The 144,179-nt window shown below is 38.2% G+C and overlaps 3 protein-coding genes across 7 annotated transcripts; 2 read left to right on the forward strand and 1 right to left on the reverse strand.

Moving 5' to 3' along the window:
- Positions 1–40,412: 40,412 nt before the first annotated feature.
- LOC121316119 (sprouty-related, EVH1 domain-containing protein 2-like) lies at positions 40,413–95,424 on the forward strand. Of its 2 annotated transcripts, none has more exons than XM_041250899.1 (6): positions 40,413–40,784; positions 66,461–66,641; positions 71,045–71,213; positions 74,156–74,220; positions 93,530–93,685; positions 94,019–95,424. In XM_041250899.1, exons 1-6 carry the CDS (start codon positions 40,759–40,761, stop codon positions 94,682–94,684), a joined length of 1,263 nt encoding a protein of 420 aa, XP_041106833.1. In that variant the 5' UTR covers positions 40,413–40,758; the 3' UTR covers positions 94,685–95,424. The 2 variants fall into 2 exon arrangements, with proteins under 2 accessions (XP_041106833.1, XP_041106834.1); XM_041250900.1 differs by having other exon boundaries at positions 74,156–74,196.
- Positions 95,425–112,297: 16,873 nt separating this feature from the next.
- LOC121316120 (actin-related protein 2) lies at positions 112,298–130,260 on the reverse strand. Its single transcript, XM_041250901.1, has 9 exons — positions 130,133–130,260; positions 126,165–126,275; positions 120,064–120,279; positions 119,168–119,240; positions 118,901–119,037; positions 117,966–118,115; positions 117,226–117,371; positions 116,043–116,175; positions 112,298–113,570 (listed from the first exon to the last, which is right to left on the reverse strand). The coding sequence occupies exons 1-9, from the start codon at positions 130,178–130,180 to the stop codon at positions 113,400–113,402; spliced, it is 1,185 nt and encodes a 394-aa protein (XP_041106835.1). The 5' UTR covers positions 130,181–130,260; the 3' UTR covers positions 112,298–113,399.
- A 152-nt stretch (positions 130,261–130,412) lies between these two features.
- Positions 130,413–141,811, forward strand: zgc:153169 (uncharacterized protein LOC767799 homolog). Of its 4 annotated transcripts, XM_041250903.1 has the most exons (11): positions 130,413–130,505; positions 130,889–131,024; positions 132,965–133,103; positions 133,864–134,020; positions 135,963–136,008; positions 136,805–136,843; positions 136,942–137,030; positions 138,676–138,691; positions 139,293–139,360; positions 139,940–140,044; positions 140,867–141,811. In XM_041250903.1, the coding sequence occupies exons 2-11, from the start codon at positions 130,916–130,918 to the stop codon at positions 140,966–140,968; spliced, it is 870 nt and encodes a 289-aa protein (XP_041106837.1). In that variant the 5' UTR covers positions 130,413–130,505; positions 130,889–130,915; the 3' UTR covers positions 140,969–141,811. The 4 variants fall into 4 exon arrangements, with proteins under 4 accessions (XP_041106837.1, XP_041106836.1, XP_041106838.1 ...); XM_041250902.1 differs by lacking the exon at positions 130,413–130,505 and having other exon boundaries at positions 130,732–131,024; XM_041250904.1 differs by lacking the exons at positions 130,413–130,505; positions 139,940–140,044 and having other exon boundaries at positions 130,732–131,024.
- The last annotated feature ends 2,368 nt before the right edge of the window (positions 141,812–144,179 follow it).

Consider the following 144,179-nt stretch of genomic DNA (forward strand, 5'->3'; position numbering starts at 1 on the left):
TAATAGTCAGATTACAATTCCATCATAATCACCTATCAGCGCTGCACACCCCTGGCAGAGGCGGATTAACAATGGTGCTCTGGTGCCAGGCCCAGACGGGGAACGGGCCCATTCTGACAGAAATTCAATTTTTGAAATGTACACATTGTGATGCACTGTCGTCGACAATATGTATATTAGAAATATGTGATACATTGTTTTAGCCAAACTGTATTTGAAAGGTGTATACATTTTTGAACCAAACTGTGTCTTCTTAATAAGACAGAATCATGCTGTCTTTATCGCTTATGTTTTTCCAGAGCACTGTAGTGATTTAGAGACGTGACGTCACTGCGTCACAGTCAGCCACGTCAGTGCCTGTGCACGCACTCGTATGAGTGAGCAGGCGTGAGAGCGGTAAATGTGTAACACCCATAAAAGTGGGGTTTATATATATAGAGAGAGAGAGAGAGAAATAACACATGATCTTTATTAATGCTAAAATTGCTTAAATAAGAAGAAAAGAAAAGAAATAACAAAAATAAATTAATCACGGGTCCCCCTTGATACAGAGGGATAATCACCCCCGGGATCAAGACAGCCCTGATGGCTGGCCAAACAGCACACCCCCATTTAGAAACCTTTAGGAGGGGAAAGGGTGCCTTTTAATCCCCAGGTTTGCCTCATGCTCACCAATTATTACCGACCCACGTAAATAAGGCCAATCGCCCCCTCCCTGTGTGCTGACAAGCACCCTCTGCACCCAGGGGAGCTCACAAACTTAATGCAAAAAAAAACCACAATACCACACAACAGCTGCCAGTAAAGGAAATGAATACAACAGCTTTGGTAGTCAGCAGCTAGTCTCAGGGCCACACTACACCTTGGGACCATGCAGAGCAGTTTTAACAGGAACGTAGCACAGTGTGCAGTTCAACGAAGGCAGAAGGTCTTTGACAAGAAAGTAATGCAGTGCGTAGTTCACTCTCATCTACAGAGAAACAACAAAATGTTACAAACCCCATAAAATGTGGAAAAATATCTTTATCTTTTATTTTCTTGTTCCCTTGTTCTCTGTGGTCAGCACTCTCCCACTCATGCACCGCTACAGGTATAAGCTGCAAACCCTGACTCCAACACAGCTCCAACTCTGCTGCTTCAGTCCAGTCTCTGGTCTCATCTAATCTGCCCACACGCTCCTTTCTCCAGCCACTCTGTTCTCTAGCCACTCCTTCAGCTCATCCAACAACTCATTTCCAGGCTCTCCAATCTAAGTAAACAGCAGGCCTAATATACGGCAGCACCCAGACCGTCACGGAGGTGGCCTATCACACGGCCCCTTACACTCGCAGCAGACCAACGAGGAAAAGGGTAATTAATTTAATTAACCTGCTTGCCGCAGTAAAACAATCATAAACTCTGGATGTTACAAATGTTCTTGTCAAGAAGAATCGTCTTTGATGAGCAAAGTTTTGATTTGCACAAAATGATAAAAATAACATTTAGGCTGTGCTCAGAACTGCAAGCGTAAAGCTGAAGTTTGTGGGAAAGAGAGCGAGACCATTGCTGCTTATTTTGAAACAGCACTATTTTTTGGACATTCTATTTCTGCCTCACCACATGTATATCCTGAGACATGGTGTCTTTGTGGGATTTTAACCAGTTCTAAAGGATGGGCCCTCCTGTAATTGCGGCCATGTTCGAGGCCATGGACCAGCGACGGGACGCGGAGGAGAGAAGAAGGAAGCCAGGGAAGTGTAGCGGCCGGAGGAGATGGAGCCCCAGGGCGGGACTCGGCAGCGGGAGCAAGGAGGCTATCAGTGTTGGTGCCGTCAGTGGGACATACAGGTTCTGCTGGTGCCCTTAATCTTGTTTGCTTCTGGTGCCACGAGTCAGGCCACGTCGCCTAGAACTGCCCTGCAGCCATGGAGTGAAACGTGGCTTCCCACTATAGTTTGTTTTATATGTGTGTGTAAGCGCACGTGACTTAACCCTTTGCGGTCCTATGTTGGACCAGCTCCGACATTACAATTTTCCTTTTCCAGTCCGATGTCGAATGTAAAGTACAGGTCTCTAGTCGTTTTTTCTCCTGAAAAAGCCGAGAAAACCTTTCAATAGCTGAGTGAGACCAATAGGAGCTGAATGAAACCGAAAAAAGGCGTATCTCTTAGCCCAAGGGGTGGGGCTTGGCCTTAGATACAGTACTGAGTGTCCTTTTGCAATTGAATGCCTTTTAAATTTGTTTTACTCTAAACAGGGTGTGTAAAATGGACCTGACGCACCTGTCAAGCGCTGAATAAATGGACTGCAAAGAGTTAAGCAGTGACTGGTCATTCATACCTTAATTGCTGAGCAGAACAGTAATTGGTTTCTCTAGCATTTGTAATACAACAATTGCTCAAATGACTGTAGTCTAATAAGGTGGCTCTGAAAGGGTGGTGTTGTGGTGCAGCCTGGAACGGCTGAAAGGAGGCAGTTTAAACACTTGTTCATATTTATTTGAAAACAAAAAACAAAAATTAATGTTCATCAAAATAAATGGTATTGCATCTTTAAATATGACGAGACCATGTACAATGGAGCCCAAGCAGAGCAAGTATGGACACAAGCGTTACCCTTTTTAGCAGCACAGCTTTAGATGCTGGGCTCACAGGTCATCTTCTCTGGGTGTTCTGGAGGTAGTTACCTGCTTTCAGTCCAGGAAATAAGGAGAATTGTAGTCCTTGGTTTGGCCGCTGTGCTTTGCTCCTTGCCCTGGGTTCGTTTCCCACAAGTCGAGAGATACACCTGTGTCTGGGCTTAATTGATTGTTAATTAGTCAATTAAGTCCCAGCCACAGTCTGCCTGTGTGTTTGGCAGGGTTAGTATTAACCCTATCGATGCCAAACTGGAATAACAAATAATATATTTATTTACAGAAGCTTGCTTCCATCTTGTCACAGTGTGTGACAGGGTGCAGCCTGTCTTTGTGTGTTTTTGTGGTGTTTGAGAAAAGTGCTGCAGCTGATGAGGTGCGAATTGTCCAATTAGCTGCAGCACCTGTATAAAAGGGAGTGGTTGGGAGTGTTAGTTGGTGAGTGTTTGTGCTTGCATGATTGGTGTGTATTTTGTGTTTAGAATTTGTTGTTAATTGTGTTTAGTGTTTGTTCTTTTTATTTGGCCATTGTGCCTTTTGTTTTGTGTATTTTGTTTAATTAAAGCACTTTATTTTCCTGGCACTTCCTGACTCTGAGTCTCCTTATCCTGACTAGCCTGTCACACGGTGTCATTTGCTTTTCTGTTGAATTATTTCGTGCCTAAGGTTTTGTTGACAGATCAGTAGTTTCTGTGGATTCATTGATATAATCAACTAGAAGATCAAAGGGTGATGTTACCATATTCTACAAGTTAGTGTCCTCTACATCACTAGCGGCTCCTGAATTTAATAAGTGGGGAGCCTTAAATTATATATATTATATATATATATATATATATATATATATATATTATATATATATATATATATATATATATATATATCTCTATTATATATATAACATCCAAATTCAGTTTTATTTTTATACATAACATTTTCCGTCAAGATTACAATTAATTTAAATTGAAAATCTACAAGGTGTTTGTATTAAAAATTCATCATTTTGAATCATATTTAATTATAAAATATATTTTAACACACACACGCACCCTCGCACCCTCGTTGTGTGTGTGTTGGAATGGTAACCAGACAAACAAGTAGCTAATGCGCAGCGTAATTCAGAATGTGTGCGACAACACGTGAATTAATGTATCTTGTTAAATGTTTTTACCTTCATGGTAATATCACCAATCATCATATTCAGTCACTATTTTACTACTTAGAAGCAGATACGAACATTTTAATATCCTCTCCCCTAAATGACTATGAATTGAGTAATCTGCATTGGTACAGTTGATATTTTTTCCTTAATCAGAACTGCATAGCAACGCATTTCCTGAAAAGTACGTCATGACTTGTGTACGTAAACACTGCCATAAACTATGAGACTGTTAGGATTTAGAACAAATGTTGCTAGGAAACAAAAGGACCACCAGTTTATCTTCAAACTAGGAACTTTGGAACCTCTGGGAATAATTCTATTCTATTCTAATAATCATGACACCATCCATAGAATGTTTGTATAATTACAAAGCTTGAATAATAGTTTACTGCACTGTGTTTACTTTTTCTTTTTAAACAGCTGAAGAAGGGCTTTTGCTGAAAATAAAAGATTTTTTTTAAATGTTTTAAACCTTTTGTGTAATTTTTTTTAAAAACCTTTTCTTTCATAAGAAATGTAATACAATAATATAGTATACGTATATATATAGTATAGTATAAGAGAAACATTGTGTACTTACTTGATAGAAAAACCAAACTGAGAATACTCAACTATTTAGTTTTATTGGACCATGAGCAAATAAAAAGGCAATTTTGTTTTGGTCCTCCTTGTTGAAGGTTCAATTTAGGCTTTGGACGGCCTTTATTGATAAATTCTATTTTTATTTTTTCCTCAATGGAAAGCCAGGAAAATGGTGTATGAATTTAAAAAATCTACAACGTACTGTATACGGAAATTGTCGCCACAGGTGGCCCATAACCTGTCTGTCAACAGCACGTCAAGATTAAGTCTAATTATGAGTGGTAGAGGCTAGCTGCAAGCTTCTGTCATGTAGCCAATACAAATGCAGTAAAACTTGACAGGGTGATTGCAGGTGGAAGACACACAGAATCCCACCCATGTGTAGGCTACATTAGCCAATAGCAATAGAATAGACCTTGGAAAGCAAGATGTAAGGTAAGTTTTTTTTTTTACTTTTACAAAATTTTACGTAGGCTTAGCCTCCGTAGCCTCTATGTCGAGTCGTCACTGCTCTACATCTCTGTTCTAATTCCTCAGCGTGTGCAGTTGTTCTAATTCCTCAGCGTGTGCAGTTGTTCTAATTCCTCAGCGTGTGAAATATCAACTTCTTGCAACAGTTCATCCTTTTCTTCATGTAAGATTCTGTACCTAGATAGAATTAATTTGCTGCTCAATAATTCACGAAGAAAAAATAAAACACAAAAAAAATCCTGTGTACTATTCATTATTATTAATTTGCACTTCTTATGTTACTCTTTTATGCATTGAATCTAAGATGGTAAATTCCAGTTTAATGTATATTTCTTGCTGCAGCAAAGGGTAGCTAATACTCTGAATGAGCCCATTAAACCTGAATTCCAAAAACAAAAGGGTCAAATGAATATGTATTACATGTACAGCAAGTAGGGAATGGAGTCGCGTGAGGCCATATTTATATTGTTTTAACAATTGCCAAGTTCCATGGTTTTCCTATGACAAAAATGTCACACAGAAAGTAATGTTACCTTACACAACTGCAAATCATTTTCCTTCCCACACTTACAAATATCATTCATTTTGCACAATGTCTTCCCTGTCTAGGGAATAGAGTTATGTGTATTGGATGAAAGGGGGGCCACAGACTGGGACTCTACAAGCTGCTAATTGAAAACCTTGTCAGAAGTAGCAGGAAACAGCTCTAAAGTTGGCAGAACTTCACTCTTCTCATGTTGTATCTATTAGTTATGAAAGACAACTTTACCCCTGAGTGGTTTTAGAAATGTGCCAGTTCTATCTCAGCAGCTGTAAAATAAACACTTTATTTAATTTCTTAGCTGCATGGTTCCCTTTACCTCTTCCTTTAAGATTTATTTATTTTTTTTTTTTTTTTTTTTTTTAACAAAGCTGGTTAATCCTACAGAAAAAAAAAAATGTTTTGCACCTCAAAGTTGTTGTTTTTTTTTTTCTTTTCTTTTCTATTCCTGCAGTGCTTTGAGATAATTCAGGTAGCTATTGCACAACTCTCTGCTGCAGGACATTGAGTCTTGCTGTGAACATTACAAACTATACATCTTTTGGATTTTATGTTGCTGCATTTGTTATTAATTGATCTGTTAATTTCAAATTTGATTTGAGATTTGATAAAAACAAAAAAGCGCAGTCTCTGAGTCCCCGGGCGGCTGACCTGGAAAAGCACCGCCACATGGTTTGCAAGGTGAATCATGCAGTCAGAGTCATGAATCATGCAGGGTCATGCCCTGACTGTGCCAAGTCACCAGTTTTCACTGGGGATTCCAGGGACAGCATTGCATTGGCTCGGGTGCTCCCACAGATTAGAAAGGCAAAGCTGTCAAGAACTGTTTCTCCTTATTGCGCTACAGCGGACCCTTCTGGACAGGTGTCTGGTGAGCTCAAGCAGAGACTTGCAGGGCTGGCCTTTGTCCTCCAGAGGCCAGTAGCTTGCTGACATCTGCTCTCAAGTTTCTGGATGTAAAGAAAAAATTAGCTTGGTCATAGGATTGGAGGATGCCCATTGAACCGTCCATTCTCTTGAGCTGCGTAGAGAATTGCTGTGGTGAAGGAACGTAATTGGGTAGAAAATCATGGGTAAAAAATAAAAAAATAAAAATCTGTGTTTTGTTCTCAGGAGGAAGAAAATACATATGATTGTCAAATAATCATCCGTGATTGCTAGGTAAAGTATTAGCTTCTGCAGAAAATTTATCTGTGACAAGTTCTTCACTAGCAGCTTGCAATGTGCGGGTTCCAGGTTTTCAACCATTTTTTTCTTAATGCCGACTTAGACTGCATGATTTTTGCTGATCGCTGACGAGCTGAGGAGTCCGCAACTAATTTCTTAAAATCTGGGACAAAATGAGGTTATCGGGGACAAAACGGTCAATAAGTGTGAGAGGGTCTACGATGCCTCGTTAATGGTTTCTGCAATCTCCCGATGCTCTTACGACATCCCAACAAATTTCTAAAATGTCAGAAAACTTTAGTCCCCAACAAAGCAATTTGTGAAGTGTGTGAGGGGCTACGGGCCGATTTCTTGTCGAGTGCTGCCAGCAGCCAATAGGACAAGCTAGCAACAGTGGCGATGAAGAGAAAGGTTGTACCCCGCAAGGTGTGGAGCCTCCAAATTGAGGAAAGGATGGTGGAGATGTGGCAGGAACACCCGTGTCTTTTTGACATAAGTGACATTTCCTATTATGATCGCTCATTGAAGGAACAAAGACGGATGGAAAGTGCTTTGGTACTTCAGGTACCTATCTAGTAAGTAAATAATTGTTATAACTTGTTAATGCCAATGCAGAAACTGCGTGTGATAGTGTGTGCTCTCATGGCAATTCATTTCTACAGTCACTCATATTCGATATCCCTTTCAAACACCTACTGTATGCTTGTATTGCTAATTTAATCAAAATACGAGGAGGGGTTCGCGCCTGTGTGTGTGTGAGAAATACAGAGAATGTAGATTACGTTGTTGCATATTTAAACCTATGACAAACTTGTAGTAGCCTACTATTAAAGTTGTGTTCTAATCTGTTCAAAAGATCAACACTCGCTTGTAGTACAAAATATTTATTAGTTTAAAAGTCTTCAAATTATTCATCAGATTTTGATATTCTGATGAAGATCGCTTGATGGCCAATCTCCCACGCCAATCTTTTAATCGAATAAATATTTTGTACCTGCGAGCGAGTGTTGCGCTTTTTGAACAGATTAGATTTTATTATTTTGGATGCACCTCGACTCAAGTTGGTTCAGAGCACAGATGTCAAGGAAATAAATATTGACATTGCTATAATGTCATGTAACGTTATAAACATTTTTGGGTTTTTATTGCAATATTGAACATTTGTGCAGTCTATGGCCCTGAAGTATAAGTTCTCATGCTGGAATTTGCACACATAGTACTAATCAGATGCTAAAACGTAACAAAAACAACTGTAAAATACAGGATGCTCATGTTGAAATCACAAATTTATTTGTCAGTTTATTTAATTTGTATCGGCCTCATACCAGTAATACAATGTATTTCATATTACATTCCATTGTTGCCTCACCTCGAGCTCTCACTGTAAAATCATCAGTCCGTACTGGCCTCGTCTATTAAGCCAATTGAGCATCCAAATGGCTCTTCTCTGTGTTTTCTTCTTTTTTTCTGTGCAAAACAATGCAGACAACAGCGATCACCTCCTCACTTGAGTCCATGATTCTCCCAAATGATGTCTACAATTCTGCAATGAAAATAGGGGCAGTCCACGACAAGATATCTCATGTAGTGTGTGTAGCTTGCAATCTACAGTGAGAAATCGTAGTTCAATCAATAAATGGGAGTGGTGCTGCGTCTCTCGATTGCAAAAAATCGTGCAGTGTAAGCCTGGCTTAAGAGTGGGTTTTCCCATGTACATTCCACATACCAGAAAACAGTGGGACAATTATTTACAAGATATCAACTGTTGGCTTTCCTCAATTGGAGCATCTGTTTTAACCATCAACATAAATGGTCAATAGTTCTCGACAATCTACAAATTACCATGGCTTTAAATACTAATAAGTTCCCTTATGGGCAGGCAGAACTTTTGGATCAAAATCCATCACAGTTACTTCAATAGTTTCTATTTTCATTTAGGGTACTCAAGGAGTCCACAGGATTTCCTACTCTGAATTTATTTAGGGATTAAGTCTAGGTGACCACTAAAAGAGATTGTAATGAAGTCTGGGGAAATTATTAAACAAGCATTGTTACAGGAAACGGTATCTTATTAAATTAGGTTAGACGTAACAATGGCTATGTCTTTTCTGATTTGTTTGCAGATATCTTCCTCCATTTTGTTTTACAAAAACATTTTCAGAAACCTTTTCTGTTTTATTTAGAGCATTTTTCAGAGCTTCTATTTTTATAATGTACGAAAAATGCAGAAACAATGTTTATTTAGATTTTGTTGTTGTTTTTGTTGAGTGACCACCTGACATTGCAAAATGAATAATTTCCTTTGGGTTACTTTACAACTGTGAGATTTCATGTGAACCCATTTCTTTCCTAAAATATTGTCTGTAGATAACATTAACATCTAGTTATATCTTATTGAACGGCTTGGACCACCTGACATTGCAAATGGGTTATTTCCTGTTGATTACATCAGCCCACTGTACACTGCAGCTGACACTGCTTGAAAACAAATTAATATATACACTTTACATATTAGCCTGTACTTTAAAATAGTATGAAAATACCCCTCCATTTAAACGAACTTATAACCTACCCCATAGGTTTGGTGCAACTGTGTGCACTATTTAAAAATCAAACCCTGACCTCATGGAAATTAATATACATTTTGTAAGTACCAATTTAACAGAATATTATGTAAACTGTAGATATAAATACCAAGCCTGTACCATATTAGTATTTGAAAACTATTAACTCACAACTTTCCCAAATGTGTCCATATTTACTGTGAGGTCACAGATTTTACTGTAGGACATTTTGACCCAAAACCCTAAACTAATGCTGGCCTTGCATAGTAACAGTAATAAACATGTGTAACCTATTTATTACGTGGTTTACGCATTCAACTTATTACATTTTGTTTGTTAATGAAGCTAATCAAACAAATGTATTTCCAGTGATGTTTGCATAAAATATTAGCCTAGATAAGTAATTATTTTTTTAAAATGGCTAGTGTCTAATCTATTATTAAAACATATTAAAGTGGTATTAATCTCACAGATCATTTTAGCCAGTGGAAACGCAAGAAAAATGGCATTCATCTTCTGTATAGCATACTCTGGAGTGTAGTTTAACAACCATCGTTCACATCTGACCAGTGGTCGTGCTGGGTTAGGGTACAGATTATGGGGTTGTAAAAGGAGAAAGAGGAAGTGTGTATCTCGATAGAGAAGTGCTTAATTAACACAAGAATTCAGGTAAGATAAATACAATCTGCGTGAGACTTCTCCATTTTTGTTTTTAAAACTATTGAAATTGTTGTGTATATCACTTTGCTTTAAAGTCCAGTAGAACTGTTTTTTTTTGTTTTGTTTTTTGGGTTTTTTTTGTAAATCACCAACATCAACATAAATCATAATTTTAATACCAGAATTGTAAGTATTTGTAAGTTTGATTCCACAAAGCACATTGAGCTGACGTCGACGTAATACATGAGAAAGTGTGCATATTTTTTTATAAAGCTTACAAGGGTTATTCTTGTAGTAAAGTAAATCACTTGTAATATGATACAGTACTGAATACATTCAGTACTGCATGTTGAAGCAGCATTGTCTTTGTAATTACTGTTATTTCTAGCATATCTGGAAAAAATAGGATCTTCTTCGCCTAATTTCTATAAACAAAATGATATATGATCTGCAAGCCTTACTTAATCTTTTTTCAAACAAAGTCTCCTTATTTAATGCTTGCAGATGTTTAAAAAATTGAAGTTTAGCAGATCAGACTTTCAGCATCAAAGATCAAAGAGATATGGCTGTGACCTTAATAAAGGGTACAACAGACAACTCCAAACAAAACAGAAATTCACTGTCATAGGACAGCTTCAAGTGGCTGGCTTGATGAAGATCTATTGATGTTTGGATTACAGCACTGGATAAAAACAAGAGAACAATCTTTAATCCTGCAAGCTCATTTTTAATCTGATTTTAAGAAATGGCATTTTAGTGCATGTGTCAATCCTCCAAGGGCTCCACTATAACTCCAGTAACACCATTGCAAACTCATTAGATCCAATAGATATTGAGCTGCCTTTCTGCAGATTGAAATTTACATTTAAAAGGATTGTAACATCTGTAAGTGGATGTGGATGTGCTACTTCCCTTTAAGGGTGTTCTCAACTTGTGGTCCACTTTTGGGCGGTGAGTACAGTACACCCTCGCTATAACGCTCTTCATCATAACAAACCTTCGGATATAACGAACCTGGCCCCTGGGCCCCAAATTAATAAAACCCAAAAACACACTATAAATAAACACTGTCAACATCCCAGTCTGTGCGCACGGGATGCCATCTCCGTCTCGATGCTTACTAAATAACAAGTGTGTGCTGCGTAACTGCCTCTGAAACAAAAATCATTTCATGTTGCAACAAAGCTGGAAACTATCGTTTTGAAAAAAAAGCAGTAACATAGTTTGTCAAAAAGCACTCTGTTTTTTGGCTTGTTCAGCAACCATGCGGCAAAGCAAAATTGATTAAAGGAAAAAAAAACCTTCTGAGGATCTGATTAACTTTTCATGTCAAACTTTTCATATCAAGTTGATTTGGATTAAAAACTCACTTTGGGATTCTTGCATGTTGGATTAAGATTTGGTGCACTTTGAAATGACTCATGTCAGATTAATTTTGAATTTAAAAAATGTAGCTTCAATTTGGTATTTTTGCTTTTTGTACTGCGTTTTAATTATTTCCCACAATCAAACACACTTTGCACCAGATAACATCCTACAAGGATACAAAGTAATATTGCCCAGAAGCAGAGACTGATGTAGTTTTAAACAGTGGGCTGTATTCATAAATCATTTTTGTAGGGGTTGGTTGTTAAATGTGCATGTAACAGAAGTGTTGACATTTCCACTTTGACAATTTATTATTATTTGGAAATGTGGAAATGTCAAATTTATAGGCTGACCTAAACAAACAAACAAACAACTAATAATTGAAAATTCATTCATTTACATATATTAAGAAAAGCAATATGGTTTAAAGAGGTGCATTAAACCAGCTTATTTAACATACTGTAAAAGCAGAGGTGTTTGTGAATCAGAATGTATTGTCAACGATTCTGCTGCAGATGATTGCCCACTAGGCTCACATCTTAAGAGGTGGGATCCTGTATGTGTCACTTGACTAGTTCAGCAGCCATGGGTGACTTTTGGTTGCTCAGTGTCAGCACAACTTGTTGGACGTCATTGTGGAACACAGCCCAAGAGTACAGCACGGTCTGTTAGAAGAAAATTGGTAATTAATGTTATTGTCTTATTTATTCAACTGCACATGAATTGAGGTCAAATCAAAAAGCTACAAGGACCCTAATTAAAAGAACAAAATATAAGCATCACCAAAAACAATTTGCTATGCTGCATGAGCACTAAAGCAGTGTTATCTCATAACACTGCTATAATGTGCACTGGCGTTAATAATACCATTTGAATACAGCCCATCGTATTCTATCAATGTGATTTAAATAACAAATAGCACCTAATTAATAATGTTTAATTGCTAGAAATTTATGCTAATTTATTCTTCCTTCTTTTGGGCTTTAGTTCTGGTTTTATTTTTCATTCGGCCTGTCTATTCCTCAATGTTTTCTATGAATTTGTGATTATATAATGATATTGCAGTAGATATTATTGTTCATTCTGTAATGAGCAGATGTTAAACAGCAGTGCAGTAAACAACAGAACCCTGTGTAATGTTCCGGGCTTCTTTTTATTATTGGTAGTCATGGTAAATCCATGTGCCTATGGAAGCCTCACTAGTTCAAACTAGCTTAGCACATGCTAACTAGAATATCCTTATACATCCCATGGGCCTCTGTCTCTGACCTACTCTTGCACTCCTGTACTCCTGAGCTACTAGCACCCACCATTAGACCTACACCATACCAGTCCTGCAGCTGCTTGCTACTGCTTAGCACAGCACATGCCGTTGGGTCGCATTGCCTGTCTAGCCCTTCAGTTCCAACGTTCACGAAACCTTCCAGCTTTCTAGATTTTCTAGCTGCTTTTATCTGGAGTATTCAAAATTGCTTGTCTTTAACCCATTCTGGACTCTGTATATTTTTAGCCTTATATTGGACTGCTTGATAATAAATGATATATTGATTGTATATCAATACTGTGTGTGTATCCTTTATATAAAATGCTAAATATATCATTTATAACAGGTGTGTAGGCAGGTAGGGTGTCTTCATGGCAAAATTATGGTACCTCCTCTGTAGAAAACTTGCTTGCTACAGACCCTAATACTTTGCCAAGATAACCTGTAAAACGAAATGCATGTACAGACCTGAGGGCATACGTGTATTTTGTTACATGTAAATACATGCATTGAATAGATGTGGTTGCATGGGCTGTATTTTTATCTGCCCCTCTGAAGTCTAAATGTAAAATTAGAGTTGTTTTTGAGACACCAGAACCCCGTCTGAAACTAGATATCTGTAATCCACGTGAAATGATCTGTGGTTGACAATATAATTTTATAAAGCCTATAAGGTGAAGAAACCAATTAAGCTTTTCAAATGTGGGGTTAAATATAGGGTTTACAAAGAATTAACCATGTTTATTCTATTTGTGTGGTTATTCTAAAGCAAATGTATTTTCCATAAATCAACAGGCTTGTGTGAAAACAAAAATGACATCAGAAATGTCTCCTCTGCCAAGCTGAGTTCACTATTTTCAGTGTGCAAATCAAATGAAAAGATGAAGGCTTGCCATACTGCTTCTGCAGCGTATGCGTTATAAAATCACAAAAAGTAATTTGTGCCATCTCTTGGTGCCCTTTTTCACCAATTATTTAAAGAAAGAGTACAGCCTGAGAAATCTCCACCTGGACTCGAACAGGATTCAATCCAGTCACGTGGCTCAGCCTACACTGCAGCAGGTGGTGCTTATACTTGGTGAGCCACAAGGGATTCTTCAGCAGCTGCAGTTATTACTGTTCCAAAAAAGTGATCCATATTTCTGTGTTTATAAAGGCCCTGTGACAGGGTAGCCGGGCGGTGACGTCAGGCCAGAAACAGGAACTACAACACAGACAGGTACTCGGGTGAAATGCGTTCTTGTGGCTCAGTTTTTATTAAACAAAAATAAAATAACTATTTAAACAAGAAACACTGCTCACAGAGCAAAAATAAAAAGCTTTAACAAAACCAAATCTCATACACAAAAAAAAAAAAAAAAAAACTGACACCAACTAAATAAATCTGTTGCTGGAGCTTCCAGCTCTTGTTTTCTTACTTTCTGTTTACTTTTAAGATTCTCTGCTCGCTCTCGCTCTCGCTCTCGCTCTCGTTCTCCACTTCCTGAAGACCCACCTCCAACAGGGAGAGCTGCAGGCTTTTATATTGGTGATCATCACCCGATTAGCAACAAATTAATCAATTAATTAAATCTTGAGATGGTCACCTTCTACACAGGGTTTTGTGGGATGGGGTTTCCAAACCAGCCAAACCACAACAAAACACTTTGTTCTTTTTTTTTTTTTTTTTTTTTTTTTTTTTTTTTGTAAAACACAAAATACATTGTTAAATCATACTAATCCAACAATAAAACCATTACTTTTAAATCACAATACGTAGTGTTTTTTAAATCAAAACACAGAACAAATCATAACACACATTTTAAAATAAACATAAACAATACGTTCCCTTTTTAAATAATAATACATTTTATAGCAGGGCTTTGCCCTGCCCCCTATTCATGTGCAGGGCTTCCTTCTGTCCTGGCCCACATGTAGAATTGTGCCTGTGTGTTTGGTGGTAATTATGTCCCACGTCTGCCATAGTGAGACCAGAGCCTCATTACTCTGTAAACTCTTTTTGGTTTGTTTATGTTAAGGTCAAATTAACTTCAGCAATGTAGCAACATTCCCTGATTTGATATGGTATACAATCCAGCCACTGGCTCCTTTATTTATAGTTAATGTAAGTCTATATCTTTTTTCACTGGATTTTTCAAGTGTATCTATAAACTCTGAATCAGGAAACCCATGTTCATTTTATTTAAATTGAGTCGTTTCCAGGATATTTCTTTTTAGGGAGCCAGAGTGTTGCTGGCTCTTAAGTAATTCTTTCACATGACAGAATGAATAAAAAGCTAAGAAGATAAACAGTTTGGTGTGAATTTTGAGAAGTATAATGTCAAAACAATATAAAACTGGCAAGAGTTCACTTTTCCTATAAGGAGTCTTTGAAAAAACATAAGAAAATAAATACACTCTCCAGGAGAAAACAAAAACTTTTAAAATAAATTGGACGAGCAGCATTTCATTCCTGATTAACCAAGTTCTCATTTATTAGATTTTTTTATTTGTATTTGTTCCTCTTGGTATCCCATTTAAGCACCTTGCACTTCCTTCTGATCATCTTCTGTAAGCTGTGTACAATCCCATAGCAATAGCAACTGAAGAGCTGGGCTTGAGAGCCTGTTGCAGAGAGCAGCTGCCAATGTGTTAATGGTCCTTCTAAACTCAATTAGAAGAATAATCAACTGACAAGAATTCCACACAGGCACAAACCATATTTTTCAAAAGAGGGGGGAAAGTACATTCTTACATCTGTGTTCTTATCAATTAAATTAAATTATGATGCTTTATAATAATTAAGAAGTTATAATAATCTTATTGAGAGTAATTTGTTTGACAGAACTTGTCAATCCAAGCACTCTCTCTTTCTCTACATGCAAAAAAAGGTCTGAAGAGCACACAATGTTATATAAAGAAATATTCAAACTACAAATCTAGTTCAATTCCTTGCTTTATGTGGGCATCGATAAAAAAAAAAAAACATATTGATCATAATTCTCAGATTATAACAAACCTTCATTTACATGTTTTTTGAAAATGTCATTATTAACAAGGTGTGCAGCGTAGTTGTTAGGTTAGTGTAAAGAGGTACGTGTTACATTAAAGGTGAGATTTATACAAGAGGTGTGTGTTTTACAAGGCCTGTAATGCAAGGCTCAGTCATACGTGTTACATATAAAAAATTACGGTAATATATTAAATAACTTTTGTCTTCTCCGCAAAAGGAATCTTCAATTTGTGCCTCATATTCGATGTTTAGAGGACATGTTCCCTTACCATGACACTAAATTACTTTCATTATTGGTGTTTACGTCCACAACCTCTATCTTCTTTCCACATGCTTGAGTTGCCTGTATATTATAGTTGTGTCTGTTTGCTCCACAAATGGATCCTTTTGACATAGTTGACAACGTGTGGGTCTCTGAACATGAAGACAGGTATTTGATTTTCAATCTCAAACCAACTAATTTCCAAATCACAAAAGCCATCATATGAAGCCCTCCATAATTTTTGAAAAAATTATTGAAACGTGTATTTGCGTATAACACTTAATTGTGCATGTAAAGTAGTAAAGATTTTTTTTTTTAAGATGAAATAAATTGGCTGACACCAGTGACGTGCGGTGGATGCAAGGTCTGGGTAGGCATTGCTGTTAGGCCACATTATTGGAAACACATTATATTATTTAAAATGCATAAAATATAAATCAGTATTGAATGCGAGTTACACCTTGTTCAGACAGCCTGTGCCAGATGTTGTTTCTCTCGTCGAGAAGCCTGGTGCGTTTTGTGGATTTCTTTAAAAATGCAGCCAACCTTTCTACATTTTGAAAAATATCATGCATTCTGCAATGATATAAAGAGACTGGGAAAGCACAAAATTAAATGTATGGGCATAGTAATGAGTGAATGTTGCTTCTGGCACTTTTTCTTTGATTTTTCCCTACAATCCATTTAGTTTGGACTTCATGACAGCAGTTCCGTCATAAGCCTGTGCTACCAGCTTTTGAACACAACTGTAATTTTCAATTTCTTTAACACATATTCTGATCACGCCGCTGCTGTTCTGTCTCCGCTCACATCATCAAAGCTTAGGAAAGCCTCTTTGACTTGATCGTTTAACACATACCTCAAAATGACAGATGCCTGAGCTAAATTTGAAATGTCTGTTGACTCGTCAATTCTACAGCGAACAAACTGAAACATTTCTTCAAAGTCTCGATATCCATTCCAACTTCCCTTGACTTTGATTTATTGCAATGTTTAAAAAGATAAAGCAATTTTTTTTTTTGTTATTTAATGATTAGTACTTGTATCCAAAAGTGCACTGATGTTGAGATCATGAACGTACTTTGGCTGGACAAATATGATTGACAGATAGACTAAAGCAGTAAAGCAGTTCCGTGCCGTGCTTATTTCCTGTCTATTTGATCAATGAGATTGACTGCGTCTGCTTGGATTTCTGCCAAAAATGACATCTCGACATAGATAGAATGAACTGAACCAAAAACAGTCATGGCTTCAGCTTTTTTTCATCCCTTAGACTGCACAGAAGTGTAAGCATGCATGCACAACAGATTCTATCTCAATACATGGTAAAGAGAAGCAGCTTGAGAGGCACCTTTTGTGGATATCGCGTTCCTCTGACACACAGCTTAAGCATGTAAACGGAAAAGCGTTATCCATCTTTCTTTCATAGATATTTTTATTTTTAATTAAAGGCAAGCAGTGCCTACCCTAACTGCACCTCCCTAGCTGAACTGTACACTTACTACTATTCAAAACACTTATTTTGCCCTGCATATTTTTGACAGTGGTTAAGGCAAATGTTTAAACTGTTAACACTTGGCAAACATTTAAACTATTACCATCCCTACGTCTGACCCATTCTGCCATCTGACTGTGGAACCAGCAAACATTTTAAGTTAGAATTTGCATTGCAAAAAAGAAATGTTAGCTGTATCAAGTCATTTTGCCATTACTATATTTATTATTTTACATTGAATTTATTATTTATTTTATTTTTATTTTTTTGATGTTGATTATAAGTTATTCAGTGGTGAAGGATTAAAGTCTAAATTAAGTGATTCATACCTTTAAAAACACTGTGCTAGCACAACAAACACCGGTTGCTATAGAAACAATATGTCTGTATAAGCTTTCAGAATTCATATTCATAGAAATACCCTGAAGCAAGATTGATCACTGGCCAATGAGTCCTCATTGTTGCCAAGTTTTAACTTGTGCATGCACTATGCCAAAAAAACAAATGGGTGTGAATGAAATAAAATATAACTACAAAAACAGGCTCTTGCTAAAGGCCCAATTTGTAAACACAGTTGATGGGTGTGCAGACTTTAAATAATATTTCTTGAAAGCAGAAAATATTGAAGTAATGAAATCTTTACCAAGGTTTTACTTCTCAAGCTTTACGCTTTCTGAAAATTATTCTTGCATTGTCAGCACTGCTTTTATTAAACTGAATATGGGTGACAAAAGAAAATACAGAAGAAAGTATATCTCATGCCATTATATAAAAGACGTTCCCTAACTCTAGGATATTTTCGTGCCTGCTGACAATACAACAATTCGATTTCACTATATTATTTTTGTCATGCGTTTCGTTTTAAACATGAACACTGACTTGGTTTTGGCTGAAGTTTACGAATTAAAAAGAGTGGCTTGTTTAGTTTTGATTAGGCCACATAGGAGAAAGTTATGTTTTGACTCAATGTCATCCATAACTTTAAAAAAAAAAACATATATATTATGTTATGGTATAGTTGTTTTTCCTTGTAACTTCCCACTTCCCAGCTTGTTGTAAAAGCAGGGACATTTCAACCTCGTCTATTGTCACATTGTTTCCATGTGTATCTAATCCTATGTACACCCACCCTCACAATTTTGCTATTTTTTCTTACTATCCATCAATTTAAAGGATATTATATTTGAATATTTATCACATCATATAACGCAAAACAAATCCATATTTTATTAACTAAATAATAAAAACTGCCCCCCTACCAGCAATGGTATCAGGGAGTATACGGCAGGATTATAGTTCCAAAACAATAACACACCACAGTTTCAATAGTCCACGTTTGTGCACAGAAAAGTGCTCTTTTGATTTTGTGGTGCTCGCTGTGCTGCGCAGTGCTGTGCAATGTCGTGAGGTTGGTGCTTAGGATGATAGTGCAATGCTTAGGATGATAGTGCTGGCTCCCTCTCTGCAGCTCCTTGGCTCCTACTGCTCTGCAAAACACAATCAAAACAAAAACAAAACAACAGTGCTCCGGCTTGTTAGTCACTCGGCAAAAACGGGCGTACTCAAGTAGCTGCCTCCCCTTTGTACTACCAAACCCCTCCCTGTGATCAGCCTGGCACCACAGTCTATCCAATCACTGCATGCCCTGCAGTTGACCACAATGGAGTTGTTTAGTAAACTTGCAGCTACGTGCTTCCTCCAAAATGGCCGACTTCCTGTTGCCACCTAGTGTCTAGTCGCCCCGTCAATGGGAAAGCATACTACCAACCTTACACAGCGCCCTTTCTGGTCGGGAGTGAGATTTGCAGCTCAGATTCCTTCTCTCTCTTGTCACACACTCACATTAAAATGTGCAACATTGCACAAGTGGGTCTACACAGGATTCGATACACATGGAAAAAAATTTTGACAATAGACAAATATTTTTTTTTGCAAATATACCCTATGTCATTTGTATACAAAATTCCAATTTTATAGACCCCTTGGTTTTCAACACCATCCCGAGTGATCACATCATCTATATACAGGTTGCCTCATATATATAACATTTGGCATCTTCTTAGCCCCCCGCACGTTCTCAAAGGGAGCGGATGCCATTCTGGTCCCCTTGTGGCTGAAAGGGATCAGGGTGTTGAACTGGGTTTTGAACCTGGACAACTGGTTGATCTCTTCCCAGTCGCAGGAAGGAGCAGTAGCCAACACAGCGATTGTGACGGAGAAACTGTTGAGGCTGGGTCTCAACCTCAACGATGCCAAGAGCCAATTTGTACTGGTGCAAAGTACGGTTTACTTGGGACTCTGGCTGGACTCCTTTGCAATGCAAGTCTACCTGTCAGGCAACAGAGTTGCTGCCATACAGAATTGTCTATCCCTGTTTCAACAGGGATCGATAGTATCTCTGGTGTTGTGTCAGAAGTTGGTGGGTCTGATGGCCACAGCTTCATCAGCCCTCCAGCTGAGATCACTCCATATGCGCCCACTTCAGAAGTGGCTCAATGCCTTCCAGCTACATCCCAAACGAGCCAGATACCGTTGGCTGATCGTGTCTTGCACGTGCCTCTCACCTGCACAAAGGTGTAAGGATGGGGGTGATTCACAGCCGTCAGGTGGTGATGACAGAAGCATCCAACTTAGGTTGGGGAGCAGTCTGGGCCGTCAGAGGAGTCCACGGGTCCTGGTCGGGCCGCTAGACACCCGTGCATATAAATACCCTGGAACTGCGAGCGGTTCACATGGCTCTCCAGTATTTTCCAAGGGAGGGAGACATATCCTTGTCTGGACGGACAACATGTTGGTAGTGGTGCATGTCAACAGCCAGTGAAGACTTCAGTCCCCCGGGTTACATCACATAGCCTTCCGATTATTGATGTGGGCAATACAGAACCTGCTATCCATCTGGGCTGTTCATCTTTCTGGAGTAGTGAATCGTGCGGCTGACCTCCTCTTGAGGGAGGGTCCTCACCCATCAGACTGGCAACTCCACCCTCAGGTAGTGGAGCACATTTGGGAGTGCTTTGGCCAAGCCCGAGTCGATCTCTTCACCACGGTTGAAACAGCTTTCTGCCCCCTATGGTTCTCCCTCAATAGCTGCATGGGTCCACTAGGCATTGACACCCTAGCCCACAAGTGGCCCAGGACACTCTTGTACGCATTGCCGACAATACTGTTGCTCCCGGCCTTCCTAGAGAAGGTCCAGAGAGAAAAGGAGACAGTTCTCCTGGTGGCCCTCCAGTGGCCCAGGAGAATCTGGTTTTCAACCCTTCCCCGATGTCCTCCCCGAGTGGAGTCATGAACTGGAGGCTCTTACTAAGGCCCCGTTTGAGCCTATACATTCAATACAGTTGAAGACAGCCATCACCTCCGCCAAACAGGTCAGTAAGCTATAGGGTTTATTCGAGCATTGAGATGTTATGTTAACAGGACAAAAGCTCTGTGTCAGTCTGATCAGCTATTCGTCTATTATGGTATAATAACCCTGGGTCAAGCCCTCTCAAAGCAGCGGCTGTCTCGTTGGATTGTGGACACAGTTTCGACTGCATATACTTATGCCGGCCTACCCTCACCTGGCCGGGTGGCCACACCTCTACCAGAGAAGTGGCTACATCATGGGCCCTCTTTAGAGGAGCCTCTACCCGACATATGTACTGTGGCTAGCTGGGCTGCCCCACATACTTTCACCAGATTCTACCAACTTAATGTGGTAGATCCCTCTATGCTTCCATTAGGCACAAGGCTCCTTAAAGTTGCACATTTACACCGCTAACCGTGGTTTTGCAGTCTCGAGACATCCCTCGTCTGCTGTCTTCACTGACGCTCCCTCACGACAACTTTGGTATACTTTTCCCAAAAGTATTGTTGGTGGTCGTCTTCAAATTGAGAAAAGCTGTCAATAGCCGAGAGAGGCCGATAGAAGACGAGAGAAGATGAAAAAAAAAAACGGAGGCCGATCTGAGCAATACCCATAGTCCCTTCACCACAGACATAACACGGACATAAACAAACAAGATAGCTGCTTCTGCATCCAGCACTCAAAGAATATCACAGACATTTGCAGAGCTTTTTGAGTTGTTATAGTAATAAAATAATGACTTGGATCGCATTATTGAGGAGTTTGGTGATAATTCAAGTGATTAGGAGATGATTTATCAGTATGCACTACTATGAAGAGATATGTTATAAATACAGCAGACAAGGAATGGGGCAGGGCTGGAGATGCAGTACTGAATGCCTTTTTGATATGCAGTGTGAATAAAATTACTTTTAAACAGCTTGTGTGAAAATAAATTAGACCTGACGTGCCTACAAGGTGCTGAATAAATGGACCGCAAAAGGTTAAAGATGACAAAAGGAACTTTGTATTTTAAGGTTTAGATTTTGTTATGAAAGGAGAAAGGTAAAGTATCTAAGCACCACTGAATAATAAAATTAGATTGTTTGATTTTTAAACATTTGGCTCCCTCTTCTGGTGAAAATTATGAACTGCTTCAAATTGCCTACTTTTTTCAGCACGTGTCAATAAAATAAATAAAACTTGACAGCTGTATTCCGATCTTAATGTAAGCAATGATGATTTTATTTTGTTCCTCATAGTGGTCACTACAACACAGTTTCAAAAGCTGTTTCACCTTTTTATCATGTATTTGTATCATTCTGATTTAAATCGGCCAATGGCAATATACGGGAACTGGAACTATAAAAGTAAACACAAATTAAACCAGTTAAATTAAAACCGAACACATCCAAGAGGCTTTTAAAATGGTGAAAGAGAGTGTGTTGTGTTGCATGAGGTTTTACCAGTCTCTTTCTGTAATGCCAAGGTGAAAATACATAAATAAAATACAATAATGTTGAAAACCAAAAACAATAGTGGCCTTTTATAACATAACTTTAAAAGGAGCCAATTAGTTTTCCATTTAAAATTGATATATGTCATCAATCAACTTTTTTTTTTCATGGTAATTTGAATAAAAGAGCATCTGTTTTCAAAGGCAGGCTGGTTATCATCTGATGAATACGTCATTAGGGGTTGTGTGTGTTTTCTGTTGTGAGTAAGCCCTCTTTACCATACACAATGAGGCTTTGATGGCACATGGAGGTGTTCAGGAAGTTACACAGGAAGTCATAAAGAACCCTAGAAGGCGTTCATTGTGTTCCAGGCTTTATGTAACAAAATGGTATTAAGTGGATTTTCAAAAGAGAAGACCACCGACACACAAAGCATTTTCTCTATCCCTCTTTTTAAAACCACAAACAAAACCCCTAAAAGAGCTGCTTAACGTTTGCTTTCAGTGCAATTCTCACTTTAGAGGCTGCATTTATAGAATGTAAGCAACATAATTATATTAGAGCTGTACATAAATTAAATAGTGGAATTTAGCACAGCAACAGCTTATGTTTCACTTGTGTATGACAATGCTCTTGGTTCAGTGACTCACAATCATGTTCATTTTTATTTACAGGGTGTTTAATTAGTCAGGCATAATAATTAATATTGGTTTTCTCACTATTTCTTCCGGGTATTAAATATCTTTAATAATACATTCTTATTTATATTATTTATTTTATCTTTTTAAATGTTATGGGGGATTACAATGATACCCTTGGCTTTTCATCTATATTCCACCACAATCTAAATAATAATTTCAATATATTCAAGGTTCTGCTGCTATAATAGTTTTCTCTATTTCCACCTTCCTTATTCCATTCAAATCATGTGACAATATGATATTCTCATCCATAACTATTAAACACTGAATGTAGAATTAGGCTACTAAAAGGATGTTTCAACTGCTAGTAGAAACATTTGTCATTGGTTTTATGTTTCTTTTTGTATTTCTAAATACAATATGACCTTGCCAGCCCCCTCCTCCCTGTAAAGCTCTCTCTCTCTCTCTCTCTCTCTCACTCTCTCTCCATTATATATATATATATATATATATATATATATATATATATATATATATATATATATATATATATCATCATCTTCAGCCTTTTTCAATCCACTGATGGATTTAGGCCTCCCCAAGATTCTTCCACAAAAGCCTGCCTGCTGCGTTCCTCATCCACATTGCTCTGGCGTGTTTCCTAATTTAATCTTGCCATCTTCCTGCAGGTTGTCTTCTTTGTCGCTTTAAATCTCTTGGGATCCAGTCTTGTATCTCCTTGGTCCAGCAATGGTCTTCTCTTCTTGCTGCATGTTCGGCCCACTGCATTTCAGTTTTTTTGCTCTTATAATAACATTGAATATGTTTGTTTGCAATCTTGTCCATTCCTTCCTTTTCCTGTCTCTTCTTGTTATTCCCAGCATGCATCTTTCCATACTCTGTGAGTCATTTGTAATTTTTTTTGTCATTTTTGCATTGAGGGTCCAGGTTTATGTTTATATGTTTGATAGTATGCTTTACTTCTTCCGGTAGAACGTCCAGAACTTCTTCGGGTTGCATTTTTTTTTGTCTCATCTTCATCATCTGCTACATTGCTCTTTACATCTTGATATCATTTTCTGTAAAAGTTTCGACTCTCTTCAAAATCAATTCGCAGTTCTTGATGACAGTCCCGTCCTCTTGTTTGATTGCTAAAATCTGTTTTTTCCCCGACGATTAGTCTTTGTTTTGCTTTCTTCATGCTTTGGTTGTTTTCAATAGTTTACTCTACCAACCTACAGTTGAACGACTGCACTTTCTTGCTGTCTTGCAAAGCTCAATGTATTCAATCTGACTTCACAGCTGCTGTTTGTTTAATTTCCCTTCTTCATGAGGTCTATGTCTCTTGCGTGATCTTCTGGTCACATTTTGTACTCTGTGTTCCAGCAATGTTTTTTGCTGTTTCTGCAATTACTTGTGTCACTTCCTTAATGATTTTGTTTACCTCTATTGCTTTGTCTTTTTGCGGACCTTGAAGAGCGCTGAATCTATTCTTCAGTTCCACTTGAAACAACAGGCTTTGCTTCTGGAGCATTTCTACGTTGATTGTGATGGATTTCGTCTCTCCAGTGCTGTGTTTAGGTATATTTTGCATCTTACAAGTCTGTGGTCACTTCCTGTGTTAAAATTGTTTAGTACTGAGACATCTTCTACAGTGTCCTTCTTGTTGGTGAGAATGTAATCAATTTCGTTCTTCACTCCATTAGGTGTTCTCCATGTCCATTTCCTGATGGGTTTCTTCTGGAAGGTGTTCATCATGAATAAGTTCTTGTTCTCTGCAAATTGTCTGTTGCCCTCTCCTTCCTATTCTTCATTCCAATAGATTGTTGTTGGTGCGTATACTTGGATGACCTAAAATTCATACTTCCTTGAAAGTTTCACTATCAGTCTTGCAGACCTCTCTGACACGCTGTCAATCTCTACTACGTTATTCTTGATTCTTTTGTGGACAATGACCCCAACGCCTCCTGTTTGTCCATCGGTAGTGCCTCGTTAGAAGAGATGTCCACTCTTGAGTTCTAGTAGTCGTTCGTCTTTTCTCTGTACTTCACTTAGTCCTATGATGTCACACTTGATTCTTCCAAGTTCTTCTTTCAGCTCTTGAAGTCTTGCTTCACCTGAAAGCGATATGTAGTTGTGCAGCGTTCTGTGGCAGCCTAAAATTGGAACTCGGTGATTCTTAGCACACTCTGCCTACATGCCTAACTGACCACTGCCTTGGTCAGCAGCAATCCAGCCTCCTGGGAGTGAGGGCCATGTTGTGTCTGTGCTTTCATCATTGCATTAGGATGAGAAGAATCGACTGAAACACACGTCTGTGATGACGAATGAAGCTAACAACGGCCACAGTCAATAATTACAAGTGAAACAGATTAGATCCTGTATATGATTTCTATATGATGTGTCATGGACTACAACAGGCAAAACATTCACCATCTATAATATCTCAAGCTAGTAACAGACTTAATGGTGCGTTTTTATCTAAGTCTTAGACATTTCTTTAGTGTTCTTGAGGATAAGGCGAATGATTTTCAAAGTGGGAATAAGCATACATAAAGATACAAAATTATTTCTGTAATTTTGGCATATGGCTTTTGAGTTATTGAAATCTCTGTAATTATTAAATACAGATTAATATTTTCCCACAAATGTGTCCACAAAATATGAATATAGTGTTTGACCTGTCCTTTGAAATTACACTTGTCAGAAATAGCCAACATATTACAAAGCAATGGGAATTGTATTCTTACTGTAGTTAACCACCAGCTCACTACCTTGAACCTAATATGGTGCTCTTTCAAGCACAAAAAAAAAAAAAAAAACACCACAAATCATGGTCAAGTTTTTCTATTTCATTCTTCCCTTTCCATGACACAAATTCTATGCAATAAAAAGCCAAATGGAATTTTCACTGTGCCCAGATAGCTCACGTTGAACCTATCAGTGTTTTGAGAGCATCACTATAAATGTATGCGCATTTAAATTGAAGTCTCTATGAGAGAATGGCACTTCATTCAGACACCTTGTAATTGTCACAAAAAATCTAAAGAGGTCAAGGTGACAACTTTGTCATACCCATTGGGCATTTTAATATAAATCCAATCCCTCGTAGATAGTGAACCTTTTACAGTAGGGCTACACAATCTTTAACGACACCATTTATTCACACCATATAATAGTGTGATTCCTAAGGGGACAGCGAGAGCATGCTTAAATGGCTTTCCTGTTGTTAAAACACCATTGTAGGTTAAGATTGAAAGTGAAATTGTCAAAAAGGCAACAGCTAGCATGTTTATGATTCAAATAAATCTGGGAATCAATTCGTATTTTATAGTAAATCTGTTATAGCCTATTATTAATTAACTTTGAACTGTAAATTCAATTAATAAAACATGATCTCCTTACAGGCTTGTGTAAACACTTAAACACTGTGTAAAACTCATGCAAAAGAAGTGAGATACAGTACAAGTGAATTATTTAATTGAAGAAATAATATGGTATATTAATTAATAGCAATCTTAGCTACAAGAACTCACCTGCATCTTGCTTTTGGGCATATATACTTGTAAAAAAAAAAATTGTGTTTTAACGTTCTATTAACTTTAAAAAAAACAAACACACAACACAATTCAGCACAATTCCTTGACTTAAAATAGGCCCAACTTTATTTTTTTTTATTTTTTTTCAGAGCTGTTAGATGGAGCTTGCATGACATTGTGCTTCACTGTAACCTGTGCCATTGCCATATACAGACAAATATAAGTCAGTTCTGTATTTTACTGCATGATTCATAAAGACCCATTTTGGTAACATGTGGCGGTGTTAGAAGTATTACAGCGAATGTCATGCACTCGTCATGAATGCATGATGGCGGCACACATGATAAGAGAAGTGTGTAATAACACAAGCTTAACAATAAGGGGCGAGACATCAGGTGGTAAAGCCCTTGTAAATTCTGTACATATGTATGTACCACTTTCTCCACTGTCCGCATTTCCAATTGCAAGTGAGTCTGCATAATTCACTCTTTAGCACCACATTGACAATTCTAATAAGGCAAGCTACACGTTAAGAAAAGCAAGTCACTTCAGGCTTTCGGCAAGTAGAAGCAGTATGTGTGACCTGTCAGTGGAAAACAGTACCAGATGCACTATGTACATATTCTGCATTTTCATCATGGCTACTTTAATAAGAAATCCTTTTCAGCCCTAACAGAAGACAGAAATATGCAAAAACGTAATACAGTACAGATGGACACATATACAGAGACAGACACCCCCATATATCCCCAGAATCTGATTCTCTCGATAACTTATACTAAATAATGTTAATGCCAAGTTTCATCACAGTAGGATAAGCAGTTTTCCAGATATACATGCAAGAGTGTAACTGTGACAATAAAATAAGATGGAATATTGAACTGTGGTCCTGATACAGTAGCGCCCTGACGTTGACAGCCAAGTATTCAATCGATGGCTCATACCATTTCGGTCATTGTGTTACCATTGTCCCATGAGTAGAGAATCATTGCATTGCCAATGGAGATCAATTGGTAAGGACAAACATTGTATATTATGGCAATAGTCAATGGGACGCCATAGGTAACATGGATTACAGCAGGCAGCAGGACTAGAAGACGGCCAGTGGAACAGGTAGGACGAGGTTTGAATTGAGCAAGTGGAGTAATGGAGGTAGGTTAAATGCAGCAGGCAAAAAAATAAAACTAAAAAAAAAATTAAAAAATTTAAAATGTTAAAATTTGGACTAACATATAAAACTAAGTTAGAAATCAAAAGCATGTAGGAAAATAGAAAAGTCAAATGTTAAAAGAAAACAGAAAAACAGACAGAGAAGCGGCAGCTATAATTCGCCAGCGTCCTCTCTGAATTACACACTGTTGCAGATCGTATGGTTAATATGATATGTTCATTTTCAATAACATTTCTTTATAAATCTCACAATAAAGTGGTTATACACAAAAACAGGACATAAAGGGGTGGATTTAAGGATACGCGCGAAGTGCAAAATTCACAGGAACACGTTCGGAGAAGGGCAAGACAAAGAAGATCCTGCATATTCAATCACAGGGTTACTTTGTTTGGGATACCGGAGGATGCAGTGATAAAGTGTTATTATCTCACTCTGCAGCTCATCCTAGACTTGATAGCTGAACTGAGGGACACAACTCACATCCCTTGATTTCTTTCAGGTGTTTAATCAGGCAGTTTCCCTGTGTATGCTTGCATATTCCATGCATAGCTGGATTTAGCATCGCAGGTTGCCCATACTGTTATGCCATACTTAGCAGGCTTGTTAGAAATATACTGCCTAAAGACACAGTGTCCTCTGAAGAGGAAAATACATTCATCCACTGTAACATTTGGTCCTGAGTTGTAAAGCAAAGGCAAAATTTCTACCCATTTATCCCACACTTACATGTTAGCATCTAATTGGTCTCTTTCACATCGGCTGGCTCTGGTATCATTATCAAAGTGAATCACTCAAGCAATGGTGCAAAATGTTTCCAGTCACATAGTGGCTGGAAAAATAGTCATACCAGTTTCTGTATTCCACAAACTAGCATTTGTTTCTCCTTTGCATCTGTACACTCCAGCTAACAAAAGTAACCTATTGTATGCACGCATTCAACATCATCGACTTCTTATCACTAACTTCTTTGCACTAAGTACTCGCCTGCCTTAACTTGATCATTTCCAGTATTATATTTTCATACTAGTACTGTAGCCCCAGGACATTTGATGACATTGGAATTTGACAGTCTACCTGGATTCATACGTGGAGATGCTGCCCATCTTGTAAAAGACCAAGTAGAAGCAAAATTCTTATTTTCTGTTTCAAAATTTGCGATCTTAACCAGGAAAGTCATAAAATATTATATAGGGGAAACACTTAAGGTCGATGAAAACCAGTGTTGATTCAAATAGACCCAAAACACAATATGAGGGCTAAGTATGTACATGCGTTATTTTATTGCACAATGGGGTTTTTTTTTGGTTTCTTTCGCTTCTTTTTACACATTTATATGTATGTATGCATGTATATATTCAAGGATGTTTTTATTAGATATTTTGGGGCTGGTAGGTTCCATTGAGAGCACAGTATAAAAGTGCAGTTAATCAGTTTGTGGGAAGATCACCTATCAAACCAGTAGGGAAAATGGAAGGCCAGTTGATTGTTCATGTTATTTTAACTAGTTTTAAAGCTAAGCCCTTTTTATAGGTTTTCTACAACAAATGTTTATGGTTACCCTTGGATTTAAGACTAAATAAAGTGCTTTTCATCAGAAAATTTTATCTCCTGTGAAATAAGTTATATTCAAATTGGAGCATGCGACAGAAAACACATAAAAATATTACTCTGGTAAGAAATAACAAATTATGAAAGTGTAGATGATATTGACTATATCTTTAAGATGATTCAGGGGGAAAAAAAACACCCTTTACTGTGTAATCCTAAAGCCAATATAGCGTTGTCTACACTTCTAAACCAATCAAATTGCTGTAAATGTGTGCACCTTTTTTTATATGCCTGCTATAGAAATATATAATATATATATAATATATATATATATATATATATATATATATATATCCATATATATATAAATAGGTGGAATTGTTTGTGGATTTTGGATTATCCATTGCTGCCCTCTTGTGGTTCTGTTAAGAATAGCTCTTGTGGTTATGTTGCTAATAGCTTGTTTGACTTCCATACCTTTATTATTATTAGTAGTTTGTTTAGGAGACACCTTTATCCAAGGTGATTTGCAGAGACTAGGATGAGCGAACTATGCATCAGCTACAGAGTCACTTACAACGTCTCACCCAAAAGACAGAGCACAAGGAGGTTAAGTGAATTCCTCAGGGTCACACAAGTCAGTGGCTGAGCCGGGATTTAAACCTGGGACCTCCTGGCTACAACCCCTTTTTTTTAACCACTGGTCCACACCACCTCCTATTATAACAAGAGAAGTTGATACCCTAACACATGGTGTAAACTGTCTCTTACAAGCATAAAAGACTGAATAAAATGGTTTTAATAGAGAGTTGTTCCCAGTGTCTACATTGTCTGGGACGTTTGCCGTGTTAAAGATAGGTACTTTGCTTTAGAAGTGTATTGATTTTCTTTGAAACAATTGCAGTAAATACAAAAAAAAAACATTGCAGAAAAGTATGTGTATTGCAATTATGCCAGACCACTAGCCAGAGTATTTACTTTTTAATATCAGGGGAACAGATAGGTCACAGTGTAGCTTTAGGGTTAAACAGTGTCGCAGGTGGACAGGTTAATGGTTTCACTGTACCAGATTGTGAGTGGATAGCATCACAGCCCTGGCTGGGACAATGGCTCCTCCTCTTCTATCTTTGGAGATGGCAGCGACTCCTCCCCCTTTGGCTCTGGCGATGGCAGCGGCTCCTCCCTCTCTCGGGACGGCAGCTCTTCCCTCTGACGCTTTTCGAGGACGGCATCTCTTCCATCTTTCGCCTTCAGGGATGTGGCAGGTCCTCCTTCCCTGGTGCTCACATTCTATACATTGGGTCTGGCAAGGATGAGATTTATTTATTTATTTATTTATTTATTTTATAAATTTTGTAGTCACCAATTGATTTTTACCTCATTTTTCTCCCAATTTGAAATGGCCATTTTAATTATTTTAGGCTCATCTCACTGCTACCACCCCTACGCTGACTCAGGAGCAGCGAAGACAAACACACGCTGTCCTCTAAAACGTGTGCCGTGAGCCGACCATTTTTTTCCACTCTGCAGGTCCGCCATGCAGCTACCTCAGAGCTACAGCATCGGAGGACAATGCAGCTCTGGGCAGCTTACAGGCAAGTCCGCAGGCATCCAGCCAGTCTACATGGGTCACTGGTGCGCGGTGAGTTGAGGACACCCTGGCCAACCTAAGCCCTCCATGACTGAAACAGAAGAAGAAGAAGAAGAAGAAGAAGAAGAAGAAGAAGAAGAATTTAACACTTAGATAAATTAGTAAGTTGCATATCAATTTGGGGTTACTGTAGAAATGTAATAACTGGAAACTGTGTCTCAATTTAAAAAAAAAAGTTTGGCTATGGTGGAGTGAGTTATTATTTTTATTATTATTGTTGTTGTTGTTGTTAGTATGGCCTGTTATTATTACCATTGACCTACTGCATACTGTAAACCGAATACTACTGGGGCAATATCATAGCAATTTTATTTCTCAGTTTGTAACAGTAAAGCAAATCGGTGGGCTACACTCACTATATCTGAAGAGATAGCAAGCTCTTTGGATTTGCAACAGGCACTGTACTGTAAAGCCCAGGTAGAATTGCCAGATATGTATTGCAACAAGTGTTATGTTTTAAGTATCATCTGTGAATTAAACAGGCATCTGTGTAAACAAAAAGCAAACCGAGATTGCAGCTGATGATTGATGGTCATACCCTTGACCTGTGGTGAAAAACTACCCCAAATAATTGTAACCCTTTTTTCTTTTCTTTTTTAAATTGCAAACTTGAATGTCACTTCACAGCCAACTAGGATGTTGCCAGGTTATTGACCCCTGTAGGGGTCACTGCAGAGTGGTGAGGTTAACCATCTCGAGTCAATTTGCTCTCTGTAGTTTTCTTTAAACAGGAAAGACCTGGGTTTCAGAATATGAAGCAGGAGGCATGCACAATATATACAGTATACAATTACCACATGGCACTATCAGGACACTTTTTCATGTTTTTTCATGTTGAAAAAAAATAAAACCTTATCAGAGGCATTGAAAAGGTTACTAAACGCTAGTCTGAACATTTAAAGATTGAAGAATGGAATATGAGTACTGTATAACTCAGCCATAGTCATTTGTCACATGGTTCATTGAAAGGCTGAAACAAGATCTATTACTATTAATTGTGATTGGTTCATACCACCAACAGTGCTGGTCATTGGTGAATCTTGTGATGTTGTAAACTACTATGGAACAGATGAAAAAAAAATGGATTAAAGATCTGGAAAATATTGAATAAACTGACAAAATGTCTCCACTATATCAGAAAGGTCTATTGATTTCATCCCCAGCAGGAAATAATAATTTCTAATATGTATTACCACAATTTCTTAGATCTGACATTTTCCTATATAAAAGACAAACAGATTACAGTAAATGTGAAGCTACACATATTTAAATGCTGACCTTTCGACTTCACAAGGTCACATGGAGGAAGATTGAGAACATTGAATCACTGAATAAGTAGCAATTAGTTACTGAGAAGAGCTAAAGCATGATACTTTTGAAAGTCTAAGTTCTTGTAAAACTTCCGGAAGCAATTCAGCTCCTCAGTAACCAACGGCGCCTTTTCTATTGCCTGTTTGATTGAAGAGCACTATAAAAAATAATGGCGGCTCTGAGTTTCTTGATTAAATCTACCCCTTAGCACTGGCGGCGGAACTTTGGAGGCAGGGAGGACATTGCACCCCCCCCTCCCCATGAGAACATTACTGCTTTTACCCCCTCCCCCATTCTGAATTTAAAAAGCATCTAGAGCTCACACCCTACAACAGATACATATTTACCACAATGTCTTTTTTTCAGCAAATGTCTGTATCCTACGAATGTAGTAGCAGCAGTATAGATCTACCTGCCACATTAAAGATTTTGTTTTAAACTGAGTATACTTTGCTTTCAATGCCTAACAAATCTAATCGGAGAAGAAATTTAAATGGTTTATCGGCGACTAGCTGTGGAAAAGGCGAATCAGATTTGCAAACAAAGCAAATACGTTGTGCTTGTATCACTGTAAAAACCACATTTCAGTCAGCTCATGTATTCAATGACCACGGCAAAAGTGCGCAAAATAACTTCATTTAGAATGCACCAGTGTTGGCTTCTCTAGCAAAGCAGCCAGAAATCACTCTCACCACTTCACCGATGAGCGATCCTTACAGATGTGCCTCCTGCTTTTGCAAAGCAAGGCGCTGTACATTTCAAATTAAGTTATTTTGCGCACTTTTGCCGGGGTCATTGAATACATGAGCTGACTGAAATGTGCTTTTAACAATGATATTAGCATTTATATTGACCGTAGCCTGCTTAATTATATATTAACTGTTTTCTGAAGAACATACTACAACGTCAGGTTACGGATGTAATAATGGTTCCCAGAAAGAGAAGACGACCTACAACAATACTTTTGGGATATGCCTGCCACAGATCCAGTATTCACTGAGCATTTTATATCAGAGCTGCTGATAGGCCCCTCCAGGGAGTGACGTCCTCGGTCCCGCCTCCCAAGGGCTCAAACAGTCACTCCATATAGATCACTTCCTCTTTTGCATCAAACCCACGAAAGCGACCGATGCGACCTCGCAGGTTGGTGGTCATTTTCTCTTTCAGGGAACCAGGGTTACATCCATAACCTAACGTTACTTGTCAATTCGAAGACGACCATCAGCAATACATTTGGGAAAAGTACGCCAGAGCCGTCATGAGGGATCGTGAGCAGAACAGCAGACTAGGGATGTCTCAAGACCACAAAACCACTGTTAGCGGTGCAAGCGTGCAACCTCAAGGCCTTTCCGAAATGTTCCAAAATGCACTCTAACACCTGAGGGTGGAGTTTCCATTCTGACGGGTGAGGACCCTCTTTCAAGAGGAGGCCCGCTGCCCAATTCACCATTCCGGGAAGATGAACAGCTCGGAGGGATAACAGGTTCCATTGTGCCCAAGTTAGTAATCTGAAGGCTATGTGACATAACCCCAGGGACCAAAGTCCTCCCTGGCAGTTGACATACACCACTACCGACATGTTGTCCCTCCAGACAAGGACATGCCTCCCTTCAAGCACCGGGAGAAAATGCTAGAGAGCAAGATGAACCACTTGCAATTCCAGCGCATTTATATGCAGGGATCTACAATGGCCCGACCAGGACTCGTGGACTCCTTTGCCGGCCCAGACTGCTCCCCAACCTAAGTTGGATGCATCTGTTGTCACCACCTGATGGCTGTGGATCACTCCCATTGGATTACTCCCATTGGATCTGAACCACGTCGGAAGTGGGCGCATATGGAGGGCTGATGAAGCCGCAGTCATCAGACCTAGTAACCTGACACAACACCAGAGGTACTATTGATCTCGAAACAGGGATAGTCAATTTTGAATGGCAGCCACTCTGTCGCCTAAGGGAATCCAGCCAGAGTCTAAAATAAACCATACTCTGCACCGGATTTAATTGGCTTTTGGCATCATTGAGGGTGAGACCCAGCCTCAATAGATGCTCCGTCATGATCGCTGTGTGGGCCACTGCTCTTCCACTGGGAACAGATCAGCCAGTCATCCAGTTAGTTCAATGGCCTGATCCTTTGCAGCCACAAAGGGGCTAGGATGGCATCCATGCATTTTGAAAACGTGTGGGGGCTAAGGAGAAGCCGAATGGCAACACGGAAAACTAAAAGATTCTCCCCTGTAAGCGGGACAAATAGGGATGTGAAAATACGCGTTCTTTAAGACCACAGTAGTAAACCAATCGCCTTCAATAATAGCCATTCCACGTGTCAGGCTAGGTATACTGCGGATGAGGTTTTTTCTCAAGAAGAGTGTTTATGGGGAACAAATGGGAAAAAGAAGAAAGAAGGAAAACAAAATGGAAGTGGAGCTTGAGTCAGGCCATCTGTGGGATTGGATTATGACAAATCCGGGGCTAGAGGACCTGACCATCCCAATGACAATTAATGCCCTGTGGCAGAGGGATGGGGAGTGATGGGAGGCCTGGCAGCAAGGACACAGCCCAAGGTCGCTGGAGGAAATTGCAGAGATGGTCCTCTGCTACTTAGAGGCAGACCTGGAAAGAACAACAGCCCAGGTACCAGTGTCTCCAACACGAGAGGGAGGAGCCCCGCTGTCTCCAGCGCGAGAGGGAGAAGCCCTGCTGTCTCCAGTGTGATTCACTGACAGAGTCTGTTGGAAAGCGAGGACGTGGCTTGTGGACTGGCTCGTGGCCTGGATTATAAATTGCTCTGCTTTCTGAGCTGGAGGATACTGGAGATGTGAGGGCTTCTGTGGATCAGCCTGAAGGGGTCAGAGGTCATATTCTGATAGAAAAATCTGAGTGGATTGTACATATATTATCTATATATATTTTTTTTGTTAATTTCTTTTCTATTGTATCTTGTTGGGTTTTTGTATATCAGGGATTTGTTTGTCATTATTGTTATTTTACCTGAATTATTTGTCTTATTTGATGCTAGCTTAATTGTGCTAGTTATTGATGTAAGTAAAAGAGGGACTTTCTGAATGGAATTGCATTTCTCAAGTATTTATATTTACCCCTGTGTTTATCGTGTGTGCTCCTTTGGGTGGTCCAGGTGGCAAATGTGTGTTAAGAACCTGTAAGCAAAGTATAGGCAAAATGTATTAGTGAATACTTACCTTAGATATTTACCTGTGACAATTGCTTATGGGATGTAGCCGAAAGGCATTGAGCCACGCTTGAATGGGGTGCATATGCAGTAACCCCAATTGGATAGCTGACGAGGCTGCGGCCATCAGACCCAGTAGTTTTTGACACAACACCAGTTGCGCTGTGGACAGGGCCAGATAGTTTTGAATACCCTCCACTGTGAGGGTACTGCGGGTATCAGGCACTGTGTGCACTGAGCACTGTGTACACAGAGTGTGCCGAATGTCTTGTGCAGAGTATCGTGTGCACCAAGTGCACGAGGCACTATGCACACTGAGGCACCGCATACCTTTCATACCGAGTGCTCGGAGTTCATTGAGTGCACTGAGGCACCGAATGGTATGAGCACCAAGCACTGTGTACACGAGTGCACGAGCGTAGTGTGCACCAAGCGCTATGCCCACCGAGGCACCAAAGCACCATATGCACCGAGGTACTGAAGCACTAGGGGAAGCTAATGCAGCGTTGCCTACTCTAACTGTGTGTAGTCAGGCACTGAAGCACCGAACTCACTGATCACTGAGCGCACTGAGTACCTTGCACACTGAGTGCATCATGTGCAGAGGCGCTAGAGCACAGCCCCGGTGGAGGAACACACAGCTGACTGACTGTTGTTTTTTTGTTTGGTTTTTTTTGTCCAAGCTGTGTGAACGACAGCCGGCAGAGTCACTCAACAATGGGGCGGCAAGTTGAGCCCCGTGGAGGAACGGTGTTCTCCCTGAAGGTGTAGGTTGAAAAACAAAACACGCACACACCAATACTGCACTAGCAGTCACACTCATACAACGGTCAACCAAGAAAAGGACGACTGCGACACAAGTGAAGCAGACCATGAAGAAGAAGGAAAAAAGACACTCAAAATGCAGCGGCTGATTCCACAAGAGCGGGGTTAGCCGGCTCTCAGCATGAATGCAAGGGAACTACAGTCAACTCAGAGGAGCTCTTTCAAAACACACTGAGGTTAGTGACACAGACTTACTTGACACCTTACCTTGTCACCTTAAGTGACACCTTACTGTAGGTGAGAGGCAAAAGAGGAAGAGAGCTCCGTGGAGCGACTATTTATTCCCTTGACAGGCGGGACCGAGGGCGTCACTCCACAGAGGGGCCTATCAGCAGCTATGACATAAAATGTTCAGCGAATACCTACTTAAGGCAGGCATATCCCAAAAGTCTTTGTTGGTTATCATCTTTGAATTGAAAGGTAAACATAAAAGATGATAAAGCCTGTTGACTTTTAAGTATTGTAAAAAAATTCAATAATTTTCTATATGGTCAGGGCTCAAGATGGTGTCTCGAGACCAATGTTTGAGCCTAAGTGTGCGAGAAAAATTAGAGTTTTTTATACCACAAAGTCAAATTTTCTTTTGTGTTTTATTTTTTTTTCTTTTAGTACAAGATGTTTGTATTATTTAGTTTTTGCTTAAATAAACACATTCCTAATATTACAAAACAAAACTTGGTTGTATTGTTTTTATTTGGTTAAAAAGCATCAAGATACTGTATGTTTTGTTTTGTACCCGACTTTTACAGTGGTATTGCGTTGTTTGGCCACAAGGTGACGCAAGATACTAGTTTTACAAAGTGGCTAAGTTTTGTGTAAATAGAACTTTACATGTTATATAGGTGTATCTTTAAATTGACATGTTATATTATCACAGATAAGCCTGCCGCGTTGTTTAGTAGTTTAAAACTTTTGCTTTTTGAGATTATTCAGTTAAAGTGGTTTGCCCAAAAATTGTGTTTCTCTTCTTTGGAATCTGAGCTGTTTGTTGAGGTGTATCCACCTTCAGCATAAGCACATCTGATTAGTCTGCTTTGTACACCAAACTCGCTTTGCAACCTTCATTGCTGTGACGCCGCTCTTTATATTTCATATAAAAACAATTATAAAATACACCAATTATGGAATAAATGTGTGTTGTATTGTGTATTTTTTTGTTATTGATTTATATAATTTCATATAGTTGACCATGTATTTGTAAATTTGCTCAAACATTTTATTATTATTATTATTATTATTAGTTTATTTAGCAGACGCCTTTATCCAAGGCGTCTTACTGAGACACTTAAAACAAAAAAACAACGTGAATTTGCAGTCCACTCGGCCCTATACTGAACCTGGGGACCAATGTTACAGGAAAAGAGATAATATAAACATACTATGTATTGTATAAATATGTGTTAATATACACAATGTTATTACAATATGTTCATGACCGAGGATACTATGATGACCGGGATGATGTAACAAGTCACTTAACCTCCTCATGCTCCATCCTGCAGGTTAGATGTTAAATCAGTGCACTATTGTAAGTGACTCTGCATATGATGCACAGTTCACAGTTCATGGTGTAAAGTGCTTTGTGATGGTGATCCACTGTGAAAGGCGCTATATAAAAATTAAGATATTATTATTATATTATTAATCTTCAACATGTACAAGCAGGGTTTCAAACCAGGCTTTTTAAGTTGTATAACTGTGCACTGTGATGCACAGTGTAAATGCTTGTTCCCATAAATACAGTACATTCAAGTGTGGATTATATAATTGTTACATAAATTAACTATAATTTTCCCTCAGACATATTACCATATATACCAGTCAAATACATAACATTAGCTTTGTCTTGGAGTTAAGAAGTGAATCAGGTTGTGTGTGTGTTGGATATGAATTTAGTTAACAAAGTCAATAATGAATCACAATTTGACATATCAAAGTTCATTAAATAATCAGAGTCAGTGTGTGGGTCTGTCTGAACCTCGCTCTGTTCCATTAAACCTTGCATCCACAATCTTCAAGTGTTCGTTTACATTTTAGAAATGCATGAATTGATCCAGATCAGGGGATGGGTATAAAAAAAATATCAAAGGCCTTGAATATCCCTTGGAGTACGGTCAAGACGATTATTAAGAAGTGGAAGGTGTATGGCACCACCAAAACCCTGCCTAGATGAGGCCGTCCCTCCAAACTGGATGACTAAGCAAGAAGAAGGCTGACCAAGAGGTCAATGCCAACTTTGCAAGAGCTACAGACTTTTATGGCCAAGACTGGTCAAAGTGTGCATGTGACAACAATATCCGAAGCACTCCACAAATCGGACCTGTATAGTAGGGTGGCAAGAAGGAAGCCATTACTCAAGAAAGTCCACCCTGAATCCTGTTTGAAGTATGCAAAAAAACACTCAGGAGATTCTGTCGCCATGTGGCAAAAAGTTTTGTGGTTTGATGAAACTAAAATGGAACTTTTTGGCCTAAATGCAAAGTGTTGTTTGGCACAAACCCAACACAGCTCATCACCCAAAGAACACCATCTCTACTGTGAAGCATGGTGGTGGCAGCATCATGTTATGGGGATGTTTCTCATCGGCAGGGACTGGGGCACTTGTCAAGATAAAAGGGGAAAGGAATGGAGCAAAGTACAGAGAAGTCCTTGAGGAAAACCTGCTGCCCTCTGCAAGAAAGCTGAAACTGGGATGGAAGTTCACCTCTCAGCATGACAACACCCCAAAGCACACGGCCAAAGGTAGACTGGAGTGGCTAAGGAACAAATAGGTAAATGTCCTTGAGTGGCCCAGTCAGAGCCCCGACCTAAATCCAATCAAATATCTGTGGCATGGCTTGAAGATTTCTGTCCATCAACGCTCCCCAAGAGTTTTGTAAAGAAGAATGTTCAAATATTACCAAATCTAGGTGTGCAAAGTTGGTAGAGGCCTATCCCAACAGACACACATCTGTAATTGCTGCCAAAGGTGCTTCCACCAAGTATTAACTCAGGGGGTGGAGGTTTATCCAATTATGATCTTTCAGTTTTGTATTTTTAATATATATTTTTTTTCTCAATGAAAACTTTTTCCCCTTAACAGTGTGGATTATGGTGTGTAGATAAGTGAAAAAAAATCCTCATTTAAATGCATGAAACTCTGAGGCACACACAAGAAAATGTGAAAAAGTTCAAGAGGGTGTAGACTTTCTATAGGCACTCTATGTATATATATATATATATATATATATATATATATATATATATACACACACACACACACTCCCATATCAGATGGTTTGATTGAAGCAGCATTCCAATATTGGGTTGAATTCAACCTCATGTTTTTCTGCTGGTGTTGCATCTTGATCACATCTCAGGTGACCAGGTGTTCACAGCTCACAACCTACACATTAAATAACTGATCAAATTAATTAAACCATTTAAATAAGGCTTTTTTAATGGTTATTTAAATAGCCATCCTCTCACTGCTATTATAATTTTTTGTTTGTTTTTAAGCAGCTAGCTAATTTCAGTACACTGGTGTACAATTTGTGGCCAATTAGTTTAAGTATCCATACTGTGTAATAGGTAGGGCCTAACGCCTACTTTATATTGAGTTCAATATGACTACTGTAATAATAATAATAATAATAATAACAATAATAATAATAAATTAAATAAGTAAAAATGCATTTACGTGTTGGCAGTTTTCTTTCTTTTTTTAAACCACTGCATCAGGCTTTGTTTATTGACGTTGATGAGGTTCAACCTGCTGGATTCAGTTGCTTGCAACCTCTCGATGCTCTCTCTGTCTGGGCCAAATCGCGCCAGAACTGAACAGCTACAAAATTACTGTATTTTTACACACAATGGTAGGTTTATATTGAATATAAACTAAATGAAAACGCATGGCACACTGAGGAATAAGCACATACGACTGTGTTAATCACTTTATAAATATAATGTTCTTCATTACCCTAGTACCTTGTTTGTTTATTTTCTGTATTTTGCTTTTACTTCAGACAGATGCCATAAATTAAAAGTGGTTGTTTACGTTATTTTGACAAAAAAGGTATTTAGAGTGTGTCGCGCTACAGGAAGTGGCTGAAATCTTTAACTTTTTAAAGATTCTGAACAAAATGTCAGGACGCCGGTGCCTTTGATGGAAAACCGAGACGTCTGGTCAACCTAATCACATCGCTTTTGTGAAATAGGTTTGAATCTCAATACACGTTTACTGAAAAAATATGGTTAGTATATCGTGCATAATTAACAACAACAAAAAACACCACTCAATCTAATTATTTAGCATTCTCATAGTAACAAATTGCACTTTGAGTATGTGTAAAAATGTAATTATTTAATATAAAAAACATTTGTGATAATGAAAAGGCCCTTGTTTTTACCAACTTAAAAAAAAAACTAAACACTTGGTATTGTCCATCTATGTAATACTAATGGATACAATTAGTACAAGCTCTATCTTTAAACTGTACCGCAAATTGCAGCCGTCGTTAAAATAACTTGGCTACGGTACAAACCAAGCACTACTTGCTGAGAGTTGGTTTGAACGAGCAGTTCCCGCGGACGGTTACAGGGCTGCAGATTTTCCCCAGGCTGCGGTAGAACGGGTTGCTAGGCTGACGTCATCGCTTCCGCTCTGCTTCTGCTTCTCCCGTGTCGGCGGCGCTGCTGAGAGAATCCAACATGGAGTAACAGAAGATGGGGCTCGGACGGGGCCACCACCACCACCAGCAACAGCAGCAGCACCGCACGCTCTCAAACACGGGCGTTTTGTAACAAAATTCACACTCCGGCAAGGCAGGAGAAAGGGAGGATTTACACTGTACACAGACACGCATTTCCAAAACAGCAAGAAGAGAACCGGCAAAATGTGAAAAAGGGTGAAAAAATGAGGAGAGCACAGTCTGTAGCCGCTGTGGGATATTATTATAGGTGAAAAGGAAAAAAAAAATGACCGAAGAAACACACCCAGACGAGTAAGTTTTTATGAATGCACAGAGGGGAGGGGGGATCGAAAGTTGCATTGCCTTATGTTATTCTGGTGTAGGTTTTTTTTTTCTCTCTTTTTTTTTTTTTTTTTAAGTTGTGGAAGTTTTGTTCGATACAGTTCGGAAGTGTTTCGGAGTTGAAAGCTTTGTTGCAGCAGTCATGTCAGTCACCCAGTCAACGGGGAAGAGGGGTGGCCCACCTTGTTTCGAGAGCATTGGTTGGGGGTGGATCGAATAGGATTGTTATCCCTAAAAGATTATTTCCTTCTAGATATATATATATATATATATATATATATATATATATATATATATATATATATATATATATTAGCTCAAAGAGCCAGCTGCCCTATATTACAATCGCATAGTTAAAACTGTGTTGTTTGGCGTGTACTTTGATTGTGTTTGTCAGATCACGTCTAGATGTAAATATATAGTACTGTATGCTTCAGCTTGCCCTGCTCGTGCTTGTTTTGCAAAAGACAAAATTGCTCGCCGTGTATGTGAATTGACTGAAATGTAATATCCGCCATTTCTTTTCTTGAATCGCTCTCATTTGCATACCGCACTTCATTCATAAAAACAGACTCCAGTCGGGGGAGGAGGGGGACAGAGAAGCCCTCAAAGAGGACTTGTCTGGGTCAAGGCGTAGTGTATGATTTGGACATGCAGCTTTTTCTGTAACGCACATATGTTAATTTACAATTGGGCATAATTTAGCCTTCCCAAACTTACATTTTGTTAATTAATATAAACAGCATTTAATTTGGAGGTTTATAGTGACTAAGTGATTTTTTTTTTTTTTGGGGGGGGGGGGGGGGGGGGGTGGGGGGGGGGGGGGGGGGGGTTCAATTGGAGGGGAAAAAAAATATTATCAGTGTACTTGCCACTCTGGAACTTTAGCGATTAATATTTAAGGTTTGCTTTGTTTTGTTATTTATTTAATGACTCAAATATATTTTTTAAATTGTTTCTGAATATAGCCCCTTTCCTTTCGTTTACAGTTACCAACTGTCTGCTCACGCAGAAATAAGGGTTGTTTGTGAGTTGGCTGTCACTTGATCCTGGCCATTAACAAATACAGTAACCAGCCTTCAACTTGTTCCATTCATAACTGGACTTACCTGGCATGAGAAACCAAAAGTATGCACTGAGTAACCACTGGAGGACCAGTGTTGCCTTGTGATACAGTCCGATTGTGTTACATTATATTGGAGATGATTAGGGTGACCAATATCACTGCTATACAAAGGAGCACGTGGGATACAGTATTTATATAGTTTTATTATTTACGGCGATATTTTGTGACACAGTGCACTTGCAGTTTTTGCATGAGCCATAAAAATGTGTCAAGTAGCTTTTGTCATGCTTTTATCATTTCTAAGTAGTGGTTTAGTGAAAAGGAAAAGTTCTCAAACCGTCAGATTTAAAAAAAAAAGTAGAGGTCTAAAGTGAAGAAGTAAAGATTTATACTTAAGACTCGTTTACAGCCCAAACCATTATGTAAAACTAAGTATTATCAAAAGTATAGCTTTTTTTTTCCAGATTTTAGGTAATCCCAACATTTGATCCAAATTGGTTGTATGCTGTTTTCTATAGTAATCCTCGATGTGATTAGCCTATAATATTAATTTTATTAGTGTATTCATTATATATATGTGATGGGATAAAGATTAAGAGAAATATTTTTTGACATGTATTTGGACACAAAAATCAGATGATCGTATTCGCTACAAATGACAAAAGCTACTTTCCACTTACTAACCATCTCACCAGAATTTGCGTGAGTTTAAAAAAATGGCAAATGAAAAAGAGCTCTGTGTGATGTGTGAGATTTAATATATAAAACAATAAAATAAAACAGCTTGAGCCTGTTAAAAGTCAGCTTGAGCAATTTTTATATATATATATATATATATTATATATATAACTACACACACACACACACACACACACACACACACACACACACACAATACAGCGAACAAGGGGTGGGGCTTGGCTGGAGATGCAGTACTGATCTCCTTTTGCCATGCAGTGCCTTTTAATGCAGTGCATTTTAAACCTTTAAACAGAGTGCACTGTAATAATATATCAAGTTTTTTTGTTTGGTTTTTTTCTAATGTATACAATGTTTAAAATATTTTAAAAAAATTATCAGGACGTTTTGAGCAAAAGTCCTTCAGCTGTTTAAAAATAAAAGTAAATGCATTGCAGTAAATTTATTATTCAAGTTTACTGCACTGTGTTTACTTTTCTTTTTAAACAGCTGAAGGGCTTTTGCCCAAAACGTCCTGAAAATAATACTTTTATTTTTTAAACTTTTGGTGTACATTTAAAAACCTTTTTCTTCTGTGTGGCTTCAATTGTGTGCACTGCAGTTTTTATATATGTGTGTGTGTGTGTATATGTATATATATATATATATATATATATATATATATATATATATATATAGACACACACACACACTCACTAACTATTGTGTTGTTGGTTAAATACAGAGAGTTTTAAAGCCTCACTAAAATGGAAGTACAGAGCATTGATCGCAGTATTATTAATGCCCCTCAACCTCAGCTACCATCCCTTTTAACAAAAAACAGTGACATTCAGAAAAGGTCATATTGCCCATCCTATGTTTCCGGTCTCTTGTACGCAGGAGAATTGATTTCAGATCATTTCACTTGTCCCTTTTCAGCACCCTTTGTAGGTCAAAATTCAAAGGCTTGAAAGAGAAACTGATTTTCCGTCCGCATACAAACCACACATACAGTATTAATTACCAGCAGTTTACAGTGCTCTAAATATCATCTTTTCATGTCATATTTTCAAAATGTTAGTCATGTGATTTTTTTAATTACTGGTACATGCATGTCATTTATTGATTAACATTAACCCATTATTTTGCACTGTCATGTTTTAAGAGAAAACAAGGATAGAGTGGTATTTGTTATTTTACTTAATGCACTTTTCCTTTGGCATGCTATATCTGTTCAAGTTAGACAAGAAGCTGCATTGAAACTGGTTTCAAGGTGATTTCAAATCCAGTAGCCTGTACAGAAATACATCTGGACTATTAACCGTAACATTAATATGAAGATGCCAGTTTCCTATGGTCGTATTGCATTGTCTGTCTACAGCAGAACACCCGAGTTTTAAAGGGTAAGACTGTACTAAAGATAAGGCATATCTCTCTCTCTCTCTCTCTCCTTTTTTTTTTTTTTGTCTCCAGAACAGGTAGCAGTTTATACATTAGGTCGGCAGCAAACATGCCTGTACAAAGTCTTTAGTATTTCCAAGAGTGAAGTCATAGTTTCCTGTAGACTGTAGAATAAGGAATGTTGGTTTTGGGAGTTATGAATGACAGTGTGCAGTACCATTTCTAAACCTGGTCAGGTATTTTAGGCTAGTTTTTGTTGACAAGTCTGTACTTGCATCTTTGCATATTCAGGGTTTACACTGCTTTTGGGACATGGCTTCTCATTTCATAACAATCCCAAAGTTTCAGTGGATGAATTTTTAAAGCACACACATATATATAAAATGTGTGTGTGTGTAATATATATATTATATAATATTATGTGCCTATAGAAAGTCTACACGCCCTTGAACTTTTTTTTCACATTTTGTTGTGTTGGTGCCTCAGAGTTGCCTGCATTTAAATGAGGATTTTTTTCCACTTATCTACACACCATACTCCACACACTGTTATTGAGAAAAAAATTATACTATTCTACTTTAGAAAACTGTTCAAGCTCTGTCAAGTTCCACCAGGAGTGTTGATGGACGGCAATCTTCAAGTCATGCCACAAATTTTCGATTGGATAATGGTCGGGGCTCTGACTGGGCCACTCGAGGATATTTACCTTTTTGTTCCTTAGCCACTCCAGTCTACCTTTGGCTGTGTGCTTTGGATCGTTGGCATGCTGAAAGGTGATCTTCTGTCCCAGTTTCAGTTTTCTTGCAGAGGACAGCATATTTTCCTCAAGGACTTCTCTGTACTTTGCTCCATTCATTTTCCCTTTTATCCTGACAAGTGCCCCAGTCCCTGCCGATGAGAAACATCCCCATAACATGATGCTGCCACCACCATGCTTCACAGAGATGGTGTTCTTTGGGTGATGAGCTGTGTTGGGTTTGTGCCAAACATAACGCTTTGCATTTAGGCCAAAAAGTTCCATTTTAGTTTTGTCAGACCACAAAACTTTTTGCCACATGGCTACAGAATCTCCTGAGTGTTTTTTGGCACACTTCAGACGGGATTTAAGGTGGACTTTCTTGAGTAATGGCTTCCTTCTTGCCACCCTACTATACAGGTCAGATTTGTGGAGTGCTTCGGATATTGTTGTCACATGCACACTTTGACCAGACTTGGCCATAAAAGTCTGTAGCTCTTGCAAAGTTGTCATTGGCCTCTTGGAAGCCTCTGTGATCAGTCTCCTTCTTGCTCAGTCATCCAGTTTGGAGGGACGGCCTGATCTAGGTAGGGTCTTGGTGGTGCCATACACCTTTCACTTCTTAATAATTGTCATGACCATGCTCCAAGGGATATTCAAGGCCTTTGGTATTTTCTTATACCTATCCCATGATCTGTGCCTTTCAACAACTTTGTCCTGGAGTTCTTTTGAAAGTGCCTTGGTGCTCATGGTCTTTGCTTTGAAATGCACTACCCAACAGAGAGAACCTACAGGAACTGCTGAATTTATCATGTGAATCACTACAATTTAACACAGGTGGAGGCCACTTGATGTGTGATTTTAAAGGTGATTGGTTACACCTGAGCTAATTTAGGCTTGCTATTACGGGGGGGGGGGGGGGGGGGGGGGGGGGGTGGGGTTAGGGGTGGATCGCGTGAATAGGTTGGTTCGATTTGTTCACCCGCTGTACATAATTAGATTCCCCGAATGTTTATAGTTTTCCTAGATCTAGAGTGTGTACCTTTTCACTTGGAAGTTGTAGGGTAGGATTTGTAGATAAATGAAAAAACAAACTATGTTAGTGCAATTTAATTACAGGCTATAAGGCAACAAAAGGTGAACATTTTGAAAGAGGAGGTGTAGACTTTCTATAGGGTACTATATATGTGTGTGTGTAATGTTACATTCATATTCAGAATTCAGTCAATAACCGAAAAAAATAACCATTTCGCGATTTGAGCATTGACGGAATATCAAAGAACGAAATGAAAGGTTTTTTGTGTCTTTGAGCAAATTATTTTGATCAAATTGCGAAATGGAAAATATCAAACAAGCAAAGAACGAAGCACAAAAGAAGAGCCAGCTTCTTCGGTCTTTGAGTAAAGCGATATACTCAAATTGAGAAATGTGCTTTGAGCAAATGCACAGTTCCCAAACAGATTTTAAAGACGCTGCTCAATATGCGAGTAGCCATTAACTGTGGGTATTAAAAATGCACATCAAGTGAAATACAAACTTTAAATACATTATTATTATTTTTTTTTTTTTTTTTTTTTTTTTTTTTTTTATTGAATGAACATAAAATCAGTAAATTTGTAAAATACTTGTCATTGATTCATTATTTATGTATTTATTAATTATGCAGGAAGTTAGTCCATTGAGACTGTGGCCTCATTTGCAAGGGGATTGTGTTCAGCAATTTAAGAGGACAGTGACCCCAAACATTAAACTCCAAGTGAGTTTGAAATAACATTCATAATGTTCTTGCCTTGCTATTTAGAAAATAGTTACGGATTTTCATGTTCAGGTATTCGCTCATAATTAAAATATTAATTTGAATATTTGTTTTCAAACAGTAATAAAAGCCATTATATTGCTCAGAACGCAGGCAGAGACAGCATAGCAGCAGGGGCGTGTCTGTGGCCCCTGTGTGTGTGTGCGCCTTTGTTTTACTGCAAGACTTTAAAATATGTAACACGATAAAATAGAAAGATACCCAGGAGTAAAGAACAAAAAGGCCTTATTTTACCACAGTGAATTAACTACAAAACAAAGGATGCCAAATAGCAGTTCAAGTTAAACGTAGTTTTGTTTATTCCTGAAATAAATAGTACATAAAGTTGACAACGCATTTTATTTCTTATTTCTGAAATTTAACTTTAAACACTTCAAATAAAACAAACATGGAAAAGGCATTGTAAAGTGTAAGGAAAAAAACTCAGTTTTGGTTCTCGTTTTACATTACACAACATAAATACAATATATATAATAATCGCTACACAACGTTTTCAGGAAGCTGGGTACTGTTTAAGCGAGGCATTTCAGAATGACGCCCGAGCTGTTGTATTGATCCTGTGTTTTTTGTTTTTTTGGTTTTTTTTTTTATATATATGCTAAAGTCTCACGTCACATGGAGCTCTTTTTCATTTGCCATTTTTTAAAATGTCATGCAGCTTCTGATGAGGCGGTAAATAAGTGCAAGGTATTTTTGTCATTTGTAGCGAATACGAAGATCTGATTTTTATAACCGAATACATGTCAAAAAATATTCGTTCAAATATTTGTAGTCTGTCTGTTGATATGAGATATTTTAGATTTTTTTGTGGCAAAGCAACATGTAAAAGAGCCTAAATAAAGTATGATTTTAACTGAGGCCCATGTAACGGGGGCCTCATAGCTTGCCACACTTGATATAGGTAATTAAATCTTAATTAACATTAGTTTTTATTTATAGGTTTCCACTTGTTTGAAGATGGGTTACTGATTTTAGGTCATCGAACACAGCTTAGTTGACGTTTTTGTGTAATTTCTATGTTGGATCAGTATTCATTATTATTGTACAGGGGCGAGCTGGAATTCTAGTCTTGAGTGCTTTCTGTTTTCCTTGCTTTGAACACTTCCATAATGTGTACACGCATTTTCAAAACACAAGCTATTTGATAAACAGTTTTTATTTTTTTTTATGGGTTTTTAAATATTTAATATTGCAAAATGTTTTAAGTTATTGAATTAACAGAAGGTAAAACTAGAAGACAAAAAAAGGTAGTTTTTCCAAACAATTATTGACACAGACACCATAGGTATTGTTGCTTTGATGGTGAGTACTAGGTAGGCCTATATGTATATTTGCATAAAATGTGATCACAATGTCTGGCACTGTAGTAATGGAGTCATTTATTTAACAATAGCAGTTCAGTTCTATTGCTTCAGTCTGTAGTGGACTTATCAGGGAGGAAGGAACAGCCTTCTCTTATCAGATGATCTGCGGAACTGATTAACCCACCTGCCATGAGTTCGGAAACAACTCTGGCTGATAACATTTTGATTACCAGTGTTTGTTTTCTTTCATGTGTGTTTTTGGGTTTGGGAGCAGTTCATAACAGCCCAGCTTCAAAGAGCTCTGCTTTAGCTCAAAGTTCAAAGTAAAAGCACTTTAATTGCACACACAGTTGTTTTGTATTAAAGGATATGGACTTAACTGTATTTAGCATTGTGCCACACAAATTGTGTCCTCCTTTTAACTGTGCTTCTAAAAAAAATAAAATAAATTTCAGACCTAGATTTTGACCAGGTCAGAAACTAATTTAAATCTACAATACAATCGGTAGCACAATGTTCTAAACATTATAATAAATATTCCAGGTTTTGTAGGAAAATGTTGTTTTAATAATAAGTTGTTGTTTTTTTTCGTATAAAAGAAAAACATTTTTTTTTTGTAAACCAATTCACTGTATTCCTAGAATGGGGAGGTAGGCCTGGATTATGTAAACTACAACATCTTTTTTACATTTAGTTTTTCTCTGCTAATTATGGTCCTGGAGTAATTTTGTAGTATTATGCTGTCATGTTTTCATGGCTTTAAAACATTTTTTCTTTTTTTTTTTTTTTTTTTTTTTTTTAATAATGTTTTATCTTAAGGGGTCTCTGTTGGTCTGTAGATGACGCCACTCTAATAATAATAATCTTTATTTTTATATAGCGCCTTTCATCGTGGACCACCATCACAAAGCGCTTTACAAGATATGAGACTAGGGTGTGTGAACTATGCACCAGCTGCAGAGTCACTTACAAGAACATCTCACCCGAAAGACGGAGCACAAGGAGGTTAAGTGACTTGCTCGTGGGTCGTGGCTGAGCTGGTTACAAGCCCGTTTCTTTAACCACTGGACCACACAGCCTCCTTTTAGGACTATGTTGTATTGTAAATGAGACCAATCGTTATTTGAATGTACAGTGGCCCTGAAGTGCAAAAGAGAACAACAAATTCGAAAACAAAATAGCAAATTAAAAAATGGCTATGAAGTGCAAAACACAACAACAGATGAGAAAATAAAACGACATTGGCTGTGTTCCAATCCACGAAAATGCGCCCTACGAAGTGCACTTCGAAGGGCGGAAGTGGATGGTGGCCATCTTAAGGGGTGTTCCCACCTGTAGTGAACATAAAACTGCTCCCTCTGAAGGGCCCATCAAGTGGGCATTCCCGAAGTGTACAAGCACTGTACACTTCTGCGGAAGAGAGTCTCTCTTCATAACCCAGCAAGCATTGCGTCAATCCCATTAAGCTTTGTTTTAAAGACACAGCGTGAAAATGGAACCGGATAAATATATATTTTAAAATATTTATATTCACTTTTAAGTATTTGATTTTTAAATGTATGTTTTCATATTTGTTGTATTGGTTAGTATTACGTTGTGTACATAATTATATTGCTGTTAGTGCAGAAGATAACTTGTATGTTGGTACATTATTGCTGCTGCCTTGGCTGAGTCTCCCTTAAGAAAATAATAATTGGAATTACATTTTTTACTCTATACGTGGGTAATTCCACCTGATTTCACTGTTTTCAGTTTAGTATGTATATCTCTAGGGGGCAAAAAAATGAACTTTATGGTATAAGAGACAGTGCTGTACATAGCATTCAATTACCATGTGACCGTACTCACTGTTATGATTATTACAATGTTTGCAGTGAAGATCTACATGAAACAGTTGGATAGTTACTATGTTAAAGAAACTTTGGTCATTTATTAATAAAAACAAAAATAGCGATACTATTGCGGGTACAACAAGTGTCTCCATTTTAATTCTCTCTTCTTTAATTTCCCCCGTAGGGGGCGAGGTTTTGGATTGGAACACAGCCATTAACTCTAAACTGGAAAGGGAGGGGAGAGTGGCAAGTGTGCCACTTCACTGACTGGAGGAACAACATGTCAATCACTGCTGCGGAACTCTGGGCAGAAGCACTTGTAAACTAACCGTGATAAGTCGCTTTTCTCTTGTTTAAATTTTAATAATGTTTCTATTGGCCCTTTACATTAGTAAAACGAGTGTGAAATAAACAAATACAAAACATTAAAATTCAAACAAGAGAAAAGTGACTTACCACGGGTAGTTTCCAATGCTTCCGCCCAGAGTTCCGCAACAGTGATTGACATGTTCCTCCAATCAGTGATGTGGTACGCTTTTGCCTCTCCCTTCCCTTTCCAGTTTAGTTAATGTCGTTTTGTTTTCTCATTTGTGTTTTGCACTTCAGGGCCACCGTAGAATGTTACAGAAAGCGTAAATATCTTGACACAAGTGATAGACAGTGTCACGCATAGTTTAGCCGTGCATATCGCTGTTGATGCATTCTTATGGAAGTCAAAGCACATTGCTACAAACCCTGAGTTTCTTTGCTTCTCCAGTATCACTGGCTAAACCAACCAAAAGTGAGAGTTGGATTTGCACAGGTAGTGGAAATGTAGGGTACTGGTAAGTATTTAGTATTGTTTTATTGAGCAATTGCACAATTTATGATCATTTTCCAGTATTAAGGGTGATTTATTTTTTTTGTGTAACAATGATGTTGATCAGTTTAAAAAAAAAAAGTTATTTCTATGTTTATTAGCTGCAAATGTAGCCTTTTTTTTACACTTAAGTGTTCTTCAAATATTTCTGTTGAATGCCATTATTATCCATTCTATAAACCACTGGGAAAAAAAAACCTGGTAATTTTGGCACCATGTGTACAGTGACACAGCAGTGTGTAGCTCGGTACAACTTCTGAAGTGGATCATGATGAAAGTAGATTCACTCTCATTAATATACATACATATACACAGGGACACCCCGGGCTGACCTAGGCCCTGAGACCATACAAAAACATCACAATACCAAAAAATCATGTCGGTTAATGGGGATTACAGTATTTTCTTTACATTGAATAAATTTTTACACAGAAGATCCTTCTAAATTCAACATTAGGAAATACTTATTTTATGTATATTTTAATTATATTCTTAACTATTAATATTAAAAACAATAGTGTTTATTAATCTTGTCAGGCCTGCTGACTGAATTACTAGACAGCTTTTTTTTACTGAAACCTTATCGTCTTGTCTCTGTGTCCCGTATGTGAAATGTAGTGTGTACATAATAGAAATTAAATCAAGTGTAATCATAATTGTATCTATTTTGTGGTATAAAAAACAAACAAACAAAAAAACTGTATAGTTTTTGGACAAATGTTCATTTAAAGTTTTATTTTTAAACAAGATTGTAATTCATTTCTTGATTACAGTTCAGACACTGTCACATCCATAATGCTGGACTGCGGGTTGTACTATTAAAATATGAAATGATTTGGGGGAGCAGCTAAGTCTTTCTTTCAAAATTACATTAAATGTTTTGGGTGCAGGTCCCACAAATCAGACTTTTGAACATATGAAGTGACCCAGCAGTGCTTATCCATTTCTGTCACATCCATAACGCAAGTTTCTTTGGGTAACAAAAATAAATGTGAGACATCAAACCATGGAATATTAACGGGACACAGTTTAAAAAGCACTATCTAAATAGTCTATAATGTTTCTTTAATTCAGTATGGTAACGCTTGAATATAACGCTAGAATTGCCCATTTACATGGTTATTGTAATACAAATCTAGATGCATAAAGAAATAAAAGAAAATGCATAGATACCGTATATAAAAACTTTGCTCTACATTCTACATTTGATTATTACATCACCTGCCCACCCACAATACAGTTAGAAGAGTGTGTATGTATGTGTGTGTGTGTGTGTGTATATATATATATATATATATATATATATATATATATATATATAATCATTCTTGCCGTGTCCTACACTACATTCTATCTGCGTTTGAAATGTGTGTTAGTATAATAAACTATTATATAATAGTCACTATTTTCAGATTATATAAAATATAAGATATAAAAGAATGAACATACACAGTAAAATAGAGATTACTTTGCATGGGATGTTAGTTTACACATGCATGTACTTCCAAATGTATTTTCAAATATCTTCAAACTGCCTTTAAATTAAGCGGTATAAGTAAACAGACAGGTCTGACAGGTTTGCAGAGGGGTTTGACTGTCTCAGCATGGAATTCACTGCTTACATAGTGAAGAAGGGACACATAGCGTGAAATTAAACATGGTTGATGACAGCTACCCAAAGACCATTAGGGGAATTGAACATCGCCTATGGATGCTGCAAAGGGGTTAGTCTAATTTAATTTAACCATGTAAATTCAGTTAATATCTGTGAAAAACAGGCAGACCAGATAAGCGTCACACTGATGGGAATGCAATTTGGCAAAATGAATCGGAAGAAAACTTTTGTCCACTAACCAGTGGGGCATTTAGTATCCTGATGGGTGATGACTGGTTTGTTTAGTCTAAAGTGTCCCCTAGTTAATGCAATGCACTCTGCTATTGAATCTTTCTTGCTTTTGTTATTTACCTTGACCTGAAATTTGGATATGAAACTAAATAATATTATAAAGATTTTTTTTTTAATTGTGTCTTTACTTTAAAATTGTGTTTGTCCTAATTAATAATGTATGCAAGTTAAAGTACTAGTAATGTATATCTTGATTGACTGGTCTTGATTCAGAGTTAGGCCCCATATAATACAGTGAGCATTTTTAAAATCGGTGGTAGAACATTCCCTTTAAAAATAAGGATAATTTGTTAAGATTTCTGAGATTTCAGGCTGATATTTTCATTTATTTAGCCTAATGTTCCCCCTGCCTCCACACTTCAGTCTGCAAAGCAGGATGTGAATGCGGTGTACTGACACTACAGGCCTGTAAATGCGGAATGGCCGTTTGATGACTCATACAGTACAATACTGTGTGTTTGTCAAGGAGACTGAATCATATGTGGGGAAGCACTTTAGGCAAACAGCCTCGAATCAGTTGAACTGATTGGAAACTGCGTAACCATAATGATGGGAATTTACCGGGAATATTTTTCTCATGAATTTTATGAGGATGACCAAGAAATTTAGAGAAATGTCAGATTCCAGGAGGTAAGTCTAGGTCACAGTTTTTTGTCAATATGCTTTTAATCGTACATTTGCTGTACATACAGTACTGTTGCATTTGCTTAGCACTAACAAATGCAGTGATTTATACGAGAGAGTATATATATATATATATATTATATATTATATATATAAAATATGCTATTTTAGCTTGACTGAGCAGAGCTTACCATAGCTGTCTTCTCATTCATTTCAGTTGTTAAATTGTAAATATAAAAAATAGACCTGCTTCCCACCCACTGGTGTCTATTTCTTTCTGGCCATGCAATTCAAGAATTGCACTGTAGCCGTATTACTGAGACAGTAAGGCAGTCGGCATTATTAACTATTGATGTTTATCTTGTCAGTTTTTTTTTTTTTTTTTTTAATATTCTGCTGTTTTAAAAAGTGACATTGTATACATGTGTGTTAAGTCCTATGTTAGTGATTAGCTGAATTGTAGAATGCTGTTGATTCACAAAATCTAGTAGGATATTGAAGCACTATTTTAAATAAAACAGGATAAAATATACTCCAACAGGAAAAATAAACACATGTATTAAGTTCTTGATGTTGTGTTATGCTTAAAAAAAAAAAAAAAAAAAAAAAAAACACTACAATTTGTGGTTATACTGTGCAATCCACTGTCCTTGAAACAAGCATTTTAAATGTAACACTAAGGGGCATGCCAAGCTACAGGTATTAGCTGCACTACTGTGACTGTACGTACAACGTATTACTTGCGTGTCCCACTGGGGATGAACTGGTATCAAAGATCTAACAAAAGCACTACTGTATAATGCTTAAGTTAAGCACACTTTCAGTAATGTTGAGAACTCGGCGTGCAATTTCTTGTTAGTACTTTATTTGCAGATCGATCTAAAGTGTTGATGTTTTGATCCCAAATTGTGAAACGACACGCTGTCTATATTATTAATTGTGAAATGTCAATTAATTATCAAATGCAGATCTTAAAGGAATACAGTGCTCTGTGTGTGTGTGTTTTTTTTTAAGCAAGTAAGCAGTGTGGCCTGAATTCAGATCCTTGGTCAGTATGTTTTTGTAGTAAGCGCTAGCACCATCTACAGGAGTTAACAGTAAGGATAGTTTCCTTTTGTATTGCTAGTAAAACAGAGTGGGTGTTTACGAGGTAGCACAGACACTTTGACTGGTCTCTAGCCTATTTCACTTATGTCTAGCTATAATTGAACTGCAACCTCTGAACTCCGGTCAAAGCACCTAATTCTTGAAAGAAATCACTTTCAATAAAGCCGAAGTTGAGAGCTATAGTACAGGAAGTCTACTGGATCTTCTATAGTGCCACCCCCCAAAAAAAACATTTAATAACATTACTAAATTGTTGTTCTGATTGTCATTGTTGCATTCTAATGATTTTGTCTTGGTTTAAATTAATTGCGTTGAAATCAATAATATTCAGCTATACATCAATAATGTGCTTCAGTAAGCATGTTTTTCCTCAAGCGTCACTCACGTGATTTTTTTAAAAAAAACTTTTACAATCTGGTGGTGCAATATTTTAAATAGTGTTCCTTTATCTAAGGATGAGTTTGGGGATTGTAAAAATCATAAATAAATAAATAAACAAGACACATTTCTTGGAAGGGAAGTGCCTGAGGAAATATAATAATTAGAATGTGGATTCACATGTTGCATATGTAATTGTTTTTTTCTTTCTATTTACAATACAAAATAGGCTGTACTTTTATAACCATGTACAGTAGTTATTTTCTGCATGCAAACATGTACATTAACTTTTTTTCAAATGCAATTGTTTAATTCACATTAATTATCGAATTATTTTAATCTAAACCACTGGGCTCCAACTGCACAGTAAATTGTGTTTTAGTGCCATCTGTGTTAGCCAGTCCCATTGATTTAAAAAGAAAACAAGAATAGGTTTGTGAACACAACAGAGGCTCCATCTAAAATTAACTCAATGATAAATCTTGGGTCATTTATGGGTTGGCTAATACCCATCTAAAAATTGTGAACTACTAATATGAGGCGGTATATAGTAGGTCTTCTCCTGTCAAATGCCAAACTCAGTTGGCTTCGGAGTAATCAAATATTCTGACCCTATTAAAAACCGAAAGATTAACATTAGACAAACCTTGATATTAAAACTTAACAATAAAACAAATGACTTGTATTGAGATGATATGTGTATCTCAGAGTCCTTGTGTAGTTTACAGTATACCATATTCAGAGTATTTTGGTATAATATACTGTAGGCAGTCCATGATTCAGCAAACTTATGATTGACGGCCTGATGCAATTTTGCGTCTGAAGCATTTGCTTAGTAATCAATTCCCGCTTTTCTGACTCCAGATCTAGATGGTTTACTCACTACAAACCCCACGTCCCCATAATGGAACCAAGATCACAGATCCTCGTTGGTTCCGATTCATAACTGCTCTACTTTTAAAAACAGTTAATTTGGAGGGGTGGGGGTTGTTTTTTGTGAATGCAAATAATTAAATTATATCCTTAATTAAGGGTAGCAGTCAGTAAGTTGAATAAAGCAGAAGATGGTGTGCTTGTAAAGGGTTGATAAGAAACGGTGACTAGTTTTGAGTGTGAATACTTGAGGCTGCCACACACTAGACGCAATATGATTTTTCATTGGCAAGATACTTTCACAGTGATATGACTAAACACCAGAAGTGACACAAGACTAGTACATATTTAACATGATGTGATAATTATGAGTGCCTTCTCTGACGCTATTTCAACATACAGTATAAGTACAAATGACACTTAAAAGGAGGTATGATAATTTTGGACGGTAAACAACTGCACCGTTTTGCTATCCAAGTGTTTATTGTAAAGCCATGTTTCTTTATAATATGCACAATAGGTTTTGGATTAAGGTTTTTTTTTTTTTTTTAAATCAAGAAGTTGCTGTTTCGGCGCGGTCATATAAATAGTTTGCACGTATATATACTTGCTTTCAAAATAGATGTTTTGGTAATTTTTTTCAAAAACAACAAGGAAAAAAAAACATGCAGGTAGATAACTAGAAAATAAGTTGACTCTATCACCATTTGAAATAAAGTTTTATGCTGTGTTGCATTACAAGAGTTGCAGCTAACAATAATGCCGCATAACATACAGTGCTTGCGTCACGGCCCACAGCCTTCTTTCCCGTTGCTAACCATAGCAACGGGAAAGATGATCATTTGCTAAAGAGGATAACAAAGTATAACACTACCCCACTAGCAAAAGACAATTTGGCAGTGACGTTTCCTTTTCTGTTTGTTTATTTTTCGGCATTATTTTGCAACGAAATTGCATATATAAATAATAGAAACATTGAAGTCGCATTAAAAGTTGCGGCAACTATGAAGTTGTGGTCTGTGTTAAAAGTTGCGGTTTCCGCAACATTTACGGCCAGCGATTTTCTTACAGCTTTAGAAATAAATCATATACAGTCACTTTTGAAATGGACACCCATATATTGTCTTTCAAATCACTAGCTTTATAATTGCTGTGATCGCTGTCTAATAACTCTGGGTATTTTTTTTTTTTCCTCCGTCATTTTGGATATGGCTTCACCCTGCTCGATCGCGTGCATTGAAGCTGTTCTCGGATTGCTCAATTCCCCAATTCCCCAGTTGTCGCACAAAAAAATCGCAAAAAATAGGATTCAGTCCATTCATTTTGTCACATCGTTGCACAGTTTCACTTGTCCCACTACATCTGGTGTAGCCTTTACATTGTGCATTCAGAGTAAGCTTTAAGAGTCTGCCTGTTCAGTTCAGGTTAGACCCACTACTTTGTCTGTGGAGGTGTGTGCATGTGTTTGTGTAGTTTTCTACTGTATGGCAACCATGGCTGTTAATTTCCCATTTTAAGAAAGAAAAGTTTATCCACTGTTAACCACAAATAAAGGTTTCTGTATGATTGGACTTGCATGTTACTAGAGACAAGCCACGTTTGTGCTCATGTGGAACTTTTAGTGGAAGTGTGCGTTTTATCTTGGCATGACCAAACTGAGTTCAGAAGTAACCTCTTACTGTAGACTTTAACTAGCTGGAAATATGGTGTATCCTCTGAAGCCAGTTGTGAAGATGCAGTTCCCTGCTGAGCAAAATTGAAACCAAAGCTGTTCCAGATCCATTAACATCAGTCTCCAGCTGATTCAGAAATGGCACACATTTCCACAGAGAACCAGGAATGAAAAAACAAAGTGCTGGATTTACAGTAGATGCAGATGCTTGTAGACAGACACAGAAAAAATAATAATGTGGTGTCTGAAACATGTGAGTTCAAGATACTGTATGCCAGGCTAGGGTATAAAGAAAAAATGTAATTATGAATTGTAAATTACCTTTTAAAGTATTGACTTGTCACTAAATGTCTAAACTTGGATCAGCCACTAAATGTATTCAGTTTATCAGTGGATTTGCTATGTTGTTACTTGAGTAGTTTATGTTAGTACATTCTTTATTGGTTACCGAATAAGGGAACACTTTCAATAATGTAGGCTTTTACTACATAGTTTTTATAAGTACATTTTAAACATCCCACATTATTATACTAAACACTTATACATGGAAGCCACAGTGTTCTGTGATCTTGACCCTTTTCCACCGGCACATCTCAGCCCCAGGCAGTGTTCGACATTAACCATGGCCCGGTGGCCCGGAGCCGATAGAGCACAGTTTGGCCCGTAGTTATGAAGCACCACAGGCAGACTGGGCCGGTTACATTTAACTAGTTTATAAATTAGTGCATATGGCTTCCGTTTTATGAATCCAGGAAAACGGGCCAGTGTGTCAAAAAGCTGAAAATGAATTTACAAACCATTTTGTAAAAACATAACTACCAAGTAATCCTAACTTTCCCGCCGCGCGTCATATTTGTTGTAGTCAGATTTTCGTTCCCGCGGCAAATCTTTTACAAATCGGATTTTCTACAACTAAGCAACCAGTAAGACAGTAAGCGCTGAAATCAATAAATCATAAAGAATGTAATTATGAAAAGAAAATGCGATGCGTTCAAGTCAAAAATGCCATTCACAAACTTTCCAGGGCTCGCTGGTATCACTCAGCAAGATTTGGGGGGGGGGCTAAACAAGCGACAACGTTCTATATAGGATTGCTATTTTGTATTATGAATATTGTTTTAATAATGTCTATAATTAGGATTAGGTGTGGGAATTTCGAATAGTTTCCTATTTCAATACACAGAGTGCAACCTTTTTGTGTATTCGATTACCCGAACTGTGGTCCCTTACGCTACCAAGAGTAAAAGGCAAATACTTGTGCACAAGCAGACAGCATAACAGTGTAAGCCGGTAAAGTTTAGCTGGGTTCACAAAGTGTCCAAGGCGAGATTTCTTCGCTCTGTACCCTATTTCCTTAGGCACAAGTTTTTTCTTTGGTTTACTGAATTAAAATGCATAACTCAATGAGCAGCAGCAACGTCACAGCGCGTATTTCTTCCAGTTAAAGAAACAGTAGCATAATATTGCGCAAGCCATAAATAAGTTTTGCTGTAGTGCATTCAGAATAAAATAACACCTATCATATAGCAACCTTAATATTCTACATCTGTTTAATTCTAACAAATATTTATAAAGCAATCTTAGTGTAAATATTGTAACCTGGCCAAAATAGAAAATACATTCCAACATTACAATAGTTTAACATTACTAATTACAACTAGCCATCAGGTACTGACATCAGATGAATCGAAGTGAAGTTACTTTGTTTATTCAATAACCTGTAAATAATTCAAAACAAGATTACTAGGTTGTACTTTTAATGTTCAGTGCAAATGTTGTCTTTACTTCATCCATTCACAGAAAGTCAACAGTAGATGTTTTACAATGAACAGCAGTCCAGAGTTAAAAAATAAATAAATAAATAAATCCCAAGTTTGGATTACTTCTTATAGCATTTGCTATATACATGTTAAGTGGCTGAAGTAACATATATTGAAAGGCTTTGTTCAGCCACTTTCTTTTGAGAGGTGGGCTCTCTTTGGTTACCACACACAGTTAGAAACATACTGAAAATAAAAACCATCATGAAAAAATATATAAATATTTTGGGCCAGATAAAATTGTATCCGGGCCAGTAAAAACACTAACTCAGTGGCCCAAGGGGCCAGTAGTTAAAAATCTAAACCTAGAACCCTGCTAGACCCTCACAGTATGGGTTGTTTTCCACTGGCTTTGTCGAGCTGAACGACAACCAAACCATGAAACTCTGGTCTCAACACATCTGACTCCGGTTCCGAGCTGAGTAGAGCCAGGTGCAGGTTTAATGATTTTCACCATTACGTTCCGTCGGTCAGTACACTTGAAAATGACGATCAACGTGGTGTGCAGAGAGTCGGAGGAGAGAAGTACAAATTGCTGCTCTCTCTGAAAAGCATTAATCTCCTTTGCGTTGTTAGTCCATCGGTGCTTTTCAGTTTTTTTCAGTAAAGCAGTCGTCCAGAAATTAACATGAATTACAGCAAGTGTACACAGCGTGCTCTTTTTCAAGAACCCCGCCCCCCAAAAGCGTACAAAAACATGCAGGGATCGCAAAATTTGAGCACCAGTTCAAAATGTGATGATCTTTTTCTCTCTGACTCTCAACTTAATTGGTTTATGGATTTCCAAGGCGGTAAAAATGTACTGTTATTATTTGTATTGTTTTGGGGAGGGGGCTCCCGAGTGGCGCATCCAGCAAAGGCGCGCCACGTGGAGTGCAGGATGTGCCCTATAGCCTGGAGATCGCATATTTGAATCCTGGCTATGTCACAGCCCACCGTGACCAGGAGTTCCTAGGGGGCGGCGCACAATTGGCCGAGCTCTGGCCGGGTAGGAACGGCATAGGTCGGCAGGGAAATCTACGGCTCGCCGCGCATCAGCGACCCCTTCAATGAAACTGAGTAGTATTGCGTTACAGGCAGCATTTCCCAATCTGGCTGCATTTATTTTAGTTTAAAAAGTGTTTTTGTATGGTACGTTGGAATGTATGCGAAACAGATTTTAGATATTATTATTATTTTCATCTATCTGAATGAATTTGCACATATTTACAATTGTATTTTGAATTGTGTGGTGCACTCTTTCTGTATCATTTGCCATTCAGACGATCACGCATGATGAACACTGATACTGCTAACCACACTGCATAAATAAAAAAAAAAAAAACATATTCCAAAAAATAGCTGGAGCTCCATTGCCTTTTTTTTTTTTTTTTTTTTTTTTTTTTTGGTTTTGTCAAAAAGCATACACTGCACTCGACCCCCCCCCCCATCCCAGCTTAACATATGAAGAAAGAAAACATACCAAAAAAAAATACATTTGCAATTCACAACTCAAATACAGTGCCTTTTAATACCTACCTGCCTGCCTACTGTTTACTTAATTGTTACTGTATATGAGCACATCTTTCATCAGCTTGATTTCCTGGATTAGTGCACCAGACCTGCTCCTAGAAAAACTTGCTGCTACACAGGTTGTTCTGTATATTAAATTGCAACTGAACCAGGAAACCATGGGCCAAACATCCACAGACTACAGCAAGCCAAATAGAAGCACTCCATTTACTTTTGGCTCTAGGATTAAACAGGCTTTCCATTCAGAGTGATGCTGAGAGCACTCAGGAAGAAACACTCAGGCAGCAGTTCCATTTTGGTTGGGAACACCAAATTCAGAGAATTGCTCTTCTGTCCCAGTCTAGTCATCTACAGATTGTTCCTGGGAAATAACATTTTCAAAGGACGGGATGGGTAGCAGTGTTTCCATTCCCACACTGTTTATTGTAGTGATGCACAGAGAACGAAGGCGTGCAGTATTGGGGGGAAAAAACAAGTGATTTAGAAATAAATCTATTTTGGTTTTCACGTTGCTGATTGTTAAATCAGTGACTCAGTTGCAGTTCAGATAACCTGCTGTATTAAACATCTTTCAAACCAACATGCTGTTGGATAATCAGTTTTATTACCCTGCTTATAGTACAGGGTGGGTCTGCTTGTTGGAAATGTGTGTAAGGAGAACTTTGATACAAGGTGACATAAAACCTAGCACTCAGGCAGCACGTAGAGTAACTAGATAGGCCTACCTCATGTCACCTACGACCTACATATGTTACATGTGCTTACACACATTTTACTTTGACAGAAATAGTTACTGAATTCCATTCTTTGTTACTGAATTGAATCTGGCATTTGTTTATACAGTATACTGTACTGTGTGTAAGTTTTTAATATACTTTATCCAATACATATCCTAAGTCAGGAGTGTACAATCCTGGTCCTGGAGGGCTGGTGTCTCTCTTGGTTTTTGTTCCAACTGTATCCTAAATTACTTAATTGTACCAGTTTTTACCAATTATTGTTAAGTAAGGAGGGGTAGTGGCCCTCCAGGACCTGGATTGAACACCCCTGTTTTAAGTGACTGTGTCTATAATATATAGTGGAGCCACAATGTCACACCTACAAAAATTGATATCTCACAATTTCAGATTCACCCCATTTTGTTTAATATTACCACAAAAAACATTTTTATTTATGAAAGTATTATAATCTGGGGAAATACAGGATGAAGGTGTCTGTCCATAAATGAGTGAATTTTATATAAACTGTACTGCACATACTGTGGATTCAGGTCGTGGCGTGTACTATTTTGTTAATTGTTCGTAATTTACTGATTTTTTTTTTTTTCCAACCGAGTAATTGAAAAATGTCGGTTAACAAACTGGTGTGTGACCTAGCTGTACAGGAATTGGCACGTTTCACTTTCCTGTTTTATTTATTAAGGTTTAAAGTGCTCTTTGTGCCTGTATACAGAACGATTTTATTATCTCTAATAAAATAGACTTTTGAGGATCAAGGCTGCCAAATCCATCCACGTTCCTGATATAGGCACTAGGGACCCTTTACACCCACAGTAGCCTTTTATGATGTCAGTGATTCATTCTGTCGACTGCTGGAAAAGCATTCAATCAGGGCACGTGGTCTCTTCAGTTTTCATGGAATTAGGTTTGTAATGGATTAATATATATATATATATATCTATATATATATATATATATATATTTCTTTTTCCTGATATTAGCATACGCACTGTAGACCTTCTCCACTGTCGGTAGTTTAAGGAGACAACTTGTTATGTGATAGTTGAATCTACTGTCAGGTGTGGGATTTAAATCTTATCTGGATTTGTTTATTTTTATTTTATTTATTTTTCCCTGTGTGGTGTGTTTTTTTTTTTTTTTTTTTAACCTATAATTTACTTTCGGGTCAGTAAGCGTTCTTGGTTATTTAAAGCAATTCCGTTAATGCAGCACTATAAGTTCATGGTATACATAGAATTAGAAACTCAGGCTCATCCGCGGCAAATTACATCTGATGAAGACTAGTTGATGTCTGTGTCTCAGTAGTCCTCTGGGTGAGTACTTAAAACAAATGTACACATATACTCTCACGTTCACAGTCTTGCATTTAAAAAAAATGCAGGAAATTACATTTTCTAACGGGGTGTAGCAGTGGTGAGTAAGCATTCATAATGTTTACAAAACGGTCACTCTGAATTGCAACCTCCCTCTCCCCTGCAATGTCAACCTCATTTAATGACGTTACGTTTGTTTTCTCCCTCTGCGTGGGACTCAGTTTATTGGGCATTTTGAATTTACTGAAACACGTTGCATCTTTGATTTTAATCCCGTCCCCCAAAAAAGATGTAATTAGCAAAGGGGCCGGTTGTACTAACGAGGTAAGAAAAAATAGGCCATGTTTTACTAAACACTTTAAAACTAATAAATAAGTAATTACTGTTGTGAACACTGTCGTCATATGTTGCTTAAAACATACCACAATATATTCATTACAGTTGTTCTTGCCTATAAACAATAATACGTTTTAAAGTTTGGGACCCACTGCCTGTAGCTTGGTGGTGTTTTAATTATCGTCAGCATTCTTTAAGTGATTGGAAGCTGAAATTTACTTTTTCAAAACACACTTTTCCAATACCAATACAGTACTGGTGAGCGATAATCAGTTTGAAAAGCAAGTATTTTGATCACTGATCATTGGTATGCAGACCGGGCCAGGTTCCATAAGTGGTCCGATCCAAATCTATGGAAATCCGATACACCTTAAGGAAGTCCGGCCACGTACCGGTCCTTAGCACAAACACTGGGCCAACAAGCTCTTTTCTTTTCTTCGGTTTTAAAAAGATTGGAACTAATGCAATGAAGGAAACCCGGCATACTGCAATAAAACCTTGCATACTCCTAAGACTTAAGTATTAACTTTTTTAAAAGCTCTGTAGTTAAAAAAAAAACAAAAAAAAAAAAAAAAACATACAAAGCCAAATCCCACAGAGGCTTTAATGTCAAGTCATGGCATTATACAACACAACAAACAACATGTATATTTTATGTATTGTCATGTAATAAACCAGAACCTGTGAACGGCAGAACATTAAAAAAAATTGAAAAACATTATGTAACACTCTTGGATTTAACTGCCACACCGCCCCTTAACAACCAATACACACTCCTGATTCGCTGGCAGAGTACTCCCCTGACCTTCCAAATCGGTAACTGTCACCGATAAATGTACTGTAGTCAAAGCAGGTTAGCCACACATGCTGCTACAGACAGGCAGGCTACCGTATTACAGAAAATAAGCAACCGCGATACTTCTAAAATGTCTTGAATCATGTAATAAAATATTGCAGCGTTTGAAAATCGTAGTATTATTAGTAAACGTAGCCCTTGTATAAAGGCCGCCCTCTAAGCGCCGCTGTCATTTTGATTAATTTAAAGTAAATGCTGCAGCGCCAAATTGAAGTAATACGGTGTATGTGTGTGTATAATATATATATAAGAAGATGTTGATGAGTTGACAGGTCTATCTGATGGCAGGCTTCTTCACATAAAGCCGTATCCAGACTGGACGGTGCCAATAATTTAGAAGTCACAGCAGTCAAATCGGAGTATCCACACCAGCAGCGAGCGATGTCGCTTTGAGAAATTTGCGTTGCTAAAATAGAACCTTTCTGTTTTTGTTTTTTTGGTTGCGCAAGCTGCATAAAAATAGGATTATTAATAAGCAAAAATAAACCGGAGCATACATGCAATCTACAAATCCAACATTTAAATGAAAAATGTGCACGTCTGCTGGCTTTGAAAAATGACAAAGGTCCCGTATTCACACAAATTGAACATGTGGCCTCATTAAGCTAGGGCTTTTTGAATTTTTTTTATTATTTGTTTTGTTTTTATGATTAATAATGTTTTGTTCACTAAATTGTTCTGTGGCACAAATCTGTACCACGAAGAAGGTCTTTACATACGCATGAAGTGAAGTTTTGTGGAGATTCACCAAACAAACCAAAATATTATCAAGGTCCTACTATTGTATACATTGTAAAAAAAGCCAGCAATACGTTTGTATGCGACACATCCCAACATTACCAAGCGTTTTGAAGGGGCATTATGAGCCATATTTATAAAGCATTTTCTGTCAAGTTCACCAGACTTTGTTTGTTTGTTTTAAAAAGAAAAACGAAACAAAAGTAAATACAAGGCAAGTGGTGACCTGCACATAACAAGGAGGGTGATAATAATAATTTTGCACTTTAAAATACTTCATTAATAAACAAAAAGGATCAAAGAAGGAATTTGTAAAGAAACACAACTGAGATTGCAGTAAGTTGTATATATAATGTTTAACAATAAAATAACTTTGTTGAAAATATCAGTTCAACTGTACAACTGTTGTCCAGCTGTCTTCTGATATATACCGGGTTTCAAATCAGACGACTACTGGTGCCACGAAAAAAAAATTCAACTGTAACTGTACAATTACTACTAATAATATCACTAAAACTGTTGGATTTATAGAGGTGATCAATAACTGATCTATAGAGTTTACACGTCCAAACGTTATTTTATAACAGAATTGCCGGAGGTCAAGATGGTAAACTTTCATCAAAACAAGACCTGTTTTGTAATGGGACAGCCCATCTCTAGTATGTCCAATAGGAATGCACGGGTGGGGACAGGTATTTATTTCCAGTATTTTGGATCGTTTCCAAGTCTCTGACCAGTGTGGATGCAGCCTTAGGAAGGTATAATACTGTATACTTTCTGTGGATATTTGTCCTAATACACCTGCCATAAGCAACGTTCTGTCAGTCAGACCTCAAACAGGTAGAATGTTCAACAGAGTGGGAGGGTTAAGCAAATAATACATTTGGCTCTGGTGACAGGAAGACACTCTCATCCTTCAGAATGCAGCATTTCTGTGTAACAATTAGTCAGCGAACAGCCTGCAATAAATACTACATTCTGAAGGATGTGACAGTGACAGTCTTGGAAAGGAAATGTTCTAGGGCTATGTATTGCACATATCTCTGGTTAATTATTTTAAAACCTTAAGTACACTAACCATATATGATTGACTTCCTCCATGTTAGGCATTGTTGACTCACTGTAGTTCTGTTGGGATAGTGAAGCAAGCAGTATTTGAAAGTAAATTGCAGTAGCTTTCGACCAATAGGTAGCTAGCCTATGTGTGCTTTTGTGACTTGTCGTGCCTTTATTCCAAGCCCCCGCATTCTCCTGTGTGTGCTGATTTATGATCTGTAAGGCGTAGCCCTGCACTGCACGCACCTGAATATCTTTGCTTAACGGGTGTAGCAGTCATATTGTGTATTTGTCAGCTGATTGTAGCCTGTATGGATAAAATGGGGTGATTGATACTATACAGTAGCTTGTTTCAGTACAAAACAGTACATTTAACCCCATTTGAACTAGTTTGACTTTTATACAATAAACATATTCATATAATACCCCACTAGGGATGCATACTGTACACTTTAGTATTTTGTATATTGTTAGTGACCAGTTGACAGTGCTTGTGAGTCATGAAACTTCCTTAGGACCTTTTTTGTTCTAGAAATGTTGTCTTGTGTCATAGTCCCGGGGGAAATGTTTGTCTATTTAACTATCTTTTAGCGTGTCATTTTACATACAGTTTTGTATAGCTAGAGATCTGCTGGTCGATTTTTGTGATGGACTTTACAGTTATGCATACATTATATAACCACTCATGCAAAAGGACATTTTTTGTTCTTAAGATCATCAGAATCTGAGGGTATATGGTTTAAACTGGTTTGTCTATCAATGTGTCAAGCATTTATTTTTACATGTACATACAGTGGATGTTTCATGTTGATGATTGTTGAAGATGTTTCTACTTTTTCGTGTACAGACATCACATTGAGGGAGGGCATTTTTTAAAAGATTAAACGCTGGCTATATTGAGATCCTCTGCTGACGTAATATCATTAAAAAGGTCCCACTGAGTGTATCATTTACTTGTTTTAAGTGCTTGATGTAAAATGCATAATTTTTAATTTTTTTCCTCCTTTTTTGTGTGTAATACAGTGACAGCTACATTGTGCGTGTCAAAGCAGTGGTTATGACCCGAGATGACTCTAGTGGAGGATGGCTTGCACAAGAAGGAGGTGGTCTAAGCAGAGTTGGTGTCTGTAAGGTTCTTCACTCCGAGGCACTCAATGGGAAAAGTGACTTTCTAATCCATGGCGAACGACTAAAAGACAAACAGGTGTGTGTGTGTGTGTGTGTGTGTGTGTGTGTGTGTATATATATAATAATAATATATATATATATATATATATATATATATATATAATATATATATAATATGTATATATATAATATATTTATGTGTGTATGTATGTGTGTGTGTGAATTTCCACGTTTGGCATTGGGTTATTTTCAGATTCTTTTTAAAATGCAATTGCTGTATAACCCAGTTTTACCAGCTGTAGTTAGTTGAATCAGTGAACAGTTTTTCTTACCTCGGCTGATGAACACACGGAGCGAACTGGTCTCCGTATTGCTTGGGTCAGGAGAACAAACAGATCTCTAACCCACCTTTTTGGTGTCAAAGTATCCTTCCCACCACCCCCTCCAAATAAGAAGTGTTGTCTAAATTTCTCCTGCAATTGCTTGGGTATAGATAATAATAATTTGTCTTCCTTTTCGCTGGCTTTCAGCTAGTTATATTTTATAAAGTTATACATTTTCTCTTCCATAAACTCTATTAGTGTGTTTGTCTTCCCCACGCCCTCTGTTTGTAAATTGTGTGGTTCTCCACTATCACTGTCTTGCAGTAGGGATTTCTGACGTGTATCAACATAAAGACACAGGCTTGGCAGCCCGAAGGAACAAAGAAGCTCCCCTAAGGAAGGGCTCTAGTAAATCGGGGCATGGGTGTGGCAGCAGGGAGAGAGGCACGCCTGCAAAGTCAACTGCAACTGCTGCGGAGACTTCAGCCAGCTCTGTGCAGCTGCCTCCTTCACAGGTCACGATGCATCCTATGACCAGGGATCAGTTCTTCCAGTGGATGAGGGAATTCCAAAATCTTAAACAGGCTCAACTTCCACAACCTGTAACCCATGCGGCGGGGTCTGGTACTCCAACGCTGACAGAGATGTACAGTCAGCATTACAGGAGAGATCTACCTCTGGTACAGCATGCCTCCCAAGGGTAGATCACTTCTACAGAGTGCCAACCAGCCAAAAAGACCATCTGTTCAAACTGCCTAAGCTAGATCTCATTCTAGCTACACCGGCTACATCCTCTGGACCCACAGTATCAGATCGTGCAGACAAAAAGGTGGACACCTTCCTGAAAAGGAGCTACACAGCCTCAACATGTGGACTGTGCATCAGCAGTTACCAGGTGTATGCTCCAAAATATCAACACAAACTATAGGGTCAGTTGTCTGCTGCCCCGCAGACACCTGCCGCAGAGAATTCTGAACTGGCCATGCAGGTAGCGGAGGAAGGGAAGAACATATCTAAGATACAACTTCAGGCCTGCTGTGACGCCATTGACACCAACTCCAGGGCTGTGCAAGTGCGGTTGCTGCTCGGAGGCATATTCAAATGAAACTAGGGTGACGTGCTCTTTGGCACCAGACTCAAGGACTCTGTTCCAGATGGAGGAGGCAAGACAGTCTATTCGGTCCAGTTCACCAGGGATGAGAGGCGCACTGTTCAGGAGAGGTTCTTTCAGTAGACAGTAGGGCTGTCAGTTAAGCCTCCAAATAACAATCGATTAATTGGGTGCACAAAATATAATAGCTCGGAAAAATGTCGATGATTGTACCGCCCACAAAAAATCGGCCCCTCAACAAGACATGATTTATTTTAATATCATTGCTGTTAAGTAAACGTTTGTGCACAACAATGGAATGCAAGGGGTAAATAACTGTAATGTAGCTTTGCGCATGGTACTGTAGGAGTACCGGCATAAAAATGTTTTATCTAGAGATGTTCCTTTTGAAACCGGGTACCCGATGAACCATATACAAATATCAAGGATCATGTACCAGTGATTACTAGTATGTGGTTGTTTTATTTAAAAAAAAAAAAAAAAAAAAGTCAATTATCAGAGACTTAATTTCTGTCAAATACATTTGATAACTAATTGACACGTTCATACAAACTTAGCTAGACTATATGTTTTCATTTTGTTGTACTTGTTTTGGAATACTGACTGATCGTGGCTGTGTTTGGGTTTCACTTATTTTGCCCTGTGATTGTTATGGTCTTTCTATGGTTTTTATGCTGATGTAGGACTAGTGCTTGCATATGTCATAAACAGTGTTATTCCCAGGTTAAACAGTTCATTGTGAAGCGCCAAAGAGGCGTAATCTATATATAGTCAGTTTTCTTCAGTGTCGCAATTTATTTACATGCTTGCTAGGAATACAGGCCTGTCGACCTGCTCTGGATTCAAGGCGGTGCACTGTCTGTTTACATCAAATACACAGAGGGCCCGTACTTACCAAGCATTTTTAAAACTGATTCGCTAGTAGTCAGGATGGGACCAGCAAATCAGATGCTAGCTGACACAAGTAGGAAAAGAACACACCTACTGCTTGTCTTTGGCAGAAATACTGTAAGTAGCAAGGCAGGGCGTTCAGTGCAGTTTTGTTGATAAACTTAAATGTTATTCACTATGCGTGTTACAGAAATTTTATTGTTGAATCGATTTCTCCAGTATTTATCTCAGTGTATATAATGAGGAATGGAACCGAATGAAAAATCTATTTTTAGATTTAATCCTAGCAGCCCTAATAGACAGATATCTTTTAGACATGAACTACAACAATCTTCTTTTGGGAGACATCCATGTCTTCTATGTGGTCAAGGAGCCAGGCCACACAGACCCTCACGTGGCCAGAGAAGGAGGAAAGCCCTCTACTACTTCCTCCTGAAGCTTCTTACCATGCAGTGCCTCCCCCCCCCCCCCCCTTACCTGTGCCGGTAGAGGGAGGGCTTCTAATGTTTTAACAAACTGGCAAAGCATAACATCTGATTCTTGGGTCCTTGGGATCATATAATACAGTTACAAAATGCCATTCCAATCTCATCATCCAGTAACAGGCATCATCAAAAGTGGTAATTGAATTTCATTTAGAACAAGAGATAACATTTCTGGATTTTCACCCAAAACCTCACAAAGCACAAATATCTGGAAAGCTTTGCATTTTTACATTCACAGGACCCGTGATATCAGACCATCAGGGGAACTGTTTATCTCTTAACTTACAAACCCAGGGCAAACCACTTTCTAAACAAACCAATCTTGATAACAAATCAGCTCCACGATCCATCAAGGCCCACTCAGTGAGGAGAGTGGTTACTACTTGAGCCTAAACTAAAATCTGTCCCAATTACAGGACATCTGCAATGCTGCGACTTGGGCCTCCTTTGAGACTTTTATTAACCATTATAATTTAGATGTCTCTTGTTCTCAACCTGTTTTTGTTCACTCAGTGTTATTTGTGGCAAAGTCTACTAATATTTAACCTTCCACCCTTCTGTACATGCTTTCATATAGTTAACTCTGTGTGGAGTTCATTAGATGAGGTAAGAAGACAAAGATGTAATATGGTTTCTTCGTAGGATGATGAACTCCACACACCTCTGTCCCACCATCCTTTTCTGTTTTGTTTTTGTTACTGTCCTTTTTTTAAAATTTGGACAACAATGCTTATTTGGAGGGGGCGATTAGAGGGGAAGGATACCTACTTTGGTGCCAAAAAGGACTACTGTAATGATCTGTTTGTTCTCCTGACCCAAGCAAAACAGAGACCATGAGTTCACTCTATGTGGAGTTCATCATCCTACGAAGAAACCGTATTACAGGTAATCTTCATCTTATCCTTTGCTATAGAGGTCATTTGTTCATTACACTAACATGTCATGTTAATTTGAGACTGAAGATGCCACAGCCAGTAGCCTGTCCCGGACTCTTGCCATACTTTGCTCAGCAGGGATCATAATGGAGCAAAGCAGATATCTAGAAAGGTGGAAGTACTGTATAAAATCCTTCACCTATTGCATAAATCATGACTTGAGACTATGAAGCTCATGAGTCTTGGAAATAAATATTGATGGAAGTGATTTTGTAATTCAGTTTTCATAAAACAGCAACATTTCTTAATTTCAGATTACAATTCTACAATACAGGTACAGCAAATCTTCAAATTTAACTATCAAAGTTAAAGGTGTTATTTACTGAAAACTTCAAAGTTTGTGACTTGATTTTAAATGACTATTAATATATGCTACTGGTTGGGGAATATTCCTAGTAAAATTACAAAATAAAATACAAATTATTTTTCATTATAAGTGACAGAATGTTGGCCTTTAGGGGGAAAGAAAGTTAGATAAGAGGTTATGATTTACTGAATGCCTTGACAAACCTGTTTAATATTTTACAGACACCTGAAGCAGCTGACAGTATGTAGGTTATGCACTTTTTTGCAGATGTTGACAGGTACCCTTGTCTGATTAAAAAGTTTTAATCAGTCAAGGGAAAATACTGTGAAGTTAGGAAAGGGAAGAAAATGAAAAGCTGAGATGGTGGGGTGGAATTGATTTTAAGCAAACCTAAAAAACAATTACATTTGTCTTCCTGTTCCTGTAGGTGGTTCTTGAATGCTTTTTGAAGAAAGATTTGATATACACAAAGGCAACACCTACGTTTCACCACTGGAACGTCGACAACAGGAGATTTGGGCTGACGTTTCAGAGTCCTGCAGATGCTCGTGCTTTTGACAGAGGTGTGAGGAAAGCAATTGAAGACCTGACAGAAGGTATCGTATCTTATAATCGTTATTGATCTTTTGACCAAAGACTTTAGCATTCAAGTATTACAAACTAACGTTTTAAATAAACTTGCCTCACCCTGTAGCCTATTTCTTGCTGGTTTTGTATTAAAGTAAAACTCCTGTTAGATGGTGTGGCAGAGCAAAGCTCTGCCCTTTTTAAATTGGCAGGGATGGGGTTAACTTCCCCTACCTGCCTGGGTTTATTATGTTCAGGTGGCTGGGGTTGATTAGTTGATTAGGTTAATTAACGATCAATCAGCGCCCAGCCACCTGACATAAAAGGAGGCCTCTGCTTTTCATTTGGGAGGAGGGAGCTGAGGAAGCAGGTTGGTTTTTTGTTTTAAAAATCCCGCTGCACCAAACCAGTCTCTCCCTCCACCCGTTACTCCTCCTATTTTACTTTCGGACCAACCCCGAACACAGTAGTACGTTCCCTTTAGTATGTAATGTCCCACCTCTGTAGTCAGTGGAACTCCAATCCCCAACTGACAAGTGTCCTTATCCTTCACTTGACTCCAGTGGCTGAAATTTACATACTCGTACTTCCGCCCCTCACCAAGGTGCCGCCCCTCAAAAGATGACTTTTGCCATGGTCACGAGATCTTGGTAAGGGAAGTCCCGAGTTGGTTTGATGCCATCTACTGTCGGGAGGCTGAATCACAGACCGAAATCCCTTTGACTCATCACAGATGGATTTCTATCTTTAAGCAAAAGAGAGATGATCATCAGGTGTCTGCACAAGCACAGGTTTTCGGTTAGCAGGTTATTGTAGGAAATGAAAACCAGAAGAGAACTGTAACATTATTTAAAATCTATATCTGTTTTACAGAACATTTTTATTCAGAGTTTAGTTGACAAATTGTAACGAATGTATTTTAGCAACGTAATACTGGTTATGTATAGTTGGTGTAATCTGTTTGTATACCATTGTTTCTTCAAAAAAAAGATTGTCCATTTATTTTAATTATTTTGAGTAATAATGTCAAGTTCGTTACATAGCCTTATAGTATTTACCTCGTACAGTGGTGTGTTGTTTTTTTTTTCTCCAAATTAACTTTAAAAGTTGTAGTTCTGAAATGTTCTTCATGAAGTGTAGACTTCAAAAAGCAATTTTCCTCAGTTAGGTCATTAGTTTTATTCTCTGTCTTGAGTTGCACAACAAAAAATGGAAGTGGAGTGTCAGTGTAAAAAGTTATGAAGTATGTGTTGGTTGATACAAAAGCATTAAGATCTTTTAATTATACAGTATAAATTGGTCAAGCATATAGTTATATGCATATATATATATATATATATATATAATATATATAATATATATTATATATATATATATATTATATATATGTATATATATATATATATATATATATATATATATATATATATATATATATATATATATATATTATATATGCTGTAACTTGTTTGGTTGGACAACGTGCTTGTCTCTTTAATATATATATTTTTTATGCTGGTTAAGATTTCAAAAACTTAAGAGATGGATGTATATACGTGTATAGCGGTCATCACGTGCACAAATAACCATTAGTGAATCGATCTTCTGGTAATGTTTCTTAAATTAAGACCCTGATTTTAGTGTAAGTTTCAGAATTGGAAACTGGATAAAGGCCGTTCAGCTGTTTCGGTTTACCAAATTTCCATTTTGCCCCCCTCCCTCCTAAAAGTGCAGAACCGCATTAGCCGGGGATTTATTGCCTTAAGTATGTGCAAGAGTGGTTTGTGAACTTGATGCAAAAAATGGGTTCCGAGGTTTCATTAACTCAATGTCCCATTTTTCACTCATGTTTGTTCAAATCACAACGGTAGCGTGTCTTCTGGAAACGTCCTCATATTACGAGCTCGGTACACAAATTGATGCCCTCCGAGTTAAGGACCTTTAATCCGCTAAGATACTTTACTTTTCTTCGATCAAACACTAGTTAAATCTTTCTACGTCTCAAAACAAAACAAAAAGTTTTTAATTGATGATTAAAAGAAATTAAACTATATACAATTATCAATTAACCTTTTAACTTCAAAGTATCAGTTTAATTATATAGTATGGTCTGTCTTTGTGTTCTGTACCGTGCCTCAATTGTTAAATTGTAGCCAGCTGTGGCACAGGAACGGGATGCTAATAAATTGTTGGTGACATTGTCTAAAGTATGGACAAACCAGTTAATCTTCTGGATTAGAAGTAAAGAGACGTACGTTGCATCCATCCAAAGCTATAATTTGGTGCCTTAAGTTAGACTTGAAACGTGAACTTGGCAGGGCCATATGAAGAATATACCGAGGTTGGCAATGGCGGTGGTAATGTTTAGGGAAATCCCTGAGTGTGTCTGATCCTGAATAGGGTGTGGAATTGATATCCCCCGACACCCGGTGCCACAAGATTTGTGTGAGGGACAACAAGTTTTACTGTTATATTTTGCCCATCAGATAAGCACTTTTTTCTTCTTCCTTTGCCATAGTATTCTATTTGTGTGTGTGTGTGTTGTGGGACGGTGAGGGGGCAAGTAGGTTTTTTAGAAGGAATTAGATTTTGCCCTTTCACAACAAGTTTCTTTTCAAAGAATGCACACCCCTGCTGAATAAATGTAATCACTTGTAGTAGGTTTGCATCCACTTCTCTCGGAATTCCAGTTTTCAGTAATATTTTACACATGGATCTCAGTGGGTTCACCAAATTACCCTTCTTGGTGGCTTGTAAAGTAATTTTATGTTATAACTATGTACTATTGAGTAGGCACGGCTTCAGACACCACAGGTACTCGTATAGTAGTTCCCAATCCATACTGGTTTTGGGAAATTCAGCAACGGTGCAACGGAATTGCAAGGGGTGTGTTGAGAAACACATTTAAATATCATGTTGTTTAAATCATCTCTTAAGGGTTTAATGTTTTATTTCAACGTTTTTTTTAAAGGATCTACGACTTCCTCTTCGACAATCCAGAATGAGGCGGAGGTTGGTGATGATGATGTGTTTACAGTGAGTAGATGAATCTTTGTGAAACAAATTGTAAACAAATTATTTTAATGCATTGTTTCAAGTACACGTGTTGGAAATCCGAGCAACTGCACAGCACAGAAAGCATGCACCTTGTAGATTTAAAATGTTCTAGGAGAATTTACTAATTCTTTACAGGCAGGGGCAAGGGGTTGAACACAAATTCAGTCAACAGTTATATTTACAGTAAACTGTTTTAATTTTTTTTGTGTGATGCCATATAGTTAATCCTCTAATCTGGACAGACTACTTCCCAAAGTAAAAAAATAAAAAAATAAATACTAAATCAAGGGAAGGTATGAATAAGGAAATTGAACTTAAGGGGATAACAGCAATTGAAGCATATTCCAGCTAGTGTAATATTATTTTTGTCATTGTTTAGGACCAATAAATTCAGGACCAGCAATCATTTCAAAGCTACATTTATATTTACAGAATTAATAATTCATGTAAAATATTCAAATTATTAAAACAACATCAGTATTACAATTAATTAAATAATAATAATACATGAAAAAAGGCTAATAAGTCAGTCAATTATTGATAAGTTATTTGTTCACATTGTAACCGCAACATTACATTAGTTACAGTCATTTTATTTTTATTTTTTTTTAAACCTAAAAGAATTGCAGTCAGGTTTTGCCCATTGTTTTGCGTATTGTGCAAGGCTCGTTTTCTGGGCTGGCATTATTATGCATGGTAGAAATCTATGTGCTTTGTTGTTTGAGTTTTATTTTCCCACTGATGCAACTTAACCATGCAAATCATTTTATCCGGCTTGGACCCAAACACTTATACAGGCGTCTCTAGTTGCTTAGCTAAAAGTGCTCTGTGGTCGTAATGGCTGTGAATAACATTTTTTGATGGGCATTGCAGCAGTTGAGAAGGGCACCCACAGCAATTGCTACATGGTCATCGTAATTTTGTGCCCTGCATACATATGTAGCCAACACTTATTTTAAACAACCATGTTTTGAATTTGTTTGTCTGCTTCTTTTCAAAGCTTCCTGGCAGTAAAGTATAAGTATTTGTGACAGTGTACTATAAGAGAGGTTGTTTTTTATCTTGTGAAATAAGTACTGAATCTTTGTTATGATTACCCCATGAATAAGTTTGGCTAATTAATGATTAAAATGAAATGAATCATATATTATATATAAATCATATATTCCTACAGGTATATTTTGTAGTAGTATTTTTTAGGTGCCATAAAAAAAAATATTATCATTATAGCTGATGGATTTGTTATTATTTTTTTAATAATTCTTGTTTTTTTGTTACAGTTTTTGTGCATGTGAAAGAGCTCAGATAAAGCAGTAGCTGAACGCATGGTTGGGAAAGGCCTAGCTTGAAAAGACATACTTTGTTTTCTTAAGCTTGTCGGTGTGATGTGGGCTAGCCAGGTTTCCTGTAGTGTTTTGACCAGACTCTCCCAACACTTGGCATTTCATTTGCATCCGTTCCTTTGTCACAGTCAAAAGAGATGAACAACAGCAGGCTGGGTTAAAAGGTGATTTCCTGTACTCCACAGTAAAACTATCATTAGCAGCTGCTTCCCAGCTACCTGCCAGAGTGATTTATTGGAGCATGCAGGCAAAGGGAAGCCTGCCCATAGAGCTAATGGTTTACTCTTGACAACCAATCTATGGAGAAGTTACAGCTCAAGCATTCCTGGTTTTATTGAAGCAGGAATCTGGAATTCCTGTTCCAGACAGAGATGGGAGCTATGAGTTCAAGAAAATGTAGACCTTTTATACAGCTGATCACATGTGTGTTGTGATCAACAATGCAAGACTTATATTCTGTATTGCAAGAACAAAGGGGTTTTAATAGAACTACAGGTATTTCAAGTTGTAAGGGAATAATTAGAACATTCCAATGTGGTACATTTTATACTGGTGAGCAGCAGCACTCCAGATACGGTTTTGACTCTAGATAAGGTTTTCGGGTATTGGTTAATTTACTCTCCAATTTAGATGCTAAGTGAGTAAAATGCGTTTTGAGGTGAGTGAAATGCAACATTACCTGGAAGTCACGAATACTGTACATATGGCTTTCCTTATTTCCCACCTGAAAAAGTTGTCTCTCTTGCAGCCATTTTGTCCAGCTTTTAATAGTATTACAGTATTCCTTCTAATGTAATTTAGTTTAAGACGCAGCCCAAATTTCCTACTCTCAATTTGAGGAAAAAATAAAACATCAAATAAATATGCACTGACAAAGATACAGCCTCAGTTATGCATATGGAGGCAGTTTGCAGCTGTCTGCTGTCACACAGAGCATTACAGTTATGCACTGCTTCTCATTTCCAGTCGTGATTACTTGCACTTGTTTTTCGTCCAGTTTGTGAACTGTGATATTGCTTGGCATGTCGGAAAATACGTGGGTCTGATCAGTGTCCAAAGTGGTACTGTTTGTTAGAAACGCTGAAATTGTACAAGCTTCACTTTGAATTTCTCAGGAAGCTAATGACGCTTCTTTGAAAATGGCTGTCTGCATGTCATGGATGGTTCAAGATAGGATGGTAACGTTTTGGTTTGTATTTTCTCGACAGTCAGTCACGTTGCTGTTTGTGTACTTGTGTAGTCAAGTTTTTTGTGCTGATTTTTAATACGTGCATCACTATACTGTACTCGAATTTAAGACGCAGGATATTTTTTTAGAATAAGTGTGTCTTAAATTCAAAGAAATAAGGTAATGTTATAGTCTCGATGTAATTAACTACTATGTTCACCGAGTCTCCTCCCACTAGTACTTGACTGTTAGTTTTTATAGTTGTTTTCTGTAAATCTTCCTTTCTCAGTCTCTTGTGCTCTCCCTTTCCAAGTCAACTGATATTAAATAACCCAAAGAAGGCCTTTTTGTTTTAAACTGTAGTGATGCTGCTTTAATGTAAATAAAGAAACGATAATTTATTCCTTATTAATAGCCTTGCTATAGCAATATAAAGTAGTCTGACTCTCTCTAAACACAGAATATTGAATTTATTACATAGATTTACCTTCCAAGTTGACAGAGGTCAGTTGGTAAGTTAGGTTGAGGGAGGACTAAGACGATACAGAGAAATCCTAAGGATCAAGAATCCAGTTGTTTTATACACCAGTCACAAACATGCAGTGCAAGGGAGTGGATACAACTGTACATTTTTTTTTATTGAAAACCTCAAATTATTGGTCACACATTTCTGACAATTGCCAGACAGGCTACAATTCTCTATCTGAGCATTTCTACGATCCATTTGCTAGCTACCAAATGCAGTATATTCATGATTGAAAATTTAGATGCTGGGAACCAACGAAGTACAAGATGTTTGATAAAATGCAAACTCAAACTGTGCAGCAAAATTGCAATGCATATTCTTTACGCATTACATTTAAATGTTGTACATTAATTTAAAAGATTTCAATGCGTAAAAACGCCCATTATGCATCTTGTGTGGAGTGCTGCTGGTGAGCACTGCATATGGATTGTGATTTGAACCCATCGCTGGCAAACTTTAAATTGAAATAGACAAAACGTTATTTACAAAGCTAAAGAAACAAACTACAAAAACTCTCCTTTACACGTGCATGTCCCCTGCCCTGCAACAAGTGGGTACCTTGAATTTTGCCAGAGCTTCTTGGTATTGAAGCCGAGCTGCAGCTAGAGCGGTGGACAGTGTATTTTAAAAACACTTTGTACAGAAACACATTCAACCATTTTAAACTTCCATCATAGCAAGGGTATTGTAACTTTTACAAGTTTGATTTATCTTGTAACTCAGTGATGGATGGAAGTGTTACCATGCAAAGGCAGCGGAACAGTTGTTGTTTTCTCCTATCAATGCTGGCTCAATGACTTTGGGATCAGTAGCTGTGGAAGTGACCTTTCCTAAAATTGTCTCCGAGTCAAGTCACTGCAGACAGCAGTAATGTGGATTTACAGCTTTAGAGCCAAGCAGAGTACATTCCTCTTAAATTATTCCACGTAAGCTAACATGTACATAACCTCAGTAAGTATGGGAGTTAATTAGTTACAGTCAGTGTGAGGTATATGACATTTGCGATTTTTAAAATCATTGTTTTAAAAAAAAAAAAAAAGAGGTGTTTTGGTCTGAAATGATTGGGTAGAATAAACTAGATGTTGAAACCATTCATTCTTTATTATGTTAATCTACAAATTACATTCGGAGTAAAGCTCTACTTGATTAATTCTTAACAGACTTTTAATTAAAGCAGAAAAGCTTTGTTTTTTCTATTCTCTAATTGTAAATATAAGCTATATGATCTGTCAACGCCTCTGTGCCTAGGTGTAAAATTTAACTTGACAGTGAATGCATTTCTTCTGTAGTTGGAATTATTCATTTATGTATGATATTTCCATATATAAATAGTTGATTTGTCAAATATTTGTATTACCATTTTGCAGTATTTCAATCATCTCCTACATTACCTACCATTTGGCTGTGTTCCATAGCACCTATTAATCTTTCATAAGTAAAATAGGATGGTTATATGAATAATGGCAGACAGTCAAGAGTGGGTCCTATTTCTCATACTTATAGTAAAACATTTTGAAAAGAGCTTTGAAACAGATTTTAAAGTGTCATATAATGCTATTTTTTTTCAGAGCCCTGCTAGTTACTCTTTTAAGGCAGTGAACTGCATTTACGTGCTACTATCTAGAAACATCATTAAACATTGCTATGATGAAGTAAAAATGGTATCGAGTGGTTTCTCAGTAAATATAAATATATTGTAAAAATAATATATAATATATATTATTTAAAAAAATATAAAATAGAAACACCTAAACTGCACCAACATTATCTTTGATGCAGCTCTTGTTAAATTAACAAGCAAGCTATCCAGAACCCCCCTCTCCTGGAATAATCCATACCCCACGCAGGTATAGCGCACCTTCCAGCCATGAGCAACATCCCTGCCTTTTATTTAAAATGCTTTCCTGTTAAAAATGGACTGACGGTACGCAGTTGCGTCTTAAAGAACAATATCGCATTTCTTTATTGGTCCTCATGCGTACCAATTATATGAACCCTTGTATATAGTACATAATAGCTACACACATGCACCGAGAAAAAGCGTATTCCTTCTGTGATATTGTAAAAATATATATCCAGGTGCTTGTCAGAGATATTGGGGGTTCATGTATAGAGGCTGTACACCTGTATACAAATGCTTAAGTGCAGAGAGATGCTGTATATTATTAATACCAGCAGAATACAGTAACCCTAGTGCAGGTATTTATTGAGCATTTTATGTCAGAGCTGCTGATAGGCCCCTCCAGGGAGTGACGTCCTCAGTCCCGCCTACCGAGGGAATAAGTAGTCGACCCGCAGAGATCACGTTCTGTTTTGCTTCTCACAATCAGGTAGGTATACTTACCTCTCCAGTGGCTGTGATTGAGTCTGTGTGAAAGCTCTCACTACGAGCAGTTGTATTTCTGGAAGTTGGCTTGCCACTTCCATGAAATCAGAAACTCTGCTTCTGAAGGGTGAACTATAAATGCTGTGCAACTGCACGCCATTTTAATTTTTCAGTAGTTTACATTGCCTGTCGACCTGTAGTCTGCTTTTCTTAACCCTACAGCTCTAATGTGCTGTGTGTATTTTTCCTCATGCCTTTTGCAGCTACAAAAATAAATAAGTACATAAATAAAAAGAGAGATTCCTCCACTGGGACCCAGCTCTGCCTTCAGGCAAGAAGTAAAAACATTACTTCTCAAACAAGCCATTCATCTCATAGAACACACCTCCTCAGTAGGAAGTGTTCTACTCAAGGTATTTTCTAGTGCCAAAAAAGGACGATGGCCTTCGCCCCATCCTAGACTAGAGACAACTCAACGGGTTCTTGAGGGAGAGAAGATTCCAAATGGTCACACATCGCCACATCCTCCAGTCTGTCCGGCTGGGTGACTAGTTTACCACTGTGGACTATCTCCACTTAGCCTTTCAGGGAAGCATCTTCGAGTTTTCCGTGCTGCCATTCGGCCTCTGCATAGCCCCCTGCACGTTCTGAAAGTGCGCAGATGCCATCCTAGCCCCCTTGCAGCTGCAAGGAATCAGAGTGTTGTACCTGGACGACTGGTTGATTTGCTCCCAGATGCAGGAAGGAGCACCGGCCCACACGGCGATTGGGTCTCACCCTCAAAAAGCCAGTTAATGCCGGTGCAAAGTATGGTTTGCTTGGGTCTCCGACCTGTCAGACAATAGAGTGGCTGCCATTCACAACTATCTAACCCTTTTTCATTAGGGACCGACAGTACAGTTGGTGTTTGCTAGAAATTACTGGGTCTGATGGCCGCAGCTTCATCAGCCATCCAGCTGGGGTTACTCCATATGCACCTAATTCAAGCGTGGCGCAATGCCTTCCGGCGACATCCAAAACACGACAGACACGGTCAGCTGACTGCCTCACGTATGCTGGGAATCCCTTCGCTGGTGGAGGCAAGCCTCTCGTCTGCGTGAAGGCTTAAAGATGGGAATGATGACAGATACATCCAACTTGGGTTAGGGTGCGGTCTGGGCAGGCAGAGGAGTCTGTGGGTCCTGGTCGGGTCGCTGGACATCTCTGCATATAAATGTGCTGGAGCTGCGAGCGGTTCACCTCTGTTGCCAGCATTTCCTTCCAGTGCTCCAGAGGAGACATGCCCTTGTCCTCATGGACAACATGTCAGTAGTAGCGTATGTGAATCGCATAGCCTTTCAGCTACTGATCTGGGTGAAAAATAACCTGTTATCCCCCCGGTGCTGTTCATCTCCTGGGGGTGGTCAATTGGGTGGCTGACCTTCTCTCGAGGGGGGGTCCTCTTCCGTCAGAATGGCGACTCAAACCTCTGGATGGAGCGCACATTTTGGCAATGTTTCGGGAAGGCCAGAGTCGATCCGGAAGAGACCACTCACTGTCCACTATGGTTCTTCCTCCTTCACTGTGGCAGTCCGCTAGACATTGATGCCCTAGCCCACGAGTGGTACAGGATGTTCTTGTATGCATTCCCAATCAATACTGCTGCTCCCGGCCTTCCTAGGTCCGGAGGAAGAAGGCAACAGTTTTCCATGTGGCCCCCAGATGGCCCAGGAAAATCTGTGTGGATCTCCTCAGTCAGGTGAAAGGCATGCTAGGGCCCTCTTCACAAGGTCATTGTATGCCTAGAAGTGGAGGTATTTTCAAAATTGGTGTTCATGACCCCATCTGTTGCCCTTTAGCAATCATTTTACAGTTTCTGCAAAACCTGCTAGAGGAGGGTAGATCCCCCTCTACGTTGAGTGTACCTAGCAGCCATACCTGCATGCCATCTCCCCATTGGTTCAGTGTCCCCAGGCGCTCATTTCCTGGTGGCACGTTTTTTGAAGTGCGCTGTATGGTTACATCCTCCTAGAAAGGACGTCCGTTTGAGCCTATACATTCCATACAGTTGAAATATCTCTGTAATGAAGACAATCTTTTTGCTAGCCATCACCTCTGCTAAGCGGGTTAGTGAGCTACAGTCTCTTGTCAGTGCACAGTGCTTGTATGCTTATTGGGGATGCTGGAAACAGGATGTTGTTACGCACGAACCCTGCTTTCCTCCTTACAGCGGTTACAGCTTTCTACTTAAACTAATCAGTGGAATTAGAGGCTTTCCGTCCCCCTCCTTTTTTTTCAGAGGAGGATCAGAGATTGAATTCCAGTTTGGGCATTGAGATGTTGTGTGGATAGGACGAGAGCGCTGCGACAGTCTGACCAGCTCTTGATCTGTCGTGGTGAAAGGACCCTGGGTCAAGCCTTGAAAGAGAAGACGAGAAGATGACCAACAAACCCTGCGTGGTCACATCATTCAGAGGCTCGAAGCAAAAGAGAACGTGATCTCTGCAGAGTGACTACTTATTCCCTCGGTAGGCGGGACCGAGGACGTCACTCCCCAGAGGTGCCTGTCGGCAGCTCTGACATAAAATGCTCAGTAAATACCTGACCTGTGGCAGGCATATCCAAAAAATATTGTTGTGGGGCTTCTGAGTGGCTCATCCGGATAAGGCGCTCCGCGTAGAGTGCAGGATGTGCCCTATAGCCTGGAGGTCGCCGGTTTGAGTCCAGGTTATTCACTGCCAACTGTGGACGAGAGCTCCCAAGGGGTGGCGCACAATTGGCTGAACGTCGCCTGGGTGGGAAGGGCTTAGGTCGGCCAGGGTGTCTACAGCTCGCCGCGCACCAGCGACCCATGTAGACTGGCCAGGCGTCTGTGGACTTGCCTGTAGGCTGCCCAGAGCTGCATTGTCCTCCAACACTGTAGCTCTGAGGTGGCTGCATGGCGAGCCTGCAGAGTGAAAAATGTTTCAGAGGACATGTTTCAGAGGACAGAGTGTGTTCGTCTTCACCGCTCCTGAGACAGCACCTGGGTGGTAGTGGAGAGCTGAGCCTAAAAATAAGATTGGCTATTTTTCAAAGGTGAAAAATGAACGCATAGAAATACTTGGGACTGTAATTAGGAAGTGTACTGAGAATAAATAAATAAATAAAATTATATATATAATATTTTTTTTTAGCGAATTAAAAATGAAATATGCTGCAGCTTACTTGACTATAGTAAAATAAACTTCCATTCACGAAATTTAGGTCTCAGATTATGCAAATGTATGATAACGTGCTTGCTGTGGTGTATTTTAATATAAACGAAAGCAGAATGAACATGCTGCAGTTTATGCTTGTTTTCACTGAAAAATAAACGGTAACATGTAGTAAGAGCTGTCTGTGTTACAGTACATGCTGTCAGATCAGGACTAACGCTGAGCATGGAAGCTCCCATATTACAACTGTACACAATCAAAGGTGCGGTCACCAATTCCACACACATTTTAAGCCAGTCTTGTATTTCAGGGGCCTTGATGCTCCAATAGTCCATTTTTCTTCTTGTTGATCTTGCCTTGCTGTGAGCAGTGCTGAAATAAAACTCCTTCATTGCACTAGTGGCATACTTTATCAGACACTACAAGCAGACCACTACTAGTCTAACATCTTTAAACCATCCAAAATTGCACCAGAATGCACCATTTTGAATCCCTTTTTTCAGAAATGTTCCATCCACAGACCTTAAAACCCATTGAAAACCCTGCTTACATTATGATGCTCCACCATTAGCAATGTTTAGGTTTAAAGCAGACGCTTCTACAGAGATTGTGCTGGGGTTTTTTTTGCCTCTGGAAAGGTTATGTTTTTCGTTCTTGGCAGCTGCGTGCAGAGCAGGCCAGGCTGAGCTTGTGAACAGAGCTTGTTTGAGAGAGAGGCAGTGTTGGCAGTCTGACAAGAAGATGATTGACAACTTCCTGTTGGCTCTGAAGAAGGATCAGGGAATTGCAGAACACAACACTCCGAGCAAGGCCTGAGGAACATGCTGAACGGAAGTGGGATCTGAAATGAACAGGCCTGAATGAAGCGCAAAGCCTGGCTCTGTCACCCCTGCCTTTTAAAAATCCAGCTCAATGCCTCTCTGTACTGGCTTGGGACATCTGTCTTATTGGTGACAGGGAAAGGGTTTAATCGCAACTCATGAGCACAGGATTTTTACCTGGAATTTCCACAGGATATTTAATGTTGGAAACAGGATTGACATTAATTTGTTACTGCTGAATGTTTACATAGCTGGCTGTACTTTTTTAAAGCAATTATACATTACATTACATTGCATTCATTAATTATTTGATGTGTCTTCATATATTTGTATCTTCTTTAAAGATCCCTGTGGCGATGAAGTGCTTCCACTTTTTTTTTGTGAAGAAACAGAATGTGAATACTTAGAGCTACTCCCTATAGAACTACACAAAATTGTTGTTAATGAATGTGAATTAATGTGTGCTATTATTGAGTATTTTGTTAAGGGTCTGTAGCCAGAATGCTTTGTGGAGAGTGATTACTTAATATTTCTGCTGCAGACATCCACTTTTTATTTTAGCTATGAAAATGAACCATTACAAAATGCTATTTTGGGGATTGGCAGGAAAGTATAATACAGCTTCCCCGTAGGCTATTAAAGGCTTCTTAGTTGCATCAGCTGCTGAGTTCCATTTTGGTCCCTGGACTCCTGCTAAAATAATGCAGATGATTAGCATAACTGCAAATACAGTATCCAGTCCCCCCAGACTGCCTTTTAAAAATACCAACCAGGGAGTGTTTTAGGAAACTCATGCTCCACATTCCAACTTTAGTTTCATTTATTAAAAAAAAAAAAAAATACTATATTTGTTTAACAGTGTATAATGTTATGTTGAATCAAAACAGGATACAACCTACTATGCAACTCTGCACCTGTAGAAACAAAACTTAAAAATATAAAGAGAAAATGTGTCATTTGAGTTATGTAGTGCATCCAAAGTAGAATTATAAATGCCTGAGTTACAAGCTCTTGCAGTGTCTAAAAAAATTAATAAATTTTCGAAAATATCCAAAATATTGATTGTAGTGTAACAGGAAAGCGTAATCAGTCAGTCTGTATCATCTGATCCGAAACCGCTGAACTCCACATCTTCGTCATCTGAGCCTTCATCATTGACGATGCAAGCAATTGTCTGAATCATTCAGTGCACAGAGCAACTACTTCTAGGCAGTTTTTTCTGTTCACATGACTGCGATATTTCCACTCAGGCATTATTTGCGCATGGTTATTAAAAAACGGAAATGAATGGTGAATGTTACTGTTTAAACTGGCCCGTTTACTCGGCAGAATCCGATATATTATTGTGGTCATCTACGTTAGCTGTAACATCTTTTAACATAGAAAAAACTTGAGTGCCTTTACCTACCCACTCCACCCAAATTGACTAACTTTGGGTAATAGTTCGTTACTTGTAGCCCATCCCTAACATGTAGAGCTACACCTCCTCCTTGCCTGTCCAGTCTATCTTTTCAAAATAGTTTATACCTCTGCAAGAGAAATTCTTCTCCATCTTCAGGACCAAGCCAAGTCATGCTTTTCAGTTGACATTTTGTGTTTTTCATTCTAAGAATTTGTGATGGTTCTGGTTTTGACACAAGCATTTTATTTTTTTATTTTAAAGTGGCTTTCACCTTTAGTACTTTTGTTTTCCCACCCACCCCCTGCCTAGTTTAAACCCTTTCCCTAAGGGTTCGTCCTATGCTCCATGCCAGAACATGTGCTCCCCTATCATTAAGGTATCTCTCTTGTGATGCCTGCTTTTTCTCACAAAATGCACTCCAGTTATCTATGAACCCAAAACCCTTCCTTCGCATTTATTCTCCAACCATATATTTAAACCAGTTATTCTCCAAAGCCTGTCCTTCCCTGCTGTCAGAACTGGCCCCAGAGATTACTTGACTCCTTTTCTCTTGAAGCCTGTAGGCAAGTTCAGTGAACCTTTCTTTCAGTACCTCTGCCCTCCGCTCATGTCTGCTGTTTCTCTCTACATGAACAGTTGCTGTTGGTTTTGTACCAGCCCCATTTGTGACCCGATCTACTCTTGTCGATCACATCTTCAACTGTGGCACCCGGGAGACAGAACTGTTTCATTCTGAAAAAACTTGTATACATGCCTTATAATTGACTCCAACTATGATTGTCTGCTTCTGAATGTCCACTGATCAGCAGGCTTGCTAGTAGAACCAACACTATCCTCCACTGTATTACTAGCCTATTTTGTAGCCTCAGCCTGCTGCAACACTTCACTTTCCTCCCCCTGGTCACTATCCAGTTCTTTTGATCCAAGAGCTAGAAACCAATTTGCAGGTTCTGGACTCTAATCTCATCCTGCATGTTCTACCCTATTCCCCCTTTGCTGTTTCCCTCTAACTGCTGCCCACTCCCTTTGTGGTCAACTTACCTCCCTCTGTGTATCTAGTGGGGTCACATGCATCTCCACCTGGGAGTCTACAACATTCTCCAACTCCTTGATTTCCTGCTGTTGGTCTAGCTGCTCTGTCGGACTAGCTATATTTTACTTGCTTTCTGCAGCTATTGCATAGCTTACTAAGGTATTCCTCTGTACAAGAACCTGCTGACTCTCCTGTCAACCACTACATACGACACCCAGTGCACTGCAGCATATGTACTCCTAATTGTTCAGCCACAATCACAAACTACTTTTATTTTCTGCTAGTGCTGTCAATTCTTCCTGGTTTTAGATATGAATTGATGGGCCAGATTTCTTTCAAGAATGGGCAAAGTGGCAAGGGCACTGGCGCTGTTCACGCACTTTAGCACCATGCAAGGACATTGGTTGTCGGTGGATTTCGTGTCAATGTTTAAAATTTAAAAGGACACATGATCACAGAAGACAGGTGAAATAAATAGATATGCAGCGCCACATTTCTCTAACAGTCGCAACAGTACACATTGCTTTAATCATGTAATTAACTTTTTGATCAATACACCGCTTAATTAATTTAGCAAGTCACAGTTAGCTAAACATTATGGCATTGTTACATTAGGAAAACTAACATTATCCATCTGTGATGTTTGAAAACAAAACATATTAGAAGGGTTATGAGAACAGCTGAGGCTTTAGGAGAGCGTTAACATGTTTTGTTTGGCTGCTGACGATCGTAGTTCAGGTCCCTTTTTAAAATTGTTATTATTTTTCTAAATTATTTTTAATGTTATTGTTAAATTGTGCTTTTCTTTCTCGTTTGTGTCCCTGCACAATTGCAATTTTACATCAGGGGTGTAACTTTTTTTGGTTACAAAAGTGTGTGTGGAGGGGGGACAGTTTCTGTAGCTGGGGTATAATACAATTTAAAAATAAACCATTCATTTCATTTAGATGGTGTGGTGTCTTGCTGTGTACTTGGAGAGAATGAGACAGACACTGTGTTAGGTTGAACTGTATGAAAATTTACTGGGAGTACGGTCTAAGTACAAATGCAGACAAGTTGGTTCGATAGCAGTTTGCGGAATGGTCCCCATGGGCAGGGCTGCCAGTTCCACTTAAAACTAGCGGAACTGGGCTTGCACATGCAGACGGTCACTTAGATTTTCCCTTTGTTACTTTTAGCACATATTTTGGGCTTTTTTGGTTTCTGGTTGCTTTTGTCAAAATTAAAAAACATAACAAATGTTTGTGTACAAAGCGTACATAAAAACTGTATGTTCAGTGTGTCCATGCACAGCACCGGATATAATTCTCCATGTCTGCATAGTTGTCAGCCTCATACCCCTGTCCCGGTCTGCTGCTCGCACCGCTATCATGCCAAACTCGGGCCCTTGCCGAGTTTTGCACTACTTTGAAATATGCGCATGCATCCTTGTTTCTTTGGCCTTGTGATTACTTCAGCTATTGGTATTAATTTATTCATCATCCTGGTTTACTGCGAACCTTTGGTGTTGCTAATTAAGTGCGCATTTTAGACACCAAAACAGTATAAAAACATCAAAACACAAAACAGCTCATGAATGACCGTTTCCTCACAAAACTTTCTTTGAAACAGACCATGTGAAATTGTTTTAATATTTTATAGTAAATCATGGAATACAAATACATTAGTAATAAGACATAGTTAAGTAGTCCTGTTTTAATCTATATAGTTTATTCATCATTGTGGTGTACTGTAAACTTTTGGTAGTACAAATTAAATGTACATTTTAGACATCATATATGCACATACATACATTTATTTCTACACAACAAAAGGGCTTTTATCCGAAACGTGCTGGAACTTGTGGAAGTGAAACCTTCACGCAGGCGTGGCTGTTTGCTATTTCATTGGCCGTCATGCATTTTGTCTCGCTCACAGAATGTCAACCCACATCCTGAGGTGGGTTGCTGGGACCTGTTAACCTGGGTACTACCCAGGTACATGGTTTCACACTACACGGAAGTGATCAAGGTAGCCAGAACCCGGGTCTGGACCTGGGCAGACGTGCCAGTGTTAAAAGGGCTTAAGACATTACCGCACTCTTAAAGCATCAGCTGTTCTCACAAGCCTCATAATAAACAGATGTTTGATCGTCTTGTATCACAACAGAGGTTATATGGTGATAATCTTATTAAAATATTTTAGTGGCTGGAAGTTTTTTTGGTTTTTTTTTTTTTTTTCCCTAAAATGTTCAATTGTTCGTTTTATAGAAAGGGATGTTAGTTTTCCTAAAGTAATAATACCAAAATGTTTAGCTAATTGTGTATTGCACAATTAATTAAGCTGTGTGTTCAAAAAGTTAATTGAGAGAAATTACTCTAGCCATGTGTACTGTTCCAACTGTTAAATACAAATGTGGGGCACCATATCTTTCTTTATTTTTAATCTGTCTTCTGTGATCACTTGCGCCACCACTTTGCCCAGTCATAAAAATCAGGCCTGATGTTATTACTTTCTTCAGCACTTTTATGTTTCTATAAATAGTTTTTTTCAATCTGGTAAACAAATGTTAGGTTTTATTTTAACATAGATGGCTAAACAGTAATACTATACTATATAATGCGTATTATGAAACAAGATTAATGTAGCGTGGTAACTCTAAACTGAAAACAAAACTAAATAAATAGTTTTCCCCCCAGCGTCCACTTGCTCTTCAAACAGAAATGAAAAAGATTAACTGTTAAAACGGACATGCAGTTCTTAAACCTTAAAAGTTCAGGTGCCAAATAGAGAAATCCTTTTTAAGATTGCATTTAGCAGATGGGGTTGGTACTGAGGTAGTATTATACGCTTGTTATACCTATATAATTTTATATAACCCAGTACAAAAAATTGAAAGTATTCAAGTATTATTTACTATGTTTGATTTTGTCTGGCCTCTTCTCCAAGTAGTTTGTTTTGCCCAGATATTTTGCAGGACTACAAGTAACACTTCGCTAAAGTCTCCACCAGAGTTTGGACCTTCCTCACCCAAAATATTTGTTGCACAAAAAGTATTCTCAGTAATTTAGACCGACACTTTATAGTTAAATGTTAGATTATGTTGGGGGTTTTTTTTAGCATTAGTGGTATAAAATTGGTATTAACTTACACTGGGTGTAGTCAACAAACCCAAGAGGCCCCTGCCGTTGACCTAGCACAATAACAAACACAGCTGGATGAACTTACAATGTTAAAAATATCCCTTTTTAGGTAACTTTTTGCATGACATTCCTGTTCCTTTTAAAAACAGTACACAATAATATTAGATGAAATTACTTTACAGGAAAAACTTCTGTCCCTAAGGATCACATGAAAAAGTAGCCTCTACAATCCAATCCAAAGTAGATGACTTTTAGATTGTTTTGTGAAAGCATCTTGGTGTATTTCAGTAATAAATGGGGTTATTTCTGTAACACTGGAAAGATCGCAATACTTGAATGGCTTGCATTCCTCTGGCATTAGAAGTTTTAGCTTTTTTTTCCCCCCACATTGAAAAAGTCTGATTACAATTTACCAAGTGTTATAAAGGTCCATTCTCTCGTAATTTTAAGTGCTAAATCAGTTTTGCCAGTTTATTACTAGGGATGGGAATGTTAAACGATCAAACATATAAACTCTAAAGAAGTGGTAAAACGTTTACTAATATGCTAGATGTATAACCGGTCACGTGACAAATGTCACCAACACGCATATTTTTTAATACATTAATTTTAGTAATTTATCAGTAGTCCGTTACATCTGATACTGCTCTAGTGCCACAGTAAGTGCGAATATTATGAAACGGAAGGGGTTCGGCAATTGCCTGCAAGTAGTTTTTCTAATTGGTGCAACAGAAAGATTGACACTGGGGTGGGTTTTATTCTCCGTCGATCTGGCGCTTCATTGGTGCACTATCTGTGTATATGCTTGTAATAGGCGTGGTATGGTATCAATTCCGCAGCGGGGTTGAATAACGTTAATGTCAAGCGTTGTTTCAGAGTTTGTTCTATATTTAAAATGACATCTCTAAATAGAGGTAGCCACGTTTGGAAATATATTGAGTTACCGGACAAGAAAACCGTGGTATGTAAACAGTTATGCCAAACAAAACTGCGTACCACAAAAACACAAATTCAGTGCTTTACAGTTTGAAATGAAAACATTCAGAATTATTGTGAATGGATATGAAAATAAAAAGCAAACACCCATAACAACATTTGCTATGGATTTGGCCGAACATTGGTCGTGATCACGATAACCCCTATGAGGACAGTGCGTGTGAATCGTGTTCAGCAGTTTTGAAATCGATGTAAGATTATCCCAATACTGTGCCAACCTATAAAACAATAAGAGCAAGTTTGGAAAAACTTAAAGAAAATCGTGCTGCAGCTGTTCATACAAAACTTTCAAAGGGAGAAAAGGTTGCAATTACCACAGACTCGTGGACCCCATTCCCCAATCTTCCCACAGGTGGAAGGCTTTTTTCACTTGAAATTGTTCTGTAAGCTTTTGGACCGAACGGCTGTTTATGTTCAGTACAATTTTTATTTGTATGTTGGAACTACTGCACTAAAACAAAGGACCTCTGAGACACACTTAAAACAGGTAGGCCAGGCATGCCTTTCTACAATTTAATGTAAAGCTGTGTGGATACATGAATTTGAATACGTTATTTAGTAATACTTGACCATATACAATTAGCTGCACAAGAAGGCAGACATATTAATTACTTAATATATTACTTGATTGTGTGTTAATTTGGCATTTAAAATAAGACTTATGGCAATGTTTGGGAGGTTTATGTACACTAGTACAGTATCTGGAGGAGAGAGGTGTTTGATTCGAGTACTCGTCGCGAGAAAAATAGATCTAAAAAATCCCACCGCTACTAAAGACCGCAAACTTTTATATCTCTGAGGCAGACTTTTTAAAGTCAGTCACCGTGCTCTTTAAAATTCCAAAATATTGTTTTATTTTTTTCCTGATAATTACCTTTTCCAGAAGTGAAAGCATTTCCAACTTTTTTTCAATTGTAAGCACAACTCGCTTTTGCGCCGTACAGTGGATGATGTTCGACTGCTCCCTTTCTTTACAAAAAAAAAAAAAAAAAAACATACAATTTGGGCAAAGTTACGTAAAAAAAAAAAAAAAGTAATAGGTTCCTGTTTTTTTGTTATTGTTTAATGAACCTTTAAGAAACACACTATTCTAAAAACATTATACTATCCGAAAATGTGTTCAATGTTTATATATAGTTATATCTTCATGAGCAACTTGAATTACAACCATGAATATAACATTTCAATATATACTTTGTGTACGTGTTATTTATTTATTTATTTATTGCGATGTTAAAACGTTATTTGCTTATTTAGGGTTTATTTGCTTAGAAAATACTAACCAGGATTGTGAGTAAACATAAATCTAAATCATGCTGGCCCAAGCCTTTGCCAATGATGGGATGAGAGGGACACCGAGAATTCGTTTACACAGAGAATCGTGGGAATCTGGAACCAGCTCTCCAGTAATGTTGTTGAAGCCGACACCCTGGGACCCTTTTAAGAAGATGCTTGATGAGATTTTGGGATCAATAAGCTACTAACAACCAAACCAGCAAAATGGGCCGAATGGCCTCTCATTTTTAAACTTTCTTAAATATTATTTCTGGCTTTTACCCGAAGCCTCTCGGCAAAAGATACAGTAGTCTCCGGCTAAGGGAACACCCCTCGGGAAGCAAGCGAAGTGTTTTTATCTGAAGTGTTCATTAAGACAGACAGTATGAACCAATGAATAAATACATATTTATTACTTGTCATGTCTCGCGTGCATCAACATATGAAATTAATAGAATAAGAGAAAAGCAGTAGGCAAGTGTATGTTAAACTATAGTAATAAAGTAACAAACTAACGTTAATAAACTGTCAAACTAAATTAACACAGCACCCCTATCCTCGTTAAAAAAAAAATCCAGCAGATTAACTACGAATACCTGTATAGTTAGTAATATTGAAAACATGTACACAGTTATTTAACAGAATGGTGAAGCAACTCGCCAGAACAGAAAACACAAAATTGGTCGGTGACTTGTGTCTGATTCAGGGGTTTTTCAGGCACTCCAGCAGTTTCCAACTCATTAGCAAGAGAAACAGCATTTCGCCGTTTGTTTACATGCCATTCTGTAGTGAAGAGGTGCATTCATGGAAATGAGAATACAAAGTGATATGACGGCGGTTCTGGAAAGATTGATTGGTTTATCCAGTGTGTCTCTAACGATGACAAGTCACGTTAGAAAAGATCGATAAACCATTTGAATATACGTTTGGTGGTGGTGAGTTATCAGGTTACAAAACAGTACCTTATCAGTTGTGAATGTATCACTAGCGGTGCCACAAAGGTTCTTTTAAGCGAAGTTCCTGTGCCTAGGCAGAGCATTTACAATGGGAAAAATCAGTTTCACCACAAGGGTGTTGTTCTCTTAGGAGGTGTTCCTATACTTGGAGACTACTCTGACATGAAAACCTGGGTTGCAAAAGGCTTGTATTGAGAGGATACTGTAAACTGCATTGTTGGAGTTGTGGATTAGTAGCAGCAAAATAAATCAGCAATCTGTAAATACACCAGCATCTATTGCACCAAAGCTTTTAGAGATCAACAGTTTACGTGATTTTATACTGTTTATACTACTATTTTGTTTAGCTACAGAGCACTCCATTTGAGGAACATGAGACTCTTTTAGTGTGGTGAATGTAGTTGAAACAGTTTGATTTATTTGAGGAAGTTCGGATGCTACAGGTACTGTGCAGTTTACATAAAATAGTCTTAACTCAGGTTATGAAGTTCACCATTCACCTGAATACAGCCCATCTTACCAGAATTTTCACCTTGATCACAGATGTAAGTCTCATTTCCGCTTTGGCAGAAAGCTGGCTGGCACCACATTCCATCAAAACCAGCTTTGTTTTCAGGAAAGGAATGTCTGTGTGCTCATATATTATATATATATAATATATATAATATATATATATATATATATATATATATTATATATATATATATATATAGATATATATATATATATATATAATATATATAGATAGCTTCTGATCTTGCGTTGTTGTCATGTACTGAGCCAGTAACTGTACTCCCTATATTGTAGTTGCAGTTTTGACTTTTTGTGTATTCTGTAAGTTAATATGTGCAGTAGCAGTTGATGGTCTATTCCAGGTGAAAGGCACTCGCAGGAGCATACACCTATACCATAAGAGACATGGTAAACTAATGCATACTGGTATTGATGTATTGAAAATGAAAAGCATTAGTATTCCAGTGAAATGCTAATGTACATGAACTTAGAGAAAATATCTCTACATACAGGTACTATATTTACATGTCAAGTATAGTGGTTGTACTGCATAGCCCAATTATATTTGCTTTGATGCTGTATTTTTCTTTTGTAATGTGGTCAATCTGTCAATTTTCTTCCTTTTATAAAGACTGCTACAGATAGTTCATCAAACTCTTCCCAGAAGAAGGAACTGTCTATGCAGACACTGGCCTCCCCTATCTTCTGTGAACCCCGTAGACATCGCTGCCTCTTGGGTCATTTACATGACCATTACAGTACGCATGACCACTACCTTCTAGATCAGGTCAGTTGCACATAAACGGTCTTGTCTTTGAAATATGTTGTATATTACATGCCTACCTACATGTGTCAAACTATTAGTGCTTTCCTTTTGTGCTTGGGTGGTTTGGTGCATAGTGACACTCACTGGTACTGCCATATACGTTGACGAAATTGCTGAACGCATGAAGTCAAACTTGCAGCACAAATGAAAGTAACTAAATATTTACTGTGTTGTATGAAAGTAGGTTAATGTAGTCCATTCTCATATGCATGTCAATAATTTTGTAAATCACATTTGTCCTTTATTTGAAGTGCAATTGGGTGTTCTAAACAACTTTGTGTGTGTGTGTTTTAGTCTGTGCCTAAACTACAGCGTCATGTCAGCTTTCAAGACGACGAGGAGGAAATTGTTCGGATCAATCCTCGAGAGAAGACCTGGCTTACGGGGTATGAGGACTACAGACACGCAGCCGTGCGAGAAAAATGTATCGAGACCGAGGACATGGACTCATATGTACATTTTGCCAAAAGTGAGGCCTCAAAACACGACTACAATTATCCTTATGTCCCAAACTCGGACTTTGGGCTGAGCAAAGACCTAAAGGGCAGCAGCGGTGTTATAAACACTCAGCCTCCCTCTCTGAAATCCAAATCTAGGCGGCGGAAGGAGGATGGAGAGAGGTCAAGGTGCAAGTACTGCAGGGACATGTTTAACCATGAGGAGAATGGGCGCGGACAGTGCCAAGATGCCCCGGACCCCATTCGTACCTGCATCCACAGAGTCAGCTGCATGGGGTGCGCAGACAGTTTGCTTTACCACTGCATGTCTGACCCTGAAGGCGATTACTCGGACCCTTGTTCTTGTGATACCAGCGATGACCGGTTCTGTCTCCGGTGGTTGGCACTTGTCGCTTTGTCCTTCTTGGCTCCATGTATGTGCTGTTATCTGCCGCTGCGTGCATGCTACAAGTGCGGTGTTGCATGCAGGTGTTGTGGCGGGAGGCATAAAGCATTAGGATGATAATTTTGTTATTTTCTTTCTAAATTCCAGTTATAAATAAGTTGCAGCACATTAGCTTGGATGAGAGCATATAGATGCAAGTAACTATCCAGCCTCGCCCTCTGGTAAAAGAAATTCCCAGTCGTATATGTGCCACAATGCATTTATCCTTTGTCATGCATTTTAAAGGACTAACCAATGATAACTCATTTATGTAAGTATGTAACGGGGGAGAATGTATTGAACTTTATATATTTTTACATGTATTTGTTGTGTGTGGTTGTTGGGAGAATACTTTTACAAGGTTCTTGTTAATTTGTTTTATTTTTGCCACAGCTTGCCAAGCAAAGGCACTTCAATTTAATTATACACACTTACACGTTTTAGTTTAATTTACCTGAGAATTAACCTGTCGTTCGGATGATTTGTGCGAGTATGTACACGCGTGTGTGTGTGTTTTGAAAAGAAATTCAGATTAATAGCAATTTAACAACCCATTATTGTTACTTTAATTGAAGCCAAAATAACTACAGTCCAGTATAATTTCCTCTTGACGATTACCCTTTAATTTCTTGCAGCAAGGTGTGAAAGAAAAGCCTTGTTATTAACATTTAACATGTAAAGAGATAGACAGTTTCAGTTATTTCACTGAATTGAGACACCAGCCAAAAGGGAACGGGAAATTAAGAGTAAAAAAAAAAAAACACACACAGTAATAAAGATGACAAGAAATAAAGTTATTTACATTTTCACTATCCCACTATTTAAAAACACAAAAGTAATTTTTTAAAACAATTCTTAATCTGTTTTAAGTTCATAGCACACACACACAGTGGTCATGTACAGCAACAGTCAGTGCACCATTCAAAATATGAAAGGCATTAAAATGTTATGATTTTTTTTTTTTTTTAAATTGCAGGAAGTTATGTTGACAATTAACCCAACCTTTAAAGGGTTATAAAGCGCTGTTCCTTTGTCATTCTAAAATAAATATACACATGCGCTAATGTAGGGTGCTCAGTTGTTAGTAATTGCCCAACTAGTAAAATTACTTTCTATAAAATAGTCTATACAGTTACTTAAGACTTGAAGTCTTTAAAACTATACTGAAAAGATTGAGTGTTCTGGTTGTGTTTCTCATGGGTGATTATTTTAATATCGGCGGCACTGGAATATATAAATGCTTTCAGTTGCTGGATGAGTCTTCACAGATTATTTTAAATCCTTAAGGGAGACCTAAAAATTGTATTTTACCCGTGTTCAAAACTTGTAATTTAGCTTGAAGAGTATTTTTCTAATATATTTCAAGGAATATCCAAATAATTTTGTAATAAAAAACAAAAATAATAATGCTAGCAATTGTAGCTAATGGCATAGTACAATCTGAATTTGAGACAGCTGGGAGTGGTCTGTCAAAGCTGGTGGGCCGTTTCAGCCAGAATTGCTTCCTGCAGAAAATATTTTGCCAATAGCAATGCATACTACCCTACTGTGCATTAACAAAGGTCTTAGAAATGCTTGCCGGCTTTTTTGGTAACCCTACTTTTGTTTTGTATTCACAATGCAGCTACAAGGTTTATGTAACACTTATGTTATCTGTGTAATCCTATTTTGTAGCATTGCTGCTTTTGGTGTTAAAGTTTGAATACTGGATAAAAAATAAAATGGGATCGAATTACAGTATAGTAGCTAGTCAGTCAGGGTGACATTGTAAAGTATATGAAAATAAGTTTAGATACATATATATTTTGCCTGATCACAGTATTAAATCTAAGTTTAACAGATAAGCCAGCCTCAAATTAATCCTACCCTTTAAACAATACATAAATATAGTACTTTATATGGTGGACATAAGGTCTACAAATGTAAGAAAGCACAACACTAAAATGAGACCTTATGCATATTTGTGCAAGACATAAAGTGCCCAAAATGTATTGTAACTCATGTTTTTAGTAAGCATTTAAGGCCTTTTAATGTTCCAGTGTAATTTAATTGGCATTGAAAGTTCTTACCACTGTGCTCCTTTTGATAAGTGAGATCATTACAGAAACATGTGATGATACATTTGTATATAACTCTTCTTATTGTACGTTTTCCACTTTTTAAAATTTCCAGTGTGTAGTGTTCCACCCTGTCCGCTTTGCAACACTGACTTCAGTCAATGGTAGAGAATTTTACTTTTTATTTTTGTATCTGTGGTAAGGAAAATAACCAAAACCTGTTCATTTATTTGATGCACAGTCTTCAGCAAATGCACACATTTAACTGTTTAAAAAGAGTGCCTGAAGCATACATCTACTATCTCCTTATGTACTAAAAAAAATAAATAAACGCTGTTGTATTGATTTAGTATTTTTTTGTTTTGTTTTTTTATAATAAGCATTTTTACCTCTGTAAAAAGCAAAAAATATATTGTGTATGATGTACATTTTTTAGTAGTTATATTTTTTTTAATTGTTTCTAATATGTATGATTAATGTAACTTTTGCTTTACAAATGTACTATGTAAATATAAATGCATCATATCGAAATACTGAAAAATGGCCTGACAAGTTAATAATTCTTCTACAATTGCATCATTTACTGACTATTTAGTATGGGGTATAGCAGGTCAGAGAAACGGGTTGCTGTACCTCTGAAGACACAAAGAGCTGAATACTCACTTGCAAGTACTGTAGAGCAATCCACCACAGCATATAGTTTGGTGCCGGGTGTCAGGTGTTTAGCACTACACAACTCAGTTAGAGACAGTATTTGTTTCATTTCAGGATAGTCACTCATGAGGATTAATCTTGGGTTCCTTTATGGCTGGTCACATAGTCGAATATCACCCTAATAGAAATATGCTGGATGCTTTTTTTGGTTGCAAGCAGGTAGGGCAAAATGCAAAACAAGTAGCTTGATGTAGTGTAATTCCCAAACAATATGAACAAGCAACCAGCCAATATCCAGCATTACTGCATTTCACAGAACCTATTTATACTTTCAGACAACACAAAATAAGTCTTAAACACACACATACCTATCTCTTCAATTAAATGTCTAAATGTGCCTTTCAGTGTTGCTTATCTCTGTTCTGTTCTCTATTGAATCATCATATTTCTCTTTCATTTTGTAGCAAAGTTGCCACCTTCTAATTGTTGATGACAATGGGGAGTTTGTGACATCCACCTGGAATTTACTCAGAGATTAGCTAAACCCCTGGCCTGAAGTGTGAAGCCTAAATTGTATACCAGTTGTAATGTCCATGCATAACATGATTTATTTGTGCCAGAATAACCACCTACATTTTGTTTTCTGAATATATATATATATATATATATATATATATATATATATATATATATATATATATATATATATATATATATATATATATATATGTAATGGCACACATGTAGCAGATATTTGGCCACAAGGATTTATTAACAACTGGCTGAAGTACCCCACGTTGCCCAGGGAAATTCATTATTTCATGTGTGACAAATTGGGGAACGGTAGCTTTATGGTTTCCTATAAGTTATCGATCTTGGGTGTTGCACAGTGCACTAGTTTTGTTCTTTTTATTCTTTTTTGGTTTTGTGGGTTTCTTTTTAATTTGAGATACATGGCTACTGTAGTGATCCAGCAATGGGGTTACTAAATAAAGTACCTGGGGGTCAAAATTTTGGATCCAAACATAGCCCTCGACCTTCCCCTGGATGAAAGAGAAGGCCATGCAAAGTTCAGTTGCACTGGTTCCTGCGGGGTCCGAATGCATAAAGGAACAGACAGACAAACTTTTTTGTTTATATGTTAAGACACATGCCTGATGAAGCCTGATCTGACGCCTTTTCAAACAGACAGTAAATCTATCTTATCAATGTTTTGAAATGGATTGTTTTGGGAGTAAAATTTTTGTTAAAAAAATACAGTACTGCATGGCTCCAACCCACAAGAACATCTGGCATTGAAATGAAAGCCATAGCAAATGGTAAGCTTGCTTGGGGTGAACTCAGTCTTTGTTGGATGCGTTCTTTTAAGACACAGCTATCTGCAACAGCGTTATTGCAGGCAGGTCAAGCTACAGTCTACTAACCAAAGACTGAAATTATTGCATACCAGTCGAGACACAGGGTCCACTTATAATTTTGGCTCCAACATCCTCCATCCACTTGATGAAGATGAATGGAATTACTGCCAGCTTTATTAGAAAAACACTCTCTTACTTGCACAATCTTGTGGATTTGGAAGCTGTGCGTTGCACATGTGGAGTCGGAACTTTTTTCTTCCTCCGGTGCAGTTATTTCTGTAGGATTTCCCTTTGAGAGAACATTGTGGTACACGGCTCGCAGGATGTTTTTCTGTGTAGATAATGGCATCAACCTCCACATCCTTTGATGGGTAGACAGACATTTCCCACAGAATATGAAAGGGTCAGTATAATGCCATCTTCTTAGTTTATTCTCTTTCAATAATGTCAACGTACCCCCCACAAGAAGAAAACAAGTTAATATAGGTAAGCTTGTACATTAGAGTACTTAAAGAAAATGCATCTACCACTGTGGTAACACAAGCATCTTTTTTTCCAAGCTAAAACATCTGTTTTCAATAAATAAATCATGAAGTTAAACACCATAGTTGTTTCTTACTAGTTCTGTAACATTAGCAGTTTGTTTTTCGTTTTTTGTAGAAAGTGCACAGTGGTAAATGGTTTGTGAATATGGATGACCTCTTAAAACAGGTTTTACATTTTAAAATAATTGTGAAATTACAAGATTAGAGATTGCTGGAGTGGTACTTGCCCTTCTTGCAAGAAAGACACCTGGTTTCACAAAGCAGGGATAGCACAAGCATTGGCAATGTGAACTCCATATGGTATCTGAAGAGCAGGACTCACAACTTGACCTCTTTTAGGGATTTGACTGTGTCCATTGCTGATTTTGCAGAAATAGAGTAAATGTGTGCTTTTGGAATGTGGACTGTTGTCCATTGACAGCTAAATTGCAAATACCAAATAATTTAACTTGATAAATGATTTGAAATCGTATTTTTAGACATTTTAATTCCAAAAACATACAGCCTTGAAATCAAATGTAATTTCTATGAAAAGAACCTCGCTGGAAATCATACAGTGATGCTGAAAATGTGTTTTTTTTTTGTTTTTGTTTTTGTTTTTTTGTGTGTGTCAAAAACTTAATTTAAACCGCCAACATAGTATCTTAGCATGTTATCAAAACATAAATGAGTAAAAATATGAAATAAAATTTTTTATCCAACCAACTCTGAACCCATCAAAGTTGGTTTTGATTTAATTATGACTTGGAAAAAGATGTCAAGTTACTCTTGACAGATCTATTCAGTTCTAATTTAACAGGCCCCAGATTGTCTGCCCGCTCCTTTTGTTTACACGGATGAAATCTGAAACAAATGTGAATATGATACCCTTCTGTCCCACCACTCTTTAGGAAAGCAGTTTTATATTCAGACTCAGAAATGTGTTCTATTCTTCTACTGTGCTATTCTTTTCCAGCACTGTACATTAAAACCAAGTTAGACTGAAATGATTTGGTGTAACCACACAAAAGACAGGCACGTTAGTGTTAACTGTCTTTTTTTACTTGCAAAATCCTTTTTTGGGGTCTTGTTTTTATAAAGGCAGCCTGATTATATAGATTTTACAGTAAATCCTATAAAAAAAAAAAAAAAAAGAGGTACATTTTGTGTTTTTGAGTTTTACTATTGACAACAGTGGTGCTCGTCCAGTATTCACCAACTCACTATACACACACAAAAACGCTTAATAATGATTAGGATTCCCTTCTACAGCTGATCTGTTTTTGGTGCGTGTGTGTGTGTGTACACAGCCCTAAGGCCTGTAAAGAAATAGGTTTGAATCCTACCTACTGTATTAATAACCAGGTTTTGAAGAGGTTAACATATTAGTCTAGTCCTTGTATTAGGTATGAGGTCCTGTGAGCTTTATAGATATTTATCTCACTGTATCTGTTAGTGGAGATAGATAGGCCCTTTGATTCTGATGTTTGCCAACCCCAGCATGAGAAGAGAAAACGTGTGTGCACTTTATATGGGCTGCCCTATACATAATAAACAGAGCTTCTCATTCAGGTTTTAGGCATTATTTCAATACAGGCCTTGGGATTTTAAAACACCTTATTCACACCTAGGACTAACAAAGTAGTTTCAAATGTCATTTCAATTGCTTTTTCTCCGTTTTGTGGTGTTTGCAGTCATTCTGAGTGGTTCTGGGTTTCCGTACTTAATATTTTTCTCTAAAATTGCCTTTACTTGGTTTTGAGCTCGTCTGGGTTAACAGCCTTCCTTTTTGCATTCAAATCATTTGACCTTTCAACTCTGCCAACCCCACCTATGCTAAATATACATAGACAGAGAATAAGTGGGGCTGACATGACAGAGCTGAAACATGGTATGAATGCAATGAAGGACGGCTGTTAGCCCTAACACTTAGTATTCTTCAGGCAAGCTCAAAGCCAGGTAAAGACTTGCTAGCGTTTGACACAGAAAAGCACGTTTCCAGCAGGATTGCATGATTTCCAACGAGGCTCTTCTCATAGAAATTACATCACTTAAAATGCCTTATAGTGCTACTTATTCTTTAATTGTTCAAAGCAGTGTATAGTGCAGTGTAATACCTGAAACAGATGGTTCATCTGAGGAGCCTGACACAAGAAAAGCACTACACACCCTTGATAGGTTACCAGGAGTTGTGGGGATAAAATCAAAGTTTTCATCATGAACATTTGCACTGTAGATTAATTGTTTCACACAAGCTGAAAGTGGAACCTAAACTCAGTAACACTCAAATCACATTTAAATGAAAATATTGGCTGCTTTGGCTGAGCAGTGGTGGCACTATTTTCTTTTTACTGTGTTGGGGTGTATTTGTATTTCAAAGGCACATCTGAGGCTTAATTGCCCTCAGCTATTCAAGGAGTTGAATCCTTGCATACTGGGGGGTCATTTTAATAGCCTACAGCTAAAAATATATCGGTACTATAACCTTTAGCATCTTTATCCCAATCTGTAACTGGACTGGTTTTTAACCCTAATTGTGTCTTTCTGTTTGGTTCATGTTATTCAGCATGTCACTCTGAGTTCCTCTTCTTGCAATGTGCAGTCCTCATTGTTTTTTTGCTTTTTTTTGTTTTGTTTTATCCTGTCTTGTTTTTAGCAGTCTGGCTGGAGTATCCGGTATCACCCTGCTTACGTTCACTCATTCTTTGTCCATCTGCAGTGTTTTCCTGAGGCTTTCTCTGTTTATACTCTAAAAAGTATTTCCTTCCTTCCTTTACATTTAGCCCTTGAGCTCCCCCGGGGATGTGTTTGATAATCCAGCAAGTAATCATGCACTCCGTCTACACAAGGAAGGATTGAACCCTCTTCACTCGGCTCCCAAAGAATGGGATAGTGGGAGCAGTGTCACTGTCTCCAGCACAGTCGTTCATTGTCCTAGAAAACTGGGCAACTTCCATGAATTTACTTAACAACCCTCTTTAAGTAAGAGCCAAGCTTATTTTAAGAAACTGATACCTTACCCTCCCCAAAGAGGTAAACATGCTGGTGCACAGTTCTCTTGGATTACATTTCACTAACACAGTAAACGTCCTTTAGAAATAAAACCTCTATAAATCTCTAATTAATAGTAGATATCATGGATTTTTTAAATCCATTAAACCATGTTGGCCCTATTTTGCTACCCAATTTTGAAATGACAAAGAGAATGTTGCAGCTGCAACTGGACGATTAGGAAAATTGAAGATCAATGGTCAAACTCTGTTCCTCTGTCAAGCAGATATTCTCTTTTCATCTGCCGAACTTAACCAACAAATATTGTCATGCTTCAGAACGTTAGGTTATTATCATAACCCTGGTTCCCTGAAATAGAAAAATGTAACCATTACTCTATGGGTATTAACCTCCTAAAGACTCAAAACTTGAATAATATATATCAAAGCTGCTCGATCCTGTGACGCAGCCATGGCCCGCCCCCGAGGACATAAATATACTGGGTTCACAGACCTCAGTGTCATTTTCAATCCAATCCTGGATGCAGTGGCCTTGAAGGTTAATGGTTACATTTCTATTTCAGGGAACCAGGGTTATGATAATAACCTAACGTTCCCTATCAAGTACGAAATGTAACCATCACCGCATGGGTAAGTGTACCAAAGCCATTGCAAGGGTAATATTGTTAACCCGAGAGGCTGCCTTGTGTGTTACCATATGGTATTCCAGTAACAAGCTAAAAACTTGAGGGAGAAATTCACCTCTATGCCTGTTTTGTAAGGGTCGACTGAGAAAGCTCCCTTAACACTCTAGTTCCAAAACCAGGGTTTTGAGGATCCAAGACATTAAGTCTGTACAGCCTAGTAAAGGTATGGGGAGTAGCCCACATCACTGCATTGCGAATGTCCTTGACAGATGCACCCTGAAATAAAGCCCACAAAGTTGCCATGCCCCTGGTGGAATGGGCAGTGAGCATTTCTGGAGGGTGCAAGTTGGCCAGCTGATAGGCAGTCCTGTCTGTGTCTGCTCTCCATTTGGACATCCTCTGTTTAGCCAAGGCTAGACCATGGGACAGCCCCATAGCAGACAAAAAATAGTTGGGACTGCTTACATCTTTTCATCCTGTCAACATAGTGCACCAGAGTCTGCACTGGGAAGAGCATATGGAGCTGCCGCTCTCCATTACACTGGAAAGGAGGGGGATGGAAAACCTTCAACTCCACTGCTTCAATGACTGGTTGACATGGAATGCCGAGATCAACTTCGGCAAAAAGGCAGGATTGGTATGGAGTGCAACCCTTTGTCCTGGCCTCTGTAAAGATTAAGCAAGCTTTTGCATCTCACTCATCCGCTTGCAGAGGTGATAGCAAGCAAGAAAGCTGCTTTGAGTGATAAATATTTCAGCGCAACTGAATGCATGGGCTGAAATGGAGACTTCATTAGTGCACTAAGCATCACGTTTAACCTCCATCAAAAAACAATGCCGCCAAGCCCCTTAAAAAAATTGCCCTGCCTGGAAGTCAGCTCCTGGGGACAGCGAGTCAATTTTGACAAGGCAAGCCAAAATGGCTGCCAGATAGAACTTTAGAGGGGGATTTTCCCTTGTCTAAAACAGATCCTGCAAAAATTGCAGTATAACTGCCATGAGACAGGTCCTGGGGTCAAACCCACGAGGCAGACACCATGTCTAAAAAACACCCCACTTTTACCCATACTGGTAAAAGTGCTGAAAAACCCTGCTGTTGAACCAGGCCTGCAGAGGGCGCATGCATAAGGAAAGGTATGGGAAGCTGCTGCCATCAAGCCCAGAAGTGTCTGGAACGTCACTACCATGAGCGCTCTGCTGAGCTGAAAGAGTTCCAAACTGGTGGCTATTCTCTGCAATGTCATCTGACAAAGTGGAGAGCATGGACCTGGAGTACAAGCACTCTCCTAGGTATGAGGCTGTCTGAGAAGACATGAGCTGGCTCATTGCAAGATTGACCGAAAGGCCCAACCATTCAAGGTGGCCAGTAACAAGTTTCATGTGGGCCTCTGGCTGAACCAGTCGTCCAGATAATTGAGCACTCTGATGCCTTTTTGTTTCAAAGGAGCCAGGATAGCTTCCATGCACTTCGAGACGGCATGGGGAGCCAGGGAGAGGCCACCACGGAACTCGTATGCTGTTCTCTGAATAGTGAACTGCAAGTACTTCCTGTGCACTGGTTTTATGGGGTTATGGAAAGACCCATTTTTGAGGTCCATCATGGTGAACCAGTCGCCTGACCTGATTGACTGCAACAGCTGTTGCATTGTCAACATTTTTAACTTCCATCTACTCAGAAACAGGATGATCTGGATCGGTTTGAGGCCACCATCCCACTTGGGCACTAGGAAGTACCTGGAGTAGAACCCTGTCTCCAACCAGAGCGTATCTATCATGTGAATAGCCCGTTCCTGCAGCAGAGCTGCTACCTCCTGAGCAGCATCCTGTGGGTCTGTGACTAATGTTACATTCACACCCTGTAAGGGAGGGGGACGTGCTTGAACTGCAGTGAGTAGCCGGTCTGAATGGCAGTAAGCACCCAGATGTCTGTGGTGCACTGACACCAAAACACCAGATGGCTCTGTAAAGTATTGTGGTCAAGTGGCTATTGCAGGTGGCAAGAAACAGTCAGAAGAAAAGATTAAAATGCCAAAAGTAAGCTTTTATTTAAATCTCAGGTGAAATTTGGCAGTGCAAAGGACTAATAATTGACAAAAACAAATCCACAAGCCTGCACTTATCACAGATATTATACACTGAGTACACAGCTACTCAGGTCGCTCCAGCCTCACTGGAGTCTAAAATCTCGTGCCTCAAATACCCTCCCTTATCACTAGCCCCTCCCCAGGATTAATACTTAATTAAAGAATGGTTTTATAAATGCTACAGTATCTGCATTTAACTGATTCACACTTATTAAAGTGTTGGGGTAATTTCCCTTTGTTTAAACATTATATATCTACTCTCACCAGTGAAGCATACTATAGTTAAAACCCAGCTAAAGGATATATTTTCGCCCCACATTAACTATGGCTGCGCCCAGAGCTACACCAGCTTGCCGGTATGTTCGCATTTATACAAAACATGAAATGCATTTTAAAAATATTAACAAGCACTTTTACTTCTCTTCTTTAACTAAAAGAAAGTCTGAGCTTGCGTGTTGGGGATGGTCGCTGAGAAGCAAGCGAACCAGCTCCTTCGTGGATTCCTGCATGTGGTGAGAGCGCCGCAGCATCTCCTCCATCGGTGGACCAAACTTATGCCCAGGTGTAATAGGGGCATCCAACAGTAGTGCTTTGTCCCTTTCAGACACTCGTGCCTGGGAAAGCCAAAGCTGTATACAAACAGCTACTAGCACAGCCAGGTTCTTTCTTACAGCCTGCCCATTAGGTTTTGACACACAGAGCAGGTTCTTATTAACCAGGCACAGCTCCTCTAGCTGTTGTGGCGAGGGCCTGTGACTGTCGGAAAGGGACCTCAGCAAATATGATTGGTAGGCTACCAGAGTACTATTATAGTTGCCCAGCCATGCGGCGAATGCACTGGCTGAATAGGCACACTTGAGGATCACCTCTGAGACCCGGCACTGCTTGTTGGGGCAGATAGCGTCCTTGGACACGACAGCTAAATTAGGCACCTGGACCAAAGCAATTACTGAAGCCTCCACTGGTGGAAATTGGACCAGGCCCAGCTTTTCCGCATCATGAACCCTATATAGGGTATTCATTGACTGGGAAACAGCAGGAGCTGTAGCAGGATGGTCTCATGATGACCGGATTTCAAAATGAAAATCCAGGTGCACTGGGTGGGACATGGGAGAGGTGGTAGGCCAGGGCACTTGTAAGACAGCTGTACGCTTCTTGATTAGTGGTAGAAGCTCTGTCCACAGGAAGAGCTTAATCGCAGGTGCTGTCTGACTCCATGTCCTCAGACGGGAACGCCAGCTCCTGTTTGCCCACCTCATCAGAGGTGGCAATGAACAGAATGTCCTCCTGTTGCCAATCTGCGCTTGTAGCTCCCTGGGGTCCCAAGGGGACAGGCAGGGCAGGCGGCACCGAACGTTCATGCAGTAATTCTGCGGGCACCATTCCTTGGTGGGAAACAGCTGTCCAGAACTTCTCCAAAGCATTTCCATTCTGATCACTTGAAACGACGACTCTTCAGGGGAGGAGAAGGAGAAGTAGAGGAAGATCAGGAAGACAGTAAAGACGGTTTCCTGCATGGGCTACTCTGCTGGGTGCCAAGACTGGTTTTGTTTCTGGACCAAAGAAGTTAAGCACCGATCGGTAGTGGGTCAGAATCGGGACGGCACCAGCTTGGTTTGGTACTGGTTCGGTAACTTTAGCACCGGATTGGTATGGTACAGTACCGGGTCAGTATTGGATCATTTCAGTACCAGTTTGGTGACTTTAGCACCTTCTCCTCCCCTGGAGAAGAAGCTACCAGACCTATAGTGCCAGAGGACAACACAGATCTGTATGGCTCCACTCTGCCAATTGTGTGCTGCCCCCTAGGAACCTCTGGTGAGTGACATAGCCTAGATTCAAACCTGCACTCCACGCGGAGTGCCTTTACTAGATGCGCAACTCGGGAGCCCCCAGATATATATTTTTTAATCCCACGATATCGCGATATGGAAATTATTATTGATATCAAACGATATCGATATCATATCAAAATATCAATATTGGTGCACATCACTACCTGCTCCAGTCTCTTTTGCGCTAAGAATGTTTTGGTTTGTTTACTTGATTTTTATTTAGGATATAACTGCTGGAAGCGATTTCATGTTTAACTGAAGTTGCTTCATTTTCCCATTTGTCGCGTGTATGTTTTTATGCACTGTACAATGTTGTTTATCTTAAACAATACAAGTATCATTGTTTACCACCCAGAATGTTATTTTAAAGGTCCTTACGTGAACAGAAGTTGCTTTGCAAAATGATATTTCACCTTAAGAGGAAAAAAAATAGCTTTTCACTGGTCCTAAAGATTTTAAAAGATGCAACTGTGTAGAAGTTTTTATTAAGAACAAAAAATGTAAAAAAAAAAAAACAATACACACTACTAAGAACTTTAACAATTGTCATTTAAAGTAGCAGACAACAATAAAAAATAAACAGCAAAAGTTAGGCTTAGCAAGACTTCAAGCTATCCCTTGGCCTCCATCACCCAGACTGACCAGAAATGACAGTATGTATACTTGAACAGGTATACTCCCTTCCCCTGGCTAAAGTTAAACTATCAAATAGGTATAATATATTCAATAAATCATAATACACAAATATTAAGAAACAAACATGCATGTGTATCAAATAAATAACACTTCAAGCAAACACAAGATAAACAATTAATAAAATACTTCCACTTTATTTTTATCTTAAGGTGCTGCCCTGACTTCAGGAAGTCAGCACAGAGGTAAGTATCAAACGACCGCTCACCCAAGATGGTGGTTTTCCACTTCCTCCCACAAAATGGAGGATAGCACTGCCCTATGCAACTCAGGTAAGTAAAACAATTTTAAAGCATGCATACACAGTAACAAAGAAAAATGTTTGAAGGTTTCCACCCCAATAACTAGATCCATGCAACATATTGAAAATATGTACCTTTCCAGTGTGTTAGCCCTCTGCAGCAGGACAGTGAATTATACATAACAGGTAAGTAACAAGTTTTGTTTTTTTTTTTCCTTTTGTGGTGCAGTTATAGATCTGTTTTAAAGTTACAGTATTTAACTAAAGCACAGTTAAAAGAAAAGGCCAAGCAAGTTAATTGCTGTTTTGTTGCAACGAGAAGTACCTTGTGTGTGACAAAGCAGTGAGAATAAACTACTCCAGTGTGTGGCAATGCAGATAGACTGGTCTGTCTAACTCAGTGTTCTTGGCCAGATCTGTTTAATGCATGAAGGGAGAGGGGGAACTGTGGTCCAGGATATTTTTTTTTGTTCTCTACCATCCCTTGTCTTCCTGTGCTATGTGTGTGACTCCCTCGTTCCCCAGCTGCGCAAAAAGTATTTTACCAGACACTCACTTTTCCACGCTCACATCTAACTGCAGAGAACCTTTACTATTAGCAATATGGTCAAACTAACTGAGTCAGTGTGGTCTAGTGGAAAGATACTGCATTCAATTCCCAGCTCAGGCACTGACTCACTGTGATCCGAGGCTGGTCTCTTGAGCCCTTTATGCCTTGGTCCCAACCAGATGTAAAGCTGGGAAGAAGTAGAACTTACAATGGAGACAAGCTTGGCTATACAGGCCAGACAATACATTAAAATAATATTTAACCTTTTTCTGCCAATCTAAATCGAATGCTAACAACATGTGGTTTCGCCTGGTACTTGCTGGAGGAAACTCATTTTTAAACAAGCCTGATTATTTTTACCATATTATTTTTCCATCTGTACATCTTCCAGATTAGTACCTGGATCTCAAAACTGTATTCCCAATTTGGGATTTGTCAAGTACTCTGAATGCTTGTCATTGATCCCAATATGTAAAAGGTAATATTCATGTTAAAAGGAAGATAAAGAATATGTGGACAGGTGCCACCTAGTGTTCATAAGTAGAAATAGTGAAACAGAATTCAATACTGAGCAAAACAGGAATGTGTGTGTGTATATATATATATATAATTTCATACGGTACATGTTCTTTTATTTAATTATTCGTTCAACTCCCGTGGAAATCACCTTTTGGAGAAAATATGCTAATCCTAGGAGACAGTTAATCGAAAACCGTACTGGCATTCGTTTCAAGTCTCTTTTTTTTTTTTATTTTTTTATTTTTTTTTACCATTCTTCAACGCAAAATTGTTCCAGTTCATTTAAAGGACTTTTCTTGTGCACAGCCTTCCTCAATTCATAACAAAGATTCTCAATTGGATTTAGATCAGGATTTTGACTAGGCCGTTCCAGAACCTGGATTTTATTCTTTGTTAGCCATTCTGAAGTAGATTTTGACGTGTGCTTCGGATTGTTGCGTTGGAACGTCTAGTTGAACTTTAAACCAAGTTTTGTAGAGGAGGGTTTCAGATGATTGGCCAATATCGTTTGGTATGCTATCGAATCCATTTTACCGTGTATTGGAACTAAATTTCCTGTGCCATTAGAGGATAAACAGCCCCATAGAAGAATATTACCACCTCCATGCTTGACAGTAGGTGTGGTATTCTCTTCTTTGTACGCCTCACCTGACTTTCTCCAAACGTAACGACTATCAGTGTTACCAAGTAGCTCAACTTTTGTTTCATCACTCAACAAAACCTTTCACCAGAGCTCATATCAATCATTCAAATGCCTTTTTGCAAACTTTAAGTGATTGTCCTTGTGACGTTTTCCTAAGAGTGGCTTTTTTTCTGGTCTGCGACCATTGAGACCTTTACCATGCAATACTCGACCCTAAGCGGATACTTACCTTTGGGTCTAGGGTTGACGTAGGTAAGGTGAACGTGAAATGGAAACCCCAGTCCCACCTGCAGCCAATTCACTTTGACAGTCAATCTCAGATTGTTATTAACCTTCCTCACAATTCTTTCTTCAAGACCGAGGGATCGTTGTAACAGTACCATGAGTCTTGTACTTGTTGGTACTAGAACTCAAATGCTTGGAAATCTTCTTGTATCCTTCTCCAGCTTTATGACAATAATTGTCTACCTAAGGTCTTCAGATAGCTCTTTACTTTTTCCCATATTGACTTATTGATAATGACAGCAATAATCCTATGCTTCACCCTTTTATACTCTCTAAGAATGTTCACCTACAATCCAGCATTTTCCAGACTTTTGTAGAATTAGGTTCTGCATTATCATGTTGAAATTTCTAGCATATTGTAGACAATACTATCATAGCATCAAAGGGTATGAATACTTTTTAAATTTTTAATCAATTGCAGCATACAGTACTGTACACTCTGTACATTGGGTATAGTTTGATTAAAATAAGAATTAATAAAATAACTACAGCGCTATTTTTACAAAAATAGTCCAGTCAAACTGTGCACAAATTGTTGACTTTACTTTTAGGTATTGGCTTGTAGTGTCAAATTAGTTTCACACAGAAATAAAGCATTGTCGATTGTTTCACATGCAAAAACACATGCTTTGAAAGTTCTGCTGACAAGGAGCTGAGCCTCTTTGGAGTATCTTCAATGCCCTCTTGAGCCAAAAACATCTGAAGCGTGTCCAGGGCGACGATGGCTTTATCCAGTTTGATAGGAGGCTCTGGAAGTTCATCGTGAATTTCTTGACCATCTTCTCTCAATTCTTGTGTCAAATCTTTCTTGGTCTTCCACAGCTGCAGCTAGTTGCAGTAGTTCCTGTTCTCAGTAATGTCATAATAGCCCGCACAGTGCTTTTCGGGAAACCAAGTCCTGCTATTTTCTGGAATTTCTCCTCTTTCGTTTAGCTGTAGTGTATCACTGCCATTTTGAGAGTGTTGCTGTACTCTTTTTTGTTTTAACCATTTTTGTTACTTTTTTTAATCAAAAAATTCAAATTTATTTTTTGGCACTTGATGATTATGTATTTATTTATTCTTATATTTATCATCAGGTGTTGATTTTCAATCATGATAATTGTCAACAATTAGCAACAAATGGGTTTCATACAAAATCTGTCAATTTGTCCAAATACTTTTGTCTTAGCATTTCATTTTATGCATGTTATGTAATCGTTTGTTTTATTATAAAGCTGAATTTTCACTTTGTCTTTCAATAGAACAATTAGAAATTACAGAAATAACTTTTTTTTTTTTAACTTCCAAAATACTTTTGTCTGCAAGTGTGTGTGTATATATATATATAGCAACATAATTAACCAAGATTTCTCAAAATGATTATATATAAATATATTTGTATGTTTCTATCAACTTCTAAGTATGTGCATTCCCTCACTTCGTGGCCTTGGAAGACAGACACTTGTGACCACTTTATTCCTTAATAGAAATAAAAAAGCCAGCAAGACATTTTTTTTTTTTTTTTAATCTGATCTGCATCTACTCGCCTCATACCTAATCAGCATGTCTTTATATGTCACACAATAACATACCTCAGCTGGAAGTTAAATTCCATCAGATCATTTTGGAGATGTCATTAGTGTGAGGAGAAACAAGACGGCAGCCATTTTGAATATGGTCATGGGCTCTCAAATTCCCCAAGGGTGTATAGCTTACCTGTATAAAATTAATTTTTTGCTTTCACAAAAGTATCAGTGGTTCTTAAGCACTGTACCAAACTTTGGATGTTCCCAACTTATTTTGTTAGAGAACAAGGTGCCTCACCCCCTCAAATGCAACTGAAAATATAAAACATTTGATTATCAGAACAGATTGCCTGTTGCCAAGGAGCTGTATCCAATGTGTCACATGATTGGGAATTTGTGTGGAACAAAGATGGTAAGTACTGGAGCAAATAAGACTTATTTTTCACTTACATTACCACCTTTATTATTTACCACAATGTACAGAAACAAAATACATTTACATCATTTTGGTCATTTAACCCTGTATACCATTTCATGTGGGGCATGCTGTATGATCTTATTCTGTGTGTTACTTAATTACGGGACTGTAGAATTGTATAACCTCCAAGCCTTTTTGACAAGAAACATCAAAATGTCAACTTTATGTACTTTTTCTGGTGGATATATTGGAAATTGACTATTCCTGAGGTAAAGGGTTAAGTGGAAACCTTAATACCAAAAGTATTCACTTGTGGCAAGGTGAAGTCATTTAATTCCTTTCTTTTGATTCCTCGTTTTAATGGAAGCAACATCATTTCCACAGTTAGAATAGCTGTGGGGTTCTGGGTTGCTGGTGCTCTGCTGCAGATAAAACCCCAGGCCAAAACATTTGCACACCACATGCTCTGCTGAACAATCTCCAGGGAAACCAGTAAAATACCAAAGGGATGCACCATATCTTGGGTAAGTGATTTCCCCACACAGGCCCCCACATCAATGACAACCACATCAAAGTCAATGAATTAGTTTAACTATGCTTCACAAAAGTCCAGGCATAACTCACCCCTCCTCCCTTTCTGCAGCAGTAATGTAAACGGAAGACACAAGTTTCAATAGCCAAAACATATTTATAAATCAGTTTGCTTTATTTAAATCAGCATTAGGCAGTTACGCAATGAAAAAAAAAAATCCAGTTTCAATAACTGCGCTTGGCACTGGATAAAACGTTTATGCAAGATTTATTATTGAAGTCCCTCCAATACACACGAGAGCCAAACAGAAAGTTAAATACCAGCTTTTACAATGTCTTTGTGGCACATACATTGGTTTTATTTGTATAATATTACAAACATCCCCACAGCTTTTTTATGTTTATTTTTTTTAACAAATGCAATACATCTATTCCAGGGAACCCAGTCCCTTTTAAACAGAACAATGTATATGAAGGTTTGTGCACTTTTTTGATTGTACCTTACATGACTACACATTCTACTTAAGAAAATGGTAATGCACAGCAAAATTAAAAATGAAAAGTATGAAATAAAATAAACTTGTTTAGGAAGAGAGAAAAAAAAAAAAAAGAGACTTCCCCCATCACCAACACCTCACAAAATGAATAGCCTCACGCAGTTCAAGTGCAGCAGTAGAGGCTTTTTGTTAATCAGATTTATGGCAATGATTGCTTTGGAAGATCCAGTTTATTAGGGAACTACTCCATAAAAAGGTACTCTTACGGTACGAGCCAATGCAATATAACTGGGATGATACATAAACAATGAATCTTATGGTACTAGCCAATGCAATATAACTGGGATGATACATAAAAAGCATCTTTTATATTCACCCAAGCTTCTTGGACTCAGAAAGGCATACCCCACCTGGTGTGTTGAAGACAAAGCTAGCAAGCCTGTTGCTATAAATGCAAATAATAATAAAGAGAGACACTACGGGAGTTAGAGTGGCTACAGGGCTACAACAATGTAAAAGACAGGCCCTTTGTTTATGTGGTTTTGTTTACAGGGCAATGGCCAAATTAAACTGTCAAATTTGGTGGCAATAACACACATTTAACAAAAGCTCTCCCAGGAAATCTACACATCCCCTCCCCTCCCCGTGGGCACAGACAGGCCTTTCCAAGTTAGATGGATGAAATGAGTTGGAAAAGTAGCAGAAAAGGATAAGGAGTAAGAAAGCCATAGGAAAACGATGGTTAACAAGTGTCCAAGCTTATCTAACAGTTACTCCCAGTTTCTCTAGCACGCGCACGCCTTTCTCCTCGTACTCCTGCCGAGTCATCCAGAAGTTGTCCTTGTCTTTCATGATGTCAGCCAGTACTGCTCCACCCAGGAACACCATGTGCTTACGCCGAGGAGGGTCCTCAATGCGGATCTTAAATTTCTATTAAAAAAAAAAAAAAAAAAAAAAAAAAAAAAACGTAATGAACACCAGGATGAATATAGGCCTTCCACTATTCCTTCAAAATTCACACAAATAGTCTTTAGTTTTTAATTAAGAATTTGTGCAAACTAGTTCCTGCTAAATCTGTTGTGAACGGGTGGTCCTTTTGAGAACACAAGTCTCACCTCAGTCTGAAGGTTGACTGGGAGTTGTTCATGCAGTTATAGGGGAGGAACCGTGTATTTATCAGGGGCCTGATTATTTTAATAACACTTAACTGAGGGTAGTTCAGGTAAAACAGGACTGGCAACCCTGTAATTACCTTTTCTGATGTTAGATTGATATATTACATTACAATACCCATTGAACAACCACAGCCTTGGTTTACTAAACAATCACCCTATTACAATCGATATAACACAAAATAAAAAAGGAATAAATATTTATTGGAACTTAAAAGTATTAGTGATATACTGACTGGCCAAAAACAACAAGTATATAGTAAACATGGCACATTATCCATTAGACCTGCTGTACAGTAGTATGTTAACTACTTTAGGAATAATGGTAAAGCAGAACAATCTTATTAGTGGGTGCCTGTGAGGCAATCGCATTCCTCAATCCAGTGGATACATTGATCAATGTGTCCATCAAGCCATGGGTGTTCCTGGAACATCAAAGTCTGTAGAAAACCACAATTGGAAGGCACAACACTGTTTGCAAGCAAGAGTCCTTGTGCACCATATTGTGACAAGCAACAGATGTGCTACTGTGGTGTATTTATATTGGTTTGTCTTGTCCAGGGTTTAGGCCAAATATGAGTCTAAAACATTTATTCTTAATAGTCATTTAGGGATAAAGCAGGTTTACCATTAATATGAAGCTAATTTAACACAGTTTTAAAGTGAAGACAGTAGCTAACCTGTGGAGCCAGGACAGAAGTGCACCTGTAGTGGCCTATACAAACTACACCTGATGCTAGATAAGATTAAAATGTTATGGGGAAGGCAGAGCTTTACAACTGTAGGTGGGGGAGGTTTAGGGAACCCTGGACTTCCTGTCCCACATCAGGAAGAGATAAGCTGATTTGAAATCAGGCAGGTGGAAGACATTTGCATGAGAAACAAATTCAGAAGAGTAAGGCAATTAAGTCGTTACTGCAGTTGAATTCTGTGCTGTTATCTGTAAAATAAAACTGAAGCTTACAGCAGATTGGTGTCAAAGCCATTGACTCCCGAGGGCTTTTCAGGGTAACCGTAAAGGCTTGGATGGCTGATCCTTCGAGAGATACACAGAGGGTGACTGGCCTTTTCTGTGAACTTAGATAGCCACAATAGCCAGGGTGAAAAGCGGTAGCTTTTCATTTCTGTGGGGTTTGGTTTGTAATGAGCTTTGCGGCTAAATAGACCATATTTAATTTTTATTTTTTGTAACTCAAAATCGCCTCGTCCCCTTGAATTCCTTACTGTTATTTCACAAGATGGGAAGATTACTTTTCACTTAGCATTCAAAATAACTCTCAAAGTTCTGCAGATGCGTGGACTAACAATCCTGTTCAGCGTAACAAAAAACTTCAGAAAAATCTCTCACTAGAACAGGTCAGATGTCTTCACTGATATCAATGTTGTTGACATAACTGCAGAAGGTCTTTCGCATGGAATAAGCAAGCAACTTTGTGCATTCAGGGCACTTTATTTTCTGAACATTTTATAAATGACTGACATAAATGAAACATAAACTTATCTGGCATTTAATCTGTAAATGATCATCTAAAAATAGAAGTCTGACAACCTGAGAACTTAAATGAGGTTTTCCAGGCAGGAAGCCAGACTTGAAATAGCCAGACTGGGCTAGCCATGACCCAACCCACACAAATATCTGACCTGACCTGCTGTGCATTCCTCCTGCTGGGTAAGAACACCGCAGAAGCCTGCCTCAATCCTTACTGAAGTTTACAGCAGTATTTTAACCTCTTGCTCCACCTGGTGGCACTTTACAATAATGCACACAAGAAAACCTAAACTTCAGTACAGCATAGTACTAAACTCTGTTGGTTCAAATAAAACCAGCACTGCACTTCCTGTTGCCACTACTACCACCACTTTCTTAAATGATATAGCATCTGGACTTTTCTATAAACACAGATTATTCATTTTATAGCCTTATTTATATTGCATTAATAACCCAGTAAAGTTCACCGTTGTTGCAGCAGTGCAACCCATATTCTATAACTCACGAAGCAAAATCCACTCCAGTCCAGGTCCTTCATTATTTAATTGCAACCTGGGTTCAATGAAACAATTCAAATCAAGCTCTGGAAGCTAGAAGAACCACATGTGGGTACCACTGCTCTAACACAACCACAGTTGCTTTACTGAATACTCATGTTCATAGCAGACGATATGCATGAAATGCATGATGATGTAAAAACATCTGGATTCCAAAGCGGTCCCTGCCACGCGTCACACTTACCGAGAGCTTCTCCACGTCTCCCTTCAGAACACGCTCCAGGTAGAGCTGTTTCAGCTCCCGCTCGAGTCGCGAGGGCAGCCCGGGGTACATAGTGGAGCCTCCGGACAGAACAATGTGCTTGTAGAACTCAGCCCTGGGAGAGACACATATGGACTGTGATTAGCACCAATCCTGAACTATCTTATCTATGTTAACATTATACTAGTACTAAAGGGTCTGTAAAACCATAATGCACACAAGCGTCACAGCTTGTTCAGACTGTGCTTAAATGTACAGAAACGACATCAAAGTGCTCAGACTATTGAATACACTGGTTTTCAAAAGATCCCCATATGATATCTTAAAAAGCTGCTTTACATAACCTTTCAATTCCACATCAGTATTAACATGAATGTACTGGTCAGATAAACATGTGTGTGCCTAATTTCTGTAAATGAAGTTGACTTAACTGGGTGCAGTGAGCAGCTTTGGCAGGTGTAACTTTGGAAGGTGTTTTTTTTTTTTTTTAACCTTAAACTGTTTTGTGTATGGTCTATTTAGTTCCGCTGTGCTGTTGAACAAAGCACAGATGCAAACTGAATATTCTTGTAGGCGCACCCAAGAATGAACTTGCACAGATTCAAAAATCAAAAATGACGTGTCCCGTTCTTAAGTTTGCAAATTCCTATTTGAAATAAATGACCAAAATAAGACACACATTTCAGTATAATATGCTTACGTAATAGAAAGCTCCATTGTTGGCTTAAAACTGTGTTCAATTGTGGTTCAAGCACAGTACTTAATGTACAGCTATATTCACTTACTACAATGCACAAAATAATCTCCAACCCTAGTGCACTATAAAAGTTTTTTTTTCCTGTATAATTTCTCTGTTTATGAAGACCACTGCAATTACAAACCTCTTAAAAATATAAACGCATTTATAACACAAAACAAAGAGGTTCAACCCTACCTTGCCTTTTTATGATGCTGCAATGATTCTGAGTGATTATTATTATTTTTTCTTTATTAAGTCTGTGTTATGGTGTCTATATTAGTAAGCGCCAGCACTCTCTAGTGCAAAGCAGTGTAAAACAAAAGAAAACTTGATCCAAAGTGCTAGATCACAACTTGGCACCGGCTGTTACTTCAATAAAGACACTTTTGTTGATCTAGCCTAGATTATGTATTTACATTTCCATACCTGGTATCAATATCAGCAGCATGGATAGTATTGAAGAGTAATTCAGCCACTCCAACTCCTTCCACATTGATGAGGTGAGGCTGGAACAAAGCTTCAGGGGCTTCAAAACGCTCTCCTCCGACTTTTATTACCCTGCCGTCTGGGAGCTGAGGGGACGGGACAATAAAAAGTGAACAATACAAAAAAAAAAAAAAAAAAAGCCTTTCCATGCTCATATTTTGCTATCGAATATAATATGTTGGCACTTCATTCAAACTTCACATGAGATATTATAGACAGGCATGGGCTTACTTAGATATATTGGCACAGTGCATTATAAAAGGCACTGCACAATTTGTTGTACAGGAGTTAAATAAAGTATAAACTGTTTTTCAGGAATACACACATACACAATTTTTCCACTTGCACTACAAAGTCTGTAGTCTAAACTGGGAAACACAAAGTGGTCAACCCAGTGTTGTAAAGAAGCTGGCCAGTTGGTGGCCACACAGGAAATGATGTTATAAAGTGGTCAGTGGTTAGTAACAGCCACAATATTTGTGCTGTTTGAAATGTACCCTACTGCAAAGAGGCTGCCCAGTTATATTTAGTCCAAGAGAAATGAGATCAAGCTGCTAGGTTTCACCAGTTTAAAAACAGCAATAACAAAAAATTGCAAACAGAAACAAGATGATTGGTAAATTGTAAAAGCAGTGAAAGGACTCACATAATGAAGTTACAACTCAAGCCATTTCACTCACCGTGTAAGATTCTACAAGCACGGTGGTCTCCAAAGCCAGTTTCTGTTCCTGTTCAATGTTGTAGCCGACATAACACAGCTTTTCTTTCATCATGCGAACCGTCTCAAAATCAGCCGAGTGGTTGAAGGCGTATCCTCTCAGCAAAAGCAACTTAAAAAGAAAAAAAAAAAAAAGGGAACATTAACTTTCTCATACAGTTCTTCACACAAGTCGTCTTTTTCCCCACAAGTATGTCAGTGACATGTCCATAAATGCAAAAATTTGAGCTATCAATAACATGAAAATGCACACTTACTGCATACAGGACAGACAGATGCCTCCATATATCCCCAGATTCTGATATTTGCCTTAAGCAAGCTGCATTGCAATTTTGCTGGTTCACTTCATAAATGTAAAAGTATAAAGCAACACATTTTTACAGACGCCACCAACTTCTATTTGAATATGCTTCAAGTCCACAATAAATATTTTTTTTTATCCCTGCAATTTCTTCAATTAAAAAAGTTACTCTAATGTTTTCTGCCTAATCAATAGGTACAAGTACCACTACTGCAACCAACTTGATGGCTGGATCTATATTAAAAAATAAGCTGTGTGCTTGTTCTCCCTAACACAACAGTAACATCTGCAAGTCCAGACTTCATAGCTTACACTTTATTGGCTTGTTACATGAACAGCACACCGTATAGTTTTGAAAAGACAAATGTAGTTGGAATTTTACTGTGGTCGTGCTTATTGTGTTTCTATACTAGTGCTACTAGGATATTCTGATCAATTTTCCACAGTATTCATCGTATGATGGATGCACAAGAAAGAAAGACAGACCCTTTCTTATGATGAACATTGAACAGAACACTGACAATGCCAGTGTTTGACTAATTCAGAGGGTTAATGAAACACACACACACACACACACACACAAGGGTAAGGTTTACCTTGATGAGGTAGCGGGTTATGTCCCTCCCAGCAATGTCTAGTCTCCTTGTCAGGTGAGGCAGTGAGAACCCCTCATAGACAGGGCAGATGTGGGTTACACCATCTCCAGAGTCGACAACCACTCCTGTCAGCAAGCCTAAATTGAGATAAATCAACGTGAAGTCATCGAGAAAGGCCTGGCTGTTGTATGGAATTGCAGAATGACAAAAATGGATAATATAAAATCTTAAAAGGTATACATAGTTAATCAGATCAAAATGACTTACCTTGAGCATATAGCGTAAGTACAGCCTGAATAGCTATATAGACCCCAGAAAACTGGTATGTTTCAAACATTACCTGAAATCAAAAATGTAAAAGTGATTTAAATAAATCTTGTTGGTGGCAAAAGGTCAATGAAATACAGAAATTGCCTGTTTACCTATTTAAGAACCACAATCACCCTGTTACAAATCTAACTAATTCCCTTGCACAGTGCCTGAGAAGATACATATCTTGAAACACAATCTTAAAATCTGACAAAAAAAAAACAAACAATTTACTCTAGTGAAAATAATACCCTGTAATAAAATTATTCATAATCACCCTGATTCTTCTATTTTTATACAGATGGCCACTGTTTCTGTAGATTACAATTTTATTCCAATAATCCAACTATAATAGTTGTTATATTGTGAAAGGAATTGATGAAACCCTAAAGCTCCACCCCTATCCCAAGGAATCTCACAATGTGCACCAAGGTGATAGTCTTGTCATCTCTATTTTTAGGTCTTTTAAAGGAATGCAGTCTGGTCTTGCCCCATCCATAAAAATCAGGCCATATATAACTTTATCTTGGTAAACTTCTACACATGTTTTCTATGCAATAGCAGAGTTTAATTTTGATGTCTGAGTTTAAAAGAGTTTGCTAGGAAGAAATCTCATCGTGTTAACGATCCTAGAAATGTACCATATGCACAACATATGAAAATCTTTAAAGTAGGGATGAATTCTAAATTTACAAATTCTTAGCATATTACTGTCAGGCACTTCCAGATTTTTTTTATTTTTTTTATTTTTTTTTTAACCATTGCAGCAAAGGTAGTAAAACTGCTTGTTAGAACTGGAATGAAGGATTTTTCAAAAAATCTTTTCTTAATGAATCGTTAGCCAATCACTTTACCTCTATGATCTTCTCCCTGTTCTTCATGGGGTTCATCGGGGGCTCTGTCAAAAGGATCTTGCAGTTCCTGGAGTCGATGTTGAGTTTCTCAGGACCGAACGTGTAGTCCCACAAGTGCTTCATGTCGTCCCAGTTCCTGACTATCCCATTCTCCATGGGGTAGTTCACTTCCAGCATGGAGCGTAGCTCACTTGCCTCATCTCCCACCATGAGATCCTAGGAAGTCATAGAGAACTAGTCAATATTGAAACAGAGCAGAGTGGGTTAGACCAGTACTGCTCTCCATAAGTTGATACCCAGTTCTCAAAACAATACATTGAAGGTAAAGTTGGTTTAAAAAAACAAACAAAAAAAAAACAAAAAAAAAAAAAACACATGCTCCCAGGTGTCCTTCATTTCTTACTATCAAATTTTAAGCTTCACAAATGTATTTAACACTGTTCCATGCTGCCACACAGGATGACAGAGTACCTACTACAGTATTCTGACATGCCAGAAAAGTCTTCAAGCATCCTGTTTCTGGATAAGTACGTAAAATTTAATCAATAAAAAGATTACAGTTAGGGATATCTGAATTTAACTTTACATTTATTTTAAATGTAATATACCAATAGGAAACCTAAACATTAAAGTTGTGTGCCCATCGATTATAAATAAATAAACACATAAATATGGTTGCAAATTTTGCATTTGTTACTTATCAAATCAAAGTTAAAAGCCTTGCAGTGTCTTATCCAAGAAGAACCTGATATGGCTTGTCTCTAATATCTCGCAGGAGCAGAATCAGAAACTGGCATGCAGATAAAATATACATCCATTTCATTTAAGAATGTCACAAAAAATTCCATACAATTACATGTACCTTTAAAAGATGCATTAGTTCTAAGGCACTAATAAGCACACAGTACAGTATGTGAAACAGTCTACTCTGTTAGTAAGGAATAAGAACCTCACATCAGTTAACACTGGTGCTGTGTAAACACCACAGTTTTCCATTTAAACTAAGAGTGCACCCACTATAAACAGTAATTTGCAAATAAAAGGATAATTTCAATCTTCCTTAAAAGTTTATATTTGTGTACAAATTCGATAATCTCATTACAAACAAGGGTGTGGAATTCATATCGCCCGACACCTGGGACAAGTCTATCACACAACATTTAAAACTGCATACCTACGTATAAACCTCAAACCAATACTATATACTCACACATACATATCCCTTTATTCACAAACCCTCAGCAACACACACAGTAACACACATACTTCAATTAATGAAACAATATTATCACTAATTTACATTGCTTTTGTCTACAGCAGTGGTTCTCAAACTTTTTGGACCTTGCCCCCCCTCTTGTCTGTGGTACTTGACTTAAATTAGGTGGATTTGCTACATTGGGTAGTTTGACGGTTTTTGAATTGGTGTTTTTCACTTTGCACATTCAAATATATGTTAACTTAAATTTAAATATGTCTGCTAAAACAGTATCTCGTTTACAGAAACTTGTTAGAACACCTGCAATGTCACTGCAGGACCAGTTAGAGAACAACAAAGAAGGTCTTCTAAAAATCAGTTATTGTATTTATCATTCTTAAATGGCCCTTAATTTTAAGGTACCAGTACAATTATGATAAGCATTTGCAATTTCGCAGCTTTAAAACTTAGCTGTTGTTCACAACATACACAGTGGAATGATCACAGTATTGCCATGTGTGAAATCTTTAACAATAAAGCTGAAAACGAAAATGCTTTAATTTGCTTTGAAACAATTTCAAACTGGTTAATCAGCAAAATCAGCTCAGTTTTATTGTGGTGCAGAATTCATTAATTTCAACTTTTTTGTTTTGTTTATGGATTGCGATACCTGCACTATGGGTATCTTCAGTAGTCGTATCTACAACGTATCGACAATAACAATCAACTACTTTACAAACTTTCTAGGTCTGACAGAGACAATTTTGTTTGTTACTTAATTAGGCCCTTGTAAAAAAAAAAAAAAAATAAAAATAAATAACACTAAAATGTTTAACGTAAAAAAGAACACCTACACAACAGCAGTCGCAGTTTACAGTGCCTCTAGGGTTCTGAGCATCAATTCCAGATTTTTTAGATCCACTGATGGAAACGTCTGGTCTACTTTGCTTGAAAACAATAAACCATTGCCATTCTCATATCCACCTTGACATCTGACAGATTATTTTCCTTGCCCAGCACTTCTTTACCTGTTCTGTATACCAGTCTGTCAGAGGGCAGGATCGCTACGAGCACTGTATGCAACCCTCCGATTGGTGGAAGTGATGTGGTGATAAAAAGTTACGATAAATTGTAACATAAATTCTTAAGCTAACTCGAGACAAGTAAACATGCACTTGGATACCTTCAAGAAATGCCTTTAGCTTTCTATAAATAAACAATAACTATAATGATTTACAGTTATTGCATATAACTATAATCTAGGGTTTTACCACAATCGTTCAGAACGGGGTGTTGACTTGGCAATATCTGGTATATTCGTTCATGTATTTTATGCTTTTAAAAATGTAGTCATTATTAATTGCATTGCAGCATGCAGAATACCCCACACACAAACTGATAAAAAAAACCACTGCTTATATTAATGCTGCCATATATATGTAAGGTATAGACCACGACGGGCCATGCAGTTCCCATGATATATACCACCCTGGGGTGGTGATAAGGCCCGTGATAAGCCAAGGGCCTTTAACTACCCCAAAAGTGGTATATATCATCAGAACCACTCGGCCCGAAGTGGTTTATATCACTTATAACATGGTTAACTCATTTGGGGGATGAAAAAGAATTAAAGAACATCTTAAATTAAGACAAAACCAGAAACTTTTATTGTGTATACATCCTCAGTGCAATATAGTCCCAAATTTAATTTAATTTACGTTCATTTATTAAAAATAAATTGCACATGTCCGTTTATTGTGAATTTCTGCATCGAAAGTGGCATCTCACTAGAAACTAGAGGACTGAGCACAAGCTGATGGTGGGCGGAATTTAAAATGACACCGAGGAAGTAAGGGGAGCAGCTGCCGTGTATGCTGAAGCTGTATCTTCAGGCAAGTTTGTGTACTCGTTATATGCAAGGCACACATATTCAAGTCTGTTTTCATCCTTTCGGATCTCAAAAGATGTTTTTGTTACTTGTCGGACACCCTCGCATCTAAGTCGTGCCAGATTATTTTGAAGATCAAACCAGACTTTACGCACCAATCCGACAGCGGTGTCAGGGAACAGTGCCTCAGTTTCCCACAGATGCTTCAAATCCAGGCCGGTAATTCTGGGGATGGTGTCTGGCCTTGTCTTTACCCGATTTTCTAAATGTTTTCATGACTGACAAGAATACGTTCATGTTGATTTTAAATTCGCTGTCAGCAGAGATGTTAACATTTCTATTGTTAAAATATCTATTTACTTCAGCTCAACTACAGCTGAATACTGGTCCCCAGTTGAACTTCTCGCATTTAAGTTGTTGAGATTCTTTTTACTTATTTCCTTAAATATTTTTTCTTTAAACCAGTCTAAGTACATTAACAGCACTTGCTGTAATTTTTTGTGTCTTTTTTTTTTTTCAATCTTTGTTTTCTCCCATTTCATTTAGCTGTTTTCTCATCTACTGTTATGTGTCTACTCTTGCTGGTGCACTTATTTGGTATTTGTTTTTTCAGATGGACTGCTGTCTTCACTCTGAAAGTTGGTGTGGCACCAGTTATCTGGAGTTTCATCCACAAATATATTAAAGGAAATAGGTGGAATGTCCTTATTTTTGTTAGTGGTTTTGTAACCAATAACAAATAAAATGGCAGTCTGTCATGGAATTTAGAATGCACTTCGTAGTGATTTATTCAGTGTGAAGCGGCTCATTAGTATTCAAGCCATGGTATACGTTATTAAAGTGCACGGTCATGTGATGCTATTTAACTAATCAGAAGCTGTTATTTTTCCAAGCCATGTTATAACTATATATAAAACTGTTATATCATTATTAATGCCAATATCTGGTTTATCCATTTCGCACTGTAAAAAAATAAATCTTACAGCTGACAATAAGAGAATATAGTGAAACAGAATTCATGTTTCAGTTGTTCGCATCTTATCAATTAGAATTTTTTTTAATAAGTTACATATTTACGTATTGCCAGTTTACTAACTTTAAAAAAACACTGAGTCTCAGTAGAGTGCCTCTGTGATGTGTCTGTAAAAATTTAAATGTATAGAAATTGTAAACAATTGTGTTGTCGTGTTTCAAGATTTGATGCTGCTTAAGATTGAGGGGCCTGAATTTGAGAAGTATGGCCCAAGCAGACCTATTGGATATTGGCTTTCTACTGATGGTACAAAGCATGTGAGGGGCCATAAAAGACATCATGATGTCTGACAGTTTGATTTTTTTAATTTTAATTTTTATTATTGTTATTATTTTGCCATGAACAAAAATTAAAAGGGCACAATTTTGCCAAGTACGTTTGGACAATTACTTTTACTTTATATTTCATTTCATGAAGATAAAATTATTTGTGAGTGTGTGTGTTTTGTACGATGGGTACGGGGCAATTATATTTTAAAGAAGGACAAGTAGATTTTTCTAGCCCTTGGACAAAAAGCTTTTTTTCAAAAGTTCCACACCCACGACAAAGCACTCTCTCATGATCAGACTAGACTCAGTTTTGAATATTGGTATCTACTTAACCCTTTATTTCCCCACATCTCCCGAAACAAGAAAATGGCAGGTTGCTGAGCCAAGTTTTTGATTTGTAGCCAACATAGCTTTGAATGGACTCTAAATGGTAACATCCAGGATTCAATGGGTGAACTGCCATACCCTATAAATAACTACAGTACCACTTCATTTTAATTATTATAAACCACTTCTGAATTTCTAAATAAGGCACAAAATTAGGACACAAAAGGGAACCATGTGATGCTCTCAATCTACTTCCTTCTTATATGTGTCATATTATACTAAATTTATAAAAAATCTCATAGACAAACCCTAAGAGAAGTTAGAAATAGGTTATATCTGCAGTTTTAAATGAGAAGTCAGCAACAAGAGGAGCAGTACTTTACTTGTAGATCACACTCCCTGGGTCGCATTAACCTTTACCAAAATACACTTTGCTGACCAGATGTAAGAATATAGAGCAGCCAAGAAAACAAGGTTAGCAAGAATGATATTCTTTCATCAAGTCAAAGTATGCAGACCAAAAGGGAAGGAAAAAAAAAGAAAATGTTTAGTAAAACCACAAAATTAAAGAAAAGAACGAACAGAGCAAATCCTTCCTCAGGCCAAGCAAACAGGGGTTGAACACAGCACACACGCAACCTCACTTACCATCTTTTTGATATTCTACTTCAACAGGTCAAGTAAGAAAAAGAAAGAAAGAGAAGGCAAAAGCAGGTGGTCAGAAAAGAAGCTTGAGTGAAGATGTCACTCCGAAAAGAAGCACTAGAAAGGCTGCTGTATAAACTTGATTCAAACTCTGCATCAACAGAACAGGCTATGTTAAAGCCAGTACCAGTACTACCTACCAGTCATTTCAGATGTATGCAAGTATAAGTACACTCCACATTCTTCTTTTTTTTTTTTTGTCCAACGTGATTATATATAAACTGCATCTTGGGGGGGGGGAGTGATGGCCCATCCCTTGTTTCTGGCACTTGGGTTGGGACATTTGCTCCCAGTGTTACCCCAGACTGCTTGCTTACTAAATATCTTGCTACATCCTGAAGGGATAACCATCACCTATTCAAAACCAGGCAAAAGATTCTGCTAAGAAGGACGCTTTATCCATTCAGGGATGCCACCAGCTCATTAAAAGCCTATGCTAAAACAGCAGACAATTATGTATTCAGGCAAAGATATTTAGCAACTGAGCAGTATAAGGTACACTAGAAGGACAACAAATGTCCCACCCCAATGCACCACAACCTAGTAGGGGTGGTCCATATTTACCGTATTGCCGCGAAAGCAATTTGGCTAAATGACTAAAAATTGTAATATTGGAGTCCCGTATTCTGTTTTAATAAAATGTAAAAAAACAAAAACAAAAACAAAAAAAAGACCACATTGTACCTTGATTTCGATGTTTCCCACTTTGGCAGTAGATCTGATGATCGGCCTGCCCACTAGTGCTGGAAAGATGTGCTCTGGAAAATTGGAGCCAGCATAACCGCACTTCACAAACTAGCCAAAAAGAAAGGGAACAGATTAGTCTGCATGAAAGTTACAGCATTATAGGATCCAAGTCTGTTGACAATTCAACAAATTATTACAAATCAGTGGTACACCAAGCAACAAGGAAATGGGTTTTGCATATAAGCTGTGCAAGACTGTTTAAGGTTATCCTCAATGTCTGATGATTATACTATCAAATACATGAAGGTATCAGACATACTGTTTTCACCACTGTCAAAGATCCCTATAACTTTTTACTGCCTAGTCAAGTGTCAAAAAAAAAAAAAATGCATCAGTTCAATTTCATTTCATTAAAATACTGGAGACACTGCATTTTATTGTTATCGATTGTGTAAAGTAGAACTTCATTTTGATATTATTTCTCTGCTGTAGAGCCACAAATAAGTGACCAGATGTCTGTCCAAAATGACGCACAAACAGATGTTTAAGAAATATTTCCTACATTTAAATACATCTATTTTAGATTAAAAAAAAAAAAGTTTTAAATCTTTTTGTTGTAATTTACCTTACCTCAACTTGTTTTAAAAGATAATTACATTTTTGGGCGAAATTGTTTGACTAGAGTTTGTGACATTGATGAGAAAGAATGGTGCTAACCTTAAGTGTCCTTCTGTTCCAAAGATAAGATGCTTAATTTATAAACCAATCTTAAAATCAGAATGGTTTCCGAGCATTCTTAAAAATCAATATAGTACATTAAGAGCAGCCAAGCGCAAGAAGTTCCTAAATCAATTAAGTTACGGATTTATCTAGGTAAGCATAACATCGAAAAGGAATATTGTTGCACTAAAAGCAATGCTGGTGTACAATTCCTGGTTTTAACTAAACCGGGAGCTGAGCTAATGAGGGACAATACTGTATAAATAGATAGGGAATTACAGAATCCATGAAAAAAAAGAATGACAAATATCCCTTTTGATTAAAAGATATTTGAGATACAGCAAGAAAAATTGCAAATTTAAATAACTACTTTTTGCAATAATATAATCTAACTATTGGTTGACTTCTACAACTAAACTACATGCTTCATTTTCAGCACATAATAGCTGTCACGAAAGAATGCAAAAAACCAGTAACCACTGGTCTGCCTACAGGATATCAAAACTGATATCCACCTCTGCAAACATTAAGTATTCATATCAGCTACATCTGACCATGGATACTTAACAGAATGGATCATTTTAATACATAGCTTAAAGAAATAGTAATGATAAAACAGAGCTCTCTTGTTCGAATGAAAGTCAATTGGATAAGCCTGTGCTTTTCAAATAGTGCTTCTTTGAGTTCCTGGACAGGTATTTTTACAGCTGGGTGGGGCAGAGGCATAGGAAGATAAGAAGATAAGAATTCTTGCCCAAGGGTCATAAAGTAAACAGGAGAGTCTAAACTGGAATTTAAAATTCAGGTGTCCAAGAAAAGTCATGTGTCCCAGGCAACAGCGGTTTTATATCCACAGTACCCACAGTATTATGCTCCCTCAGAAAAATCTGTTAGCAATAACAATGCAGATACCATATTGAACCCAATGGTCTTTGAATGGGCCAGTCAGACTGCTTCCAAATTGAAAGGGACAGATAGATAATTGTCTTAATAGTGAGCTGGCCTATACCACATAGGCAGCAAGGAATTTTTATTATTTTTTTTTACTGTACAATCTAGCAAGAAGATTTTTTTTTTCTTTTTTTAAACAATTTCTACATAGCTTTGTGGTTTCAAAGCTGATGTCACTTCCTTCTGAGTCACAAATTTGAGCAGTGTAGACTAGCACTTTTTTGCTGCAAGCGTTTAACCAACATCCTTCTAACAGCTTTGCAGTTTTCCTCTCCACTCTCTTAAACCGCTCTACTTGGTTGAATGCGCACAGTTGATAAAAGTGCTGTTATAGTTTTGCTATTGCAAATGTGCATGTGCTCGCTGTACAAGAAATATCTGATTTTTTCATTTTCATATTCATTTTTAAATTCAAAACCATGTCTTTATAACAAGCTGCCAACCATTATGTTTTGATAAATCCTAGCTGCTATATTTTTACCCTTGATTTGATGCATGAACAGCTGTGCGTGTGTGTGAATACAGAAACTTCTTTGTGTTAAAAAGAAATTAGTGCCTAAACTTAAGTCAGTCAATTTAATCACTGGTAAAACACATCACTACATGATTTTCTGTAATTGACATTAGGGCTTCTGATGGATCTCAATCTCATGCAAATCCCAGGATCAAGTCATCAGATATAAACGTTTTCTCTTTGTTTTGACTGCTTTATTTAGAAATCAATACAGTACACACATGTTTTTTTTTCCCCCAAATATCATTGCCTTATTAAATGATGGCTGCTTTTACAAATGCTGTTGATCTGTGTCACATAAAAAGGAACCACAGGGATAAGCAGTCCTGCTTTAATGGAATTGGTACACGCTTGACTCTGCTATATTTAGAAAGATTCAAATGTCACAAACGGCATCTGGTTTGGAGTAAAAATGACATCATTCTTTTTTACTATTGTGATGCATTTTGCACAGTTCACTATCCCGTTGGGGCCTATTACAGTGTTCACCACTAATTCTGCTACTGTGTGTCATGCTTGCTTTGATCCAAAATGATGCTTGTCCTAAATATACTTGCTTTTGCATTATTTCTTGAAGATGATAATTGTTTCTATGTGTTTTGAAAATGGTTTGTGCAGACTACTATTTATTTATTTATTTTTTAAAGGCAGGACCTGGGTACCAGTATACTGCTATCTGAAATATTGTATGTTTCTGCATTTTAAGCATTAACCGTGATATTTTAAGAATGTACATCCAGCATCATAAAGCCATCGCCTCTGCAGAGAGACACAGAATGAGTACATAGCTGCATAGTGAATCGTATTACTGGGGCTATAAGATTTTGCTGTAGGTGGTGTCAACTGAGCAAGCATGTTTCATGCAAAAATATTTCTCTTCTGGATTACAAATAACCACTGATGAATAAATTCCATACAGTGCAGGACAAAAAGCTGAGCAAGTTGCATTCATAACATATACAACGTGTGCCAAATTCTGTTACCAAAACTAAACTCTGGCACCATGCAAGCGCCCACGAGTCCCTTAACTTTAACTACATTTACCCATGTGATATTGTCATGTCTGTCATTTACATTTAAACTTGCTCTTGCAAAAGTGTCATACGTGGGCCACGTCCTGTCGGACCTCTTATCTAAAGCAGTGGTGTACCGGTAAGTAAATCGACATCATGTATGTCCTGTGGCAGATACTACTTATAGCTTAAAAAAACATGTAAAACTAACTCTGGCAACGATATCGTGAGAAATGGTTATGGTCAAATAACGTGTAATGTCTTTTTTTTTTTTTCTAATGTGATTGGTGAGGATAGTGATAAATGATGGAGGATCGTGCAAATAAAAGCAGTTGTGTGAAGGTATACTATATAACACATGTAGCCCCGTTTGTTTTGTTTTTTGCATTCATACAGATCTACAGTTGTCTGCTGCTGGCTCCGTACATCATGATGACTACATTGTACAATAATGGCAATGCACATGCCAGCAAATAGCTTGCCCAATAAACCTCAGATTCGGTAGCAGTGCGCATCTGGGATACAAGAAACATATACAAGGTCCCCATCGCCATGATATATTTTGCATTGCAATTAACACAAGATATTACAAATGACCCTTTCCCACAAAAAAAAGACAAGCTGACACATTCCTCTGCCTACCCACCCAGCTCGCTCGCCTCTTTACTTCCTGTTCCAATCGGTTTTGTTTTCCTCATTCAAAACAAAACTATGTAAATCCTACTGTAAAGGTAACATTCAAAGAAGAATGTTGGTTTAAAACCTACCCCGGTTCCATTGTCACAAACCACCACTTTCCTGCCCTGGCTGTCCATTTTTTGAGAATCCAGGAACCTGCACAGCTCTCCTGCTCAACTTTCTTCAGCAAGCCGGAAATCACCACCCCGGCTCCCGGAAAGGGTTTCTTCCGGTATGTCTGACGTGCCACAGTCTTCCACGAACTCGCCTACCACGATCTTCAAAAAGCCAATAGCGTTTGAGATCTTTCCAACTTGTGCATTTTGATTGGAGGCGATATTAAATGACAGTGAGCGCCCACCAATAAAACGTTCATATTGAATCGTAGTGAAGCGCAAGTGAACTGTCTAGTCTCGGCCAGGCGAGGAAGGAGAAAAAAAAAAAAAAAAAAAAAAAAAAGAGGTATTTGTAAAGTAGTAAATGGATAGCTCTCGATGTGAAAGTGCTGTCAGAAAATAGTATGTCACCTAAACTGAATATATATATATATATATGTATATATATATATATATATATATATATATATATATATATATATATATATATATGTATATCAATTTTATTTGATAGACTAAATAAATAAAACCAAAGACTGCACCATTTGCCAATTCGTTTTACCGTGATTAATCGTCAATAGCGTAATCGTTATGCAAATGTAACGTTTTGCATACTTCTCTGGTCAGCACTTGCCCATCTATAGACGTAGGTGCCAAATGTTGCTATTGTTACTTTGTTGTTTGTTTATTTAACCAGGAAATTCATGAACTGACCCTTCCTTTACAAAGGTGTCCTATGAACTGGGGGAACCTAGAATGGCTGCTCTAGGTACCTGGTCGTTCTCCCTTCCAGCAGTTGAGAAAATGAAATCCCTCATCTTGAAAGGACAGCACTCCACAGACTGCATTGAAGAGGCCATCGCAGGTGAATAATACCTGTACTGTATGAATAACTAGTTGGAACGTATTATTTGCAATGGCCTGAAGTCCTAACATCTGGTTGCATTTTTGTAATCCATAGCTTGCCACCACAAACATAATGTAAAATATACAGTACGTAAACAATAGGGTATTCAATTATGAAACCAATTATGAAACAAAGATGTTAAAAGGACACTCAGCAACACAGGAGCAATGGTACCTGAGGAGAAATATGAATGTAACAACCAATACAAGAACGTTATCCGAACTACTGTATTACTGTATCTCTGGAGCCTCAATAGAGCTTTTTAGAATCACTAACCCCAATGTATATCTGGTACACCAGGGTGTAACCAGTGCTCCTGCAACCCTGCTTCAAGTGGATTTAAGAAATATCACATTTGATGTATGTAGCAGTTGTTAGAAATGTATTTCTCACTGGAGCAGTAGTACTCAACCCTGGCCCTCAAGATGAACTCCAGTCCTGGTCTTTATTACAACCAGGTCCTAAATTAGTTAATTGCCTCTAAGCAGCTTCAGTTAACTACATTAGAACCTATTTGGCGTTAAAACTTGTACTAGATTAGATCTCGAGGGCCAGAGTTGAGTACCACTGCACTAGAGTTGGTGTTGCAGGGGGAGGGTTACACCCTGTTGAGCATGATTATGAGAGTCCAATTGAGACTAAAGGGGTACTTTAAACCTCATAGTTTTACAAAATCACTAGGGGACTTTGGAGGTTATTTTCGATACCACAATTGCTCCAAAACCTGTGCAGATTAGATTTTGGAGGTGATCATATCCAAGGTGACTAACGAGTGGCTAATATGAATTCACCTGTCACAATTTCAGCAAATGGCACATCATATGTTTAGGAGACTGTCAGCATAGAGAAAGCATATGGCACTGCTAGGGGCTGGGTGAAAGCCCTAAAGGTAAATTGTATATTTGTGTCTGTTGGGAATATAAGGTTCTCACATAAATACGTGTGAGAGTGTCTCTGGAGCCTAATTGAATGATTCATGGTTAATTATGCTATGTGGTGTTTAAGAGGGAGAAAATGCTTTGTTTGGGGGTTGGTGTGCAGGTGAGTGTAACCTGAGTTTGGAACTGTGCTTATACTGAGTTTGGAAGTCTGTTGTGAAGGCGAATCCTAGCCTGCAGTCACTTTTTGTTTTGTTTTGTTTAAACCTTTTATTGGCCCTTGTGCCTGTTTATTTGTTCCTGTTTTTTTGTTTAATTAAACGCGCAACAGAACTGTAAACTGCAGTTTTCTGAGTCTCATTCCTGCCTATAACATCTGGGCCTGATGCTATTCTGTTACAAATACTAATGAAGTTCAAATACACAATTAATGGGGAGCAGTGAAAACAGTACACAACATAATAAAGTTACATTTTTGTAGTCTCTTTGCACATTGTATCCTGTAATGTAGCAGGATTACACAATCAAATTTAGTAGGATATTTGGCCTTGCAGGACAACAGATGCTACTCCAAATGCATACTCTGAGCTTAATTACCTCGCAGGAGTGCAAAGGGCAATGCAGCGCTCTCAGCTGGTCCCCAAAACAAATTGTGAACTTGACACCAGTGGTATTCAAACTACCCTTGCCTAGTTCACCTTGCATACTAACTGAGGGGACCCCTTAGTTATAGAGCTTTTAACCTGATCCCATGTGCTTAGATGAGAATCTGTAATGGCAGTGCATCGCACAACAATGCTCATTTAACTTGAAGAAGTTTGGTGCACATCTGCAGGAAGAAAATCAGGTTAGGCAGTTTTGTAAGTAAAAATACAAATAATCAACTGTAAGTTTCTGTTGCAAGTACATATACTAAAAATGTGATTGGAGGTATTGCAATGCAGTGTCAAATCATGGACCCAACCTAAAAAAACAACTAGGTATAGGGTCCTCATGACCAGTAGTTCACCTTTTTTTCAGGTATTGAAAATGATAGAGAGACAGGTCATTATATTGTTGGCAGAGGCGGTTACCCCAACAGAGATGGACTGATCCAGTGTGATGCAGCTGTCATGGAAGGGACCCCAGGCCGCTTTGGAGCTGTGGCAGCCCTGCATGGGTAAGTGCAGAGCTTGTGGAGCTATACTTTCAGACCAACTGGCATAATCGTACACCTGGGTCTGCATGATCCTTAGCACTGTGGAGATTTATACAGTATTTGTATGATTTGTTTTCTCAAGGTAATGCCAATGTGGGTGGGATATGTCAAATGTGCTGCTTGAGCACCCCAAACAGCATGACTGGCTAAATATTTTAAAGGTCACTCACAGTACGGGGTTAATATTTTGAGCAATAGTAACTTTAAGTCTGAATTTACCTAAAATAAGGTACCCAATAGTCCTTTACTTACAGATAGTCTTTGATATGGTCTTTGTCCACTGTCTGTAACAACATGTCATGCGGATGCTATAGTAAAACAAATGACAAAACCTAATATCCACATGCATCTTTAGCAAAGGGATTCCCTTATATCTAAATAGACTTGTAAATGTTACACAGTTATATAGTACTGAGGTGATTTTTAAACAACAAATATTGGCAAGCTACTGAATCTTGGAGGTGAGGCCCGAACTGGCTAGCCTCTGCCTGCCCATGGTTGGCACATGACCAGTAGTGGTCGCTGAAGTGGGGTGAGGTGAATTAACCCTGGCTGATTTTCCTATCGAACCTGCTGAAACACATTAAGACAATGCAATACTCCTAACAGGCCTCTAGTTAGCATAGTCAATATGGAGATCTGAACCAGAGACACATGATTCAAACTGCGCTCTGGGGATCCCTCATGTGTTTTAAGAATGCGTTTATGTTGTTTGGTGCAGTGTGGGGACCCCCGTGGCAGTGGCTCGCCGCGTCATGGAGCGGAGCGCTCACAGCATGCTGGTGGGAGAGGGCGCAGTGACCTTTGCCCAGGAGCAAGGCTTCACTCTGGAGGACAATGAGAACATGATGTCTCCAGAGAGTTCCAAGGCTTATCAGGTAGCACCGCCTTTACCTTCAGTATTTTGAATTCTAGGTAATATGTGAAGATTTCAACCAGACAGTCAAGGACTCTTTCATTCAAGTTTCATTTGCCACAAAAAAAGCCAAAAAAACTTGATCTAAACTGGGATATGCCATCAGCACTGCAATCCTACCTAACAAAACAAGATTAGGTTTAAAAAGGAAAACTGTCAATCCAGGGCTCCAGACTGTAACTAAAATGGTCAACAGTGCGACCAAAAAAAAATTTAAAAATGGCAACTGTTTTTTTGGGGTTAGGCGCCATTAGCACATGTAAGACAAAATGTTGCCTCTCCCTTTAAAAACGTGTCAATATTTGTGAAAGTGCAATGACATTGGTCTAAAGAAAAAAAAAAGCTTCTCACATGTTTAAAACTAAAGTGCAAGTAGGACGGTGACAATCTCATCGAATACAAACGTCTGGAATTCCAGTGGTGCTGTATTAAATATGGTAACCCCGGTTTCATCCAGCAGATGTGATCATGACCAAATGTGTGTGAGTACTGTTATGTAAAAATGTTTCTTAAAGCGAACAGTTGCATTCAAGAATTTTAGAATAAGAACAGCGAAAAACCAAAACAAATATACACAAGGTTTGTGTGTTGCACACGTGCCATTACCAAAATATCCTGAAAACTTAAAATAAACAAAATAATTACAACCAAGGGCTGAAACACAGCGAAAAGGTTACTCTATAAAAGCTAAAAAAGTTTTCTTTGTGAACTCCAACAAACCAATGTTGCCTTCCACCAGTCAAATCGTAGAATGCCTAAATAAAGCTTTGAGTTAGCTCAAACAGATTGTTTTAGTTTATTGCATCTTCTTTAGCAGCTGCTTATATCCCAGATACAATAGATATGGTTATATTATTTACCTTCAGGAGTTTGAGGATCATTTAATTGCGCAGCAGCTTTCCTAGTAAAATGAAGAGCTGATAATATCTCTTCCACCAAACAAGCAGGCACGGTAATTTAAGACGTTACAATAATGAAAAACAGTAAATGTAGAGTGAGTTTTGTGCTACAACAGGGTTAGGTCAAGCTGACCATTTTAAGAAATGTGAAAGCAAAATGCATAGAAATACTTGGGACTGTAATTAGAAAGTGCACTACTTAAAAATGTAATATATGGCAGCTTACTTGTTGCAGTAAAAACTAAAAAAATGTTGCCATTTACTAAATTTAGCTCTCGGATTGTGAAAAAGTATCTCAAATATATGACAATGTGCTTGTTGTAGTGTATTTAATATAAATAACAGAACAAACTCACTGAAACTTAAACTTGTTTTTACTGGGGAAAAAAACAGTAACATGTAAACTATAAGAGCTGGCTGTGTTACAGTGCTGTCAGATCAGGACTTCACTAACACTGAGCAAGGGAGTTGCAGCACACTGTTTCCCGTTTTACAACTGTACACAATTAAAGGTGCAGTAACCAGATCCATACACTTGCAAAAGATCTAAAATATAAACAAGCTGAGTTTCTGCAGGCATCAGCTGCATAGATTAACCTTTCAGCAGAATGTAGCAACAAACAAGTGAGTACAAACATTAACTTACTGTTTTAGTATCACTAGTGTCTTAGCAAGTTGTTGTATTTTAAGCAGCTGAATATGGTAGCAACCAACTTGCTTCTAAAATAACACTTAATTACTATCTATGCCCTCCTCCATTGCTTTTTGCCTCTGTCTGCCAAACTCAGCAGTGAATGCTTTTCCACCACAGAGCAAAGTGTCTTCACACTAGACTTGAATACTGCTAGTTTGCTTTTTATTAAATTGTTGTGAATGCCCTTTTTAATAATATTTTTGTATTGGTTTTATTCATTACTTGTGACTGTTCACTTGACTAAATGTGGTTTCAAGATATTGTGGTCAGTCTATGATGTCATTTTTTCCTTTTATATTCTGTGTATTCAGGAGTTTGTAGAAAAAAATGACAGATGCAGAGGACATGACACATTAGGTAAGAATTAAGTAGGGAAGCCCCCAATATGTATTTAAATGTGCATTGGTTACAGTGTCACCTAGCCTGCAATTTGTATGTCAGTGTTGAATACTGGGCAGTTACATTGTACTTCATTGATATCCCTTTACTGTCATTTTCCAGCAAGGAGGTGACTATTGTTCATTATCTGCAGTAAGGTGATTAATCCACAAGAGGGAGCTCAAACAGCTCAGACATTCAAAGGCAATTGTGCCCTTTTAACCTTTGTCTCTGTACAAAGCCCATAAAACATAAAAATATAATTGTCTTATGAGCTCCAACACTGACTGCTGGTGCTTAAAACTTTTCTGTTTCAACAACAGCAGTGATTAAGAGGGGCCTTTATTTAGGAAAAGTGTAAAGATCGGAAACCTGATTTTATCCCATTTCAGTGCCCACAAGGCCCTCCTGGTGGTCAGGTGATCGATCATATACTATCATTTGTAACATGAAAAGCTTATAGCAAAATAAGACGTGGAAGAGTTTTTATGAAGATTTCAAAAGTGCTACCCAAACTAGACTTAACATTAAGCATAAAAACAATTAACTTTACAAGTCACAAAATCAACACAATACGTATTTCTTCCCCAATTACTTTTATTTCAAATATTGTACAACACAGTTATCCAAAGACGTCAGTTAATGTAATTCCCAATTCTTAATTCTTTTTGATCGACTGTATCTCAACTCGTGGTATATACAAAGTCATTTAAACCAGGAATATTGCAAATGATATCATCAGTAATTGACTCATTGGTTTTGTTCTTACCCTAAGGTCTGATTGCTTTGGATCTTCAAGGAAATATAACTGTAGGTGAGAGTGCGGTTTAAAATCTTATAGCTCTTGTAATATATTAGGGCAGTGAAATCAGTCAAGTGCATGTAACTCTGAATTATGTGCTTACATCCCAGGTGTATCTACCTCAGGTGCTCCATTTAAATCCCCTGGGAGGGTAGGCGACTCTCCACTGCCTGGCTGCGGCCTTTATGCTGACAACACGGCAAGTCTCCTACCAATTACAATTAATGGGCCTCTGCATCTGTTCGGGCTTATAGATACAAATTGAGAACTGTGACTTTAATCATTGTATGAAGGAAAATCTAATCCCCTGCCAACTCTTTTCCATTCAGACGATTTCTGAGCACTATTATACAGTACTTACTAAAGGGATGATTTGATCAACCTATAAGCTGTGAGGAAAAGCCACAGCTGAGTTTTTTATTTTTATAAGAGAATTTACAGCAACAACGAATCACCCTGGGTAGCATTGACCACCTACCCCAGGTTCTCATGATTTTGATTGAGTGGCTTTCCACTCTGATAGGTGAAGTTGGCGATTGTGCTTATAGAGAGCACTCTGTGCTGCTTATGATCTTTGCTGTTTTCAACTTGTCTTATCGGTGAATCTCACTGTTTGTGTCTTTTTTTTTTTTTTTTTAGAAGTCTAAATGCTCCGATAAACATAAATAATGAATACAATTCTGTTACTTTAATGGTTTCTGTTGTATTTATTACCGTGGCTGCATTTTAATAACAGCAATAGCGACTGGTTGAATATGCTTTCGGTGTTTGAAATGGATGCATTTCTTACTTGCAAAACAAAAATGAAGGAAGAAATCACAAGAGTATACAGGAAGTGCAAAGCGACAGAAAGTTATAGAGTCCCTTTGGATAATGTTTATGCTGGATTAAATACAAAAAAAGTTTATCGTTGTTATTAGAGTTTAATTTTGAGGTTAATGTTTTGAATACTGTAAACATTTGAAATACACATAATTATACTGAGGTGGGAAGTAAATGATAATGTGATAAACATTTACAGTGTAGACTATTTTGTATTATTTATAATGACTTTGCCGAACAGAAAGGGTTTCCAAAGAGATTCCTAAATATTGTCTTTTTATTTCTGTGCGTCCAAAGACATGTAATTAGGTTATAAGAATAAAGCCTATTGTTTGGTATTCTGTCTTAAACCAGCTGTGAAAAATGATATATTAAATAAAATGGGGAAAAACATGTGTTAATCAGATTATTCTGGCTTTAATTGCAACTGTGGTACCATTCAGTGAGTGAAAATTGTAAAGGGTGCTTTAGATGAAACCTCCCGACAGTAGGGGTACAGTTTCAAAAAAAGGTTGAAAACCCCTGCTTTAGGCCTATATTAACTGTTTACTGGTTTGGCATTACAGTATATAATCCAACTATGAGTGGAAAAAAATGTAATAAGATAGAAAGTTGTTAGCTTGGCTGTAGAAAGTTTGTGAAGCCAAGAATAATTTAAACAGTGTAACGATTGAAAACAAATATCAGTACAATAAGATTAAGATAGAACAAAATAATTAACATGTAAGTTGTCTTAAATTCATATTTCCCGCAGAATTACTACATTCCTTATTCTTAGGCTCCAGTAATGAAACAATTCTAATTTAAAAAGTTGGTTATCCCCTGGCACATGAAAGATTCTTATCAACTGTGAGGTTTGGTACACAGCTTATCAGACTATGTAAATGACCCGAGTACAGAAATGTTCAGTAATATACCCTTTAGTATGAACAAGGATGAGTATATTTTCATTAATGCCTTTGTAGGTTTAGCTGGTCTGTGCTTCATATCAGCACTGACAAAGCTGTTCTGTTGTTTTCTAGGCAGGAGCAGCTGCAGGTATGTGAAATCATTGACTTTTAAACATACCGATGATGGACACACAAATAGAAAGACCTGCCTATGCACTTTTCAAATGCTGGGACGTGGCAATTCGGCAAGGTGTTCCCTCAGATAAATTAGGGGTATAAATCTGCAGGAAGGCCTGTGGCCCATGGAGCCATTCATTTGGAAACTGTTCCTCATCAAACCTTGTTAATTTGCATGGTCTTTGATATGGAAGCACCTGTCAGGCGCCTGCGGTCAGCCCTCTATCAATTGCCGACCAGATCAGCTGCAAATGTCTGGACTGTGTAAGAATTGATTCACTGTTGATCTGTTTTATGTAGGTTTGATCTTTCTACATGTTATTCAATAGTCTGTTTTCTTTGTATGAACAATGTGTGTGACTTTTACCAAATAAAAACAAACAAACAAACAACTTGGTGGTTACCTTAACCAAACAAGTAGCACAAAGGTAAGTGTAGGCACTTTTTTTATAAGGAGGTTGTGTTTATATTTAATTAACATGATCTGATGATGATGTTATAGGTTTTAGAATTGCATGTTCTTTTACTGGATGAGATTAGTATGATCTTTGTTTTGTTTGTTTTTCTATTAGCGACTGGTGATGGAGATAAGATCATGTGCTTTTGCCCTAGCTTTCACGTTGTTCAGCTGATGAAGCAGGTAATTTTCGTCTCATTTTACTACAAAACTAATAGCACATGGTTTTCAGTATGTTTAGAACATCTATATTAATTTAGAATATCTGCTACTTAGTTGTTGGTTCTGTTTATGTTTGTTGGAAAATTAGTATAGACGCTTACTTCCATAAATAAGCCAATTGATCAGTGGGCAGTTGGCTTAAGTTTTGAACTATTATTATTATATATAAAATGGCCTTGATATGAAATGATATGCTTTCCGTATAAGTGGAAATCAAGTCATTGCTATTGTGATACTGGTTTGTGGATGGGAATCTCCTATGTTTTGGAGTGCAAGAAGCAAGACGTTTTTGTGAAAATAAAAAATGTAGCTGTTTCCATTTTGGCTGTGTAGGATTTGAAAAATATGTATTATGTTTTTCAGAACATTGTAATATTGTAAGCAAGTTAAAAATGTTATCTTCTCAGGAAGGTGTATTTTCTGAAATAAAACAGACATCGATGATTTCAGTGTAACATTTTACAGGGTTTTAAGATACTGCAACTTTAATGTACATAAAATTATGCTGGCTATTCAGTAGCTGAACTTCTTGTTTCTAAGGGGTTATCTCCTGCCAGTGCTTGTCAGACGGTTGTCAATGATATTCAGAGAAGGATTGGAAAGGGTGCCATGTTTGAATTTGGGCTGATGGCAATGAATATGAAGGTATATTTCACAATTATTTTTAATTAACAACAACTCCCCATTTAGTTACTGATACAGGCCCTTGGTCATTGAATATGATAATATATTCTCTTTCCAAAAATTTCAACACACTGTTGAATTCATTTAAATATTCACCTTCAACGTTTACCCAGACATTTCATAAAGCTTTGTACATGTTTCACACCCTGTATCCACTTGACTCTGCAGTGTCATCTGCTGGTAGAGGTAAAGTAAGGATCAATGCTGGTGTGTGATATTGGTGTCTGTTTCAGTGTCAGTTTGTGAGCTCAATTTCCAGCTCTGCCTGCCAGCCAGGGATTGTATTTGCAGGGAGTTTCCAGGTCTGAGTGTCCTCAGCATTGCAGATGTTTGTGCAGTGAGAATAGGGGAATCACGCAAAGCTTTTGCATTTAGTTCATTGCTAGGTACGCTGGCAGACACCAATATCAGATATTTTTGTAAAGAGAGTGTATGATTATTCTTAACTTTTTTCTACAATATGTAAGCACACACTTATGTGTAAATGTCCCACATATGACTGATGGATTTGACACACAAGCACAGACTGAAGGAAAATCCTATCCGTATAGAGAAGGATTTCAAAATCAATTCTAGATGTATAAGAAAGGTATTTTGTGTACATTTTTAATATGGTAAGCTGAAACATTTTGGCATAGTTCATTGAGAGACAAAAGTAAGGTAAGTGTGGTCTGAAGCAGTTTCTTGTAACTGCGCCCACAGCCTGGCATCCTGACACATCCAAGTACGCATCTGTTAGGATTAAGCTTTTTATTTATTTATTTATTTATTTTTTTTATACAGGGTGATGTTGGAGCTGCATCCTCAGTGGAGTTCCCATATGCATTCTGGCATCAAGGAAGCAACACCGTTGAACAAAATATTCAGTTGCCACTTCAAGAATAAGCCAGCACTTCATATCTTTAAGGATCTTGAAAGACACCCAGATGACATCTGTGCTGTCCTACAAAACCAAATAATTTTTTTTTTGATTGTTTGTTTGTTTATGGTTAAAAAGAGAAAGGGAGTGTGACATGACAGTTAAAGCCAGTACTTGATATGTATTCCTTTTTTTAAATCTAGAAATCAGAGTGATGTTTATTGTGTTTAAAATTGATAGGTTTTTGCTCTTGACTGGAGGCAGAATTGTTCTGCCTTGACACCCGGATCTTCAGTTCTATGCCCAGCTTACTTGTATGTTTTGGTTTATGTTTTATACCAGTTTAAAAAATAAGTTATTGGGATCTGTATTGAATCAAAATGATCTTCAGTACTCCTGGTCAGTGAGCAGGTAGAAAAACAGAGATTAAATTAAATATATTTATTACCTAAGACTCTTTTTTTAATTAAAATATTTTTAATCTCTGCAGTGAATTTTTATATTGCTATATGTATGTTTGTGAACTGTATAAATCCTCTGGATGAATTTGTTAATGACATATTACAGAACCAGTGTATGAACACTTTATTGAGAACAATTAGGAGATGTTACGCACAGGCTGGGAACCCTACAGTTCCCCGAGCAATTAAAATGTAAATTAGTCTGCTGCAAAATACACAGAAGCAAAGATTCACAAAACTATGAAGGGTCAGTCGTGATACACTAGAGATAGTGTGCATGGCATAAACATTTAACAGGACACAATGAGTCAATGCAAGAGATTTTGCTATGCAAGGTGGAAGGCGATCTTCCAGCATCGAGCAGTTCTTGCAGAAACTGCAAAATGACTGGCACAGGTTCCAGGTGCCAAAGAGAGCCTTTCGCGTGACTGAGGAGATCCAAACGAAGTGGAATCTCCCTGGGCTGGCCGTACAACAGCTGGCACAGGTTTGAAAACCATATTCTCCTGGGCCACTTGGGAGCCACTAGGAGAACTGACACCTTCTCCAACTGGACTTTTTTTGAGAAAAGCTGGGAGCAGCGGTATGGGTGGTTACCAGAAAGTACCTCGAGTAGTACCCCTCTCCGTGGGAGATGGGGTCTATGAGACAAATGGCTCGCTTGCACAGCAAGGCAGCCACTTCTTTCTGAAGTACCGAGGCTTGTACAGGGTCTGTCACTAAAGTATTTGTGACACCTTGAAAGGGAGGAGGTCCCAAGCGGAACTGTAGCGCATAGCCGTTTTGCATGGTGGCGAGCTCCCAGGAGTCTGAGGTGCAAGCTCGCCAGTACTGCAGCTGTTGTGCCAAAAATGGGGTCCGAGGCCACCAGCCTTCAGGGGCCCTGGCCAGGCTGCTGAGGCTGGGGCTGGGCAGTTTGGAGTGAGTGTTTAGGGCGCTGGCCCTGAAAATGCCTCCTCTGACATGGTTTTGTGGACTGACCACGACCTGCGTTCCCTCTGCCTGCCGATTGGGCTCGGTTACCTGCTAACGTGCCTTGAAGGCGATGCCTTAGGTCACCCAGCAAAGCTGTGTGGACTAGGACTGTTCTAGTGACAGTTCGAGTCTGGGGAGCTACTCGGTGAGACCTTTGCAGTATCTCCTCCACAGCTGGCGCAAAAGTGTGCCCTGGGGATATGGGCGCATCAAGTAGCGCGGCCTTATCAGCATCAGGGTCCCTGGCTTGTGTCAGCCACAGCTGTCTATGAGCCACCACCAAGCTGGCTAGGCTCTGGCCAAGGGCTCTCTTGGAGACCGGAGATCTGCAACAGCGTACTGGACAGGAGACCAGCTCAGGGAGCTAGGCCTCTCGCAGTACACCGTCCAAATATGCGGTAAGCACACTCGCACTAACTTGGTTAATCGAGTTGCCTGCGTCTCCGTCACGCTACATCAGTGGTCCTCAAAGTAATTTTTACACAGGCATAAATTGATCTTACTTGTCTGTTTGCGGGCACGCTAACTATTGCATAGGTTCTTATCATAAACACTGCCTTCTCGCGACATACACAGTGTGTGTATATATATATATATATATATATATATATATATATATATATATATATATATATATATATATATATATATTTATTTAAGAGGTTTAGCGGGAGTTATTCTTGGCTCACTCTGTTAAAGCAAAGTCTCAGGCAGTAATTATACATGCTGCGCTTAATATTTAAATAATTTACATAAAATACACAATGCAAATATTTTGAAATAGCATGATTACACAGATAACCATGAATAAACTAAAATAAAAGAGGATAGTGTCTCGCTTTGTTTCAATTTGACAAATTTGACAAATTTGTCAACACTACTCTGTTTTAAAGATCGCTCATCTCCAGTACAATTATTCAGAGAAAGTGGATTCGTAACTAAATATACTGCGGTGTTTCCCTTGACTGGTGAAATAAAAATATATAGAGATAGAAAATTAAATTCTACATACTGAAATGTATTATTTTTCTCAATAACAGTTAGCGAAATTCAGTGCTTATTAACATATAAACACCCCGCATATTAACACCCTGCCTCTGCTCACGAATGAACCATGAACGGCCTCTGCTTGCTCTGCTTGCTTATGATTGGACAGCTGCATAAAACCTGGCAGATATTTGACTCTCCTATTGGTTAAACTTACTGTCAGCACCTGTAACTGAAACAGACGCAGTTTATGTCCCACCCAGCTAACTTATGATTGGGCTACCATATAGACAATGCAGATATTTTCAGAAGCCCTTCAGGGAAAAAATAAAATAAAATGTCAAGTACGTACAAGCACAGCATAAGCGAGCAGCACTGTCAACAGACTGCTGTGGCGCTTTTGTTCAAAAACGTGTTTAACGCTTTCTTTATTTTCCCACGCTACGACCCGACAGAAATGTGTTCACGACCCATAATTTAAGAACAGCTGCCGGGGGCATGGTGGCCTGGCTTCGCGGGCACCACTTTGAGGACCACTGCCCTACATTGAGGGTTCGGGCACGCCGGGTCTCTAGCCAGACCACCCACCGGCGGGGCCTTAACCAGGGCTGCGATGGTGGAGTCTACTGGGGGAAACCCCACCAGGCCAAGCTTATCCATGCCTTCCAAGGAGGCAAGCGGTGCGGCCTGTTTAAGTAAACTAGGACCCGAAGCCGGGCAATCCCAGGAGGAGCATATGTTCCTTGTGACAAAGTGCCCGCCCCTGTGTATATTATCTGTTATTGCGTGTGGTGTGTTTAAATGTTGGTGTATA

This window comes from Polyodon spathula, chromosome 5, assembly GCF_017654505.1.
Source record: "Polyodon spathula isolate WHYD16114869_AA chromosome 5, ASM1765450v1, whole genome shotgun sequence".
NCBI classification, from domain to species: domain Eukaryota; kingdom Metazoa; phylum Chordata; class Actinopteri; order Acipenseriformes; family Polyodontidae; genus Polyodon; species Polyodon spathula.

Coding starts and splice junctions, on each gene's coding strand:
- LOC121316120 (XM_041250901.1), bottom strand. CDS start 130,180: ATGGACAGCCAGGGCAGGAAAGTGGTGGTTTGTGACAATGGAACCGGG. Junction 119,241..120,063: donor ACAGGGAGAAGATCATAGAG/GTAAAGTGATTG, acceptor TTTTGATTTCAG/GTAATGTTTGAAACATACCA. Junction 116,176..117,225: donor GCTGCTGATATTGATACCAG/GTATGGAAATGT, acceptor TGTCTCTCCCAG/GGCTGAGTTCTACAAGCACA.
- LOC121316119 (XM_041250899.1), top strand. CDS start 40,759: ATGACCGAAGAAACACACCCAGACGA. Junction 71,214..74,155: donor AATTGAAGACCTGACAGAAG/GTATCGTATCTT, acceptor TTTTTTTTAAAG/GATCTACGACTTCCTCTTCG. Junction 93,686..94,018: donor ACCACTACCTTCTAGATCAG/GTCAGTTGCACA, acceptor TGTGTGTTTTAG/TCTGTGCCTAAACTACAGCG.
- zgc:153169 (XM_041250903.1), top strand. CDS start 130,916: ATGGCTGCTCTAGGTACCTGGTCGTTCTCCCTTCCAGCAGTTGAGAAA. Junction 136,844..136,941: donor TCAAGGAAATATAACTGTAG/GTGAGAGTGCGG, acceptor CTTACATCCCAG/GTGTATCTACCTCAGGTGCT. Junction 140,045..140,866: donor TGATGGCAATGAATATGAAG/GTATATTTCACA, acceptor TTTTTTATACAG/GGTGATGTTGGAGCTGCATC.